The 133,402-nt window shown below is 36.2% G+C and overlaps 8 protein-coding genes across 23 annotated transcripts; 4 read left to right on the forward strand and 4 right to left on the reverse strand.

The window, feature by feature from the left end:
• The first annotated feature begins 12,632 nt into the window (after positions 1-12,632).
• Positions 12,633-24,476, forward strand: LOC120419764 (synaptic vesicle 2-related protein). Of its 4 annotated transcripts, none has more exons than XM_039582593.2 (7): positions 12,633-12,791; positions 18,999-19,566; positions 19,626-19,750; positions 23,114-23,303; positions 23,368-23,439; positions 23,495-23,898; positions 23,958-24,476. In XM_039582593.2, the coding sequence occupies exons 2-7, from the start codon at positions 19,099-19,101 to the stop codon at positions 24,250-24,252; spliced, it is 1,554 nt and encodes a 517-aa protein (XP_039438527.1). In that variant the 5' UTR covers positions 12,633-12,791; positions 18,999-19,098; the 3' UTR covers positions 24,253-24,476. The 4 variants fall into 4 exon arrangements, with proteins under 4 accessions (XP_039438527.1, XP_052566408.1, XP_039438526.1 ...); XM_052710448.1 differs by having other exon boundaries at positions 12,787-12,922; XM_039582592.2 differs by lacking the exon at positions 12,633-12,791 and adding an exon at positions 12,800-12,988.
• A 23-nt stretch (positions 24,477-24,499) lies between these two features.
• LOC120419741 (protein MTO1 homolog, mitochondrial) lies at positions 24,500-28,494 on the reverse strand. The gene is made up of 5 exons (XM_039582543.2): positions 28,475-28,494; positions 24,977-26,618; positions 24,820-24,923; positions 24,699-24,759; positions 24,500-24,636 (listed from the first exon to the last, which is right to left on the reverse strand). Exons 1-5 carry the CDS (start codon positions 28,492-28,494, stop codon positions 24,535-24,537), a joined length of 1,929 nt encoding a protein of 642 aa, XP_039438477.1. The 3' UTR covers positions 24,500-24,534.
• Positions 28,495-29,740: 1,246 nt separating this feature from the next.
• On the forward strand, positions 29,741-49,795 carry LOC120419777 (retinol dehydrogenase 12-like). 3 transcript variants are annotated; one of them, XM_052710680.1, is made up of 6 exons: positions 29,741-29,858; positions 39,191-39,457; positions 48,541-48,646; positions 48,709-48,869; positions 48,928-49,335; positions 49,397-49,795. In XM_052710680.1, exons 2-6 carry the CDS (start codon positions 39,369-39,371, stop codon positions 49,629-49,631), a joined length of 999 nt encoding a protein of 332 aa, XP_052566640.1. In that variant the 5' UTR covers positions 29,741-29,858; positions 39,191-39,368; the 3' UTR covers positions 49,632-49,795. The 3 variants fall into 3 exon arrangements, with proteins under 3 accessions (XP_052566640.1, XP_039438544.1, XP_052566641.1); XM_039582610.2 differs by having other exon boundaries at positions 29,754-29,858; positions 39,239-39,457; XM_052710681.1 differs by having other exon boundaries at positions 29,840-29,858; positions 39,227-39,457.
• Positions 49,796-51,643: 1,848 nt separating this feature from the next.
• Positions 51,644-58,546, forward strand: LOC120419755 (retinol dehydrogenase 12-like). The gene is made up of 5 exons (XM_039582579.2): positions 51,644-51,871; positions 51,939-52,551; positions 57,970-58,037; positions 58,104-58,220; positions 58,281-58,546. The coding sequence occupies exons 1-5, from the start codon at positions 51,807-51,809 to the stop codon at positions 58,387-58,389; spliced, it is 972 nt and encodes a 323-aa protein (XP_039438513.1). The 5' UTR covers positions 51,644-51,806; the 3' UTR covers positions 58,390-58,546.
• On the reverse strand, positions 58,477-64,487 carry LOC120419754 (zinc transporter ZIP11). Of its 3 annotated transcripts, none has more exons than XM_039582576.2 (4): positions 64,183-64,486; positions 62,941-63,011; positions 58,922-59,996; positions 58,477-58,866 (listed from the first exon to the last, which is right to left on the reverse strand). In XM_039582576.2, exons 3-4 carry the CDS (start codon positions 59,908-59,910, stop codon positions 58,788-58,790), a joined length of 1,068 nt encoding a protein of 355 aa, XP_039438510.1. In that variant the 5' UTR covers positions 59,911-59,996; positions 62,941-63,011; positions 64,183-64,486; the 3' UTR covers positions 58,477-58,787. The 3 variants fall into 3 exon arrangements, with proteins under 3 accessions (XP_039438510.1, XP_039438511.1, XP_039438512.1); XM_039582577.2 differs by lacking the exon at positions 64,183-64,486 and adding an exon at positions 63,092-63,423; XM_039582578.2 differs by lacking the exon at positions 62,941-63,011 and having other exon boundaries at positions 64,183-64,487.
• A 3,994-nt stretch (positions 64,488-68,481) lies between these two features.
• Positions 68,482-69,361, reverse strand: LOC120419778 (uncharacterized). Its single transcript, XM_039582611.2, has 3 exons — positions 69,055-69,361; positions 68,888-68,987; positions 68,482-68,829 (listed from the first exon to the last, which is right to left on the reverse strand). Exons 1-3 carry the CDS (start codon positions 69,118-69,120, stop codon positions 68,609-68,611), a joined length of 387 nt encoding a protein of 128 aa, XP_039438545.1. The 5' UTR covers positions 69,121-69,361; the 3' UTR covers positions 68,482-68,608.
• A 2,187-nt stretch (positions 69,362-71,548) lies between these two features.
• On the reverse strand, positions 71,549-109,335 carry LOC120419734 (rho guanine nucleotide exchange factor 18). 9 transcript variants are annotated; one of them, XM_039582530.2, is made up of 25 exons: positions 109,094-109,335; positions 107,440-107,665; positions 100,317-100,760; positions 100,141-100,247; positions 99,897-100,072; positions 99,710-99,839; positions 99,517-99,650; positions 92,385-92,456; positions 91,246-91,355; positions 91,120-91,190; positions 91,004-91,059; positions 89,947-90,033; positions 87,991-88,062; positions 87,126-87,291; positions 85,179-85,873; positions 84,985-85,117; positions 84,334-84,491; positions 84,164-84,276; positions 83,814-83,837; positions 80,640-81,592; positions 80,433-80,580; positions 80,255-80,366; positions 80,049-80,193; positions 79,892-79,986; positions 71,549-79,817 (listed from the first exon to the last, which is right to left on the reverse strand). In XM_039582530.2, the coding sequence occupies exons 2-25, from the start codon at positions 107,489-107,491 to the stop codon at positions 79,379-79,381; spliced, it is 4,692 nt and encodes a 1,563-aa protein (XP_039438464.1). In that variant the 5' UTR covers positions 107,492-107,665; positions 109,094-109,335; the 3' UTR covers positions 71,549-79,378. The 9 variants fall into 9 exon arrangements, with proteins under 9 accessions (XP_039438464.1, XP_039438463.1, XP_039438462.1 ...); XM_039582529.2 differs by having other exon boundaries at positions 107,440-107,670; XM_039582528.2 differs by having other exon boundaries at positions 107,440-107,670; positions 109,012-109,335.
• Positions 109,336-117,727: 8,392 nt separating this feature from the next.
• Positions 117,728-130,945, forward strand: LOC120419761 (uncharacterized). Its single transcript, XM_039582588.1, has 4 exons — positions 117,728-118,238; positions 122,485-122,720; positions 122,918-123,391; positions 130,329-130,945. Exons 1-4 carry the CDS (start codon positions 118,136-118,138, stop codon positions 130,665-130,667), a joined length of 1,152 nt encoding a protein of 383 aa, XP_039438522.1. The 5' UTR covers positions 117,728-118,135; the 3' UTR covers positions 130,668-130,945.
• Positions 130,946-133,402: the final 2,457 nt, after the last annotated feature.

Raw genomic sequence — 133,402 nt, forward strand, 5'->3', positions numbered from 1 at the left:
CGACGACGATGGTAGCTGACCGAATTTTAGCTCTTTTTCCAGCACTGAGAAAGACTTTGATCATGTTATAAAATATTCATAAATAAAAAAAAATATATCATTAGATATCGTTACCAAATAGAACTACCTACGAATATTTGAAATTTCCAATTTTTCTGAAATTTCGAGGGTAAGGAAGTTCCACTTGTCTATGATTAATTTTCGGAGGTGCCAACCATAAAAGTGGGGTCATTCGAGGGTGCCTTTTTACCCCCTCAACTTTTATGTACATTTTCTTGTCACGAGGACAGAACAACCACCATGTTCAGCAAACAAAGAGGCTTGCATGCATGCAACCTCACAATGAGTGGCAGATTTGGGCAAGGCAATTTTAGAACCCCTAAAAAACCAAAACTGGCTACCAGCAGTGCAACAGAGAGGACCTTTTGGGTGGGCTGGCTGGCGGCGAACTTTGGGAAGCAGGTCAGTTGCGTAATTTCGTTAAGTGCACACAAGTACTTGGGGTTGTGCGCGGTAGCTTGAGAGCATGAAGAGGGGTCATTATCGTTGGCGAGAAACCGCCAATCAGGGGTCTTTTTTTGGGGGGATCTATGATCTATGATGCAAAGGTCAGAGGTCTAATCTATAATTAGTTAAATAATAGAGTTCATGGGATGCAATTGAAGAACAAAGTTGAATTGTCGTTGATCTGAAAATTTTGCTTTTTTTAGCAATACATTTTTGTACTCAATTTCAATCAGATGTTTAAAAACAATTTATTAAACTGCACTAAATGTTGGACTTACTTGAGCTTTCAAATTTACATACAGAAGATCCCATTACCAGCTTACAAATTAATAAAAAAAAAACATTTCAACTTTCAAATGCACTGAGTCTAAAACCCAACTCTTGATCTTAATATTCACCAAAAATCCATTTTAATCAATTTTATATTTTTAAAACTATTTAGAGAGTAATTTTTTTAAATTTTTAGGGAATTTTGGGTTTTAAATGTTAATTTCATGTGTTGTGGTAATGATTAGATTTTTGGGTCAACTCTGGCTGTAGTAGCTGTAAAAATTCCTTTCAAACTGTTCGGTGAAAGCCAATTTTTTTTCTCAAGCTAAGCATGATATCTTGTCCTTTTGAGGCGCAGAACAACCCTACTCTGCGCAGAGTGATTGAACAGTGGGGTAACCCTATTTTTGTAATTATAAAATATCACGTTTCTTCAAGTTGTTAGCAAGTTTAATCTTTTTCCAGAAACAACGTGGCACCATACTTTCTTTGGCAATGTTTAAGATATATTCTTCTTTCAAGGGCTGTATTTACAATTTTTCATTTAATCATAAAATCAAGGGAAAAAAGTATTTAAAAAAATAATGTGATTATGTTTTGAAATTCTCAAAGATAGACGACCAAGAGTAAGGTGAACTTTTTTGCTTGTTTTTTTATATCTTAATATGATTTCAAATTTATAGAAAATGGTCGTCAAAAATTTGAAAAATAAAGATATACTCTCAACATGTACACTGCTTGAAACTGTTTTCAAACATAGCCAATAAAAATGTTATAAAATTTTAGGCCTTTTCACATTTTTTTTAATGTGAGCAGCAAAATGTGTCTGTTAATTTAGAGAAAAATATGTATAATGTAACATTTCGTATGTTGATTTTTCTACGTTTTATTTTGCCACTTTTAATAACTCAACGTTTTCTAGTGTCAAACCAGCATGATCCAAATCCCAAAATCTCTGATATGACTGAAATTTGACAACCATAGCCAAAAAAAAAAAATTAAACTCATTTTTTTTTTTGACGATTAGTGTGTTTTTATCCGAAATAAGGTGATCCAATAATGGACGTTTTTTGACGATTTTTGTAAAACTATATTTTTCAAAAAATCGTTGGAATGGATGAACCAATATTTTTCTTCGATTTTTTTTCAGAATTTTTCACGTTACTCAGCACTTGCTGGACCAATTTTGGCCAAACGGGTCGCTTTTCACTCGGATTAGGGTCATATAAATCGAGTTTGAATAAAGATTAAGTTTTCATAAATAGCACAAAAGTTATGTAAACACATGTTTTTCGTAAATATCCGGATTAGAGGGTGGCGATCCTCGAGCTTTTAAATTTCCATTTTCAAAAGTGCCAAAAATTAAAAAAGTTATAAGTTTGTTTCTTTTCAATTAATTCAGTTACAATTAATAAATAATTATTCAATGAAACGTTAGCTTAAGTAGCCTCATTAATTTGAGGAATTTTGTAAACCTTTTGATTTTTTTTTCCTGCGAAATTAACTTGCTTAGAATATTTATTTAAAAAAAACGGTTCTAAATCCACCATTAGGTGGGTGGTGCCTTCCTCACATTTACATAGTAATAATGAAAATAAGTTTATGAAAAAAAATATCTGGAGTTTTTTTGAAAAGGTCCAATAAACCAAATTTTGAGTTTTTGCTTTTTGGGTGTTTTTCAATACCCCTGACTCAAGGCGGTTTCAAAAACACCCAAAAAGCAAAAACTGGAAATTTGGTTTATTGGACCTTTTCAAAAAAAAACTCCAGATATATACCTGATACAGACTTTTCCAGAAAACATGCAGACTCTCATTTGAAGCAATGTGGCAACCGGGCGTTTCGCATTTGGCGCGACTCTCGCACGTAAACAAAAAGACCCGGCCTTTTGAGGTTATGCAAAAACTCACCCTTTTTTGTATCAACAAAAATCTTTTTCTTGGCATAACTTTTTAAATACTTTACTAAACAAAATAAAATTTAATAGGGTATTAGGAGACCCCAAAACGAACAGAATAAGGCGGATCCGGCCAAAATCGGTTCAGCCAGTTCTGAGATAATCGTGTGGAAAAAAATCGTGTCTACACATATCCCCACAGACATTTGTTCAGAATTTGATTCTGAGTCGATAGGTATACGTGAAGATATATCTAGGAGGTGTATTTAAGAAGTTCATTTTTCGAGTGATTTTATAGCCTTGCCTCAGTGAGGTGAGGAAGGCAAAAACAAAATTATGAAGATTGCAATGCTCGAGAGAGGGTTTTAAAATTGAACATACCTACCTTGAACAGGGTTTTCCTGTTAGAAATAATAAATAAAATAATATTTTAAAAAGCTTAAGTTTTTCATTTCTGGAGTGTAACTGATAAATATGATTTGAGGTTAATTTTGGGTTCACTTTTTTTATTCTCTCAATTATAGTTATTGGAATTTCAGACAAGTTAAAATTTACAATTTTTTAAAAAGGATATAAGAGAAGCATTGGCTTATATGAATTTGACCATCCAAAATTGAAAATCCAATGTACTAAACAATTTCGAATTTTTCAAATGTGTTTTGATTAGCTCATATAATTTTGCTTCGATATTTACTAGTAGAAAATCTCACGGGAGTCTCGACCAAATTTCCCGGGATTCGTGAAGTCCCGGGAATTCCCGCTCGTCACCCTTTAATCCGGATGTTAAATAAATGACCATAAATCGATCCAAATATCATCTCATTATATATTGTTGCATAAGTTATCAAAAACGATTCCAAAGATCAAAGATCTGGCAACCCTGTCTCAAGTTATGACCACTTAAGTGATATTAATGTACTTCTTGAAGCGATCCATCCATTATTCGACCTATTGTTGGATCAGTAATTGAAAGACCTTTCCAATGAGTCCAAACATTGATGATCTGGCAACCTTGTCTCGAGTTATAACCACTTAAGCGATATTTATGTAGTTGTTTGAAGCCGGGTCTCACTTTAATGTATATACACTATGTACGGATCCATTATTCAACCCAGAACAGAACTCTGATATTTTGTTTCTAAAAAAAATCATAACTCAGAATCTTTTGAATACATGATCTGCATTTTTGGATATTATGTGTAAATCATTCAATGAATTATATTTTCAGCTTGAAGCTTTTTGGTCCCAAAAATTTCAGTTTAGCAAATAAAATATTTATTTGATCTTTAAGTGTTACCAGCTATGTTTTTAAAATATCTTTATATTTTTCATAGGAAGGGAATTAATTGCCAACCACCCTTTGTTGCCAGTCGAAAAAATGGATCAAATTATTTTGGCCAATGCATTAAGAATAACATTTATTGAAAGTGATAGTATCTTGAAATTTGAAGAAATAATATTGATTAAAAGTTTAAATTATCCTACAAACTTTGGAGGAAAATTTTTCATGATTACATTTTTTACTTTCATCAGCTAATTTAAAACTGAGCAACAAAAAATAACTTTTACGCAAGACAAATTTAAACTCCAGTTGAAGTCACGTTTGATACGGTGCCTATTATTGCGCACCTCAGGGATAAGTGGCCCACTAGCCCACCAATTGCTCCGGTACACTACCAGCAGTTTAAGGTGCAATTGTGTCAGTAGTAGCTCGATGGCTGGTGCTTTCAAGACATCAACTGTGCCAGGCACCTTGTATCAACAAAGATGAGATAATAGGTTTAAGGTATAAATCCCGCCAAAATCAACAAACGCCTGATGTGTGTAAAGTAAACCGTTTTCTCTTATGTCACTTTCAAAGTGCAAAGTGCCAAGTGCGACGACTGGCGCTACTTTCGGAGGTCTTAACATGAACTGCAGTAGAAACAATTGAAGTTTTGTTCGTTGGGGTAATTTGTTTTTTAGTCAAATGTGAAAATATTTTCGCAAAATAAAAAAAAACTGAACATTCAGCTACTTAATAGTTTTAAAGAACATTTTATAAATTTATCTATATTTTTCAAAAATGCTTAAATTACCCCATCAAACCGATTGTTGACATTTTCTGTCAATTTTGATGGCCACTGTGAAAAGTACACATCAATTCAGTAAAAGTAAACATATCTGATTTGCATTTCGAGATTTAATTTTGGCGGACAGCCAAACCTAGACGAAAGAGCAATGAACGATCAAGTCAAGCCATTTTTTTGCATTTATTTTTCAAGTATAACCCGAAGCAAAAATTAACACTTTACAAGTTGACCAACACAGAAAGAGACCGTCAAAACTGCCCCGTCGACAGTCGTGTGATTTGTTGTTGCTGCAGATGTTGTTTGGACAATTGTGCAACAAACGAAACAACCGTGCGCGCGATGGCCACACGTGCGCGGTGTAGACTTTTTTCGCGTTTTTTTTTTGTCAATTTTTAATTTCTAGAGAGTTCTCCGGTGGAAGTTGAGTCAATTATAACGATGCAAAATTGATTGAAGTGAAGAGCAATAACTCATGGCAATCTATCTGAAACTAAAAACTAAAAACTAAAAACTAAAAACTAAAAACTAAAAACTAAAAACTAAAAACTAAAAACTAAAAACTAAAAACTAAAAACTAAAAACTAAAAACTAAAAACTAAAAACTAAAAACTAAAAACTAAAAACTAAAAACTAAAAACTAAAAACTAAAAACTAAAAACTAAAAACTAAAAACTAAAAACTAAAAACTAAAAACTAAAAACTAAAAACTAAAAACTAAAAACTAAAAACTAAAAACTAAAAACTAAAATCTAAAAACTAAAAACTAAAAACTAAAAACTAAAAACTAAAAACTAAAAACTAAAAACTAAAAACTAAAACTAAAAACTAAAAACTAAAAACTAAAAACTAAAAACTAAAAACTAAAAACTAAAAACTAAAAACTAAAAACTAAAAACTAAAAACTAAAAACTAAAAACTAAAAACTAAAAACTAAAAACTAAAAACTAAAAACTAAAAACTAAAAACTAAAAACTAAAAACTAAAAACTAAAAACTAAAAACTAAAAACTAAAAAACTAAAAACTAAAAACTAAAAACTAAAAACTAAAAACTAAAAACTAAAAACTAAAAACTAAAAACTAAAAACTAAAAACTAAAAACTAAAAACTAAAAACTAAAAACTAAAAACTAAAAACTAAAAACTAAAAACTAAAAACTAAAAACTAAAAACTAAAAAACTAAAAAACTAAAAACTAAAAACTAAAAACTAAAAACTAAAAACTAAAAACTAAAAACTAAAAACTAAAAACTAAAAACTAAAAACTAAAAACTAAAAACTAAAAACTAAAAACTAAAAACTAAAAACTAAAAACTAAAAACTAAAAACTAAAAACTAAAAACTAAAAACTAAAAACTAAAAAACTAAAAACTAAAAACTAAAACTAAAAACTAAAAACTAAAAACTAAAAACTAAAAACTAAAAACTAAAAAACTAAAAACTAAAAACTAAAAACTAAAAACTAAAAACTAAAAACTAAAAACTAAAATCAAAAAACTAAAAACTAAAAACTAAAAACTAAAAACTAAAAACTAAAAACTAAAAACTAAAAACTAAAAACTAAAAACTAAAAACTAAAAACTAAAAACTAAAAACTAAAAACTAAAAACTAAAAACTAAAAACTAAAAACTAAAAACTAAAAACTAAAAACTAAAAACTAAAAACTAAAAACTAAAAACTAAAAACTAAAAACAAAAAACTAAAAACTAAAAACTAAAAACTAAAAACTAAAAACTAAAAACTAAAAACTAAAAACTAAAAACTAAAAACTAAAAACTAAAAACTAAAAACTAAAAACTAAAAACTAAAAACTAAAAACTAAAAACTAAAAACTAAAAACTAAAAACTAAAAACTAAAAACTAAAAACTAAAAACTAAAAACTAAAAACTAAAAACTAAAAACTAAAAACTAAAAACTAAAATCATTTCCGCCTGAAAAAGTAACTTCAAACTTAGTGAAATGGATATTGCAGTTACTCTACCCACAAATTTGCATAAATGCAATATCGGACATCCATTAATGGCCCGCCACAAAAGCGGTAATGACGAAGCTTATATTGCACGGTGACCAGTAAAAATGGTATAATGCAGAGATTTAACCAAAAACCAAAAAAAAAAAAAACGAAGCAAAAAACAAACTCAATGCAAGAAAGACAACGCAAATGAATGATCTCTGCACGACCAGCAAAGAAAAACATGCGAAACGAGCTCAAGGTCATAAAGATATAACAATCATAAAAAAACGTGTACTACCTCAACATAATGGCCGGCGATACATCGCAAAGTACGACTACTCCCTTTTCCGCGAGAGCAATTCTTCTTCGATCGTAGCAACCTATGCGCGGACAAGCCGGCTGTCGTGACACAAAACCATTGACCTCCTTGGATGTGTTGCTCTTCCGTAGCAGGGCAAGCTATGATTACGCGACGATGTTGACTTCCGGCATGGGAAAAACCGCATGTTACGATAGGGCAGAACAGTCCTTGAAGCGAATAAGTTCATGGAACTGAACGAAGGTACTCCGCTTTTCAAGAAGTTCCACCATTAATCAAAGGAAGTTGTTGATCCCTAGAGATGGTCAAGCGAGGAGCCTTTTCGAGTTCAGAAGTGACAGATTGTCTCTATTAACACTAATCTGTACAGAAAAGCAATCCAACAACAATCTCTGTCCAACTGTTGGTGCTATCCTGTACTCACTTCAAGGGTAACAGCTGCAAAGTTGGACCAAACAGCAACAAAAAACATGCCCCGTCATCACGAGCTTTTGAGTAAGCCGTTTTTGAAGGTTCCGTTGCGCAGATTGTGACATTTTGCCGGTTTCGCTCCACCTAATGAAGAGTGGCAAACTCTTATGCTTTGTTTATGAGAAGGAGCAATTAGCAGCCACTGCTGCCTGGTCGTAGAAAAGTGTAAACCGGCAAGATCTAGATGGCCTTGGTACGGTAGTGGCTCGGACGGACGGACGAACGGACAGTGCCAGTTTACTTGCGGCAGATGACTACTAGATTGAAGTGCATTTTCGGGCATCAATTGGCAATTATCGCCATTATGACTAGGGGCATTTCGCAACACCGTAAACCTCCTTCAGCAAATAGTGCTGGGCAAAACGGTGGGCAGAGTACTTAAAAAATGGCGAACTTAGCTAAGTGCAAACGGCTGTTTGTTTATCAAATTTCAAACACGGTCTAGGTCGCGCTTGCGAAGCACTTCGTCGTGTGTTTTTTTGTTCTTTTGTCATTTTTGCGCAAATGTTTAAATTGCAATTTGTTTAAGATAATTGGGTGAATCGCAATTTGTTTTGAGGAATTTTGGCAGATTGTTTTCAAACGCTGTGAGTTTTATATCTTTTCATGGTACTTTGATTGATTGATGGACACACATTGTTGTGATGTTTAAGTTTATTGTTAATGAATCATTTATAACATTAGAAATAATGCATTCTCATTCTTGTTAACGGTTGGAATGGCAGCGTGTGAATTGAATCGATTTAATGCCTCGTTGATTTATGGACGCATTGTTGCGTGGAAATTTAGAACCGGCTCCGTGGCTTAATGGTTACGGCTTTTGCCTCACAAGCAGAAGGTTCAGGGATCAAACCCCGGTCGGTACCTTTGAAATTTGGAATCAGGAATTTGAACTTTGAATATGAACAAAAACGAAAATGAATCAGGTGGGATTCGAACTCACACCTCCGGATTGGTGGTTTGGGACGCTAAGCAGTCGGCCATCAGAAGGTTTACACTCTATCAGTGAATTGATCCGTAGTGTTGAAGCATGTTATTATCTCTTTCTCATATTAAATACGCGCTGATCCCTGATTTGCCTGAGGGGATTGGAAGTCTAAATATAGATCGAGTTTTCTTCGGATGCTTGCTTCTATGTTTCGGCGGGGCCGAACAATGCCCAGCGACCTCGGAATTGGACCGCAAGGAGCTCTGTCATTCTGAAATGGGTCGTTGGAAGCAGCGCGAGGGCTATCACCACCTAATACCCGGGACTGAGATAAGTTGTATCAGCATTCGGCATATACAAAGTCTGATACAAACTATACTTTCCCATAATTTCGCTACCGGTTAGCGGGTATTGGATTGGACCACACACACACACACACATTGTTGCGTGGAAATTTAGATATTATTTGTGCACAGTATATTTGTTTCATTTTCCGTCGATTTTTTTTCTGTTATAATTCCTGAAATTATTCCGGAAGTATAAGGCTTAAAGTTTTAGAATGCCTTCTCAACGACCAAAAAAGCCATTTGGTATCATTGGTTTACCCAATCAAGCCTCCTTACAATTTTGGCAGCTGTTCATACAAAAAAATACGTAAATATTTGAAATTTGAAACTTTTGAAACGGTCGATTTGGTGTCTTCTGCAAGTAGGTGTTGATGAGGGCTATTATTAAAAAAAATGTACTTGAAAAAAATCTTTACACTAACCTTTTTTTTACAGAAAATCAATTTTCCAAAAAAACTATGAAATTTTAATTTCGAGATTTTCTGTTACGTTTTAGGAGTCAAAACCTCGCAACTTTTAAGCCATAGAAGTGTGGACAAAAATTTTGCCGCTAAGTTATATATTTTTTTAAATTTGTAAGAATTGCAGTCAATTGAAATTTTAAAGTTTCTTATATGCTAAATTAAATTTGCAATCGCAAAAATTAAAATGTAAGTCTTAATTCATTAACTTTCACATATTTTTTTCGACATACATACAATTTTACAAATGTTTCATTCTCAACATAAAAAAATGGACAAATAATTGCTGAGATATTGGCATTAGAATATGTGTGAATGTTTGGATAAGACTTAATAAAAACTTAAATTTTCTTGTTTCTTTTTCTTTTATTCACTTTATCTCAGCAATCAGATGTCAATGTTTCTTTGAGGAATTTCAAAGAAATTTTCTGAAACTTTCGATAAAAATATTTTCAGAAATGTTCACTCATGGGCTTCTTAAAAAATAGAAAAAATGGAAATTTTTAATTGAAATGAAATTTACCCGGTTATTTGAAATGCATCGTAAATTATTCAGATTATGCCTCTGATTAATATTTTTCAACAACATTGTTCAGAATGGCAACTTTAATGCTTGTCTGATTGTATTTTTTATTCTTATCTTGTGTAAATGAATCCATGATCCACAACCAAAATTTGTCTTTAAGTACATGTAAACAGGGATGCCACATGATTTTTTAAAATGTCTGTAAAAAAGTCTGTGTATGTTTGTACATTTGTCTAAAATTCAAATATATCAATTATTAGTCATAGAAATCCATCAAAAATTGTGTTTTTAAGCATTGGAAGATTAACGAAATAAGTTTCGATTTATATTTTTACAAAATATCAATTAAATGAAGTTTTTAAAAAGTCTGTGCACCTCAAAAATTGTCTGACACAAGCTAAAAAAAATCACCTTAACAATCCAACTTCTCGCGCTTTTTTACTTGAAAAACTATTTCATGATATCTTGGATTCGGACCGGAATGACTCTTGAGTTAGGTGGTCCATAATCAAAAATAAAATAAAAAAATCATGAAAACTCCAAGTTTTCAAAAAAGGGAGTAATTTCTCGACAACTATGAAATATTTTTTTCTTGCACAACCCTCTTTGAAACATTAAATGATAACAATTCAATTTTCATCCAATTTGGTCGCGGTAAACAAAATCTTTGAAAAATCTCAATTGTGATTTTGGCCGATGATATCATTTGACAAAAAAATTCATTAAAAAGGTTACCAAAATTATTTTTTTCCATTCCATAATGAAGTAATTTTGTTGCCCAACAAATAAGCAAGATCTATTCCCAGTTGTGAATACATCACAAATTTAAATTCTCTTGAATAACGTGAAATTTTCAGATGGATTAAAATTTAAATAATAAAATAAATAAGTTCTCTCATTATTTTTTTTGTAAATTCAAAACATTGGTGCCAAAATGTAAAGAAAATGTATACCCCTTGAATTTCGGCAATTCCCAGGACACTCTTATTTGAAATCAACATTTTTTTTATTGAATTTTTGACCCTCAAATAAAAGAAACTGCAATTTTTAAGATAAATTCATATTCAAAAAAATAAACATTTTTATAAAGAACTTTTTGTTTGGGTAAGATTTCTATTATTCCATAAAACATTGTTGTCAATAAATCAAAACTTTGTAGCCTTCTTTTCTATGGCCCTAAAGTCGCGTATTTTTGTTTTTCAAAACAGATAAGGCAAATGTTTTTTGAAGTTTATTTCCCTCCACTCTGAGCAATGTCAGGGGGGGGGGTGCATGGTTTGAAAATTTTAATGAAAAAAGTGTTTTAAAATGCATTATATTATTATTGTGTTTTAAAATACATTATATTATTATGTTTTGCCATCATTAGTTTCCAAAATATCTGAGTATTGCCGAAAATTTTATTTTTAGCGAAAAATAAAATTTTTGCGGTGCTTTACATTGGAATTTCATAAAAATTCAAAACATTTTTAATCAATCCTAAACATGCTACATATGATTTTCAATGCAGATAAATGCATTTTAGATTATTTTCCAATGCAGAAATAGTAGTTCATGCAACAAGTTGCAAAAATAGGATTTTTTCAGCACGAGTCGTACATTTATCCAACGAGGTTCACCGAGTTCGATAAATACGAAGAGTGCTGAAAAAATCAAGTATTGCAACGAATTCCATACAACATTTTTTTGCAATTCCAAAAAACACACACTGAGTGAAGTTTTATGTCAAATTTTCATGTATTTTGTCAATAAATCGTTTAAATCAAAAAAATGTTTAAAAGTGTTACTTTTCGAAACAAGTGCTGAAAAGTTCAACTTTTCAGCACCCATTTGAGTGCTGAAAAGTATAACTTTTCAGCATTGATTTTAAAAAGTGTTGCTATTCGATTCTGTTATTTTTGGTACAGAAAAGTAGGCTATTTCGTCGTTCAAGAATGACAGGAAAAGTAAGTAGTTTCACGACGGAATTGCAAAAAAGTCATTTTAGAAATTTTGAAGTTTTTTGGAAAAATATTTTTTTTGCTCCCTGATTTTTCAGACCAATTTTTAAGGGGGGTGGGGCGACATAAACTTTGAAAAATATTTGCAACGGCCTAACAGAATTTTAATAAAATAAAAATATAAATTTAAATCTTATAGCTTTTTTTAACATTTCCAATGTATTTATTTATTTTCGAATATTCCTCTCTTTGCTGAAAAAAACCATATCAATCAGAAAATTTCATCAGAAGATAAATATTTTTGAATATTTAGGGGAAATTCTCGTATGTTTGGCACTCTCTCCTAATTCCATACCATTTTCTGATTTTCACTATTTAAACAACTTATTTTTGTGAAACTGTTGATAGAAACTGGCTTCCTAACCTCCCATTGAGCTAATTATCACTCGATTTTAGTTCAAAAAGCTTTTTATGACCAGTAATTGGAGGAAAAAATGGTTTTGGATCAAAAATAAATGAGAAAAAAGACTTTGAATTTTTCAAAAATATTTAGGCAAGGCCGAATGGTTGAGTCTGCGCAGAAATCTTCATTGATCAGTGTTATTAGAGGCGCAAATGAAAATTTTGTGTCGGAACGTGCAATTAAATTTGCATTTTCCTTATTGTAAAAAAAAATTAAACCATAAAGCATCATCTCCCATCCAACGAATCACCCTGTGCCACGACGATCACATCGCGATCTTACCTTCAACTTACCTGAGCCGAAGCGATGTTTTCGTGTCTTCCATTCCAGCTCGCTTCCACAAGACATTCATCGCCTTCCATTGACGTCTTCCACCGTGATTCGCGATTCCCGAGAGTTACCTCTCTGTCTCTCCCTCTGTTTCTCAATAAGACTGTCATGCTGGTTGTGGCCTTGCCTGTCTTGGCACAAACAGTCTTGTTTCAACATTTCGAGCGGGCGCAGCACATTCCAGTGAGCATTTATCACACCTGAGAGAGAGGGAGAGATCACGCGAGAGAGGGAACAAGGAGCGAGATGTGGATGTTTGCTTTCTCTTTTGCACCTTCACAGTATCGTCGTTTTCTCCGATCGTAAGGTATTGTTGGGGTGATCCTCGCGCGTGCTTGATCTCGATCGATCACCTTTTTTTTGGAGATCGAAGTTCTAATTGGTAAACAGAACAGGATGTCGTCGTGAGAATTTTGGCAGCGAGTGGAATGCTAACGAGTGAGAGATTATCGGCAAGTGATCGCGAGTGATCGTCGGGTTGTTGCGAGCGGTTCGTTAGAAATGGTAGACATCTTGGGCACTTTCTATAACTGTACTGTGATCGCGGGGTTTTTGCTTGTTTCGTTTGAAGAACTCTGTAAGAAGGCTTGAAGATGTTTTTGTTAATCGATGTTTAGATCCAGATCAAGCAAGATTAATAGCACGATCATCAGAAGAAAGATCGCTCTCATGAGGTGAAACGACCACCGAAAAAAAAGTAGTACCGTTTTCTCGTGAGAAAAAGTGCGGTGAAAACTGTGGTGTGCACTGTTTTGCCACCTCGCAAACAGGGGGTGGTGGATCGGATATCGGAAGCAGACAGAGTACGAAATTGCTCATCGAATTTCCAATTCGAAAACACGAATCGATATCACATTCATATCTTGCAAATATGCAGACACGCTCGAATGGTTCAAACACGGACGACAACAACGAAATTGCAGTGCACTGACTGGTCTTAATGGCTAATTGAGAGAGTTTGAAGACGACGACGACGCAGTGTCGGCTGGCGGTGTCTCATTTTCCTTACACAAAAACACAATGAAATACGGCTGAGGTTTGCCACAGTGAAGACATAAATTGCAGGGCACCGTGAATGGGCGCTTATTGTTCATTATTTTGAATCGAAGAATACGGAAAAGACATCAAAATATTCTTATATTTATGAAAAATAAAATTGTTTCTAATTGTATGACTGTTTTTAAGGAACATTTGTAAAATACTGTAAACCAGGTTTAAATTATAGGCAGAAATGTTCAGTTCAAAACTGAAAAAAAATAGATGAAATCACGAAATAAAAAAAGTCCAGAAATTTTTGTTGAACAAATTTAAAATAAGTGAGGGCAAAATGTTATTCATGCTTCAATGTTGGTAATGATGGTAATCAAAACTAGTATTTTTATTTAAAATCTTTCGAATTTCCAGCAAACTTGTATATTATTATTCACTTCAAATTAATTTATACTATCAAAATAAAATTAATAATCTAACAAGCATTTCAATTTATTTTTTAAAATACTAATGGTTCATTTACTGTAATCAATTCAATTTGCACTAATCAAAGTGGCAAAACTAAAAAAACATCATTTAAAAAACTTCTTTGGGTAATTCTCTACCAACTCACACGAAATCGGGAAAAGTTGCCCCGACCCCTCTTCGATTTGCGTGAAACTTTGTCCTAAGGGGTAACTTTTGTCCCTGATCACGAATCCGAGGTCCGTTTTTTGATATCTCGTGACGGAGGGGCGGTACGACCCCTTCCATTTTTGAACATGCGAAAAAAGAGGTGTTTTTCAATAATTTGCAGCCTGAAACGGTGATGAGATAGAAATTTGGCATCAAAGGGACTTTTATGTAAAATTAGACGCCCGATTTGATGGCGTACTCAGAATTCCGAAAAAACGTATTTTTCATCGAAAAAAACAATAAAAAAGTTTTAAAAATTCTCCCATTTTCCGTTACTCGACTGTACAAAATTTTGGAACATGTCATTTTATGGGAAATTTAATGTACTTTTCGAATCTACATTGACCCAGAAGGGTCATTTTTTCATTTAGAACAAAATTTTTCATTTTAAAATTTCGTGTTTTTTCTAACTTTGCACGGTCATTTTTTAAGAGTGTAACAATGTTCTACAAAGTTGTACAAAGTTGAGCAGACAATTACAAAAATGTTGATATATTTATATAAGGGGTTTGCTTATAAACATCACGAGTTATCGTGATTTTACGAAAAAAAGTTTTGAAAAAGTTACTTTTTGCGTTTCTCTTTGTTTCGTCGTCCGTGTCTGTCGCGGGTGACCATGAACGGCCATGATCGATGACGACCAACTTTTTTAAAACTTTTTTTCGTAAAATCGTGATAACTTGTGATGTTTATAAGCAAACCCCTTATGTATATATATCAAAATTTTTGTAATTGTCTGCTCTACAACTTTGTAGAACATTGTTACACTCTAAAAAATAACCCTGCATAGTTAGAAAAAACACGAAATTTTAAAATGAAAAATTTTGTTCTAAATGAAAAAATGACCCTTCTGGGACAATGTAGATTCGAAAAGTACATTAAATTTCCCATAAAATGACATGTTCCAAAATTTTTTACAGTCGAGTAACGGAAAATGGGAGAATTTTTAAAACTTTTTTAGTGTTTTTTTCGATGAAAAATACGTTTTTTCGGAATTCTGATTACGCCATCAAATCGGGCGTCTAATTTTACATAAAAGTCCCTTTGACACCAAATTTCTATCTCATCACCGTTTCAGGCTGCAAATTATTGAAAAACACCTCTTTTTTCGCATGTGCAAAAATGGAAGGGGTCGTACCGCCCCTCCGTCACGAGATATCAAAAAACGGACCTCGGATTCGTGATCAGGGACAAAAGTTACCCCTTAGGACAAAGTTTCACGCAAATCGAAGAGGGGTCGGGGCAACTGCTGTGTGAGTTGGCGGAGAATTACCCCTTTGAAAAAGTGTTCTTTGACTTTGTGTGGCCTATATCAGTACATTTTATAAAAATAAAATAAAAATTACTTGAGAGATTATTTAAAAATCCGTAAATGTCACCCCGGTTTGCGGTTATCCAATCCAGATCAGCCATAAAAGAAACAAATTCGAGGATATTTTCTGAATAGCTGAAATATTTACAGAAAGAAAAGAGAAGTAAATTAAATACTAACTTAACTAAATAACTAAATAAAAAAAAAGCCTGTAATTTATATTGCAATTATTTGTAGACCAAAAGTAAACTAACTTAAAGGCTACTTAACGGGCTACTTTAAATTGTATTTAAAGTTTTTGTACACAGAAAAAAAAATGATGGTAATATTCATCAGGAAATGGTGACAGATTTTGTGGCAAAATAAATGATAAATTTTACCCCAGAAAAAGATGAATTTTCATCAGTTTTTGATGAATATTCATCAGGTTCACATTTTTACACATTTTTTATGTAATATTACACAAATAAAGAGGTAATATTCAACCTACCAAATTTTCAACATTCCAAAATTCAACTTTTTTTTTCTGTGTAGTTTTTGTTTGAAAAAGTGTTCTTTGACTTTGTGTGGCCTATATCAGTACATTTTATAAAAATAAAAAAATACTTGAGAGATTATTTGAAATCCCGTAAATGTCACCCCGGTTTGCGGTTATCCAATCCAGATCAAGAAAAGAAACAAATTCGAGAATATTTTCTGAATAGCTGAAACACAGAGAAAAAAAAGGTTGAATATTACCTCTTTTTTGAGTAATATTACATAAAAAATGTGTAAAAATGTGAACCTGATGAATATTCATCATTTTCTGGGGTAAATTTAATATTTTTTTTGACACAAAATCTGTCACCATTTCCTGATGAATATTACCATTTTTTTCTGTGTATTTACAGAAAGAAAAGAGAACTAAATTAAATACTAAATTAACTAAATAACTAAATAAAAAATGAAGCCTATATGTTATATTACAATTATTTGTAGACCAAAAGTAAACTAACTTAAATGCTACTTAAAGGGCTACTTTAAATTGTATTTAAAGTTTTTGTACCTCAATTCCAGAAAAGGTCGATGGGAAGGGGGATAGTTCAAATAACTGTTAAATAAGCTGTCACAAATTATTGAATTTATTAGTAAGCTTTAATTTCTTTCTAAATATTACGTCTTTTTCAATTTTTGATCTCTAAATTTAAAATTTGTAAAAATGTTAAAACCACATAAATAAACGTTACGGATTTTTTCCCCTAACTGTTATCAATCAATTTTTCAAGTTTGCTCAATTTCAAAAAGTGCCTAGCGGATTTTTTTGAGGAGGGTGAGACAAAAACAAAATTTCTGTGACCAAACTAAAACAGAAAAAAATCAAATTATTCGATCTACAGCATTGCCTTGACGTTCTCGATTGCGAGATTCCTACTCGAAACTAGGTGTCCGAAGGCTTGATTGTTTAGGCAATTGCAAACCTCTTTTCACACCTTAGCTTCCATCCACCCCGGGATTCGAACTGACGACCTTTGGATTGTTAGTCCAACTGCCAATCAGCGACTCCACCGAGGCAGGACCCAGGAAGACGACACCTACACCTGGATTGAGCTAACGACCTAACCTTCTAGGTTAGACCGGGGCCAACATTTACTTCCCCATCCGACGGAAGGCGTGGTCAGACAAATCTCGTCTCGAAAAATGCCACCGGGACCGTCTGGGATCGAATCCAAGCCGACTGGGTGATAGGCAACCACGCTTACCCCTACACCACGGTTCCAAAACAGAAATCATGTCTTTTTAATCATTTTCAAAGTGTTGTGACTTTTTATTCATGATAAAGTCTTGATACAATATGAAGTGTTTTTTTAAGTCGACAAAACACTGATAAAGTACACAGTAAAAAATGGTGTAAATTTGGAAGGTTGAATATTACCTCTTTTATGATATAATTTTACTTCAATTTATACTGAAAAAATGACATTTCAACAGAAAAGTGGTTCCCAGATATAATATTACCATGATTTTTTTTACTGTGTATGCAAGAACACCTCGTTTCATTATTTACAGAATAAAATCAATTTCTAAATCTTTTTAAAAATGTTTCACATTTTTACGTATTTACTAGAAAATTAAAGGTATTGATCATAAAAGCAGCAATTGCATTTGAAAAGAGCATAAACCGAAAAAAAGATCTTCGATCGGTTTCAATATATTTCTGGAGGATCATTGCCCAAAATTATTAGACCTGAATTTTTTGCTTAGCCACTAGGGTCACCTATACCGTGCTTGGGTGATCCCAAAAATTGTCATTTTCGTCAATTTTTGCAAAATCCCTTTTTTCAAAAAATCATAACTCCACGTCGTTTTGACCAATTTTTGGACGCAAATAAAAGGTTATTGTTGGCCTTTTAAAAATAGTTTCGAGTCTCAAAAACCAAGCCTAACATTTGAAAAAGACGAATGAAAACATGAAATGGCGTTTTGACCGTTTCTTGACTGAAAAGCTTGTGTCTGAAAATGTTTTTATCGGATTCCTCGTGTGAAATTTTACATAACAAAACTAAAAATAGGAGTGTCGACCGTACGATTTTTTGATGAATTTATTATAATTGGTATGACATGTAAATCGGTCAAAATGGCACAGAGCCATGATTTTTTTTGAAAAAAGTGTTTTTTTTTTGTTTCGAAAATTGACGAAAATTACAATTTCTGAGACCACGTTAGCACGGCATAGGTTACTCTAATGGCTAAACAAAAACAAAATTTGGAACTAATCAATTTGGCCAAGGAACTCCCAGAAATATTTTGAGCATGATTGGAGAACATTTTTTCGGTTTATGCATGCTCATTGCAAACAGAATTGCTGAATGATTTAAAGTTAATAAAATGTTAAAACAGGTTTTGACCATTTTATTTACTGTAATATTTGTGTTATTACGTGGAGCATATTTGCAAATAGATTTGTAGAATATTAATGTTTTTCATTGAACAATATTGGGCTTAATTCCATTCAAAAACAAACAAAAATCTTTGTATTGTAATGGAAACGCCACAAAATATCCTTCTTGGTAAAATTGATCAAGTATTTTCAAAATAGTGATTTAAGTGGGTTTTATTTTGCAAATTCCAATTCATTCGATGTACAAATTTTCCAATTCGTGCTTAGAAATGTCACAAACGAAATTCTACATTTCTCCAAAGATGCACGATTACACCAATTTACGGTACTTCTTCAAACATTATTGCATCGATTGTTCCGCTCGCACGTTCCCTTTCGTTAACAGCGAAAAAATAAGTTCGCGTGCGTCTCAACTCGCCTTACCATCCTTAACTAATTAGTCCCCAAGTGTCGCGTGTGTAAAAAGTGTGGGTGTGTGGGTTGAGAAACTTGGCAAGCACACAACAGAAATGAAAAACACAAACCACTTTTCGTGACCCCGTCAAACGACGATTGCTCCAGAGAGTGGAGAGCTCAACGGTGGCACAAGACAGTAACCTCGATTTTCTTTTCTTCTTTCCTCATTGTGTGCATCTTTCTTCGTGAAATGGTCCGCGCAGTATTAGATGTTACCATAGAGCGACTTGAACACAACTTGACCGTCTAAATCAACCGGGGGCTAATTACGGGGGAAAAGTTGGACTAGCTAGGCGGGCAATAATGAAGCCACGTCGCGGGGGAGCCTCCCGGGGCTACGAGGAGATGGACGGTGCCAATGTTCCGACGTATGGGGGAACCCGAAACGGAACCAGTTCCGGCGGACCACCCAGCAACGATCCATCCAGCCCGATAAACAACAACAACAACAGCGTCGTTGGTGGCGGAGTTCCGCCGGAGTTTGAACTGGCCTCGGTGTCGGTGGTTCCGGACGATACCTTCACCGTAACGCAGGCCGTCAATGCCCTCGGCTTCGGGTGGTTCCAGGTGAAGCTGTCGCTGTGCGTTGGGCTCTGCTGGATGGCCGATTCGATGGAGATGACCATCCTGAGTGTGCTTGGGCCGGCGTTGCACTGTGATTGGGGCATTACGAGGTATCAACAGGCGCTCGTCACGACGGTGGTGTTCCTCGGGATGATGCTGAGTTCGACGTTTTGGGGGCATTTGAGCGATCGGTACGGGAGGAAGCCGGTTAGTTTGGTGATGATTTGTTGAGTTTTTGGGCTTTTATTATGAGAGTCTTGTTGTAGGCATTGACGTTATGTGGAGTTTTGCTGTTTTTGTACGGACTGTTGAGTTCGGTCGCACCCAGTTTTGGATGGCTGCTGCTGCTGAGAGGATTGGTTGGATTTGCAATCGGCTGTGTACCACAATCGTGAGTATCTTGAAGTTAATACTATTTGTGTATTTCTTTATTGATGTTTTTGGTAATCCAAAAACATTTTTTTCTGCACACAAAAAATCATAATTTCAAAGGCACTAATAGTAAAATATTTATTTTATTTATAAATTTTTAAGATCTTTTACCTTAAAACATATTATTAAGTAAAACATAAAATATCTCTAAAAATCATTTGAAGATAAATGAAAACTGATAGAAAATAAATGCCAGCTTGAAATGTGATCCCAACGCAGTAGGGCTGGCCATTTGTGCAATACTTTTTCGGGTGTTCTCGGATGTACTGCAATCAATAATAATGACAAGAATTGGGACGTAATCTAATCACACGACTTTCCAGCACTGGCACTGGACTGGCTGCGTTTGTGTTGGATTAAGTTAGATTAGATTTTCGAAACATATTTCAACCATAAACATTAACAAAAATATTGAAATTTACTAAGGCTGGTACAAATTTTATTTAAAGTTTTTGGCCCCCCTCCCCTTCAAAGAAGGCCTGAAAAATCAGGGGGCAAATAAATATTTTTTCAAAAAACTTCAATATTTTTATCAAAATTTAAATGCAATTAGTTAAAATCAATTTAAAATGAATTCCCCTGCGTTTAGAATCATTTTTAGCATGTTTGGGTTGATTTAAAAAAAAATTGAATTTTTGAAAATTTTCGATGTCTACTATCGCTAAATTTTTTTTTCGCTAAAATTTTTGTTTTCGTCAAATTTTTCATTTTTTGAAAACTTCTATTGCAAAACAACTGAACTAGTGTAAAATACATTTTAAAACACTTTTCCATGCAAATGTTGAAACTATGGCATGTTATTTAAAAAAAATTTTTTTTTATTTTTTTGCCCCCCGCCCCCCTCGACTCCGCCCAGAGCCGAGGGACAAAAACTTTTAAAAATATTTGCATCGGCCTAATTACAGTTTAAAAAAAAATCAAAGACAGAAATCAAATCAAGGGGCGAAAACATAATTGTCAGAACTTGATTACCTAATCATAAATCTATATCAGAAGTAAACAGTTTTTAACAAAAATTCTTAGGTCTATTCTTAACGGTGCTGATTAACCAGACATGGAATATTGTAGTTTCTCATAAAGTATGGACATTTATGTAACAATTTTTTAATTACTCCTGAAGCATTTTTTAAAATAGGATTCACATCAAAGTTAGACTAAGTTCCACTATTTAATTGTTTTAATATTGTGTCCAATGATTCAACAAATAGGAAGCAAAAATAATAGAAAAGATTTATATGTTGTATAATTTGCATTAAATTCATCACTTTAAATTTTATGGGAATTAAAATTTTGATTTATTTTAGTTTTTTTTAAATAAATTAAAGGTGTAAGTCATTTAATTCTTTGCTAAGAAGATGAAAATAAACATAAATTTAAAATAATAAAACAATATTTTTAACATTTCAAGCTAAAATTGATAAAAAAATGTCAATGTATCAATACTTGACCAAATGAAGGATAAAATATATAAACAGGAATTTATTTTTTTACAATCAATTGCACGTGTTTTTCACAAAATTAGTCAATTAATAATCATTATTTTGGTTACTTGACAGCTTAAAAAAATAAAATGGAATTAAAACTTGTTGATTTCTTTTTTTTTTCATAGAAAAAGCCAATTCTAAAAAGTGAAAGAGAAAAACATAGCATTAAGGAAAGGTTTTTTTTAAGGAAAATATTGTTGTGCTTAAAAAAATATGTTTTTTGCATTCTTCGATTATTACTTAGTGTCACAAAATTAATTGTGTAAATTTTCCTCATTATATATGCTTAGTAAAATTTAGAAAAGAAATTTTACATGAAATAACACAAAAAGAGTTAAATTAAATCTTTACCAATCTTACAGAAACTTACCGAAAAATCGTATATTTTCTGATTCTACAGGAAATTATCACTTAAAGCAGCTTAATTAAATTTATACTAGCAAAAAAGTTGGCTATTTCTGAAAATAATATTGCAAAAATGAGCAGAAACCATCTAGCAAAATGCCATGTGTTCACTTTTGGTACCGTGTAGTGAACTCCGAAATTTTTATCGCCATCATTCATATAAATTTTATAATCATCATCAATATTACGCGGTTTTCCTAATCAATAGATCAACAGAAGTTATATTACCTTGAATTTAAATAAGTTGAGTACAAAATATGAATCACTTTAACGAAAATATGAACAAAATGTTGCCGCAATTCATAACGTAATGTAATGTTTGAAGAAGATTATATTTCAAAAAATGTGTCAAATAATCTGCAAAAAAAATTAAACTGAATTACAGAAATCAATGTAAGAAACATTGACACAATCATGCAACTTGAAATTAATTCGGTGAATAAAATTAGATCCTTAAATCTGAAATAAAGATGGCATAAGTAGAAATTACTTTATACCATGAAAGGGTTCCAAATAGACTCATCTAATGATAAGCCTTGATTATAAAGAAATTTGCAAAAAAAATAGTTGTGGAAAATAATGTATGTAATAATTCATTAAATAAGATTCAAAAGAAATACTAAATATGTAGATCTATTCAATACATCATTTTGATATTTCATAATTTTATTATTTTAGAAGGTTCGACCTTTTATGGACATACCGTAAACCGGGGTATCATTGATAGCAGGGGTGACATTGTCAGGCGGAAGTTTTTTTTTTGACAATTATAATAAAATATTCGAATGAACAGGTATTGAATCATACTGTGCTTGGCAAGAAAGCGTTTAAAATTCCTCAAGAATCAGTTTTCAAATAAGTTTTAATAAAACTTTACGATAAAATTTATTAGCATGAGCATGACAAAATTTTACGAAAAAATTATGAATATCAATTTACACTTATAACGTTGATAGTTTTCAAGTTAGATTTGAAAAATATGTTTAACTTTGCAGACATTTTCAGTAGAACACGTTTCTTGGCAAATTTAAAAAAATGTGACTCATGTTACGAAATTGTCAAAGTGGCAATAATAATTGATTTTTTTATGATAAAAGTTATTCCTACTAAATTTTGATTGAGCTTATCAATTGATACAATTGAAGTAACCTTACTAATGGTCCATTTGACACAAAAAATATGTTTACACACTTTTAAGCTGAAATTTGTACGAAAGTAAATGTGAATGAATAAAATGTTCAACCCAACTATTGTTCACTATTAAAAAAAAAAACTTTGAAAACGCGCATGGATATTTTGTGTTTTGTTTTAAAACTGTAAATTTTGAAACAAGCCTTACCGGCTGAATAATATCTGAAAAAGTAATTGAACTCCTAGCAATGTCACCCCGGTTTACGGTGATTATCATTTTTTTTTGTTTTTTCTCCTTCCAGCGTAACACTGTACGCCGAATTCCTCCCAACCAAGCAGCGCGCCAAATGCGTTGTCCTGCTGGACTGTTTCTGGGCGCTCGGTGCCTGCTTCGAGGTTGCCCTAGCCCTAGCCGTCGGTCCCAATCTAGGGTGGCGTTGGCTTCTGGGCCTCTCAGCGGCACCGCTGTTCGCCTTTGCCGTCATTACTCCGGTAACTAGATTGAATTGATTGGCATGTTTTTCAGAGGTTTTTCAAATATTTCTGCTTTTTGCAGTGGTTACCAGAATCTGCACGCTACCACGTGACCAGCGGTCAAAGTGACAAGGCGTTGACCACCCTTGAGCAGGTTTGTGGCTCCTTTGATGATGTTGTAGAAATGGTAAAAAATGAGTCATTTTTAGATCGCTAAAGATAACAAGCGACCGATGCTTCTCGGTCGCCTGGTGGTGGAAGGTCCCAGCGGATCTCGCGGCAGTTTCAAAGCACTGCTGGGAAGTTCGCTACGCAGGACCACCCTGCTTTTATGGTTCATATGGATGTCGTGCGCCTTCTGCTACTACGGGTTGGTCCTGATGTCGACGGAGCTGTTTGGAGGCAAGAACAAAACCATAACGCCGGAAACGGAGAACGACTGCCACCCGTTGGCCACCACCGACTACATGGACCTGCTGTGGACGACGCTGGCGGAATTTCCGGGCATTTTCGCGACGATCTACGTGATTGAAAAGTTCGGGCGGAAAAAGACGATGGCGTTGCAGTTTTTGTTCTACGCTGGCTGCGTCCTGCTGATCACCGTTACCGAAGTGTAAGTTGGTTGGTGTCTTTGCTGTTTTGACGTTTCTCACGATTCTAACGTTATTTCAGACGCGTCTTCCTGACGATCATCCTGTTCATGGCACGTGGCGTCATCGCCGGCCTCTTCCAGGCCGCCTACGTTTACACGCCGGAAGTGTACCCAACGGCACTGCGTTCCGTTGGAGTGGGAGGATGTTCGGCGCTGGCACGGTTGGGCGCCATGGCGACGCCCTACATCGCGCAGGTTCTCTTTCAGACGTCGATCTGGAGTGCGGTGTCGGTGTACGGATTTTTTGCGGTTTGCGCCAGTGTGGCCTGCATGCTGCTGCCGTACGAGACACGGGGAACCGATATGGGGCAGTAGGAGAGGGGTGCGGACGCGATGCCCCAAAACACCAACACAAAGATACCTCTTCGATGGGATTCACTCACGCACACTTAGAAGATAATGCGATTGTTATTCTTTAATACAGATAAGATTTTTGTTTGCTTTTGTTGACCGAAGATTCAAGTTTTTTTTGTACGTTTTTAGTAGTGTGTACAGAATATATACAAGTATTTATTTATATTAAATATTGTCCTATTTAATTTTATTGTTTTTTTTTCGAGTAAAGTTTGACTTGTAGTGATTTTTGGAGTTTTCCTTTTAGTGAAGGGTTTGGGAAGCCATCTCGTACTGTTTCACGAATCTCACCAATCGGACAATGGTTGACGGAGTGATGCCTTGGATCCGGCTGGCTGCGGCGATCTGGAAGTGTCAAGATTTTTTTTGTTATTATTTGACTTAAGATTTTACAACTTACAACTCACCGTCTGAGGTTGTATGTGAACCAGTTTCTCCTGTTCTTCGAAAGACAAATTTAGAGATTTGCTAAAACAATAAACAAAGATTTCAAGTTGTGAATTTATAACAATAATTTGCTCAACTTACGAAAGATAGTCAATAGACTTTGGAATATGGAGTTGCTCGTGTTTTTGCACTTCCTCGACCTCCTTAATCTGGTCTTGAATGGACAAACTGTATAGGGCCTCAATCTGAAATTAGTAATTCTAAGATTCCAACAACTCTAAACTTCCTTCAAACCCACCTTCAACCGCTCGCACAACACCCGATCCTCCGCGATCCACCCCAGCACCGTCGGTTCCAGCTCGCACAGCTGTTCCGTCCTCACATCATCCACCGAAACCGCCAACATCTCGAACGCACTCTTGTAGATGCTGGACTTGCCCTGTGGCAACCGCAGCTGCTCCTTCCACGTGTTGCTCCCCCTCTTGATATCACTGAGAAGTTCAACCGCCCGCCGGATTTTGCTCCGGATTGTGACCATCTGCTGGTAGCGTTCCTCCGAAACGAGTCCAAGTTGATAACCCTTCTCCGTCAGCCGCAAGTCAGCGTTGTCCGGTCGCAGACTGAGTCGAAACTCCGCCCGACTCGTGAACATTCGGTAGGGTTCGTTCGTGCCGAGTGTGGTTAGATCATCTACTAGAACTCCCAGGTATCCCTCGGTTCGACTGATTAAAAGTTGATCTCGTTCGAGAACCTTTGCAGCGGCGTTAGCTCCAGCCAGAACACCCTGCGCTGCCGCCTCCTCATACCCGGTAGTTCCGTTGATCTGACCAGCGAAGAACAACCTGCCAACGCGCTTTGTCTCCAGCGTCGGGAAGAGTTCCCTCGGATCAACAAAGTCGTACTCAACGCCGTAACCAGGTCGAGCCACTTCGGCCTTCTCCAAACCGCGCAGGCATCGAACCAGTTTGACCTGTTCCTCCTCCGGCAAGGTGCAGGACAATCCATTCGGGTAGATCAGCTCACTGTCGAATCCCTCCGGCTCCAACCAGATCTGATGCGTTTTCCCACCGAATCGAAGCACCTTGGACTCGATCGAGGGACAATACCGTGGACCGGTCAACTCCTCGGTCACGTGCCGATTGCAGTGCAGATTCCGCTTGACGATCTCGTTCACCTCGGGGCTGGTATGCGTCAGGAAGCAGTCCAGCTGATCCTCGGCACGCAGCCATACGCGATCGTTCATGAACGAGAACGGCACCGGTGGGTTGTCCCCCGGGTGTCGTTCCAACGCGCTGAAATCGATGCTGGAAGTTTTTATTCGCGGAGGAGTTCCCGTCTTAAGCCGGGCTAGCTTGAACCCGAGCTGTTCTAAGCTGGCGGCTAGTCCGATCGCTGGTTCATCACCGATCCGACCAGCCGGACGCGTTTCCAACCCTATGTTGATCTGACCCCTCAGAAATGTCCCTGTAGTGATGACCAACGACTTTGTACGGATCACATCACCGTTCTTCAAGCTGATCCCCTCAATTCTCCCACCTTCCAACACAATATCCTCAACGGAAGCCTCCACAATATCCAATCCCTCCGTCCCACCAAGTTCCCTCTGAATCTCCGCCCTATACAACCCACGATCGATCTGCGCCCTCGGACCCCAAACGGCCGGCCCCCTCCTTTTATTCAAAACCTTGTACTGAACGCCACTGCGATCACAAGCCCTCCCACAAACCCCATCCAGCGCGTCAATCTCGCGAATCAGATGACCCTTCCCAATCCCCCCGAACGACGGATTGCAGGACATTTCACCGATTGTGACCCGCTTTTGCGTCACCAGCAGCGTCCGGGCGCCCATCCGGGCCGCAGCCGCGCACGCCTCTGTCCCGGCGTGGCCACCGCCGACCACCACAACATCGTAAGACGTGGAATCTCCTTGAGTTAGGTGGCTGTAAGCGAGGACACGTGTTATGCAATGGTTTGACGCTTGACTTGTAATGCTTACCGAATGCTATGAAGCTGATTTAGGACTAAAACACGCCTAGAAGCTAGCAGCTTCGAGTATTTCAGCATTATTTCGGACTTAGATAATGCTTTCAAGACTTATGGCCTATCTACAATCACTTAGCTTAGAACATCTAAGTAAAGTAGTTACTTAGAAAAGTCTGCAACTTACGTTCGTCATCCACAATCAACTTAGAAAACTTGCTGGGCTGATATACGTTGCTATGCAGTTGTTTGTTTACCTTTGATATGGAAACGTCAACTTACCGTAGATTTTGAAATTTTCCAAACCAAACGTCAGTTTCTAATTTGATTAAAGTAATTGTAGAAACTCAGATTCATTTCCATTGATTCAAATTCCTAAGCTAAGTGAAATTTTCTAAGCTAAGTGATTGTAGATAGGCCATTAGTGTGATACTGGTATGGTGTACCGGTCAATGTTACGAATCAGTGCAACGAAGAGAACGTCAAAATGAATGTTTTGGTCAATGTATCGAAGAATGCGCGATAAGGTACGTCAACAAATTATGTTTCATTGTGTGTTTTGGGAGTGACATCATTACGACTTTTTAGTTTAATCAAAATTTTATTTCTGATTAATAATTAACAATTTCAATAAAAAAAAGTGCAGGTGGTTATGTTCTAAATGACCAATAAGACAAAGAACTTTGTACAAAACTCTAAAAAATCATTAATTTATGTTTTTTAATTCTTTGCCAATCATTGAGAAAATAAATTGCCAGAAAACGTAACCAAAACAAGTATGGTTCGGAAAATGTCTATCTCCCCCCCCGCCCCCCCCCCAGAGAAAACGGCATCCAGAAATCATGGACCTACCAACCAACCACTATCGAAATGGCAAATTTCATGTCCAGTCTCAAAAACGACATTGCCCCAAGTCGCATGGTTCGATAAATGTCCCCCCGGTAGAACCTTCCCCAGAGCACTGGCCACTCCGGGTGTGGCCAATCCTGTCAAAATGGCCATTTTCATTACCAGTATCAAAAACCATGAATTTTGATACCCATATTGCCCCAAGTCGCATGGTTCGATAAAAGTCCCCGGTAGAACCTTCCCTCAGGGCAATGGCCACTCCGGGTGTGGCCATTATCCTACCAGAATGGTCCCAACCCCATTGCCCTAAATCATTCTGGTTTTCGTGTGACCTTCCAACAATCTTTATAAGAACAGAATTCCTCCCAAGTTGGTTTACAACCTGTGTCTATCAATGTGTGGATGTGTGTGCCTGAGTAATAAAATTACCACTTATTGATACCCATATTGCATCAAGTCGTATGGTTCGAATAATGCCTCTCCGGTAGAACCTTTCCCAGGGCACTGGCCACTACGGGTGTGGCCAATCCAGTCAAACTGGCCATGTTCATTACCAGTTTCAAAAACCTTGAATTTGGATACCCATATTAACCCAAGTCGTATGGTTCGATTAATGCCCCCCCGGTAGAACCTTCCCGAGGGCACTGGCAACTCCGAGTGTAAAAAATCCGGTCTAAATTGCCATTTTCATTACCGGTTTCAAAAACCATGAATTTTGATACCCATATTGCCCCAAGTCATATGGTTCGATTAATGTCCCCCCCCCCCCCCCCCCCGGTAAAACATTCCCTTTGGGCAATGGCCATTCCAGGTGTGGCCAATCCTGTCAAAATGGCCATTTTCATTACCAGTATCAAAAACCATGAATTTTGATACCTATATTGCCCCAAGTCGCATGGTTCGATAAAAGTCCCCGGTAGAACCTTCCCCAGAGCACTGGCCACTCCGGGTGTGGCCATTATCTTACCAGAATGGTCCCAACCCCATTGCCCTAAATCATTCTGGTTTTCGGGTGACCTTCCAACAATCTTTATAAGAACAGAATTCCTTCCAAGTTGGTTCACAACATGTGTCTATAAATGTGTGGATGTGTGTGTCTGAGTAATAAAATTACCACCGTGGATCCGTCTTTGACGAAACCTCGTAAGGTACTGAAATTTTCTGAGGCTATCTGTTAGCTTAAATAGTACGCATGAAATGTGGCAGTGGTGCAACATTCTCGCGTGACAGTTCTACGAAAGCAGAAGGCAAGGCAAAATTTGTAAAGTGCTCTCAGCCAATCAGCAGCCGGGATTTTTCCTGCATTCATTTTTTATTTTCATCTTAACTTTTGAATACTTTAACAAAGTTTTATCAACTTTGTGAGGTAGTCTAATTGCGATTTAAGACTTCCCCTTTCGTTTGGTAGATAAAGCATGCAGATTGCTTGAATTGGGTGGAAGATATTGTACGATCAGTTCCTAGCTGGACTCGGTCACTGGAAACGACCGGCGACTCAGTGACCGACGAAATAGGCGGCGGGCCAGATGCGGGCATAAAAATGTCAAAATCTCTTCCCCCCTCACTTCGTCTCACCATCCAGCTGCAGTTTTGTTGACAAACAAACGGAGCACGCGGTCGCATGATGGCGGCATCGAGCCAGAATTAGGGGTGATCATGTGATTAAAAATGAATGTTTTTTCAAGAAAAATAATATTTTTCCGACCGAATAAAAAAATTGCGAGCATGTTCAAACAATTATTCCTGATGTCGGAGAAGTGATAAAAAAGCAAAATTTTAATACATAATTTTTCTATAAATTGAATTTTTTCACTCCTACTGGGAACCCCTTGGTCTATCCACGACCGTTTCCAATGACCTTGAGAAGATGCCAGAAAATCCAGCTACGAGCTAAATCCACAATATAAGCGTTCAAACAATTACACAAATCGTTACACTTTCGCTTCGCGAAATTTTGGATTGACACCCGTAGACAGTGCCCTTAGGACAAAGTTCTTTGTCAAAAATCTGTTTAATTTTACACCAAAATGCGACAAAATTGATTATTTCTCAAAGAAATATTCAAAACAAACCAACTTCAATACAACATGCCCTTACCAACCAACGCAACAATCAACCGAGCTGCAACACGCGCCCGATCGATCGCAGCAAGCGTCGCGACGATGATCGCGCTGAACGAGCTGCGCGCAGCGCAGCGCAACGACGTCGGCGTCGACGCCGTCATTCGTTGGATCGCAGTCGGCGCGTAAAGATCGCAAATTCATCGCGCGCGCAATTTTTGTCTTTTTTCAAATCGGAAGCAAAAAAAAAACAATAACCACTGTTGGTGAGCAACGGATTACAAATTGAAGGTGACAGCGATTAGTTGTGGTCAATTTAACTTTCCGCGGATATTTGGACGGTGTTTATTGCTGGCTCGTTGCTGAATCGGTCCAGCGGCTAGTCATCAATTGTATGAGTGTGTGGTTGTTCCGGTGCGCAAACGGATATCCAGCAAAACGTGGATCAGTTTAGAATTGGAACAAAGTGTAATTATCCCACACTCAGATATGGGAGCTGCGAACGCATCGGGTCGACTGCAGTCGTGCGTGATTTGGATGTGATAGAAATTTGCAATGGAAAATCAAACGTGGCGAAAAAAGTGTTTTCCAAAGTGCATTCAACGATTTTCATGAGGAAAAAAAATCAATTGATCATTGTGATGAAAAGTGAAGTGATTTTATCACTTTTATTTTTATATTATGCAAACAAAAAAAAACTAAAGATATTCACTAGGGTGTTTCATCCGAACAAAAAAGTTCTCAGAATCAGGCAAACCGAGGTTCCCCTAGTAGAGGATACCCATAGGGACTCTCATGCCAAATATCAGTCCGTTTGGTTGAGAATTGGCCTGTCCCCAGCGGTTTAAAGTTTACATGGAAATTACTATGGGATTTTTGTGCTTTTCGTTCAATCGTTCCTACAGGTCTGGGGACAACATGGATTCACTCGGAATAAAGACAGGTGTGTAGGGGATGGTCCAAGGAACAAATTCCAGAAGGAATTAGGGTTGTCCATTCTGTCCCCAAGGTGCGCATTGGATCGACGTCCGGTGTCTCCAGAATCAACGATCCACCCTTCAAATGTACGCATTGTCCTTAGTATGCTATGACGGCTAGCTGAAAATTACGACGCCTCATGTCAGACGGTGAACACGTGGGGAAGCATCGATTGCATTATTATTACAAAATCATAATGTTACGTTATTTGGAATAGTTCAAATTGTTACAGGAACATCAAAAATTATAATTTTATTACTTTAAAGTATGTTTCTGAGCCAAAACTTGAGTGGATGCTCTGCCACGTGTTCACCGTCTGACATGGGGCGTCGTAATTTTCAGCTAGCCGTCATAGCATACTAAGGACAATGCGTACATTTGAAGGGTGGATCGTTGATTCTGGAGACACCGGACGTCGATCCAATGCGCACCTTGGGGACAGAATGGACAACCCTAATTCCTTCTGGAATTTGTTCCTTGGACCATCCCCTACACACCTGTCTTTATTCCGAGTGAATCCATGTTGTCCCCAGACCTGTAGGAACGATTGAACGAAAAGCACAAAAATCCCATAGTAATTTCCATGTAAACTTTAAACCGCTGGGGACAGGCCAATTCTCAACCAAATGGGCTGGTATTTGGCATGAGAGTCCCTATGGGTATCCTCTACTAGGGGAACCTCGGTTTGCCTGATTCTGAGAACTTTTTTGTTTAGATGAAACACCCTAATATTCACAGAAGCTCACGCTAGTGGAAAACTCATCACAAACAATTTGCATGAATAATGACGAATTAAAAGCATCCAACGAACTGATTGATCTCATTTGGCTGGTTCTAGGTTTCGTTTAATTAGCAATTAATGTTGAGTCTTGGGAACATATTATTACTGTTGTAGCCTGGGAGTAATGATTTTTGTGAAGTGATAGGCCATAATTTTGGTTGTCAGTCTGATCAATATGAATGTCAATCGATGCAATCGAAATAATGATTAACAGTAGACTTGAAAGTAATACAATGAAAAATTTGACAATAAAATATATCAATATTTGACCTATTGTATTGCAGATACTGTGCATTCCTTAAAATCTTTTGCATTTACAAAAATCTTCATTAAGTGAGTGTTCAATTTTCGATTGAATGATTTTGAATCCGTGAAATTTGGATCTTGGCCCTAATAACCTTTAGAATTACATAAAATTTTGTTAAAATCGTTGATTGACTAATGTCATGGATAGTTTAATGTGTAGTTTAAATTGATATTAGTTTTAGCTCGTGAATTTTTTTCTTAAACACAAAAGAATGTAAAATTATCTAATTCAAAGCCGTTGATGCTATCATATTTACAAATCTCTGTTTAAATGTGTTAAATGAGATTATTATTTGCATATAACGTAAGAAAAAGTAAAAATATATAATTAAAATATTTCAAAAACATAACGAATTAAAAGAAACAACTAGCCTCTTTGTATTCAAATGTTTAAAATATTTTCTGGAATTATCAAAACCAAAAGTTTCATAAACCTTTCTGAAACATAAAAGAAATACTTAAGAGCGAGTCCACGAGCAAAGCATACCCATCTCGCATCGACCTCACCAATCTGCCTGAAATTTTCAGGGGTTGTTTGTACATATAAAACTAGCATCTGGCCAAAATATGAGCTATCTAGGTCAACGGGAAGTGGGGCAAATCGGGACACAAAGTTTGAAGGTTCAAAAACGTAAAAAATCGTAAAAAGGCTGTAACTTGGGCAAAATTCAATTTAATTTAAAAATTCAAAATGCATCTGAAAGGACTTAAAACATGCAACAAAATGCAGGATAGAGCACCCCGATTGGTTAAATCTAAAGGGAGTTATTGACATTTTAGTGAAAAAATAGCACAATTTTCAAACTCAAATAAAAAAGTGTTCCATCCAGATATCAACTCGATTCGACCTGCAGCTTGTAGGAGACATCTGGGACTACCATCTGAGACTGAGAACGCTTTGGGTAAGGCAGTTTAACATATTAAATAGATACTTTTACTTTTAGTGAATTTTTTGGTTGTAAATTTTTGCTCGGGGGACCCCTTAGATCCCATTTTCTGATGATAATTTTATCATATTCGTGTTCCTGAGACAATTTCACAATAGAAACATGCATAAAAATGTTTGTTTTCATCCATTTTAACCCTTTAAAAAATGAAAGTTAAAAAAAATCTTCGATTCACATTTACTGAAATTCAAGTTCGTTTCCAAGGATACTAGATGACACCAGAAAAAAGCAGCATCTCAATTTTTTTTTAACTTTCATTTTTTAAAGGGTTAAAATGGATGAAAATAAACATTTTTATGCATGTTTCTATTGTGAAATTGTCTCAGGAACACGAATATGATAAAATTATCATCAGAAAATAGGATCTAAGGGGTACCCCGAGCAAAAATTTACATCCAAAAAATTCACTAAAAGTAAAAGTATCTATTTAATATGTTAAACTGCCTTACCCAAAGCGTTCTTAGTTTCAGATGGTAGTCCCAGATGTCCCCTACAAGCTGCAGGTCGAACCGAGTTGATATCTGGATGGAACACTTTTTTATTTGAGTTTGAAAATTGTGCTATTTTTTCACTAAAATGTCAATAACTCCCTTTAGATTTAACCAATCGGGGTGCTCTATCCTGCATTTTGTTGCATTTTTTAAGCCCTTTCAGATGCATTTTGAATTTTTAAATTAAATTGAATTTTGCCCAAGTTACAGCCTTTTTACGATTTTTTACGTTTTTGAACCTTCAAACTTTGTGTCCCGATTTACCCCACTTCCCGTTGACCTAGAGTGCTCATATTTTGGCCAGATGCTAGCTTTATATGTACAATTAACCCCTGAAAATTTCAGGCAGATTGGTGAGGTCCAAACGACGTCCCATACAAAGGGGTATGCCCTGTTCGTGGACTCGCTCTTAAAGATGCTAACTTTTGATGAATAGGCCGTTTGAGATTTGCTGCATTTTGCAGATATGTTTTGCATATTGTTCCGATTTTTGACTTTCTCAAATTTAATATAAATTAGATTAAAGCCGTTGAAAATATTTTTCAAAGTCTGTGTCCATGGCATGCCATGAAATTTCAATTTTTTGACCGCGAAAAATTATATAGTCTCTATACCCGAGCATGGGTAAATAACAAGGGAAATGCGTAATAATACCTTTCTCTGGTATCAATACCAAATTTTGGTATTCCTGGACCCTTTAAAATTTGTCTTAAGGATTATGCAAGAGCAAAATGTGCTATCATACCAATTAAAGGTATTGTTTTGATATTGCAAAATTGCAGAATTTGTCAATGGTCGAACACCACATATTGGTATTCTTTTGGTATTACAGTGTTTTATCAAATTCCCCTGAAACTATGGGAAAATTTTGACCAATTTTGACAAAATAATTAATTTTGCGCTAAAATGATGTCTCAAAGCGAATGCATTCATTGAAAACAGAAAATTTTAAACTTGATTTTAAACATTTTTGATATACCCCCTGAAGAAATGACTTGAAATTGTGGAAAATTTTCAAAGTCAGGATGGCACATTTTGGTATTATTTTGGTATTAAGTGTTTTATCAAATTCCTCTGAAACTATGGGAAAATTTTGACCAATTTTGACAAAATAATTAATTTTGCGCTAAAATGATGTCTCAAAGCGAATGCTTTCATTGAAAACCGGAAATTTCAAACTTGATTTCAAACATTTTTGATATACCCCCTAAAGAAATGACTTGACATTGTGGAAAAATTTCTAAGTCAGGATGGCACATTTTGGTATTATTTTGGTATTGAAAGGTTTCATCAAATTCCTCTGAAACTATGGGAATTTCTTTTATAAATTTTGATGAGATAATTAATTTTGCGCTAAAATGACTTGAAACCCAAGAGTGTTAAAGCTGATTTTAAATTTTTTTTATATACCCACTAAGATTTTTTTTTTAAACGTTGAAATTTCTCTAAGTTGGGATAACCAAATACTTTGAAAAACGAGTTAATCGACAGATTATAAAATTTTGGTGATTTCCAAGGACGCGGGAATACCTAAAAATTAAACCATGGCAATACCAAGTTTTGGTATTTAAGCAATGTTCAAAAATACAGAAGACCTCAACTTGGTATTGAAATAGTTTTATTTTGAGGTATTATTTTACCCTTGGAATAACATGGTTTGGTATTGTTGTGCCCTTCCACATACTAGACTTTGGTATGATTTCATGGTATTTTACCATCTATTACTGGGCAACCAAGGGCACATTTTGGTCGCTGTTATTTGCCCAAGTAATACCAAAATTTGGTATTCCCGTGTTATCTACCCCTGCTCGGGTATGGGTCATTCCACCCGAAGCGGAACAGCACTTGAAAATTACCATCTCCGATTCTGCTCAAATTTGGCAGAGCTGTTGAGACTATCAAAACATGCAAAAATCCCGAATTTCATCCAAATCGGACCACCCCCTCCATTTTTGTACCCTCCCAAAAAATCGACTTTTTGGCGATTTTTGAGCAAAACTCCTATCTTCAAACGACGATAACTCAGGAACCGCAAATCTTAGAGGGTCGGTCTTAGACTCAATTTTGAAGGAAATTAGACGTAGAATCCATTTCCGTGGTCAAAATTTAGATTAAAATATGTTTTCTACCTGTTTTGCGCAGTTGAAAACTTTAAATGGCCGTATCTCAAAACAGCCCTATTTATTTTTTAAATTTGACCTCACCATCGTATTCCCCAGCCAATTTTACATAAGAATCACTTATCGACAGAAAGGAATATGTTTCGTTCCAGAGATATCGAATTTTAAAGTTTTGAGTACCGTAAACTGGGGTCAATCGGGACACGTGGGGCGAATTGGGACAGCAGTTTTAACCATGTTGGAGCAAAATATTTTGACTTTTCTGGTTGGTTTCGGTTAGAACAGACTCAGACCAACAAAATGTGTACATCCATTTCCAAATTTAATAGCTTTAAGTGCTCTAAAAACTGCTGTCCCTATTCAGACTGTAGTCCCGATTCGCCCCAGATTACGGTATTTGAGATTACCTAAATTAGCTACACTCGCCGCATCTGCTAGAAGCACTTGGGCGCGTTGATCAATAATTACTACCTGGTATTCTGTATGATGAATTATTTTTATTTTTTTATACGATTTTGAGAAAATTAATCCCTTGAACAATCTTTTTTTTGTTTAAGAATTATTTATTGGGTAATTTTAAATGCATTGTTTTTGCTGATCTCAGTGTCTTTGAACCATATTAAGTAAATTTTGAACTTTTAATATTTATTTGCAAATGCTACAGCGTTTTTACAATATAATTTTATCATTTTCATCTCATTAGGAAAAATATGAAAATAATATAATTTCATATTTTTCCTAATTCCTAATTTCTTCTTTTATTTAAAGCAAGAATAAATGTAGAGCTGGCTGTAGTACATGAAATAATTCTCATGGGTTGCCATGTGCGGTAGCGAAATAGTGCCATTCAGCAAAAACTTCGAAATCTGCCATACGGTTTGAAAGATTGATCATATAAAACCGATTTTTTATATTTTGAGCCAGTTTCATCTGAATAATTGATATTTTTTTTTCAATTCTGATACATTTAATTTCAAAAACAAAAACATGTTTTTCTGATACATGTGGACACAGCTGCATCGTCTTCCAAGATTTCGAAATGATTGACAAACAAAAAAAATCAAAAACAAGAAACCAACACAACTGAATTTGATCTTAATCAGATCATAAATCAAATTAATCTTTGTGATTTTCTCACATTTTTCAGTTTTATACTTTGGCGTCATCCATAAAGTATGTCACGCTCTAGGGGGGGAGGGAGGGTCTGAGCAAGTGTGACATTGAGTGTTGTAAGTATAAAAAAAATGTGTCAAAGGGGGGGGGGGGGAGGGGGGTAAATTTTGGCTGATTTTAGCGTGACGTACTTTATGGATGAAGCCTTTCTTTTTTTTCAGAAATTCTCCTCCTTAATCATGCTTCACGAGAGTTTAATTCATGTTAATTCATTATTTTTAACACGATAATGTATCGTACACTTTTTCTTAAGAAGTGTTACTTACAAGATCAATTGCAATTTCCTGCTAGCTCTGTGTGAATTCCATTCTGCCCTGTATTGCGTGTCATTCTTGCTCTGTCCTGTGGGCTAGCACATAAATGCACCGTATACTTTTTTTTTAAATTTAAGATTATACAGCAGTTTCCTACTAATTAACTAATGATTATTTTGGATGAAATCTTATTTCAATAAATAAACAGGTAGCAGTTATTGATCAACGCGCCCGAGTGCTTCTAGCATATGCGGCGAGTGTAGCTAATTTAGGTAATCTCAAATACTCAAAACTTTAAAATTCGATATCTCTGGAACGAAACATATTCCTTTCTGTCGATAAGTGATTTTTATGTAAAATTGGCTGGGGAATACGATGGTGAGGTCAAATTTAAAAAATAAATAGGGCTGTTTTGAGATATGGCCATTTAAAGTTTTCAATTGCGCAATACAGGTAGAAAACATATTTTAATCTAAATTTTGACCACGGAAATGGATTCTACGTCCAATTTCCTTCAAAATTGAGTCTAAGACCGACCCTCTAAGATTTGCGGTTCCTGAGTTATCGTCGTTTGAAGATAGGGGTTTTGCTCAAAAATCGCCAAAAAGTCGATTTTTTGGGAGGGTACAAAAATGGAGGGGGTGGTCCGATTTGGATGAAATTCGGGATTTTTGCATGTTTTGATAGTCTCAACAGCTCTGCCAAATTTGAGCAGAATCGGAGATGGTAATTTTCAAATTTGCATTTTTTCTTGCACACTTCAGGTGGAATGACCCATATATTATTCATATCACAGCTTAATTTTCAGAACAATTGTCTATTTATTCCAGTTGTTTTGCAATATCACTGCCATTTTGTTTTTTGTTGTTTTGTACATCGAAGTTCATTCAAATTCAAAACATTTTTAACAAGCTCAAACATGCCAAAAAAGATATTCAATGCAGAAAATTGCATTTTAGATTGTTTTCGGTTTATCAGACGTCTAATTCCAATAAAATTTTTAAGCTTTCTGAAAAGAAACCATAGATTTTTCGGACCAATTTTAAAGAGGAGTAGGGGGAGAGACATTAACTTTATTTGCCACGGGCCAACTCCTAGAATAATGGCCTATCTACAATCACTTAGCTTAGAATAGTTAAGTAAAGTAAAACTTAGAAAATGTACACAACTTACGGCCGTCATCCACAATCAACTTAGAAAATTTGCTGGGCTGATATACGTTGCTATGCAGTTGTTTGTTTACCTTTGATATGGAAACGTCAACTTACCGTAGATTTTGAAATTTTCCAAATCATACGTCAAGTTTCTAATTTTATTCCTTTTCATTGTAGAAGATCAGATTCATTTCCATTGATTCAAACTCCTAAGCTATGTGAAATTTTCTAAGTTAAGTGATTGTAGATAGGCCATAAGTAATTTTCACTTCAACAGGCTACAAAATTGGAACTAGGAAGTTGTTCGTCAGCGTTTCGAAAATATTTTTGATGATTTTTGTTGCTTTTTTTCATGAATTATTTTAACATTGAAAAAAAAAACATTATTCGAAAATCAACATGTAAACGGTGCACTTTGTCAAACGAAATTGAAGCCATTTTCAATCGCAAATTCTATATAACAGTCCAGACTAGATTATCCAATGCTTTGATTATCAAAAGTTCGATATCCGATGGTTTCTCAGGAACTTCGGATATTGTGGATTCTCTTTTCAGTCACATTTTAATCAATTTTGAGTATTTGAATGTCTGTTACATTACTAAATGCATCATTTTAAAATTTTATCGCTGACATTTTGGCCGCCAACTTTGATTCAAATATATTATATTATTGATATTATATCAGCTTGAAGACACAAAACAATTCGCTATGTAGTCAAAATTTATTTTTTTCGAAGACTTTAGGATAATCGAGTTTGCAACGTACTCCCAAAAAATATCATAAGTCATATGAAGTCATATTTTGTCCATAGATGATTTTTTTCGTTCCTTACTAAATTTGAAAAAAAAATAGGATCAAAAATTATGTTGAGAACTTAACAAATATTTATTTATGTATATTTATTTTAAAAAGGGCATTATTCTCTGCAGGCTTTTTTTCAGAAAATCACTATAACCAACAACTTTGAAAAATCGATTAGAAAGTTCCTTTTCAAGATACAGATTTTCGATTATTCACATGACCTTTTTTATGAGCAGCCAACAAGTGTTTCAAAATTCTAGGAAAAGCAACAAAAAATTGCAAAAGCGGTTGAAATTTTTTTCTTCTGTGAAATTATGTCATCAATATTTAATCCGGATAACCCAATAAGCATAAGATTAAATAATCCCCCCAAAGATAGTAAAGTTCCACCTAATTAACTTTGCAACTACCACCTAGTAGTACCCGCTTTCGGCCAAAGTGATTGTGATTAGTTCTCCTTTTTCGCACATTTCGCACAAGCCTAAAAATAGCCCCCAGGGCTATATGCCGCAGAGTTCATAACCGATCAAAATCGTTGCGAAAAATTCGCCACCACCTGTGTGACCTGTGATTTTTGTTGTTTATGGTTCATTAGTCATTTTTGGGTTCTCCTACAGCCAATTGAAACGTTACCCAAAAATGAAGCAAATTAGCCTTTTTGGCAGGTGTGTGCAGTAAATCAACACTAATTGAGATGGTGTTAGATAAGTGGTTGAAGTAAAACTCTGGTGAACAAAAGTGAATAGAAAAATTTCGAATGAATATCGGAACCTGCCAGCAACAACCGGCAGCAAAATGGCGCAGAAAAACGACGACATGTTTATGATCACCAGCATTTGCCTAGCCGCAGCCATACTCATCTTTGCGTTCGTGTACTTTGTAAGGTAAGCAGCTCCGTAAAAAAATAAATCTGTAACGATCGCAGAGCGAGGAGATCAACTGGATTTAGCTTGGTTTAGATTTAGTTATATCTTAATTAGCGCTGAGGAAAATGCAATCAGCTTCGAATAAATGCAGTCCATTTGACCTTTTGCATATTTTGAGCTATGTTTGTCGAAACTGAACTAGTTTGGCGCCAATCACAGAAGGCGCTTTGATTGAGGCACGTGCGTCAAATCTCAGCCTACTAATCCTGTAGAATTGAACAGAGGCAAACGTTTCATTGAGTACTTGTACGTTATTCTATTTGTTCAGCTGAAAACGTTCTTCTATAAATATTCCTCCGACAATCCAGCGTTCTCCAAGGTCCAATTGCCGGCTTTTAAAGAGCGTGGAATATGTTGTGCAGCAGCAGCACAATCAATATCACCACGTAGAAACGGATAAGTTCAGTTGCCCCAAGTCCACGATCAAGTCAGAGTTGTGTTGTGGAGGCAGGTGGCACTTTAGAAGACAAACCGCGAAATCGGAAATACATCTTAGCTCTACTAGGGAAGGCAGACGACGACGACGACGTTGAGGTTTCAAGGCTGGTTTGCCATTTTTTGCCTGAACTTCAAACGGGGGCTGCCTTTACTAACCCAGTGACTGAGTGGATGGATGGGACCCCCTTAATGGAAGGGGGTGGTGCTGACTGGTTTTAATCGGCAAAAGTGATTGGATTTGTGGTTGGTAGGCTGCGTTATGGTTTTATATTATTATCGTATGTGGGGGTGACTATGGACCACAAAACGATACAGCCATACTTTTTTTTTCTTTTCAAATGAATGAAACTAAAAACCATTCAAAGTATATTAATTTGATGCACAATCCACTACGAAACTTACCGATTTTATGCTTTTTTATTATTGATTATTTTATATGGCTGATTAAAGCCATTTCGCGCCATACAATGTTGGCAGTTGTCCATACAAAAATGATACTGAAAATCTGTAGCTTTTAGGTGAAAATTTGTGATCGGCAAGGAACACGAGATTGATTTCCGATTTAAAAATAAAAACTTTTTTTTCATATTGAAATTTGCTTCCAATCATCCATATTTTCAATCATTTTTTTTGTTTTTTTTTTATATGTTCTAGGGGACAACACCCGCAACTTTTGAACAATAGAGAGGTTGTGACCAAGATTTAGAAAAACGTGACTCTAATAAATATTTGGAAAATTCAAATAGCCATGACTTTGAATGTTTGGACTTTTGGGTATGTAAGTCTTGACCAAAACCATAGGTCGTTCAATCGTCAGTATTTCTCAGACAAATTTTAAGGACATTTTCTGATCTTTTTGAAAAAAATAATGAACATTACTTCGAAACATGGGGAAAAAAATACAATTTTTCAGTTCAAATTATTTATTAAGCAACTGGGTCATTCCATCTCTACTGAGTACACTTTTGGACTCAATCTTCACCGATTTGAACCAAACTTGGAGGGAACGTTCATCTATCGATAGTTAACAGAAATTCCAAGTTTGGTGCTGATCTGACCATCCCTCTATTTTTGGCACCGCCCTCTTTTTTGGCGATTTTCTCAAAAGCCTTTTTTTTCTTTTAATCATAATTTTGCAAATACTTGAGCAAAAAATTTTCAACAGATTGCATGCCCACTAATATTATATTTCAACGTTTTAAGTATTAAAACTCAATTTTGGCCTGTTTCTTATATTTTTATTTGATTTATTTTATCACCATCGAGTTCCCCTGACAATTTTACATAATAATCAATGTAGACCTCAAACTAACATGAACTATTGGCGAGATACAGCGATTTTACTGAAAAAATATGATCAAAGATTAAATTGGACACTTTAATTTAAAAATTAAAAAAAAAACTAAGGAAAATAAAAGTTAGAAAAACAAAACTTCTGATACTTTAGAAAATCTTAAACTCTATCTTTCTAAAATTATGAAGTTTAAAATTCTGGAATTATTTTTTTGAAATAAACAAATCCATTGAATCTCAAATTTTTAATTCTTATTTCTGATTTTATCAAATTATTTAAGAATTCTTAAATTCTTTTGTTTTAAATTTAAATTTTCGAGCTTATTTTTTTTGATTTATTTAACATCTTATTTAAGCGCAGCGTTTTCGAAAAAAATGAACTTTAAAATTTGTGATTTATTTTTTCTTTCAATTTTTTTTAATGACAATTACAATATATGTCAATTCTATAATTTTAACTATCAAATTCTAGTTTTGTGAATATTTGAATTTTAAACTTGATTTTAAAGCCTTGAATTTGTTATTTTTTATTTTTGTTTTGCAAAAAAATTTCACATTACCATTTTTTTAATTTCTCAATTTAAAACGTTGTTTTGGTTCACCCATACAAGTCTCCCCACAATTTTGGCAGCTGTCCATACAAAAATGGTATGTAAATATTAAAAGAACAGAACTTTTGAGTGAATTTTTTGATCAATTTGGTGTCTTCGGCAAAGTTGTAGGTATTGTTGAGGACTGGTACACGGAAAAAATTTGCCAATTTTGTAATTAACATTTTTTCCACAAAAACTCAATTTCCCAAAATACGTATTTTTTTTTATTTTCGAGATATTGTGATAGGTTTTAGGGGACAAAAACCCGCAACTTTTGAGCTATAGAGAAATATGGCCAAAAAACCTGTCGCTGAGTTATAATTTTTTGAAAAAATTGGTATTTTTGAAAAAAATCTAAATTTTATACAAAAACAAAATTGACCTCAATATTTATGTAAAATTGAATTTGCAATCGAAAAGCACTCAACAGTATTTTTTATAGCCACCGAAAGTTTGATTTTAACGAAATATTTGCAGTTTTTTGATTTTTAAAAATAGTGACCACGAGTGACCATTTCTGAAAATATTTTTTTGAAAGGTTCAGATAAATTGCTATGAAATTGTTTAAGAGACATTGAGATTGGACCTCTGGTTGCTGAGATACAGCGGCACAAAGAAAAAAAAACCCGGAAAATTTAAGTTTGCTAAGTCTCACCCAAAAAACCCATCATTTTCTAATTTCGATATCTCAGTAACTAATGGTCCGATTTTCAATGTTAAAACATGAAACATTTGTGAAATTTTCCGATCTTTTCGAAAAAAATATTATTTTGAATCAAGACTTAAATTTTTAAATGGCGTAATTTTGAATGTTTGGCCCTTTTGATATGGTCCAAGTTTGAGCCAAATCAAAAAATAAAAAATTGAAAAATGGTTGAAATCGGCCGATTTTGTAGAGAAATTGCTCTCTAGCAAATGTATTTACAAAATATTGTCCTCAAAAGTTGGAAAAATTGCTCTCTAGCAAATGTATTTACAAAATATTGTCCTCAAAATGTTGGAAAAATTTCCTCATGAGGTTGAATATTAAACAGATATTTTTAGGGAAAGAAAAATAAATAAAAATTAATAAAAATAATTAAAAATTAATAAAAATTAATAAAAAAAATAAAAAAATAAAAATTAAAAATAAAATAATAAAAATAAATAAAAATTAATAAAATAGTTTTCTTTTACATGCAGATTATTATTTTTTTTTTGGTTATGTCTTAACATAAAGTTTTTTTTTAGTTTTTTTTTTCTTTTTGTGTAAAATTATTCAGTGTCAAAACCGTGGAGATTTTCCCCTGCCCTCTTAAAAAAGGGGAGCATCAACACTTCCCGTCTTCCGAATCCCTTTCCTTGTCCGTGGTGCGTCACAATCACTCTGTGGTGAAATCCAGTCTGCAATACGCTAAAATCACCGTCTCCTAGTGAAGCGAAAATTATTCAGTTTCAAAAAGTGAATTCATATGGCTGAATGCAGTCTATAAAATCGCAGTTCAAATTACAAAAAATCATTTTTTTTTTCAACTTTTGGAGTTTTTCAAAGATTCAATCTTTTGAGAACATTTGAACTGATTATTTTCAGTTCTATTTTTTAGAAATTAAATCTCAAATCTCTAATAAAACATTGAAGTTACAGTAAAGTTTGCGTAAAAATTTAAAAAAAAAACTTCTGATTGTGTATTTGAACGTTCCAAACTCATCCACTCATCCGCAAACATGAGCATTCCAAGCCGGAAGTTTAAAATTCACTTTGTTTTCTTTTTTTCAAGAACGTAAAAAATCGAAACCTGTTAATTAACCGAAAGTCATTACACCGTTACTAAGGTAGTTGTTTATGCATTTTTAAGGGATTCTGGGGCCGTATTAGCTACTAACCCACATGCATTTCCACATAATCACCTGTGCAAATTCCACACAACCCCCTACAAAATTCTCAGTATAGATTGAAAGCCTACTGTGACGAGACGAGCGGAGGGGAAAAAAGTGAGCTTAATCACGATTGACGATGGCTTTACGAGAGAGCGAACAAACAGTTGCAGATCAAGATGCGCTCCGATAAGCCAGACACGCGTCACGCAAGATTTGTGTTCAAACTGCCCACAGAACGATATGCCAAGGAAAACAATGGAACATCTGCCCCCCTGCCAGAGGGTGGATCAGCGGCCAATTAGTGTGTTGCAAACACATACTCCTAACGAGAGTCGTGCATAAATTACGAATGCTCCAATTAAAGTTTGTCGAACTCGATTGAAGCTGGAAGTTTCATATGCAAACTATTGATTTAGAAGTAATTTATGGTTGCCCCTCTTTCAAAAAGCCGCTCATAGCTGTTTATTCATGCACTCCAATACCAGCAAATCTGTGTGAATTGTTTTGATTATTTTATTGTTTGATGAAAGTGTGATGGAATCTCGTTATGAGCTCGTGTACATTCTTCTACAAAGATTGTTATTGTTATCGAGTGTATGTGAGTTTGCGATGCAATTCGAACACATCTTCACACAAACATTCGAACAGAGAAAAGCTGAAAACAGTAGCAAATAGCGCAATAACTTAATTTATGGGTGGGCTGAGCAAATTTGCGCCGGTTTTTATTTTTAATTTCTGCTGACAAATCGTGACACGGGGCCAGGGGCATCCGTTTTAGGAAGTGGAAGTGATTTGCTATCAAAAGTGTCCCCGAGAGCTGGTGATGAGCCGAGCTGATGTGCGGCCCGGGTAATTAAGTGCGGTGCTGTCACTTTGAATTGACCAGGGTGGATGACATTTGCTGCCGGGAGCACTGGCTTGGAATGCTAATGTAGTGCTGTATACTCCCTTGTGGGTTGTGTGCATTTTGAATACTCGACAGAACTTTAACGAAAGAATCGATTTTCATTTTCCAAAATACGGTTTTTGTAAAATATTTATTGATTTTATGTGGTTTTCAAACCATCTATTTTTATACTGTCTGTTTATACATAAATTGGTCAGCCATTGCAGCTTTCCACGCTTAAAAAATAAATTACTAGAAATTCTTTGCCAAAAGGAACTTTTCATCAATAAAAATATAATAAAAATGATCACCTTTTATTCTGCCCTAAAATATTGAGAAACACAGGGATGCCAGATACACAGATTTGTCTGTGCTTCACAGACATTTGAGCTCGTGTCAGACATTTTTTGAGGTACACAGACTTTTTAAAAACTTCATTAAATTGTTATTTTGTTAAAATATCAATCGAAACTTATTTCGTTAGTCTTCAAATGCTTAAACACAATTTTTGATAGATTTCTATGACTGTAAATTGATTTATTTGAATTTTAGACAAAGACACAGACATACACAGACTTTTTCACAGACATTTTAAAAAATCATGTGGCATCCCTGGAGAAACATGTCATTTTATGGATAATTCTATGTATTTTTCGAAACTGCAATAACTCAGAAAGGTCATTAGGCCGATGCAAATATTTTAAAAAGTTTTTGTCCCTCGGCCCTGGCCGAGGTCAAGGGGTGGGGCAAAAAAATAAAAAAAAATAAAAATTTAAATAACAAGCCATAGTCTTCACATTTAAATGAAAAAAGTGTTTTAAAATGCATTTTACACTAGTTCAGTTGTTTTGCAATCATTAGTTTTCAAAAAATCTAAGATCTGACAAAAACAAAAATTGTATCGAAAAAAAAGATTTTGCATCGAAATTTTTCAAAAAATCTTAAGATTTTTTAATAAACCCAAACATGTTAAAAATGATTTTAAAAACTTTTAACAATATTTGTACCAGCCTTAATCGATTAGAACAAAAAATGTATTTTAAAATAACTTTTTTTTCGAACTTTGCAGGGTTGTTTAAAAGTGTAACAATATTCTACAAGCGGTTGAGCAGCCAGATTCTTCAACAGCTTTAAGAATTTTACAAAAATTTTGTTGAAAAAGAAATGATTTTTATCACTTTTGACCAGTTTACCAGTTCAAAGTTTAAGCATATTAAATTAATCGTGTGCTTCCAAAAGTATTTTTTTTTTTCGAAATGTTTCGCTCATTTTGCATTTCGACATGACGTTTTTTGGGAACTTTGCAGGGTTACTTTTTAGAGTACCGTCATCAGAGGTGACATTGGGTCTGGGGAAGGTGAGATTGGGTCATACAATTATGCTGAAATTTGTATGACCCAATCTCACTCCCCAAACCCAATGTCACCCCTAATGATGGTGTTCTACAAAGTTTTATAACAGACAAAAACACATTTTAAGCTAATTTTGAATAAAAATTACCATTTGGATTTTTTACATATGTGGCTTATGTACCGCTAGAATAAAATAATTTTTTGTTAAAAAATATGTGTATGTTGAGCGGCAGTTTCTGGTTTGTTTCTTTATTTCATTTTATTTATTTCTGTTTATGACTCTAAACTAAGTATAACAATGATATATTTTAAAATTTCTTTTTAAAAAGTTGAACTTTGAATTTAATTTTTGAATTTCTTAAAAAAAACATTGAAAATCAAGATATGAATCGAAAATAAAAAAATATTTTTGTTCGAAGATTTAAATCGCGCTTGGTAAATTTTTTTACACAAATCATGTGAGTGTGAGTAAAAATTGCCACTAAATTTAAAAAAGAAGGAAAAATTTAAGAACTTCCCAAATTTAAACAAAAAAATGTTAACAAGCCATGGTTTAAACATTTAAATTTAAAGAAAAAAAGAATGTTTTAATGCATAATGCAGTTGTTTTGCAGTCTTTAGTTTTCTAAAAACTAGGATTGGAAAGTTTTTTTTACAGTACTTTAATACTTATTTTTTTCAAAATTTCTCATATTTCTCAACTGAATACCAACGAAGCACAATGTATTTTATATTGTTCACTTTATTGCAAGTCATATTGGAATTTTGAATACTTTTAAAATTGCCCGCCCAATTTTTCGAGTCAAATATAAAAAAAATGACAAATCTTCAAGAAAAAATATTAAAAATTGAATAAAAAATCTTATTTTTCCTTCTACCTTGCATAAAGAACGTTTGAACAAAATTTCATCTAAATAAAAGAAATCTTTAAAAAAAATAACCAGCAAAAAAATACGGAAAAATACGATTTTAACGTCGAATTAAATGTACGGTCTTAAACATTTCCTTGGAGTAAAAATAGGTTTTTCGTGAAAGTAGATGATTTGATTTTTTTCTAAACATTTTAACTGCGGACTTAAACTAAAAAAAGCATTTTAAAAATTTGAGGAATAATTATAAAAAATATGTTCGTAGATATTTTTTTTTAATTTGTTGTTTTATTGGTTACGATAGTCTGTTAGTAAAAACTGTTTGTTTTGAAAAAGTTACTTTTTGCGTTTCTCTTTGTTTCGTCGTCCGTGTCTGTCGCGGGTGACCATGAATGGCCATGATCGATGACGACCAACTTTTTCAAAACTTTTTTTCGTAAAATCGCGATGACTCGTGATGTTTATAAGCAAACCCCTTATGTCTATATATCAAAATTTTTGTAATTATCTGCTCTACAACTTTGTAGAACATTGTCACACTCTAAAAAATAACCCTGCAAAGTTAGAAAAAACACAAAATTTTAAAATGAAAAATTTTGTTCTAAATGAAAAAATGACCCTTCTGGGACAATATAGATTTGAAAAGTACATTAAATTTCCCATAAAATGACATGTTCCAAAATTTTTCACAGTCGAGTAACGGAAAATGGGAGAATTTTTAAAACTTTTTTAGTGTTTTTTCGATGAAAAATACGTTTATTCGGAATTCTGAGTACGCCATCAAATCGGGCGTCTAATTTTACACAAAAGTCCCTTTGACACCAAATTTCTATCTCATCACCGTTTCAGGCTGCAAATTATTGAAAAACACCTCTTTTTTCGCATGTTCAAAAATGGAAGGGGTCGTACTGCCCCTCCGTCACGAGATATCAAAAAACGGACCTCGGATTCGTGATCAGGGACAAAAGTTACCCCTTAGGACAAAGTTTCACGCAAATCGAAGAGGGGTCGGGGCAGCTGCTGTGTGAGTTGGCGGAGAATTACCCTTTTAGCTTATTAAACTTCTATAATTAGGAAATTCTGAAGCTTTCTAGTTTTTCCCACTTGTTATATATAACATATAACATTTTGTAGATTTTATCGATTGAACTTTTCTATTTAGCAGTGTATTAGATCATTAGATTAGAAGAAGATTTGTCCGAATAAATTAATAATAAGATAAGATTCGGTTAACAAGTACAATTTTCAAAATACAGTCCAGACTCGATTATCCGAAGGCCTCGGAAGAACTTCGGATTATCGAATCTTTGGATAACTTAATCAGGAGAAAAAACTCTTTGCTGTTTAGGGGTCACACTCTAACGTGATTAAGTATTTTCAAATCCAAGAAGGCGGCCAAAATAGCGGTGATGAAATATAAAAAATGCATTTTGTAATTTAATTGGCAATTAGATATATTAAGTTTGACAACACAGAACTCGAATATTTTGTTAAAAGTAAAACAATTAAATAATACGAAAAACATTTTTTTTTGTTCGTGATTCGATTATCCGAAGTCCCTTACAAACCTTCGGATAATCAAAACTTCGGATAATTGGGTCTGGACTATATTAAATCACTTTGATTACTTAATAATTACTTTTAATCACAATAATTATCATTAATTACTAACTGAAAAACTTACAGGAATTCTTGACTACAACAAAAATTCAAGTAAATCGTCTAATGATTCCATTTCTTCCTTCTATTCCAGAAAATTCTTCCAGGGAGGCCAGTTCAAGAACAAAGACATCCGGTTGGACGCAAAGGTGGTCATCATCACCGGTGCCAACTCGGGCATTGGCAAGGAAGCAGCAATAGTAACTTTTTCTCCTTATTGTAACTCCAATATCACTAAATAATAACGATTTCCTCTTTCTAGGAATGCGCGAAACGAGGTGCCCGCGTCTACATGGGCTGCCGAGATCCCAACCGGATGGAGAAGGCCCGCCAGGAGATCCTGGACAAGTCCGGTAGTCAAAATGTGTTCGGGTTGGACCTGGACTTAGCGTCGTTTGAGTCAATTAGGAAATTTGTTCAAACGTTGGTTGATGGTGATTCTATGAGATTCATTTGGTTAATTGAATTTTGCTTATTTTAGATTTTTAAGTATGGAGCGAAGATTGCACGTTCTAATCAACAATGCTGGTGTGATGGCCTGTCCTAAGGATTACACTCGGGAGGGTTTCGAACTGCACTTTGGCACAAATCATTTGGGGCACTTCCTGCTAACGAATCTACTGCTGGATGTGATGAAGAGGACTACCCCCTGTGGGAGGATCGTGACGGTGTCTAGTTTTGCGTACAAGTGGGGTAACATCAACAAGGACGACATCAACAGTGAGAAGGACTACCACGAGTGGGAAGCCTACACCCAGAGCAAGTTGTGCAACATCCTGTTTACGAGACATCTGGTCCGGAAGTTGCGGGGGACCAAGATCACCACCTACTGTTTGAATCCGGGGACGATCAACACCGAACTGACTCGGTATTTGAACCGATGCATGATGTAGGTTTGCGTCTTCGCTAACAGGTGTTCAAACTCATTCAAAAGCTGTTTTCATTTTTAGGATCGCAGCGAAACCGTTCCTGTGGGTGTTCTTCAAGTCGCCCAAATCCGGTGCCCAGACGACACTGTACTGCGCCATGGAGCCCACCCTGGCCGGGGAAACCGGCAAGTATTACAGTGACTGTAAGCTCAAGGAGCTGGAACCACACGCCAAGGATGATGCAATGGCCGAGTGGTTGTGGAACATCAGCGAAAAGCTGACGGGACTGAATCATCATCACCATCATCACCGGTGAACAACAACAGCCAATCGGCTGTCGGAAGGAAGTCAGCTTTTTGCATCAGACCTATAAATTGTGTGCTGGTGGAAGGCCTCCGCCGTGCTGAGGTTACTCCACGCGTTTATTTCGTTATCGTTAAGGAACTATTATAAAGTCAAAGTAAAGCAAAACTCAATAAATCGTGTGTAATTTGTCACCCGAAACCCTCCCGAAATGATCATAAATCCTTCCAGTTTGGATCGTCAGCAGCCCAACGAATTAGTAAATAAAGTCACGACGTGCTCAATCAAAGTGTGCCAGCAGTGCAGCCATCCCGTCATGTCACACGCCGACAGGGTGTCGCGTGGCACTACTCTAGCCGCTGATGTAGCAGCAGGCCATGATGACATGTGGGTTTTGCGCGTATCGGTGGCACGTGCGCCATGTTCGACCGCCTGTGCCGGCTTGTAATCAAATAAGCTGGAATTCTAGACGGTGGGAAACGTCGTGGAAGGCAAGAGCAGCGCCGGGAAGGAAAATGTGGAAATTATAACTGGGAAAAGCACGAGACGGAGGAGCTTAGGAGAAGGTGGAAAATGGAGAAAGAAATGGTTTTGGCAGGGAGCCCTGAAAGTGCTACATTTCGATTATTGAACAAACATTTTTAAATTGGTTGTTATAGTAATAATAATTTTTATTTTTGAATTTTGAATACAATATAAAATATATTTTCAACAAAATTAAAAAAATAAACATTGTAGCTTAAAGGGTGAAAAGGCAGGCACATGATTTGAGCCACAAGTGGGCACCTTAACAATATTAACTGGTCTGAACCGTTCAAGCATGCTACGGGCTTCTGTTTCTAATGGCTTGTGGTGGATACTTTTTAGGAAGAAATAGCGCCGAAAATATGCTTTATGGAATGGGCCACGTGACATTGACCTTGAGTGTTGCTTATGGATTCAATCATATGCTTGGTAAATTTTAGCAGGGTTAATTTTGAAAATTTCAGCGGAGACTCAACTCGAGGGGAAGTATGAAGTTTGAGGTCCCCAGAAACACGTGCACTCTTTTATGTCAGAAAAAAATTGTAATTTTACCGTTAAAATGTTGAAATTTACCTTCTTTTTGATGTAATGCCACTTTTCATTCGAAATTGATGTAATTTTATAGCTTCCAATTTTACACTTTCACAATTTACTTTTTTTTTACTGTGATGTACTGTATTTTTTAGTCAAAAATTTTGGAAATGTGGAAAGTGTGATAATGATCGTGTGAAAATGATTTTTTGCTTCCTCATTTTTTGGAGCATTTTTAAAGCGAGGAAGCCTAATATCTTTGCAATGGTCTCATTAAAAAACAAAATCTTGGTTGAAAATATGAGACTTCTCAATTTGAAATGACGAAAAACTTTTTCTCGATATTTTAAATATATTTCTAAATTTTATTACAATAACTACCATGCGATGTTCTGTATAAATAATATAACATCGTGTCAACTCATCATCTTTTCATTACAAGATGCTAATTCGCATCGCAGCCGCCTGAACCTGCCTCTGAATGAATCACAACACTTTTGTTCATTCATGAGGCTCCAATTTCAAAAGCCGAATGAAACGCGATCTGTTGAGAGGGGTCGCTCACAAATTCCATTTTTTTTCTTTTCCTAGATGTTGTTTCAAGCAGGTTTTGGCGTAGAATTCGCTGTAGCTACGATGAACTCAAGCGCCAATCTTATCTCGACTTGTGCGATAAGGTCCGATTAATATGTGCAAAAATCATTTCGCGCTGAATGAAAATAACGCTTCTCACTATAGTATTTTTGTTGACCGTCGTCGTATGAACGTTGGTAGTGGAAATCTGCTTTGGCTTCCCATTTAGCAGCAGCTTTTTCTTCTGCTTTAGTATTCTATTTGCGTTCACGCGTTCGTGGCGTTCGTATAAGGTGGGTTTCGTTAGGGTGATGTAATAATTTGTGATAGATTTAATCATATTGGATGTGAGTGATACTTCAAAAATTGGACAGAAATATATTTTTTTACTTCTCAACAAACTTTTTGAAAATTGATCACCCTATTGAAACCTTCGTGTAATCGCTACGACTAAATAAAACCATTTACTTAGCGCGCCCGCCTCGCTAGTAGTGAACCGGACCTCGTCCAAGTCACCTCGTGCGAAGAAGTTCCCCTCCGAAAAGTGAAAAATTGAGTCATGATTTCCCTTCCTTACCTCGCGTTGTACTCATTTCTCGGGCTGGTGGGCTTCAGACTGTTGAGGTAAGTCGTGTAGAATTTGTGTAAGTCAAGGACGCAGCCTTGTAATCTCTCTTGTCTCGATTCTCAGGTTATTCATTGAGGGTGGCCAATATCGCAAGCGAACCCGTTGCGATGGCAAGGTGGTCCTGATCACCGGGGCCAACACCGGAATCGGAAAGGAAACGGCCCGTGATCTGCTGAAACGGGGAGCTAAGGTCTACATTGCATGTCGATCGCTGGAGAAGGCCAACCAGGCCAAGCAGGAGCTGGTGGCCGAAACGGGTTATCCCGATGTCCACGTGCGCCAGCTGGATCTGTCCTCGCTGAAGTCAGTCCGGGAATTCGCCGCCAAGTTTCTCGCCGAAGAACCCCGTCTGAACATTCTAATCAACAACGCCGGAGTGATGGCCTGTCCGAAGGCCCTCACCGAGGACGGGTTCGAGCAGCAGCTTGGGGTGAACCACCTGGGACACTTCCTCCTCACAAACCTGCTCCTGGATCGGCTCAAATCGTGTGCCCCAAGTCGGATCGTGAATCTGTCCAGTATGGCACACCGATACGGTACCATAAACCGGCAGGACCTGAACAGCGAGCGGTCCTACAACCAGGTGACGGCCTACTGCCAGAGCAAGCTGGCCAACGTGCTGTTTACGGGGGAACTGGCCAGGCGACTTGAGGGCACCGGCGTGACGGCGTACGCGGTAAGTGTTGAAGGAAAAGGGTGTTTTATGCTATCGTGATTGCGGTTGAGCACTGAGGGTGAGGGTAGTTTGCGAGGATCGTAAAATCAAGAAATAATTCCACGGAAAAACGAGTGAATGAATGAATGATGCAGTGACTGAAACCATCAAAGTGTAAATTTCTTAATAACAGTCTGGAGTTGTTTTTCTTCGGAACTCGTCAGATTTGAGATTATAAGCTCATTAGGCTAATTTAAATGCGAGCTGTCTGTGAAGAAGCCCGTGAACAATTTCAACTAATCAAAAAAGGTAGCATTGTATCATTATCTAATTTTGGAGCTACAACAAATGACAATTTTTTAATCTTAACGTTAACATTTTTCAAGTTTTATCGAAGAAATATCAAGCAAAAATCAACTTTTCAATCCAATCAGTCAAACGTGTGACGAAACAATTTTAATTATCCACACCATTCATGCTTTGGACTGATTTACCCTGCCTCTGTCTGTTACACGTTTCTTTTTTGATCAACCTCGAAGCCTGCCCACCGGCAAGGGTTGAAACTAATTGAAACTGTTTTGATTGGAAAAGCAGCCTTGTTCATTGGATTTGAAGGTGTACGATTTGTATATTGAAAGCTTTCTGTTCGTGCCAGCGTTCAAGTCTCTCCATTTTGCGTTGGTTATTTTTGTATCCAAGTATGCTTTTGTTCTTCTCGGTGTTTCTTTTGATTGATTTAACACTTGTTTACCTACCTGACTTTTGGATGTTTTGATTTTTGAGTAATATCTATCCAATTAGAACAATCGAATATTTTTTTTTAAATTGACAATTTTTAAATAAAAAAAAAATAGTTAGAAATTCTTTCCTTTAACCCATGAAGAGTATCGGGGCCGCATATACAAAGGGGATTCAGTGGCTATTTCTTAACTTAATGTTAACAATGTTTGGGTTGATGGAAACATTTCATATGTCGCCTCCCTAAGGTGTCATGATAATGTCCAGATAAGGTCACCAGTTGTGTTGGTCCGAGCCGGGATTTTAACCCCGATCTACCGCTTACGAGGCGGAAGCGTTAACACTATGCTACAAGGCGCGGCTAAAAAATGTTAGTTGTCAATATATTTAAAAAATATATTTCAAGCATATTCGGAGAAATATGATGGATGGAAACTTTTTCAGAACGATGTATTGTTATTCTATCTTAGGAACGAAAAGATCAATCTTCAATGATTCTATAGAAAATTTATAGAACATTTTCAAAGCTTTTAAAATTTAAGTCAGAATTAAATTGAACAAAAAAAAAAACATCCGATATTTATAAGGCCAATGGAATTTTTGTGGCAGTGCGTTGCCGAATGGTTACGCTGTTCGCTTTGTAAGCGGATGATTCTGGGTTCGATTTTCATCTGCTGCAACCTTCCATCGGATGAGGAAGTAAAATGTCGGTTCCGGCCTTGGTTGTTAGGCCGTTAAGTCATTCTAGGTGTAGGAGTCGTCTCCATGCCATAAGTACAAACAACACACCAAACCAAACCTACTCCGGTGGAATCGCTGGCGGCGGTTGGACTCACAATCCAAAGGTCGTCAGTTCAAACACTGGGGTGGAAGATTCCTTGGAGTAAAAGAGGTTTGGGTGCTCTCCCCATTCAAGCCTTCGGACTCGAGCAGAAACTTGCAATAGAGACCACAAAAGAAGTTGTTGTGTCCATCCCCTTCGAAATCTTCCTAAAAAATCAAAATATTTCTTCCCATGTTTTTTTTTGCTGTTTTTGCCTTCCTCACTGAGGTAAGGCTATAATCCTGCTCTAAAATTGAACTTTTTATTTAAAGCTCGAAAAACCACCTTGATGTATACATATCGACTCAGAATCGAAAACTGAACAAATGTCTGTGTGTATGTGTGTGTGTATGAGTGTGTGTATGTGTGTGTGTATGTGTGTGTGTATGTGACCAATAATGTCACGCAGTTTTCTCAGCACTGGCTGAACCGATTTTGACCAAACCAGTCGCATTCGACTTGGTTTAGGGTCCCATACGGTGCTATTGAATTGTTTGAAGTTTCGATAAGTAGTTCAGAAGTTATGTATAAAAATGTGTTTTCGCATATTTTCGGAAATTGAATAAATGGCAGTAAACTGAACCAAACATCATCATGTTATACATCGTTAGTTAGGTAATTGAAAGACCTTTCCAACGAGTCCAAAACATTGATAATCTGGCAACCCTGTCTCGAGTTATACCCACTTAAGTGATATTAATGTACTTTTTTGTAGCCGGATCTCACTTAAATGCATGTAAACAATGTCCGGATCCATCATCCGACCCATCGTTAGTTAGGTAATCAAAAGACCTTTCCAACGAGTCTAAAACATTGAAGATCTGGCAACTCTGTCTCGAGTTATACCCACTTAAGTGATATTAATGTACTTTTTTGTAGCCGGATCTCACTTAAATGCATGTAAACAATGTCCGGATCCATCATCCGACCCATCGTTAGTTAGGTAATCAAAAGACCTTTCCAACGAGTCTAAAACATTGAAGATCTGGCAACCCTGTCTCGAGTTATAACCACTTAAGTGATATTTATGTACTTTTTTGTAGCCGGAACTCACTTAAATACATATAAACAATGTCCGGATCCATCATTCGACCCATCGTTGGTTAGGTAATCGAAAGACCCTTCCAACGAGTCTAAAACATTGCAGATCTGGCAACCCTGTCTCGAGTTCTGACCACTTAAGTGATATTTATGTACTTTTTTTGTAGCCGGATCTCACTTAAATGTATGTAAACAATGTCCGGATCCATCATCCGACCCATCGTTGGTAAGGTTATCGAAAGACCTTTCCAACGAATCTAAAACTTTGACGATCTGGCTACCCTGTCTTGAGCTATGACCACTTAAGTGACATTTATTTACTTTTTTGTAGCCGGATCTCACTTAAATGTATGTAAACAATGTCCGGATCCACCATCCAACCCATCGTTGGTTAAGTAATCGAAAGACCCTTCCAACGAGTCTAAAACATTGAAGATCTGGCAACCCTGTCTCATGCTATGACCACTTAAGATGCGACTTATGAGCCCTTGAGTGACATGTGTGTTATTTGTATTCCGGAACTTAACGAAATCAGACGAAAATTGTGTCCAAACCCATCATATCACATATCACCCATTGTTGGAAAAGGGTGAGGAAGGCACCAACCACATAGGTGGATTAAGTTAGTTTTTTTTTGTATTTTAACACATCGTACAAATAAAAACTATGTAGTGTCAAAAGTTTGAGTGCCTTTTGAGGGACTTAAACTTGTTTAATTTTTTTTTCTTTTTATGTTTTGAAGATTGGAGTGGTTCAAAATGTTTTGTAAAATGAATATTTTATCTTAGAATCTTAATAAAACTTATTGCTTCTCGAAAGACTATCATAGATAGATTTTCGAGAAAAATCAATGAAATCAACTTTTCTTGAATATATTTCTTCTTTTCAACACTTATTTTATGTTTAAGAAAAAATATCTTAACGCTGCTCGAAAAATACAAAAAAAAATCAGTGATTTCAATGAAAATTTAGATTCACTCAACAATAGTTCCATTTCAAAATTGCACTGGCAGATGAATAGTTTAGATATTTTTTTTTTATTAAGGCATCGTTTAGGCCTTCTAAATCAGCCAAATTCAATAAATGTCAATATGTAGTTGGTGAATTTAAGTATTTAGAACAAATAAAAAATATTAAACTTTATTTGGTTAAAAAATAGTTCTTTTGCTAATTCATCATAATTATTTCTGAAATCTATGTTTCCTGTATATTTAAAACCTTTTATGTTTGATTTGAAGTTTGTTCTGCAATTATCAAGGTTGGTGAACAAATTTTTTTTTTGTTATTTTTGAAATATGTCACTTATTGAGCATTCTGCTGAATTGATGTAAAATCCCAAAATTTTCAAAGAAAACGTAAACAATGTTTATTATTGCAAACAACCCTTTTTTTCATCGCTGTAAATTTTAGAAATTTTAGCTTACTGAAAGTAGTTATTATAGTAGTTAACAAAATGTAAATAAGTCAAATTTTAATTATTCCAAGGCGATATTTTTTGCGTAATTTAAAACGAAATCTGATGATTGTTCTATTTTTAAACATTTACGGAAAATTCGTTACACATTTTTTTCCTGAATTCAAAACATTCAAAATGGACTTGAGAAATGAAAACAAGCAATATTAAGAAAGTAATGCATCAAGTTTCCAAATATTTTCGTATTTTCAACATTCTTGTTTCCACACTTTTTTTTTCGATTGCTTGATTGTTCATGTCAAAAACAAAAAAAAACTCTGAAAATAATCCGTTTTGGTGGATGTTTCGAAGCCTGCAGTTCAACAAAAGGGAGGAATGTTAGTCCGATAGTTGAAGTTGCAGACTCATCAAGCACATAGTTTTTCGCTATATACTTGTTGATACCGTTGAGACCGTTGAATCCACAGCATCTCCTTCAAGCATCACGTGATTTTTTTTTTTTGGGATAGTAGGATAAGGTATTGGCTTTTCGATGCCTCCCGAGCTACGATGCTATGGGGAGGACTTTCATAACAAACCCGTCGGCGAGCCTTCCGAGCAACGATGCTATGGGAAGGTCTTTCTAACTAGCACACCAAAACACTCGCGCATAGGTATTTAAATACTGAATAAATGTAATTTTTCATCACGATTACCCAGACGACATTGATGATATAGGAAGGACTTTTTTACAGTCATTTACAGTAATAATTAAACTTATTTTAATGCAACAATTCACATGACGTCGTGCCTCCCGATCAACGATGATGTAGGAAGGACTTGAGCAAGCCAATCAGGATGAAACACGAAATAAAATTCTCTTCTTTTCACACACAATGCCACATAATTGACCGCGCGTCACCACCCAACTAATTGAACTGATTTTTTTCTGCTTGTGGGCAAGCCAACCAGCATGAAACACGAAATAAAAAAAAAATTTTTTTTCACACACAATGCCACATAATTGACCGCGCGTCACCACCCAACAAATTGAACTCTCCACTTTTCAACACCGAAATGGATGCTGAAAAGTTGGACTTTTAGCACTTGTTTCGAAAAGTAATACTTTTCAACACTTGTTTGATTTAAATGGTAACGCATGGACTTTTGACTAACGTTTTTTTTTAACATTTTGAAAAGTTAAATTTTTCAAAACTGAATTTTCAGCACTTACATTTTGGGAAATCAAAAGCAAGCCATTTTGGTATGTTTAATTGATTAAGGTGGATTGAAAGTTATATTTTAACTGACATTAAAAGATTCGTAAAGAATTTAAATTTCGTTTACATGATGTTGTAAGCATTTCAGGTGCGGAAGTTGAGCCTGGAAAAATATTTGTAACGTCCTTTTTCACAATCGATTAAACTTTAATTTCTTTCCAAAGGTCCATCCCGGCACGGTGAACACCGAGCTTCCACGACACATGGGATCTTTGTTCTTCTTATTTGAACAGTAAGTAAAACATAAAGGTTGATAGTAAAAAAGTAATGAAATGACTTTTTTGTTGCACATTTTCAGCAAATTTATCAAGCCAATTCTAAGCTTGGCGTTCAAAACTCCCCGCTCTGGAGCCCAAACTAGCCTGTACACAGCCTTGGACCCCAGCCTGCTTCGTGAAAGTGGAAAATACTACGCGTAAGTATTTGCCTTTCCAATAAACCGATTAAAGGATTTTAAAATTGTTATTTTTTTCAGTGATTGTGGACCCCGAACACCGAGCAAGGAAGCTCTGGACAAAGATACGGCCAAGTGGCTGTGGGATATGAGCGAAAAGATGACCGGACTTTCGAGCAAGTCTTCCTAATTTTGTTTTGTTATTTTTTTTTTGTTTTTGTTGTTGATGGTCAGGGACATGTGATATCGCGCGGACAAGGAAAAAAACGAAACGATCTACACTTGTCAATAAAATTTATTTGTACAATAAACTACATATAATAACCACAAGAGATGGAAAGAAATAGCTTCACTGCGTTTGTTTTTTGATTAATTGTACCTTCCTGTCTCTCTCTCGATCTCTCAGTGTGTTTGTGTAGGTTTCTAACCGCTAAGTCGAATACAGATAATACTTACTCAATTAAAGTACAGTTTCATCACGGTGCGCTCTGCCCTTCTTTTTTTTGCTTGCATGCTTGTAGAAAGTGGTAGGTGTGATGAAGGAATTAAACTGCAGGGGAACTTGAACTATGTCCGCTTGGTCCGGATTTACCCGAGTCCAACGTCGAGACACATCATTACCACGAAGCCGGCCACGGTTCCCCAGGTCGCCAGGAGACCGTTTCCACTGGAAATTTTAATAAATTTAATAAAGGAAATTAAAGCATTTCGGTTTGACTTACCTCGCATGCGCCTCCGGCAAGATATCATCCGCCACGATGTAGATCATAGCTCCGGCCGCAAACGACAGCGCGTACGGCAGGATGATGCTGGCCAAGCTCACGGCCACGGCACCAAGAACGCCGAAGATCGGTTCTACCATGCCGGACAGCTGTCCGTACCAGAAGCTCTTGAACAGCGAGAATCCGGCCGCGTGCAACGGCAGACTTACGGCGAGTCCCTCGGGGAAGTTCTGAATGCCGATTCCGATGGCCAAATTACGAGCAGCCTCGAACGTAGCCGAATCCGTCGTTCCAATCGCTCCAAAGCTAACTCCCACGGCCAGACCCTCGGGAATGTTGTGCACCGTGATGGCCACCACCAGCAGGATGATCCGCTTCCACTGGGACAACTGGGCATCGATCTGGCTCTGGGTGGCGTTCGTATAAAGCGATTGTTCCTTCTGCGATTCGCTGCCCTTCCTGCGCTTCCTCGACACATTTCCGTGCTGGGCGTTCAAACAATCCGCAAAGCTCTCCATCCCAATCGCCAACGAATTGTCCGCCGGATTCGGAGCAACTCCCGCATACGAACTCCGGCCATGCTCCAACGTAGAAACCTGATCATCAATCGCAATATCCGCCTTGTCCTTGTTTGTGTGCGTCAACGCGATCATCATCGTCGGACTGTTAATCCCCAAAAACGAAATGACCCGATCCGTCCCGTAAACAAAAACAGCCCCAAGCAAAAACCCAATCGCCACCGGAATGAACGAAAACTCGCCCTTACTCCCGTACATATTGGAACTCTCCGCCAGCTCAATGGCCGGTGCCAACAGCGACCAGAAACTGGCCGCGATCATCACACCGGCGGCGAACCCCAGCGAAATGTCCAGCGATTTGCGTTGATTGCCGCGCAGGAAGATCACCATGCCGGAACCGGCCGCCGTGAGGCCCCACGTAAGCAGGGTGCCGAGCAGGGCCTGCGTCACCGGACCGTAGCCTTGGATCATGGTGGCGGGTTGCTTGCAGGGCGATCAGCTGTTGTGCAGTCTAGTTGAGAAGGTTCGCGGTGAGGTGGGTGGTGGGTGAAGCAAATCTGTGATGAGAATTAATTATTATTAAAAAATGTGAAACTAAATGTTTTGCAATAACATTATGATCAGAAAGAGTATTATTATCATTGGAATTCTTTAAGAAAATTTGCATCGAAGTTTTCAGAGAAAATTGATTTTAAAAATAAATACTGAAGGCTGGACAACATCTCAATTTTTTTTTTAAAAGAAAAAAAATAGGGCACACCATACATGGTTTATGCACACTCTATAAGGCCATTACAAACTTTTTTTCTCCCTTCTTCACTATTTTCACAAAAACAGGGCAAGTTAAAAAAAGTTATTGGAGATTCATGATTCATTTGAAAAACTAAAACAAAGGATATAGAACCGATTTATTTTGTGACATTTGTAAGTTTGAAAAAAAAAATTGGTAAAGCAGAACTGCCATGATTCCTTAAACATTTTGTAATATTTTAAAAATTGGGATTGTAATTTCAATTATGAATCGAAATCGATAAACACCTCAATTTATAGTTTTCGAGTTCTTTCACTTTTAATTCAATATTTAGTGGAAAACTAGTGCTACAATAGCCGTAGATAGTAAAACACACGAACTGAAAAAACAGGAGGATAAACTTGATCATATGTTTTTAATAACAACATCATTGGATTAATCAACAAATGTATGATTTAACCAAAAATAATATTTGAGAGAAAAAAAACCATAAGCAGTACTGCCCAAAATTCCAATAATAATTAAAATATTTCAAAAAACTTAAAAATACACGGATAGAAATTGATTAAGCAAATCCGGTAACTCTGTGTGGTTGAATTTGACAACATCGAAATGTTTCAAAAACCGTCAACATTTGTTTCGATTTTGAGAAAAATGTTGTCGGTTTTGAAAACATTACCAGCAAAATCAAGAAAAATGTTTCCAATTTTGGAAACATTTCATTTGCTTACCGGATTTCTTTCCGTGTAGTTAAGTATTTTGTTGATTTTACTAGATTGCAAATAAAAAAGTAACCATTAGTTAATTAATTTAAAAGGAAATGGGATGACATTGAAAAAACACTTTGTAACTATTTGCTTTTTAAAAAAAAGTTACGATATATTTGCAACTTTATCAAATAGACTTCTATGATTTTGTTAAAAATTCAAAAACTAAACTAGGGACCTCAAGCCTTATTTATTTTTTTCAGTTAACGATGGAACAACTATGGTACCCTTAGAACGAGCTGCCAAGTCGGATGCTTACTGTCAAAAAGACTGCAAAGTCCTTTGCGGTCGTACTAAAGATCATTGTGCTGATAAAAATAAGCATTATCGTTGTGAACAATATATCACAATTTTTAGCTTATTTTAGGACCCAATTGATGCATTATGCAGAAGGCAATTTCATCAGTTTAAGCAGTTTTGGTTTTCTTTTTCAACATGAAAAGTTTCGTAATTCTTCTAATTCCCATACCTCATCTTGTTTTATCAATTATTAGGACCTAAATTCGCATCAAAATTGTCAAGACCGTGTCATTTAATAAATTTTCGCACTAACTTAAATTTCAAAGTAATTTGGAGGCTGTAGTAAATGCCACAACGATAGAATGATAAAATAAGTGCCTGAAATGAGAAAAATTTCTTTGAATTTTCGACAGCGTAACGGGGAAAGTTGAGAAGAAATTTATGGTTCTTATAAAAATTTAATAAAAGCTTGACATTTTGTTTTATTTATTACACTTGTGTATTGAATCTATGAACCCTTTGGTCAATTCGGTTTGTTTTGGTTTTTTGACGTTTGTCTGCTTTTTAACTGGGCTACGGCCCAGTTATCGAGAGCCCAGTTAAAAAGCAGCCCATTTACAAAACAAGCAAGCTTCACCAAATTTGAGAATTTAAGTTCCAAAATCCACGTGAGTCATGGATGGCCCCATTGACACCAAGTTTTTATCTCTAGACGAACTTGGGCTAACGTCATGATTCGAAATCCGGACACTTAGTAGTACATCATTTTTGTTATAGCTGGCAAAACATCATATAATAAGTTGGAAATGTAGAAATATCATCAGGATGTAGTATGAAAAGTCAGTTTCAAGAAAATGCATGCAAAATATGTCTTTTCTAACAATTTTTCATCAGAATTTTAAAATTAAAATGACTTGTTGTGCTTCGAATCCCGGACACTGATAAAAGCTGATTCGAAATCCGGACACTTTTGCTTCGAATTCCGGACACTCGATTTTACTTATGAATCGCACAAATTTGGACTGAAATGTTAGTGAATAGCATTTTTTAGGTCTCAAATAAGCTGTTAACATCAAAACAATCGATAGTTTATATAAAAATTTGCTAGAATTTAAGGAAATCGAAACCATAAATTTCTGCTTTGCCTTCCCGGTGCTTCGAACGCCTGTGAAATATTTCAAGTGAAATGTTTCGCATGTTTGGTAAACCTATAATTTTATTGTATTTAATTGTTTTGGCATTAACTACAGCGTTCAAACAAACTTGAAATGAAAGTTGATGTTGGAATTCATCAAATAATACAGTTTTGACATTCATAATGCGAACTTATATCCAAATAATTGATAAAACAAGATGAAGTGTCCGGGTTTCGAAGCGTCCGGGAATTCGAATCATGACGTTACAAATGATTGAAAAACTTGTCTTTAGAAGAAATCAACAACATGGGATGGGATCGTGACGATGAGATATCAAATTCGTAATCAAGGACCGACATTACTCTTTAGAGCAAAGTTTCACGGAAACTTTTCAGAGTTCGTGTGAATTTGTAGAGAATCACCCCCCTATATATTATCAGCACTTGTTTTGTTTCTTATCAGTATCAACCAAAATTTGTCAACTTTTTTCATATTAAATGGGCAAGAAAGTAACGCGGCGACATGTTTGTTGAAATGTTTATGAATTGTTTCTGGGATTTTTCTTATTTGCTACACAAATCATTGTAAATTTTTCAGTTGTACTCACGTCATATAATCGGTCTCAGATAGCTGAAGCTGGAGCTTTTGCGAATGATAGCCAATCGTTTCGTAGTGGTCCTAAAATATAACAATATTAGTTATTATTTGATATATGCAACAAATTAACATCAATCGTTGTTCAGATATAAACTCCGTACCCCAATGACGCGTAGTTACTCATCAGGTGAACGACGTGACACTGTCCGACTAGCCAAAGAAACGGGACGGGTTTCCGGAACCAAAAGACACCGCTAAACTGATCTCTCAAACACGTCCAAAGTGAGAAATGCACACATTTGATGTAATCCGGCTGTGGGCAAACGTTACAGCTTTTATAGTGTTGGCTGCTCCAGATTCCAGCCCGGGCATCAGTACGGTAAACTTAGATGTGTTTAGTACGGGAGGTAGTCCTTAAGAGCAAACATCGTAAAGCGACTCCCTAGTGTAGTAAAGCCGAGATTTGTTTGTCCTAATCAACCGCGCGACGAGGGGTTGTCCGATGAACAAAGTAGACTGGTTTTGAAATTCTCCTTACACGGCATGCAAATCATGTGCTACGTGCTCACGGTCATAGCCTGCTGCTGAGCGGGCTCGATTGGGGAAGGTCATGTCATGCGGAGCAGACAACAAGATCAGCGTGATGTTGCAACCTGAAATTGCTGACCCAGCATTACCTGTTCGAATCTTTGAGCAACCCCTCGTCAGACACGGGAGCAATTCCCCGTGTCTTTGCCGAGGAAGTACGTGACCAGCGAGCAGGGCGCGATATCATGGTAGGCCATGTCTTCAGCAGTCGACGCGCGGTGTCTTATCAACTCAAATTACGACCAACGCAGAACGCTACGAACACGAATATATCATAAAGTAATAATCGAGCACTTGCTGCTTAGAGTAGGCGACGATGAAGACGACGACGCAGCGGATACCATAGCTTGCTACGATGTCGAGTACAGAGAGGAACTGATCGCCGCTGGAACGGCAGCTGCCGAGAGGACATTCACTTGTGGGAAGTTTATTTTGATTCAGTGATATTTTTGAGCAGATTCAACAATTTCTTCTGAACTCTCTCTCTCTCCTTTTGCACTATCAGCCGTCAAGAATCGTCGTGGCAGCTCGGCAAAGATTGAAGCGATAATTGTTGGTATTACGTGGTCAATCGACGACTCACTATCCCACACTTGCGTGTTCACCGTAAGTATCCAGTCTACCGACTAATTACCATAAAATAAAACTAGACTAGCCGTCTTACCTTCACGACGATAGTTCCCGGGTTCGGGCCTTTGTCCAAACCACTCAATGGAGCAGTTTTTTCGGTACAATTTTTCAAGGCCTCCTTGCCACAAACATTCTCGACCGCCGTTCACCACCCTTTTTTATTTTCCTCGCTGGAGGAACTCTTCCACTAAACCGACTAACTGACTGAACTGAAAGTGATGGATCTAAGTTCGCCAGTCAATGAAGATGTGCAGTCCAGCCACACACACAGCTCGATTCTCTTTCTCTTCTGCCTTCGTCTGGTATAGTACCGATGGTTGTTACTTGCGCTTGTCAGCCGATACGCCAACATCAAAACCGTGAACGTGTGAAGGCGAAGCAGGCGGTGTGTGGTGGCTTGTTGGGAATAAAGGGGAAAAACAGATTGTGGGATGTGAGTTGGTGGCAAGAGGGTCCTATAACGGGGTGGTGCGTTGTTCGGACTTTTTTCTGAGCATTCCCAACATGAATCACTATTTTCTTTGTTCTTTTGAAAGAAAAAATCGAAACCTGAAGATTTCAGTTGCAATTTGAAGACAAGACTAATCTTTCACAATAGGTTTATAAAGAATTTCAAAATTGAACTTGAGATAAACACTTTCTTGACAGCTCATTCCTATCGAAAAATTAAAAATGGGTTTAGAACTGTTTCTTGGCATACATTTTAACATTTAAAAAAGGCTTTTGAAACCTATTCGAAAACAATCAAAAAGCAATAAATAGAAATTTTATCTATTGGACCTTTCAAAAACAACAGTCGAATTAACGACTGCGAAATTTTCCAACTTCATAACAGATTTTAAATGTGTGGCCAATAAGACAGTTATGCAATTCTTGAACAACATACCGTGTTTACAATACTGGTGGAAACGTCAATGAAGCAAAAGTATAGTTTGTTTGTCGTTGCGAGGTCGACTTTGGTTGTAGACCGTGGGCTAAAAATTCCAATTGGAATCAATAAAATTAAGTTGGGATGTGCTACATATGCAAAACACAAATGTCAAGAAAGCCGTTTAACTTAACTTAAAATCGTTTAATTCGATGATTGTGTGCTATTTTTGTGTTGCCTAGAAAACAATACCAGCTTAGTAATAGAATGCACTGAATTAAACTGGAGTGACATGGATAAGTAGAAGATTTTTTCTTAGATTCGAAAAACGTACGGAATTGTATGAAATTATACTAACCGTGGTAGATAGTAATAACTTCAGGAAGTAGATTTCATAAAATTTTGAAACTTTTAATAAGTCAGTAAGCTATAATACCGAAAATTCTTATTAAAAAAACTACTATAATTTTCTCGAAGTGTCATGATTTTCTCTATGAAAATGAGATTGAATCAGAAAGCGCAATGCATTTTCGAATTCTTTGGGCAATTCTCCACAAAGGAGAAGATAAAAGTTGTTTTTAACTATTGAATTTTATGTGTATAAATAACAGAAGAGTGCTATCGACTGGTGGATCAATTCTCAAATTTAGTTTTAAATTCTAAAATTTAGTTCTCGGCTTATCATAAAAAAAAACAAAAATTCGATTTACTTGCTACTGGGACTGATAAGCTGAAAACTAAATTTGAGTATGTGTATAAATTTAAAGGCAATTTATGGGCATAGTTAAGGCTACCAACTGTAGGGTAGGGTAGTCATCAATGAGACACTTTTGGTTTTCAACTTTCAACGATTTTGCTAATTTTTCCATTAGCATGTTTTAATGAGCTTTTAGTTGCATTATCTTTCTTTTAATGTTTTCTAACATTGACCAAAATATGAGATCGATCCGACATCTACAGCCAGAGTTATTCAACTGTCTCATTGTAGACGCACTTGGCAGGAACAATGAGACAGCTGGGGAACAATGAGACACTTTACGAAAATCAAATGTTTTCTAGCAAAACATCATGTTTTTGTATTGTTTCATTGCAAGTGACTTGCCTTGAACATTTTAGAGCAATTTTGCCAACATGAAACTTTTAATAACAAAAGGTACACTAAAAAGTATTGAAATTTTGTAAAATCCATAAATTAATACCAAATAACTTAGTATTTTTGGTTAAATCAAGTTTAAACTCTATAAATATGCCAAAAATCACTTTCAATTCATGTTTTGAAAGATTTCCATCGATTTTGAAAAGTTTATTGAAGAAAAATCAAAGTGTCTCATTGTTACTCATGGGCTAAAATGAGTGGGGAACAATGAGACAGCCCTGGATTCTGGGTATATTCTAAATTTTGGCCAAATCTAATGAAAGGACATTATAGCCCAACTTAATCCCTATGGAACGTCGAAAGAAATTTGAAGAAATATTAGTTTTGGTGTAAATGGCAACCTACGAGCGAAAAAGTATTTGTTGTCCATAATTTACTTTTACACGCATAATCAAACATTTATGAATTACTTTTCAAGGGAGCGCCCATAACTAAAGCCACTAATATGGCAGACGTGTATCCAGTAGACACACCTTTCCCCCAAATATGAGCCTGATTGGTTGAAACTACGACTTGTGAGAGCCATTTTATCATTGTTCCCCGTGTCTCATTGATGACTACTCTACCCTACGATTTTTTTCCTTACAAAACATATTTATTAAATAAAAGATCAAAAGGCTTTCTAAAGCTTGTGAAAACATTGTGTTGTGCTTGTATTTATAGGACCTTTCCTCTAGAAATGTTTTCGTGAAAACACTGACAACGATATTATTCGTAAAAGCAAACTTGATATTTCGTTAACTTTTAAACGTTTAACAAACATATTTCTAATTCTCAAAGGGACCATCCATAAACCACGTGGACACTTTTTTGTAAATCTCGACCCCCCCCCCCCTCCCCCCTCGTGGACAATTGTCCATACAAAAAAAAAACTTATTTGTATGGTGCGTGGACAATCGCCATATCAATCGCCATATCCTAAAGTGTCCAAGTAGTTTATGGATGGTCCCAAATTTATTCCTTGACATTTTTTGTTATACCATGGTGTCATGTCGGTAAAGTATACGGATTTTTGCTCAACAAGAGTTGGTAGCCTTAGGCATAGTCAGTAAAGTAAATTTCATACAAAAAAATAAAAAAAAAGATTTCAAATTTAGCGTAAATGCTAAACAAAAAGGAAAATTTTAGAATCATTTTTTTTTGTATGAAACTTACTCTACTGGAAATGCTTATGAGCTTGAAGATTTTTTTTAATTTTGTTTGAAAAAAATCCATATTTTGACAAACAATTAAAAATTAAAAATTATTAAGCAAAAATCAATTCAGCAATTTTGACAGTTCTACCTGAATTTTAAATACATTTTATTTATTGAAAACTAAACCGGTACATTTAGGCCGCAGTTTTTGTCAAAATCGGTCAGTTTTTTTCAAAATACTTCCAAATTTCGAAGGATATAAATGTTTAACTTCAGTTATTACAATTTTAAATGCATTTTCCTGCGTTTAAAATCATATTAAGCATGTCTTGGATCAATCAAAATTGCTGTATGTTTTTTTTTTGAATTTTTTTTTGGCGAAAAAATTTTTCTTTGGTTTTTGGAAATTTTGAAAACTAATAATTGCAAAACAACTGGGCAGGTGTAAAATGCATTTTAAACACTTTTTTCTTTCAAATTTTTTTTTGTCAAAAGGACTTTTATGTAAAATTGGACGCCCGATTTGATGGCGGATTTCGAAAAAAATGATTAACCATCGAAAAAATAAACAAAAATGGTTTAGAAAAGGTTTACATTTTTGTTACTAACTGTTAAACATTTTGATACATGTTATTTTATGGGAAATTTAATGTACTTTTCAAATCAACAATACACCAGAAGGGTAATTTTTCATTTAGAACATTTTTTATTCAAACATTTCGTGTATTTTCTTATGTTATGTTTTAGGGTATATTTATGTTCAATAAATGTTGTTGAGCAGACAATTTAAAAAAAATGATGCATAAAAAATGAACCATCAAGAGTTACCTTGAACAGCCTTGATAACAACTTTTTCAAAACTTTTTTTTTCGAAAAATCGTGATAACAATGGAAAATTGCAAAATGTTACGTCTCTCACTTTTGCCCCTATTCACTTTGTTTCTTCGATGTCAGACAGGAATCGCAGCAACCGATGGTCGACACTCGACTGACATCTGGATCAACATGATGATTGTTTTCGCAAGAGTTTGCGTAAGTTTGATTGAGTATTTTGCATATTTTTATTTTCATTCATTCTTATCATGTTGTTGGATTCTTGCAGGTTTTTTTTGCCGGTGATTTTTTGAAATTTCGTTTAAAAAAAAAGTCAGATGTTTTTGTTACAACCTGCACTCAATCACCGTATGGCTGTGATAACGGGTTTAAACCAAATAACAAAAAAAAACCATTTGTTCATTCATATTTATTCTAGAACCAGTCTTATCATCAGGAAACAACAATTAAAAAAAGAACACCTTGACTAAAACCTTAACGAATCCGATTTTTCGTCACACAGAAGCAAATTTGTCAAACTGTCCGACTGAGCCAACTCACTGGAAGCACTGTCAAATGGTTTCACCTTCTGCGATTTGAGTATCGCTTCCATGTTGAGCGTTGCAGGACTGCCCTGGAGCACGTGGTCCTGCCCCATTTTGGCCGCTTCAACGTCTATCACAAAAATGGTAACTGCCGAATTGCGCACTGCGGGAGGATTATCTTGTATTTGTTTGTGCTTTCAAAGTTTTATTCTGGGTCTTACCTTTTGTTGAGGTGATATTTGAGAGTTGCATGCTTGAGGCAAGCTGTGAGATCGGTCCTTTGACTCCTTTGAGATACGATCGAAAGGTGCAGAGGTACATCTTGAAGGTGAAAATTGTTTTTTAAAAACACTGAACTTCTATTTAAGGTTAAGCCACTCAATCTCACCGTTACACAAAGACAGCAGAACGCGATAGCCCATATCAGGGTGGGATGCAAATTGAACGGTAGCATCTTGGACTTCCTCTGCTCGATGATCCACTTTCGGCCGGCACTCGATCGCGACTAAAACGCAAGAGTCAAGAGATTGAGGAAGCTGCGTGTTGGTCGCCGTCAAGCCGGCTTAGATTAGGGCAGTCCCAATTGTGGCGCGCGGCAGCATCGACGGTTTGGAACGAAAATTGACATCCGAACAAGTCGCAGATAAGGATTATCACCACACAAGTCTGGGGCACTTGGTTTTGGGTTCTGACACATGCGGCTTCTTAGAACAAATTTGTTGTCAATGAAGTTTTCGCGAATGAAATGGTAGCGACACACGCTGTAAACACACTAATTTGCCGAATCATGAGGTAGGTGATAGCGGTCCAAGCGGAAACGCAAAAAAGATTAGTTTTTTTTTCAATACAAAAAAACAAAACACACAGTTAATTGAATTGTACATAAAAAAACAATTATTTGATTGTATTTGAAAATAAATGCTAATTTAAATTAACTATAAATATAAAAAAATCAATCAAAATTAACAAAATTGACAAAATTGACAAAATTGACAAAATTGACAAAATTGACAAAATTGACAAAATTGACAAAATTGACAAAATTGACAAAATTGACAAAATTGACAAAATTGACAAAATTGACAAAATTGACAAAATTGACAAAATTGACAAAATTGACAAAATTGACAAAATTGACAAAATTGACAAAATTGGCAAAATTGACAAAATTGACAAAATTGACAAAATTGACAAAATTGACAAAATTGACAAAATTGACAAAATTGACAAAATTGACAAAATTGACAAAATTGACAAAATTGACAAAATTGACAAAATTGACAAAATTGACAAAATTGACAAAATTGACAAAATTGACAAAATTGACAAAATTGACAAAATTGACAAAATTGACAAAATTGACAAAATTGACAAAATTGACAAAATTTACAAAATTTACAAAATTGACAAAATTGACAAAATTGACAAAATTGACAAAATTGACAAAATTGACAAAATTGACAAAATTGACAAAATTGACAAAATTGACAAAATTGACAAAATTGACAAAATTGACAAAATTGACAAAATTGACAAAATTGACAAAATTGACAAAATTGACAAAATTGACAAAATTGACAAAATTGACAAAATTGACAAAATTGACAAAATTGACAAAATTGACAAAATTGACAAAATTGACAAAATTGACAAAATTGACAAAATTGACAAAATTGACAAAATTGACAAAATTGACAAAATTGACAAAATTGACAAAATTGACAAAATTGACAAAATTGACAAAATTGACAAAATTGACAAAATTGACAAAATTGACAAAATTGACAAAATTGACAAAATTGACAAAATTGACAAAATTGACAAAATTGACAAAATTGACAAAATTGACAAAATTGACAAAATTGACAAAATTGACAAAATTGACAAAATTGACAAAATTGACAAAATTGACAAAATTGACAAAATTGACAAAATTGACAAAATTGACAAAATTGACAAAATTGACAAAATTGACAAAATTGACAAAATTGACAAAATTGACAAAATTGACAAAATTGACAAAATTGACAAAATTGACAAAATTGACAAAATTGACAAAATTGACAAAATTGACAAAATTGACAAAATTGACAAAATTGACAAAATTGACAAAATTGACAAAATTGACAAAATTGACAAAATTGACAAAATTGACAAAATTGACAAAATTGACAAAATTGACAAAATTGACAAAATTGACAAAATTGACAAAATTGACAAAATTGACAAAATTGACAAAATTGACAAAATTGACAAAATTGACAAAATTGACAAAATTGACAAAATTGACAAAATTTGCAAAATTGACAAAATTGACAAAATTGACAAAATTGACAAAATTGACAAAATTGCCAAAATTGACAAAATTGACAAAATTGACAAAATGGAAAAAACAGCACAAAATTGACAAAATTGACAAAATTGACAAAATGGAAAAAAACAGCACAAAATATGATTTTATTATTAAATATTTTTGATGAAAGCATTTTTTCAGAACGGAATTGCAAATATGCATCATTTTATATCTTAAGAAAATGTGACTCGCCTTGAATATATAAAAAAGATTTTTAAAAAGAAGCTTGTGATATTTTCTACGCATACAACCAAACACGCCCAACTTGTTTTCTTTAAATTTATTCTAACATTTCAACAGTGATTGAAATAACATTTGAATAACATTATATTTTCATGTTTCAGTTTTTTTGCTGAGTGTGATTTTTTTTGCTAGATTTTTCTTCTCTTTTCTCTCCATCGTTTCACTTCACACATGTTTTGTTGTTTGCTCTCTATTTTTTTAAGTTGCGAATTGGTTTCGGTTGCTTTTCCTTTTTTTCGGATTTTACGATTTGCTCGAGACAAATTAATTAGTTTGCTTGTCTTTCTTATGTTTTTTCTTCATCTTTGCTTGCTTTAAGTACAATACCTCTAATAGTACAAAAGTAGAGCGGGGGGAAGGAGTATTTCGTGAGACCAAAGGTTAATCCACTTTGCGATTCGCGTAAAACAACTGGAATGGATTTATTTCTTTTTCTTTTTGTTGGTTTGTCTTTGTTAAAAAATAGTTCGATTTTGTTTAAAACTGATTTGCTTGCACGTGTATATAAGATTTCCTTTCTTTAAATTTTAAATACTGGCACCCCTCTCGACAGAAACGAGGGGTGAACCGATAATGATGATAATACGATCAAGGTAAAAAATATACGTTATGATAATAAAGAACTAGCTTACGAACAGTCTATATTCTTGATTGTTTCTCTCACGATTTGTGGTTTTTTCATGTTTTGTTGTCAATCGGTGGCGATTTCTGCCGGCAGAACTTTCTTCATTTGCTTTTTTCGATATCTGATTAGGTGGTTGTAATAGTTTAACTTTGTTTCTTTTTTTTCTAAAATAACCCAAACTATTGGGAAAATTTGTAGTTGTTCAAGATTGTAAACGAGAAACCGGGATTAACTTGCACGTCGCTGCTGCGACTAACTCGAAAGAGAGGTTATGTTTCATTTCTTTTTAATGAGTGCGCGAGTGTGTTTAAATAATTTAGTGTGTATGTGTTTTTGTATGTGTGGGATTAAATAAATAATAATTTAAGATGCACTTAAGGGGTAGTCACATACCAAACTAAAATGTGTCTTTAAAACAAAAATACTGCTTTGAACTCTTTTTTTGTGTCAACAAACGAACCAAAACGGAATCAGGAACAGAGCATGAAACGTTACACTTTCGGGCGGACGATTTCTTTCAGTGCACTGCGTCGCCTACTAGATCAGCGAGCTGTCACTGGAAAAAATCCTCCGAGGGGGGAAAAATGGCTACTACCAAATGCTATGACGAACAACAATAATAACATCGTTTTTTGTTTGTTTTGCTTATTTTTTTTGTTTGCCCCTCACCACGAGGAATGCTCTACATCCAGCGATTACAACTTTCTGCGTTCTTTAAATGTATTTTGCTTGACTACTACTCGAAATGTTTATACGTATTCTCTGATGCCTTCTTGAGGAGAGGAAAAATGCGCGGCGGATGTCTCGTTCTCTGTGGAAGCAACATCGAAACACGGGGAAATACATTTTGCGGAAAAAGTTGTCGGTTTTTGCCTCAATCTCCAATTTACGAAGAATAAACGGTTTGAAAAGTTTACAAAAATACATCGCGAATGAAGAAAAGTTAAGTATTTTGTAGTAGCACATCGGTTTTGAAAGTTCCATGTTTGTGTGTGTTTTTGAATCATAGTGTGTGTGTGTGTTGTGTTTGTTTTTCGCCTACTAAGTCTCACTTGCACGTGCGTGCTCTCCAATGTGTGTGTGTGTTTTGTAACATCGTGTTGTTTTGTCGATTAAATATAGAAGAGTTGAGCAGATTAAGTCTTGTTTGTTTTGTTTTTATTTTGTTGAGTTGCCTTCAATGTTTCACTTTTTACTTGTAATTTACGGTTGAATGTAGTTGTTTTGTATATATAATCTGGGTTTCATCTTTAAGTATCCGTTTTTTTGCTTTGTTTCCTACCCAAGTTCATTAAAAATACTTGTTCTCTGAAACGTTAAATAGTCTCTGTTCACTACTATTTACAAGTTTTGGGAGGGGAGTTTGTTTTGCTGCAGTTTTTAAGTATCTTTATTTTTTGCATTCCTTAGATTGATAGTACTTTATAGTGGTTCACCTATACATACATACACATTGTTTTGTTTTTGTTTATTCGGTTTTCGCCTGTGAGTTTCATCCATTTCTCTGATAGTTGTCTAAAGCTATGTATTCTTTCAGTTTGTGTATGATCTGAAGCATTAGTTTGTTATACTCTTTTTTTCCAATTTTCATCAGCTTTTTACAATCTCTCTGCGTGTAGCGTGTTGTTTCTCTTTTCTCTATCGTGTTTTGCTTTTATGTTGTATATATAGAACATTTTGTATTGTCAAGAAGTTGTATTTTTATCTCTCTTTGTTTTTCCTTTACTCTTTGTTTTGCAAATAATGGTATCTATCTGTTGTGTTATCATCTGCTTAAAAATTAATAATACTTTTTCATTTGCTCGGTGCTGCAACACGGTCGAGCCACGTTCAGTACAGTTGGGTAAAACAATCCAGAAAGATTGCATGTTTATTTCAGTGTGTGTGTTTTTGTTTACATTGGGAAGGAAGGAAATGACGGTTAATGCCCATGTATTTTTTTCAGTTGATTGTATTGAGCGATTTTTTTTGTTAGCTAACTGATTTGGCAAACGTAAAAGCTGCTCTAATCCTGTGTGATTCGATATTGTCGAGATATTTGTATCTTTTTTTCAAGTTGTCAAGTTAACAAGCAAGTTTTTTGTGTGAGTGTGGTTCTAGTGTAACAAACCTAAAAGCGACTTTAAATTCATTAATTCCAGTCTCGTTAAAAGTGTAGCAATAGTTCAAGCATTTTTTTTTTTTTTTGTTATGTCTTTTGGTGGTAATCTTGTCTGGTTAAAACGCTCTGCTACAGCTTGATATAAATGCAACATTCGACGTAACAGTTTTGAGTGTAGAAAACTAACAGCTGTTTTTTTTTTTTTATATCACACGCATTCCCGGATTTTTTCTTTTCCGGGTGGAACTTCTACTGAGGAATATGACGCAAAATGTGGAACGCTTGAACGGAACTACGTTAGGTTTCTGTGTTGGAATGTGTGTTTGTGTTGTGTTTTGTGGTATCTTCTCTTACACAAGTTTGTCTATTTTTTAATGATTTTTATGTATAACTAGAGATAACATTGTTTGCTATGTACATTTACACACTATAATGTGTTCAAGTCTTTAATAGTTTTTTTTTGTGTGTGTGTCCTTCATCATTTTTGGATCGCAGAAAAGCTTGGAGTGAAAATTGGGTCCAGTCTACATTTAAGAGCCAGATTTTCGCTAGGGGGCACGCTGCTCGCATCGATGAGCTCCGATTTTGATGAAACTTTCAGCGTTTGTTGGTCTACAAAAAATATGAACTCATGCCAAATATGAGCCCTCTACGATACGAGGAAGTGAGGTAAAAAATCAATTCAAAATTTTGCAAAAATGTTCAAAAATAATAGGCCAAATTTTTAAAACACTCATAACTCAAGTTTGGCAATACGTAAACCTGCTCGCTTGGTTTCATTTGAAAGGTCTTTACATGCACTACAACTTCGACTTTGAATAACATCTGTCGGATACTTACCTCCAGAGATATTTACCAATTACTGAAAAGTCATGATTTTTTAAAAAATTGTCGTATCTTTCTTTAAAACGGAGATACCACCATACCCTATGTGGCAAAATTGAGGCATGGCTAGTACTCTAAGTCTACAATAATAACTTTTTGGTACCTACGATTGTGGTAAAAAAATCAATAATTGTTTGAAAGTCCTTTTTTTTAATTAAATTTTACAATTACATCAAACTCAAAACAATGTTTCGATATGAAATCGTTCTTGTTGAGGCTCAATTTTATCACCTATTTTAAAAACTATTATCTTTATTGCTGTTGTAACAAGCAATGCGTTCGAAAAGAGATGCTGTAACTGGAGAAAAAGAGTTTTCCACACAAAAATATATTACTACAGAGCAAATTAAATCACTATTTGCTAGATTTGCAATGCTCTACAAACAAAACAAACTAAAATTGTCTGATGTACGTGATGAACACATCCAAATGATTGAAAAATCTGATGATTTCTACACGGCGAATAACAAATAACATGTATAGAAATCAATTGCATTTTACTTATTTTTTTTATTATTTTTTTCAGGAAGCTTCTGAAAAAACAAAGCAGGACTTTGTTACTACACTATTAGAAACTGTTGAGAACTAAATTTATCACATGAAATTTCTTTTGAAATATTTCTTTATATGGTGATATCAACAACATCTATTCAAGTCTATTGAATTTTTTATATATCGAGCCAAACATTTCATTAGGGCACAAAACCAAAAAGTAAACATTTGGGATTATTCCACTATTCCATTCATTAGTACACTCCCTACATGCCCTCCAAGAATCATATTGATAACAAACAATTTCCTATTGAAAAAAATCAAAAACACAAAAGGGCACATAACCATGTTCACTGCAAACCAAAAAAAAAGTTCAAATGTGCCCTTTTATTTTCCGTTAGGTTCTCGTACTTGAGGAACTTTTTGTGTTATAAAGTGAACTTTTCATACATTCTTAACACTAATTCACTTCAAAAAAAAGTTTGGTTTACTTTTCCCCAAGGATTTCTGCAGAGAAAAACGCCAAAAACAATATTTAAAACGGTCCCGCGGCTGCTGTTCAGTACACTTTTGAAGAATTTTTATGTTTCACATACCTTATCTACACTATTCAATCACAAAACTTCACCAATAATCAAAATTTCTACTGAATTCCTCATTATTTCTAACTAAACAAAAGGGCCCGTAAACATCATTCATAGCAACAATCCGGTGATAGCGCTTTAGTGCCCTTTCAGCTCTCTTCGAAATTGCATTTAGAAAGTACCAATGAACAACAGTTGGAAAGTTAAAAGGGCACAATAACGATTTTTTTTAAATTATGAGTTTAATTGCGAAAATCAACATAAATTATGAAGCATTTAAGCAGAGTTGAGGATAATGATGTGTTTTATCGTATCATCAGTAAAAATACCATCAGTCAAGCTTCTTTTTTAAATAGGAATTGAAACAAGTTGTCCACTTTTTGCAAGCGATTTTCTCGAATCGCGGTTTTTGGTTTTGTGCCCTAATGAAATGTTTGGCTCGATATATCATTTTTTTTTTCAGGAAACGGCAGAAAAACAAAGTGGGCTCTGGAATTACACTTTATCTTATTATATAATGGAACAATATTGAATTTATCATACACTTATATCATACAAACTTTATTTATAAATTAAACTGTCACTAACGAAAAATAAAAAGAAATGATATGCACTTTACCTTAGTAATGTTTATATTAATGCCCAATCTGATGACATCAAACCAAGTTCATATAATTAAAGACAGACGTATATACTTTCTTCCTAAAATAATAGTTTTTTTGAATGAAAACTGATGTAAAAAGTCTTGTATCAAAATAAGCCATATTTAATCTCTCCAGCGTATAAACATATTCGGTGATAAAATTGAGCCTCAACAAGAACGATTTCATATCGAAACATTGTTTTGAGTTTGATGTAATTGTAAAATTTAATTAAAAAAAAGGACTTTCAAACAATTATTGATTTTTTTACCACAATCGTAGGTACCAAAAAGTTATTATTGTAGACTTAGAGTACTAGCCATGCCTCAATTTTGCCACATAGGGTATGGTGGTATCTCCGTTTTAAAGAAAGATACGACAATTTTTTAAAAAATCATGACTTTTCAGTAATTAGTAAATATCTCTGGAGGTAAGTATCCGACAGATGTTATTCAAAGTCGAAGTTGTAGTGCATGTAAAGACCTTTCAAATGAAACCAAGCGAGCAGGTTTACGTATTGCCAAACTTGAGTTATGAGAGTTTTAAAAATTTGGCCTATTATTTTTGAACATTTTTGCAAAATTTTGAATTGATTTTTTGCCTCACTTCCTCGTATCGTAGAGGGCTCATATTTGGCATGAGTACATATTTTTTGTAGACCAACAAACGCTGAAAGTTTCATCAAAATCGGAGCTCATCGATACGACCTCTAGAACAAAGCCGTGCCCCCTAGCGAAAATATGGCTCAAATGTCTCAAAATAACGCTGCCAAAATGGGAATCTGACTATGGGTTCTCAAAGTTTGATGATGAAATATTTCGTAAACAATCCATCAATGGTTGAAGATTTCACATCGCAAAATAATTAAACAAAGCTTCTGTCCAAAATCACTTCTTTTGAGTTATTCTCTCCGTGTACACTCTAGAGCAAGCAGCTGTCAAGTGTTCAGTGCTCTTCGGTTTTTCGAGATTTTTCGCCGTAATTGACCGTAATTATCCGTGGGGGTTTGCTCCTCCAGCATGCCAAAGGCCGACCGTGGCCATGGAAGTTCAAGTGCGGCCTCGAAATACCCGCGAAGTTCGTCTACCGGCCGAGTGCAAAAAGGTAAACAAACCAACGCCGCATCGAAAGTCATCGCGCGAAGGAGGCTGTGCGGTGAAATATTTCATTCAAGTTTATTACAATACCGCCAATTGTCGTGTTCAGGAGAGCAGCCCCAAAAGGACAAGGCAACGCACAGGTTCTTCCGGCCAAAATCCGGCGACTAGCACATCAACTTCAGCCAATATTCTCAATAGAAGCTGGATGATGGGGAAAACAATAACAATATAATAGCCAGCACTGGATGCATGAGGTGAGCATTTTCAGTGACGGGTATCTATTTTTGACAGTTTGGCTTTTGTTTACGTCGCGGCATCTGATGTTTCTGTTCGATGCTTGTTTACGCTTCAATCACTCAGATTGTGACAAGCTACTGGAAGGCCTCAGATACTGTCTCAAATTCGGTAAATCGTTAGTGCAAGTGACTTCATTCGACAAAACAAAACTACGACCTGGTTGTGGAAGAATTGAAGCGTACCAACTTCAAGTTCTACACATTCGACCCCGTTTTGAAGACAGCTATTAAGGTTGTATTACCGAGTTGCCAAGACCGTCCACTTTCTGACCTGAAGGGGTACCTCTCAAGTGCCGAATTAACGCCACGAAAGTATTTTGTTGTTGGGTATACTGGCGGTTCTACTCCAAGAGCCCGATGGAAGTAGCGAATGCTACCGTTTCCGGACTTGGGGGACAACGCAGAGCAAACCAAGTCAATCCCAAGTGCGCAAACTGTGGAGGTAACCACACCAGCAACTACCGTGGATGCAGCGCACGAAATATCTACCTCGAGAAGCAGAAGAAGTATGTTTTTTTTAAGTTTTTTTTCTGTAGTCAAACACATTTTTGCCATTTTCAACATGAATTAGACGTCAAATCGAAAAAAAAGAAAAAATATCATTTTTGAGTTGGATTTCCTCAATTCTGGTTGCAATTCCAACTCCAATCTCCTACAAGATCTCAAAATGATGAAGAATGCATCGCTTTAGATATCTCACACACCTTCACGCCACCGTGGAATGTCTTTGTCAGGGGGAGGGGGAGATTGTACTGTACTGTATTTTAAGAATAAGATTTATTCTCACTTTCGGGTTACGTGGAAATGAATTCGACAAAACGGAGACAGATTAATGGGGGGGATATTGCATTGTGCGCATTTTGTGGAATCGAAAGGACAGTTTGCTAACCATCAACAGATATGTTTTGTATGTGTGTTTTTCACATTGAATTATATCCTGTAACGTTGTTAATTGTTTGTTTTCTGGAACAAATAGAAACAATCCACTACTAACTCTGGTTTTGCTACACCATTTTTTGATAATGTAATCTTTCTCGACGATCCTCGCCTACTTGACGATGCGCGCGCAGCGTTCTAAATTATAGGCCGCACAAAAAAGCATAAAAGTTTTCTGTTTCAGTAGAAAAGTAAGCTTAAACTGTACAAAAATTTGCATCAATTTTATTGATTTTTCGTTCAATAGTTCGTTCGTCTTAAAAGAAAGGTAGGAAGTAAACTTGGTTTACCCGTGATTTGCACAATAGGTGGCGAATGCAACGCAGGTTGCATTCCTAGGAGAGCAAGTAGAACACAGGATAGAGGAGCAGTCGGAGAAGCTGCAGCAACAGGGTGACGACCAGCGCGCACAGAAGCATCCAGTCCAGCTTAGATCTCGACTTCAACAGGCATGTATCAAAAATAAATCACCTCTTCCTCTTTGTTGCTCTTGGCGGAGTCCTTTTTGTTGCTCTGCTGGCCGCCGCCGCCAGGGCTGCCTCCGTTGTTGTTGTCCGCGGACATTCCGGGACCACCTGCTACCGGATGTTGCGGCGGCGGTGACTGCAGACTTGAGTGTCGCGACGACAGGGGTGTCGTGTGGATCGAGTGATGCTGCGGGTGGAATTGCTGCTGTTGATGGTGTTGGTACTGCTGCTGGAGATGAAGCTGGTGCTGGTGCTGCTCGTGGAGTGACGCCGAACGGTGCGAGTGCGAGGGCGACGGGGACGAAGGCGAGTGCGGATGGGACTGGGACGCGGCGGGGTTGCCCGAACTGGTGTAGTGCTGCGGGGACTGGTACTGGTCCGAGCTGCGCAACCGGTAACGTTCGGGGATCTTGGGGTAGGTGTTGGTTCTGAGGGGAAGAGAAATTAACGTTGAGCTGGGTGACCTACATTTTTGTCTTTCGACCAGTTGTTATCTACTTACCTCGTCGCCGGGTTACCCGTCTGAACCTGCACCTGCTGCTGAATCACCGCCGGACTACTTCCGGTTCTCGAGTGGTTCGGTAAGCTCGCGTTAATCTACAAGAAACAACATTTGGACTCACTCCTAATCAACAAAAATAAACACCTCAATCTTTTACCTTCTTATCCGCCAACTTCAGCGGAAACATCTGCATAACTCCGGCTCCGCCCGCGTTCCCAGCGCCACTGGCCCCGGAACCGGCCATCAAGCTGGGACTGCTTCCACCGCCCGGTGACGTCACCGAGTTGTTGTTTGACTTTGAGCTGTACCGGGAGAAGCGGGCGTTAATCGTTTTGATGATCTTGGAGAAAGGTAGGAACTTACCTGGACGACAGCGAGGACAGCTTGAGCGGCAGCTGCTGCTTGATGGTCGAAGCGTTCATCTTTGGGGCGTTTGTCGCGCTGACCAGATTCACCGGTGGCGTCTTGGAGGTTACTGTAAGGGGAGAAAGACCATCATTAGAATCGCCTAGGCGAAGTGGGTAGAAGGGAGTTGACTTACTGCTAGCGGTTCTCCACTTGTCCTTTCTCCGGTCGATGGTGGTGATCGGCGTTCCGCCGAGACCGCTGTCCACGTGGTACTCCTCGCTGTTGCTCGACAGGTCGTCGTGCTGCGAGGTCATCGCACCGGTTGGTACCGGTAGAGCAACCTGAAAAACATAAGATCGAATTAAATCCGGAACGCGTATGATTCAATCAATAAACCTACACTCGGTGACAGCAGCAGCCCCTGGCTGGACAGGATCTCCATCTTCCGGTACAGCTGTTCCCGCTGCTGCTTGATGTCCTCCTGCTCGGCCCGGATCTGCTCCTGCAGCGTCTTCTGCGAGAGCCGCTGCTCGTCCAGTTCGCGCTCCTCCGTTTCCTTCTGCTTCTGCCAGGCCGTCTTCTCCTCCTGGAGTTTGTCCTGCAGGTTGCGCAGCTCCTCCAGCTGGTCATTATGGCGGTACATGTTCTTGGGGTTCTCCCGGAACGAGTTCAGCTGGTGCTGCAGACTTTGGATGGTGGTCATCTGCTGCGAGATGATGCAGAGCAGCGTGTGCAGATGGTGGGACACGTGCAACGCCGCGAAGCTGTTGTCTTTGGCCTGCTCCGTGGTCAGTATGTCCGGCGTCATCAGCTTCATGGGAGCGTGACTAAGCGGACCGGGCGAAAACGGCGGTCCACCCTCCATCTCAGAAGCGTTCGACTCGCGCTTCTCGTAGCTCTCTCGGTTCGTAAAGTACCCGGCGGACAGCGTCGACAGGACGGCGTCCCGGGACGAGTTGGTGATGCACTGTTGCTGCTTGGACCGGCGCTCGTCGAATCCGCCGAACGTTTCGGCCCGCTTTGGTAGCGTTGGCGAGATGTACACTTCGCTCTGGCGTTCGCCAACCGAGCTGCAGGACCGCGACAGGGGCAGTCCGGTGGCCGCCGTGTACAGCGACGCGGCCAACGTGCTGATCTCCTGGATCGTGTTCAGCACGCGCTTCCAAATCTCGATCGTATCACAGTCGTCCGAGACCAGATCCCGGTAGGAGCCGTACTGCGAGATGAACGCCTCGACCGTCGGACCGAGCTGGTCGCTGTTGTGGTGCTCGTTGTCCAGCAGCAGGCTCAGCTGGAGGGCGATCTTCTCCTCCAGCAGGATCGCCTGCTCAAAGTCTTTTTGCCTCATTTTGCCTGAAAGACGGAATTCCAGGTTATGATCAAGTCCCAAAAATGATTATATCGAAAACTGTCTGGATAACTGAATAGTCACTCGATCGTTCAATACAAATTATAGTCTAATAAAATTTATTAAAAAAATCCAATAAGAAATAAAAATTCGTTAGAAATCTTTCTTGACTCTTGATTTTCTATTCAATTAGCATCAAAATTTTCAAGTTTTTCAAGTTTTTGAAGTATTTTAAGTATTTTAAGTATTTTAAGTATTCTATGTATTTTAAGAATTTTAAATATTTTAAGTATTTTAAGTATTTTAAGTATGTTTAGTATTTTTAGTATTTTTAGTATTTTTAGTATTTTTAGTATTTTAAGTATTTTAAGTATTTTAAGTATTTTATGTATTTTAAGTATTTTAAGTATTTTAAGTATTTTAAGTATTTTAAGTATTTTAAGTATTTTAAGTATTTTAAGTATTTTAAGTATTTTAAGTATTTTAAGTATTTTAAGTATTTTAAGTATTTTAAGTATTTTAAGTATTTTAAGTATTTTAAGTATTTTAAGTATTTTTAGTATTTTAAGTATTTTAAGTATTTTAAGTATTTTAAGTATTTTTAGTATTTTAAGTATTTTAAGTATTTTAAGTATTTTAAGTATTTTAAGTATTTTAAGTATTTTTAGTATTTTTAGTATTTTAAGTATTTTAAGTATTTTAAGTATTTTAAGTATTTTAAGTATTTTAAGTATTTTAAGTATTTTAAGTATTTTAAGTATTTTAAGTATTTTTGTTTTCTAAGTATTTGAAGTCTTTAAATATGTTAAGTATTTTAAGTAATTTAACTATTGTTGTCTTTAGTATTTTTTTTAATTTTTAAGCATTTGAGTATTTTTTGTATGTTTATTTTTTAAAGTATTTTTATTTTTTCAAAGTTTTTTTATTATTTTTACTATTTTTAGTTTTTTTTAGGTATTTTCATAATTTTTAGTATTTTTAATATTTTTATAGTTGTAGTGGTAAAGTTTCTAGTATTTTTAAAATTTTCTAAATTTTTTTGAAATTATTCAAGTTTTTATAATTAGTAAAAATAAGTTCTTCAAGTTTTTAAAGTTATTAAATTTTTAAAATTATCCAAGGTAATCAAGTTATTCAAGTTGTTCAAGTTGTTCAAGTTGTTCAAGTTGTTCAAGTTGTTCAAGTTGTTCAAGTTGTTCAAGTTGTTCAAGTTGTTCAAGTTGTTCAAGTTGTTCAAGTTGTTCAAGTTGTTCAAGTTGTTCAAGTTGTTCAAGTTGTTCAAGTTGTTCAAGTTGTTCAAGTTGTTCAAGTTGTTCAAGTTGTTCAAGTTGTTCAAGTTGTTCAAGTTGTTCAAGTTGTTCAAGTTGTTCAAGTTGTTCAAGTTGTTCAAGTTGTTCAAGTTGTTCAAGTTGTTCAAGTTGTTCAAGTTGTTCAAGTTGTTCAAGTTGTTCAAGTTGTTCAAGTTGTTCAAGTTGTTCAAGTTGTTCAAGTTGTTCAAGTTGTTCAAGTTGTTCAAGTTGTTCAAGTTGTTCTAGTTGTTCAAGTTGTTCTAGTTGTTCAAGTTGTTCAAGTTGTTCAAGTTGTTCAAGTTGTTCAAGTTGTTCTAGTTGTTCAAGTTGTTCAAGTTGTTCAAGTTGTTCAAGTTGTTCAAGTTGTTCAAGTTGTTCAAGTTGTTCAAGTTGTTCAAGTTGTTCAAGTTGTTCAAGTTGTTCAAGTTGTTCAAGTTGTTCAAGTTGTTCAAGTTGTTCAAGTTGTTCAAGTTGTTCAAGTTGTTCAAGTTGTTCAAGTTGTTCAAGTTGTTCAAGTTGTTCAAGTTATTCAAGTTATTCAAGTTATTCAAGTTATTCAAGTTATTCAAGTTATTCAAGTTATTCAAGTTATTCAAGTTATTCAAGTTATTCAAGTTATTCAAGTTATTCAAATTATTCAAGTCTTTCAAGTTTATAAAATTTAAATTTAAATTTATTCTTATTTTTTAGTTTTTTTAATTTATTTGTTAGTACTTATTATATTTAAAGTTTTATTCTTTCAAAGACGGATATTTATGCTCAAGAAAAACTAGTAGATTATAAAAATAAAATATCATATTCATTGATTTTGTGTTTGAACTAGCGAGCAAACTATTCAGAAATCCAGAACACCACCTTTAAAAAAACATCTTGTCACATCTAAACTACAAAACAAATGGCTAAACCAACGATCTACGATAGTCCACGGACAGTTTACCTTCCAGTTCGGTCGTTCCCATCGCTTTTGCAATGTGAAAGTTTGTGAGTAGAGAAAAACAGAACAAGCAATATCTAGTTAAGTATACAGCGAGCTTACTAGCGATATGTTTGTTTTTTTTCTTCTGAAGAGTCGATATGTGTTAGTTACATCAAACACGTGAACGATCAACGTTTAAATTTCAGTGTTGACACACACCACATCGATGATCAGTGCTTAGTGGGTTATAGTCGAGCAAAATATTCACGAGAAAGTTATTTTCCCAATGTAACACTCAAATTCAACACTCGTTGATCAGTTTTGCTACACCAAACTACTGTTTCATAAATCATCTAAAACGAAATACTCACAGATAATCTCACGAATGTTAGCTTGCTTAGCGTCTATCAATTTTTGGCGTTGTTCAGCAGTCATGTAGTCCTCCACCTCGGACTCGTCCGACGGGCAGTCCAAAACAGCCGCTCTGCGAAAATAATAATTTTAAATTAAATCACCAAGACCACATAAAGTCAAACGTTACCTTATCGACTGAATCCACACGTTCTTGTCCTTTGGGTTCTGCACCTTCAGCTCGAACATCTCCGGGTAGGCCGGATTCGACGAGATGATGTAGATCCCGCGCGACTCGGTGCCGGCCTTCTCGCGGATCAGCAGCTTCTGCAGCGATACCACGCCGGCCTGTAGAGGGGAAGGATGGGGTGGGGTTTAGTTACAGCGGTACAGTGGTTGAAATGTTTCAAACACCTAACATTTTACCGACATGGCATGGAAAAGGTGAAACATTTCAAGTGGCCATAGCCGTACTTTTTAACTGAAATTGTTGGCGGTTCGGATGATTAAAGAAATATTTCATCAGCAAACATTGACAAACCATGTCGATCAAAGTACTATTGTTAATTTGATTTGGTTAACCGCGGTGGATTTTCTTGAAATAATTCGATCTGTCAAAAATCCACCAAAGTATCTACCACATTGATCACACAAAAAACTGTGGTAGAAAAGTATCTAAAAGTATTCGAATTATTTCAAAAAAAAAATCCACCGCGGTTAACCAAATCAAATTAACAATAGTACTCAAATGTTTGATTCAAATCGACTTTGTAATGACATTTGGTTTGAAAGATTTCAACAAAATGAGAAATATCAAAGTGAATCTACAAACGGTACCCACCTTATTCTCCGGCGTGAAAAACGAGTACTTGTGGGAGTTCTCCAGCAGGAAAAACAGGCAATCGGACAGTACGACCACCAGTACGGTTTGCATCTTGGACCTGCCCTGCATCAGCGTGGCGACGCCTTCAAATCTGTAAAATATTGAAACATTTCAGTTAAAGATCCTAGCACGCTCTCTTCCATTCTACTCACTTCAGCTTCCGATTGCTCGAAATGATGTCCGACTTTTTAAACTTGTCCTTCTTGAAGATCGCGTACGACTTGGCGTCGATCCGCTTGAAGATCTCTAATTGACGGTCCTCCTTCTCCTTGTCCGCAACCCGCGCGTCCACGTCCACCAAAATCTCCTTCACCAGCTGCATCGCCTTCTGCAGCTTCTCCTGCTCGATCTTGTCCTCCCGCGAGCTCTTCAGCAGCGGATCGATCAACAGCGGGTACTTGGTCAACCGCTGCGTCACGAACAGAATACACTCCGGAATGCCCTTCTTCTTCAGCAGCGGGTTCTGCTGACAGTGCTTGTACCACTCGGCGAACGTGTTGTCCCCGGTCATGTAGCACTTGAACGTGCTCAGCGCGGACCGGTGGTTCGAGCAGAACTCCCCGTACGCCGACTTGAGCTTCTGGGCCGACATGGCCGAGAAGAAGTCCAGCAGGATGTCGGCGATGCTGTCGACGACGGCCGCCTCGCGCTGCTTCTGGCGCAGCTTCTTCAGGAAGCTCGTGTGCAGCTCGGTCAGGTCGAGCAACCGCGGGAACATCCGCTCCAGGTTCAGGTGGCTAAAGTGCTTCTGCAGGCTCTCGACGAACACTTTCTGCATGACTAGTAGGGTTTGGCAGTGATGCTTCTCCGTCATTATGAACTCGTAGATGTGCTCCTGGCGCTTAACCTGTGGAAGAAATTGAGTCGGATTAGATTAAATAAACAATATTTCTTTAAAAAAATCACCGTCACAATAAAAATACTTTCTGATAGAATTCGTTTATTTCCTTTAGACATTTAATAACAATAAATATACGATGTTCTATGGTCTTTAAGCGGTAGACTGTTTAAATTCTTTAAATTTGACAATTTTTCGGGATTTGCATGAAATATTTCATCAGTCGAGTCATAAACATAAGTCCGATATTTTCTGTTATTAAATCGATTTCATAAAATATTTAATCCATATCGCGAAGCAAATTCTCATAGCAAAACCATTCAGTAAATCCTCCAAAATTATCACCTCTTTGTCAAATGCAAATGGCAAATCTTTTTTAAATGTCCTTTAAAAATTTCTAGAGACAATTATTTATAGAACCTTAAAAAAACTCTGGAACTGAGTTGTATTATTAATTTGATAGATTTTCTTTGAATAATTTAAACTGTCAAAAATCTACCAAAGCATCTACCTTTTTGGTCACACAAAAAACTGTGGTAGAAAAGTATCCACTGCGATCCAATGTAATCTATCTGTAATAAATCTGTAATCTGTAATCTATAATAAATATACCGACATTGACTGCGATCTACCACGAATAATTTTTGACAGTTCGACGTCAACGAATTATTTCAAGAAAATCCACTGCGGTTAACCAAAATCAAACTTACAATGCAACTGATAATATTGATGGATTTATTATGAAAAGTTTCATAGGTATATTTTCTGAGCCGTATTGTTGAATAGATTTTGGTAAATCCATGGTAGAATTTCTTGAAATATTTCGTTCACAAAAAAGCTGTGGTAGAAAAGTGTCCACTGCGATCTACCGCGGCCATTTTTTTACAGTTCGAAAAAAACGAAATATTTCATGAAAATGTACCACGATCTACAAAAATCTGAGCCGTATTCTTAAGCCCACAGTAATTTGGAACCCCGCTTTGATCTTGAAGTCCTGTACGATCGGGGTTCCAAATGAATGTGGTCTTAAACCTCCAATTTTGGTGGATTTTTCTGAAATATTTCATCAGTAAGTTTTCTCATGTCATGTCGGTAAAAAGTTTGGCGAAAATTGACACATTTTCGCCAAACGTCAGGCTGACAAGTGCCATAAATTAGGTGCGATGATTTTTTTTCCAAAAAATCCACCGAAATAGTTAGCTTAACAATACCATGCCATCAAACTAACGAAATATTTCGAAAATTCAATAACCCAACAAACCTGCTTATCCTTGAGCGACTTGACGATCTCCTTCGGCACGCTGGGACTCCACGAGTCGTGCTCGTCGATGGCCACGCCCAGTATCGGTTCCGCGCCGAGGTCGTGCGGCCCGATCGGCGCCTCGTGCAGAAACTCGTCCCGAATGAGCGGCGTGTCGTCCGAGTAGCTGCGGAGCAAACGGGTTAAGCACGGGTGTGTCCACAAGTGCGCCACAATTTTTGTTTGGGTTGGTTTGTGAACACACACACGCGCACACAGTCACACAGTCACACACACTTGCAATAAGGAGCATTCTGGTACTAGTTTGGATCACGCTCTGATCTGATTGGACATTGGTTAGGTTTGCTTGGTTCGTTTAGACAAAACGGTTTAGTTTAGTATTTCGAAAGAAAAAAATATATATTTCAACATTGAAAAACAATACTCAAGAGGAGAAAATGTCACATGCGTTCGTACAACTGGACCAAAATACGATATTTTGTTTTGAAATTGTAGCGAAACCAAAAGCGAAAACTGCAACTGATGAAACAGAATAACGAAAGATACACAGTATTGTTTGTAGAAATGAAAAGTATGCAAAATGGGCTGCAGCGCTCTGACATCGTGAATAGTAGAACTTAAAAATAATACTAAGAAATTAAGCCCACGAAAAGCTGTTGAATTACAGAGACGCGCGTATTTCTAGGTGATTTAAGAAAGTAAAACAAAACTGATAAGTTTTTTTTCCAAACAAAAACAAACTTTCAAACGTGATTAAATCTTCCGTTGAGTTTTCTTCCTTATTTTTTCCGACTGTGAAGGGGGAGGAGGGTGATTTGTGTGTTCTGTTTTCTGAGAGTTTAAAAGCAAACAAAAAAATACTCACTTTGAGTTGTCATTTTGCATGTTGCCATCGTAATAGTCTCTGGCTTGATCATCGTGGTGCGAGGAACTGTGGCTATAGCAAGCAAATATGTAAACGAAAGAAAGAAAGAAAAAACACAATATGAAAACGTATAAATAAAACTGACAAAAAATAAAACCGAGAGAAAGAAACGGTTCTGCCGAGAGTCGAATACTTGAGTAGTAACGAGGTGGTGGTGGTGGTGGTTGTGGTAGTAGTAGTAGTAGTTGGGACATAACTCAGAAACTAGAAACTCAAGAACGAGAAACAATCGCAAGATAAAACTCATCAACGAGATAGCATGTTCTTTTTGTGTTTATGTGGAGTTTTCACTGATAAGATGTATGTTTTTTGTTTGAGAGTTCTGAGAGAGACCTGTTTGCTTGATATTAAAAATATTTTTAGCTCTTTAATCATTCAAATGAGATTGAATTTACAAAAACATGAAAATTGTATTTAAAAATGTCAACAGTTTTTTTTTCTAATTCCAACAAATTAATCGACTTTTCCTGTTAAACTAATGAGTGATGAATGAAATATTTCTTTAGTCAAATTTGACGAACCCTATCAGATCGACATTTTTCTTATGACCGACATCTTAAAGATTTGAGCCAACAACAATTTTGGTGGATTTTTTGGAAACATTTCATCGCATAATTTTAAAGACACATGTCTGTTTGACATTTGGCGAAAAAGTGTCTATCCCAGCCAAATATTTCACCGACATTGCTTGAAAAAACTTACCGATGAAATGTTTCAACAAAATCCACCAAAACTGTAAATTTAGCAACATGGCTGATGAAATATTTCATATATCACACAAAAAAGACTGAGCATACAAAAACAATTTTGATTAAACAAGATGTTTAATATTTAAAGAGTGTTATTTCTCATAATTTATCAAAAGCAGTTCTTTTCCATAAAGATTTGGTTAGTGTTTATTGGCGCTATGAGCAAAATTTGATGTTTTTGAAATATTTCACCCTAGTATTCTAGGTAAGCTTCGAGTAGTTTTTGTTTTGCGTTGCAAAACCTTGTAGAATCTGACCGCAAAATTTACTCCGGTTTTTGTTGTGTCTAGTGTGAAAAAATATTCTGTGTCAACACAAAACAATACGAAAAAGTTCGATTAAAACACATGATCTGCACAAACAAACGAGTAAACGTTGAAAGTAGTGATATGGTAGTGAAGGAGTTACGTAAGTCAACAATCGGTGTTGTAGTAGAGAGAGTAGTAGTAGTAGTAGTGGTGCACTTCTGATGACGAACGTAGATAAATGTGGGTGTTAGTGTGATGATGCCAGTAGACAAAAACAGAGCGGAAAAATGAGAGCAGTTAGCCAAACCTCTACTTTAAACTTTGAAGTTGTTTTTTTTTTATTCGCAGAGCAACTTTTCAAAACGAACTTTACTTCGAAAACGAAAGTGACCCGCGAGAGTGGGAGAGAGGGGGGGAGGTGAAATGTTTCACGCAAATCTGAAACACGCGACCAACGCGGAATGCACTGAGAAAATTTACACCGTTGATTGGATGGGTTTGACGACGTGAGTCACTTGGATTTGGAAACTAAACTACTCGTTAGCTATCTACTCGAAGAAGTACTATGTGACAGAAAGCGAAGAGGCAGAGAACAGTTTTGAGTACGTACAGAACTGGCAACGAGGATGGATATAAATATGTTTTTGCTCAAAAGTTATACTGAGTAGATGGAAATCTTAATGTTGAGTATAGTGGTGAATAATTGCACTTGTTTTTGCAAGAAGGGATTGTTATATAAGTCAAAAACCGGGCGGGAAGGGAAAACTTTCAAGAAATTCGAGAAACTTTTTGTTGATTTCAACGTGGTGATTATATAGATTTGTATAGAAAGACAGAGACAGAGAGAATATATATATGTGAGTAGAAGTAGAGTGAGAGAGAATTTTGGCTAGCGTTACCTGGCGTGAGTTGAAACCACGCCTAACTTGTTTGCGACCAATCTCCACGGAGAGTAGCATCCAGTCATTTTCTTGCCGCTTTTTTCACTGATTGGTTTGGAATTTGTTTTTTTTTTTGTGGTGGTCAATGATTGGTATTGATTTTTTTTGTTAATTTTTTTGTTGGTCAAAGTTCACGCGATCAATATTTGTCGATTTGCGGATTGGGGTTAGCATTAATAATAACAAGAATAGAGACATGGTGGCTTATTATTACCGTGATTTTGGTTAATGATTGTCTCACACAACGGAAGAGTGTTTGAATAAAATGAAACAAATGAGAAGTTGTATTGTTTGTAAACAAAATAAAACCGAAAAAAAATATATGTAGCTCTTATGTCAACTGACTAATATTAGTGAAAACTGTATACAAGTACGATAAAACGCTGAATGAACGAAATAATTACTGTTTCTTTTCAAATAATTCATTCATCGAAACGAAAAAACACATGTCATGATTTAGAACGAAACCCGATAAGAAGCAAATCAAAACGACTGAAGCTGAAAGCAAAGTTTTGTTCAACTCATGGAAGCCGTAACACAAACTGAAGGTCAGTCAAAAAACGCAAACACAACACTTGGCGCTTCACAAAAGTTAGTATCGAGTAGTTTGAAAGAAAAGTAAAAATAAATATAAACTGTTTCCATTTAACACATTCATATCATGGCAGATCATTCGCTAGTTATGTCAAACAAATGCAAGCGTTCGAGTAAATTATCATCGCCAGTAATATCTGGATGCAGTTTAGGGTCCTTTCTAGTTAGAACAGATTCTGTTTAATTGCTTCAGCGCGCTCGTTCGACACTGTTGACACAAATCGCCCCTTTCGGACGCGATTTCGCAACACCGTTTGCTGGTTTATCATGATAAATATGTTTAAAAAAATACTATCTAAGTTTCGATGCAAGTACAAAAAATGTCAATCTCAAAAAACGAAAATATCATTATTTAATGCAAAAAGTTAAACGACAGCTAACAAATCTTCAGTAAACGGAAAAAATTAAATCGTTTATTTACCTGTTGGTGGAGTTCTTTTTGCTGGAGCTCGATTTGGGCTGCACTTGGAAATATTTCTGAAACATTTCAAACGTCAGTCAGTGTTGTTGAGCGAAACCCTCCCCCCATCTAGTTACCTTTGCAATTTTAGCCTTACACTCCACGGCATGCTCCTTGTACGTGGCCAGATTTATAACCGCGCCACAAGCTGTCAAAAAAAAAACAGTTAGTTTATTGTGACCAAACTCCAACCGAAAACCTACCGTCGCATGTCGAGTTTTGGCCCTTGGTTTTGTTTTTGTCCTTTTTCTTGCGGAAAAACAGTGAGCCTCGTTTTCTGCGCTTTTCCGGGTGGTCGGTGTAGCCTTCGCTGCTGGAAAATTGAATCAACATTAAGGTTAACAAAAACTGCATTTGATGTATTTGAAATATTTCAGCACCAAACAAATTTTGTTTCTCTTCTAAGAAGATGCCGTTTTCCTATGCGATTGACATGTGAGCGACGTGGTTGAGATCTCGTGAATAAACACAATCGCAGTTCATGAACAATTTTAGCAGAGTTAGAATACGGTTGTAGCTTTGAACAAGATAGAGATAGTTTAGTCACAGCAGTAACTAGATGATACAATAACAAAATAAAAATTAAGGCAGTTTGTTCCATTTAATTTTAGTTTTGTACAAAATTTTCATTTTATTTGAAAATTCCCACCAAACAAAATGACAAACAACATTCTGTAAAAATAAGAGTCTTGTTGACAATAGCAGCTTTCCCGTATTCAACGTTTGGCGGATGTATAATGAAATATTTCCCCCGTCAATTTTGACAGCACATATCGGTTCGACCGCTGTCACAACAAGGTCGAATCGTGTTAAACATTTGATCGACATGGTTTGTCAAATTTGGCTGGTGAAATATTTCATCAATCTTCAACCAAACCGTTGACGATGGGATAGCGACTTGGGCGATAATCGTCCGGCAAAATTTCCCACACAAAAGGTTAGCAAAACACACAAAAAACACAAACACAGAGATGATGAATCGATGAAGTTGGTTAGTCGAACCCCACACTAATACAGACAGACAAACACTCCCGGAACGAGTAAACTCTCAATGAAAGAAAGAAAGAAACACATGACAGAAGATGATGTTTTTTGTTTTGATCAAACTATCGAATAAACATTAAAGGGTAAAGGAACTTCTGGAGGCGTTATTAGTTGTAGATCTACACGTTAGACAGTGGGGAAAAGGGATAGAATTGACAGGAAAGGATGATTCCAATGTTTCGACAGTTTCAAGAAGTGATGAGATACTCAGGAAGAGGGGGAACCATGAGAGTATGAGAGCAGCTAACAGGTTAGCGGAGAGAGAGTGAGAGTGAGAGTACAAGCAACACGGACTTACTTTTTGTCTCTCACACAAAGTAGTGACCGATCGTCGTGGGTTTCATCTTCACTGTCGGAAAGATGCCTTGAACTAGCGGTAATGGAGTGGGTATTGGTTTGGTTTGTTTTGTTTTTTTTTTTTGTTTTGGCGCGTGTGGTTGTGTATGTGTGATCAACAGGAGAAAAAGAAAAACGGATAAAAAACGGAAACACATAAAATTTAAGCACTAAGCTAGTTGGTTCAACTCTGGTTGGATGTAATTTTTAGGTTATATTTTTGACGATTTCTGTGCCAATTGGGGACGATTCGGTGAAAACGCAGTCGTTGAAACAAAATAATAAATTTTGGGAACTCAAAATACTCAAACCACTTTTACTTGGACATTGACAAAGTTCAATCAAAGCACTCGAATACAAAAAAGTTCATGCGGTTTCATCCTCTTCTTGGCGCGCAAAAATCGATAGCAATCAAAAATATAATTCGTAAAACGACGTGCACAAGCTGAAGGACATCAAAAATGTTGGTTCTTGTTATATGTACAAAAATCAGATTCATCATTTTTAAGCAATTATTTTTATTAGAAAATTAAATATTCGATACATAAAAAATAAACAAATAAAAAGGAAGTTTCCGATCTTCAACTAAGCCATGAAATGTTTCACAAATAATTTGATTTTATTGATTTGAGCATTCTAATCATTCTAAAGAGTTGCATTGATAGTTAAATTTTCTTGAAATATTTCGAACTGTCAAAAATTCACCAAAGCATTTGCCACATTTATCACACAAAATACTGTGGTAGCAAAGTATCCACCGCGATCCACCGCGATCATTTTTTGACAGTTCGACGCCAACGAAATATTTCAAGAAAATTTACCGCGGTTAACCAGAATCAAATTAACAATGCAACTGAAATCTTTCTACCCAATTTGACATTCTGGTGAATTTTTTAAACGTTTCTTTTGTCAAATTCACAAATGACACAAGCCTTAAAATAATGATCGATGAAATGTTTATTTTATGAATGATTGAAATGGCCAGATTAATTATTATTAAGTATTTTTTTGTGTTTTTTTTAAACGTTATACCGAATGATTTAATACTTTAAAAAACACCGAAGTTGTATTGCATTGTAAAACTGCCAAAAATACCAGTAAATACTTTTTTACCACAAGTTTTATTGTGCTCAATGCGGTAGATAATATGGTAGATTTTACTAACGAAATATGTAGGGGAAATTCTCGTATCTTTGGCAGGTTAAGCTCTCGCTCCTAACTCCATCCAATTTGCTGATTTTCACTATTTAAACATTTAAACAACTAATTTTGCAAAACTTTTGGTAGAAACTTGCTTGCTCACTTCTTATTGAGCTATTTATCACTCGATTTCAGTTGAAAACGCTTTTAATTAGCTTTAATTGCATGTCAAAGTTCTGACCTGCCAACATTAGAGGCACGCTGGAATTAGATGCTGTTCCCCTAAGTAAATCAAAAACAGAGGGCTTTTGTTAATTTGATTTGGTCAACCGCGGTGGATTTTCTTGAAATAATTCGAATTGTCAAAAATCCACCAAAGCATCTACCGGTGGATACTTTTCTACCACAGATTTTTGTGCGATCAATGTGGTAGATGCTTTGGTAGATATTTGACAGTTCGAATTATTTCAAGAAAATCCACCGCGGTTAACCAAATCAAATTAACAAAAGCCCTCAGATTTACCGAAATTTGTTATACAATGCGGCTCAATATTATCAAAGCTTACTCTTGAAATATTTTAGTCATCATGTGTTGTTTAACTGACATTTTATAGGGATTGTTTGAAACATTTCATGACACAAATTTAGGGACATTAGTCAGGCTGACATTTTACATAGAAGTGACGAACTCCGCCAAACTTTTTACCGGCATTATTACATTTAAAAAAAAAGTTTCAGAAAATTTCACAATTTTTTATGTTTTACAACACAGCTGTAATGAAGGAAAGTGCCGTATTGTTAAACTGAATCGTTTATTCTTTGCTAAATGTCGCCCTAGTCGTATTGTTAAACATACAATTTTGGTGGATTTGGAACATTTCATCACACAAATTTAATGGAACATGTCAGGCTGACGCTTGACGAATAAGTGTCAAACCCCGCCAAACTTTTCACTGACTTGACATGAGAAAACTCACCGATGAAACGTTTCCATAAAATCTACCACAATTATCAGTTTAACAATATACCTCCTAGTTGCATTGTTCAGTAGTGCGGTGCCTGTGTGGACGCTCAGTCCTGTTTTTTCGTGTTATTTTTCGTCTCTTTTGTGTCGCTGTTTGAGTGCATGGGGTGATTGGCCATTATAATTAAATAATGGCATCAGTAGTGCGGTGCCTGTGTGGACGCTCAGTCCTGTTTTTTCGTGTTATTTTCCGTCTCTTTTGTGTCGCTGTTCGAGTGCATGGGGTGTTTGGTCATTATAAATAAATAATGGCATCAGTAGTGCGGTGCCTGTGTGGACGCTCAGTCCTGTTTTTTCGTGCTATTTTCCGTCTCTTTTGTGTCGCTGTTCGAGTGCATGGGGTGATTGGTCATTATAATTAAATAATGGCATCAGTAGTGCGGTGCCTGTGTGGACGCTCAGTCCTGTTTTTTCGTGCTATTTTCCGTCTCTTTTGTGTCGCTGTTCGAGTGCATGGGGTGATTGGCCATTATAATTAAATAATGGCATCAGTAGTGCGGTGCCTGTGTGGACGCTCAGTCCTGTTTTTTCGTGTTATTTTCCGTCTCTTTTGTGTCGCTGTTCGAGTGCATGGGGTGATTGGTCATTATAAATAAATAATGGCATCAGTAGTGCGGTGCCTGTGTGGACGCTCAGTCCTGTTTTTTCGTGCTATTTTCCGTCTCTTTTGTGTCGCTGTTCGAGTGCATGGGGTGATTGGCCATTATAATTAAATAATGGCATCAGTAGTGCGGTGCCTGTGTGGACGCTCAGTCCTGTTTTTTCGTGTTATTTTCCGTCTCTTTTGTGTCGCTGTTCGAGTGCATGGGGTGTTTGGTCATTATAATTAAATAATGGCATCAGTAGTGCGGTGCCTGTGTGGACGCTCAGTCCTGTTTTTTCGTGTTATTTTCCGTCTCTTTTGTGTCGCTGTTTGAGTGCATGGGGTGATTGGTCATTATAATTAAATAATGGCATCAGTAGTGCGGTGCCTGTGTGGACGCTCAGTCCTGTTTTTTCGTGTTATTTTCCGTCTCTTTTGTGTCGCTGTTCGAGTGCATGGGGTGATTGGTCATTATAAATAAATAATGGCATCAGTAGTGCGGTGCCTGTGTGGACGCTCAGTCCTGTTTTTTCGTGTTATTTTCCGTCTCTTTTGTGTCGCTGTTCGAGTGCATGGGGTGATTGGTCATTATAAATAAATAATGGCATCAGTAGTGCGGTGCCTGTGTGGACGCTCAGTCCTGTTTTTTCGTGTTATTTTTCGTCTCTTTTGTGTCGCTGTTCGAGTGCATGGGGTGATTGGCCATTATAATTAAATAATGGCATCAGTAGTGCGGTGCCTGTGTGGACGCTCAGTCCTGTTTTTTCGTGTTATTTTCCGTCTCTTTTGTGTCGCTGTTCGAGTGCATGGGGTGATTGGTCATTATAAATAAATAATGGCATCAGTAGTGCGGTGCCTGTGTGGACGCTCAGTCCTGTTTTTTCGTGTTATTTTCCGTCTCTTTTGTGTCGCTGTTCGAGTGCATGGGGTGATTGGTCATTATAAATAAATAATGGCATCAGTAGTGCGGTGCCTGTGTGGACGCTCAGTCCTGTTTTTTCGTGTTATTTTTCGTCTCTTTTGTGTCGCTGTTCGAGTGCATGGGGTGATTGGCCATTATAATTAAATAATGGCATCAGTAGTGCGGTGCCTGTGTGGACGCTCAGTCCTGTTTTTTCGTGCTATTTTCCGTCTCTTTTGTGTCGCTGTTCGAGTGCATGGGGTGATTGGCCATTATAATTAAATAATGGCATCAGTAGTGCGGTGCCTGTGTGGACGCTCAGTCCTGTTTTTTCGTGTTATTTTCCGTCTCTTTTGTGTCGCTGTTCGAGTGCATGGGGTGATTGGTCATTATAAATAAATAATGGCATCAGTAGTGCGGTGCCTGTGTGGACGCTCAGTCCTGTTTTTTCGTGCTATTTTCCGTCTCTTTTGTGTCGCTGTTCGAGTGCATGGGGTGATTGGCCATTATAATTAAATAATGGCATCAGTAGTGCGGTGCCTGTGTGGACGCTCAGTCCTGTTTTTTCGTGTTATTTTCCGTCTCTTTTGTGTCGCTGTTCGAGTGCATGGGGTGTTTGGTCATTATAAATAAATAATGGCATCAGTAGTGCGGTGCCTGTGTGGACGCTCAGTCCTGTTTTTTCGTGCTATTTTCCGTCTCTTTTGTGTCGCTGTTTGAGTGCATGGGGTGATTGGTCATTATAAATAAATAATGGCATCAGTAGTGCGGTGCCTGTGTGGACGCTCAGTCCTGTTTTTTCGTGTTATTTTCCGTCTCTTTTGTGTCGCTGTTCGAGTGCATGGGGTGATTGGTCATTATAAATAAATAATGGCATCAGTAGTGCGGTGCCTGTGTGGACGCTCAGTCCTGTTTTTTCGTGTTATTTTCCGTCTCTTTTGTGTCGCTGTTCGAGTGCATGGGGTGATTGGTCATTATAAATAAATAATGGCATCAGTAGTGCGGTGCCTGTGTGGACGCTCAGTCCTGTTTTTTCGTGTTATTTTTCGTCTCTTTTGTGTCGCTGTTCGAGTGCATGGGGTGATTGGCCATTATAATTAAATAATGGCATCAGTAGTGCGGTGCCTGTGTGGACGCTCAGTCCTGTTTTTTCGTGTTATTTTCCGTCTCTTTTGTGTCGCTGTTCGAGTGCATGGGGTGATTGGTCATTATAAATAAATAATGGCATCAGTAGTGCGGTGCCTGTGTGGACGCTCAGTCCTGTTTTTTCGTGTTATTTTCCGTCTCTTTTGTGTCGCTGTTCGAGTGCATGGGGTGATTGGTCATTATAAATAAATAATGGCATCAGTAGTGCGGTGCCTGTGTGGACGCTCAGTCCTGTTTTTTCGTGTTATTTTCCGTCTCTTTTGTGTCGCTGTTCGAGTGCATGGGGTGATTGGTCTTCTTCTTCTTCTTTTTTTCTTTATTTTTAGTTCGCGCGTTCGTTGGCCAATGAGTTTATTTTTGTTCTCTTTACATAGTTTTCGATAGAAACGATCCGAATTCTTTTTTTTTCGAGACAAGCAAGTCGTATTGCTGGAATAAGTCCTTTCTATTTCATCGATGATCGGAAGGCACGCCGACGAATATGTTTTAAGGCTTATGGTATAAAATCATTTTAATGAATAAAGCCCTTCTTACATCACCGTTGATCGGAAGGCACGCCGACGAAGAATTTCTGGAGGATCGCGGTCGAATTAATACTATATTTAAAATTCTAGATTGCTATCTTTCGGATTCGATTGTGAGTAGTGGGACTTCGCGGTTACTATGCAACGTATTTTTTGGAGTCTTTTTATATTTTAAATTTATAAGTCCTTCTTTTATCATCGTTGATAGGAAGGCACGTCGCCGGTTAAGTTCGTTTAAGTTATTGTTTTAATTTCATTACAATCGGTTACGTGGTGTCCTGTTTTCTTTTCGTTTATATTCGTTGATCGTAATAATTTATTCCAACTGGCAGCTTTAGTATTAACTCATCTACTATTTTTGACATTTGCTCGCGTTATCTTAATTGTACCAACAGTAAAAATATACTGATAAGTCCAGCCCATAGCACTACCGCTCGGTTGGCACGCGTTCGATTAAAACAAACTTTTTAAATAATCAATTATTTATCTTTCCGCAGCCGGCTGCCTAAGATTTAAAATTTCAACCGATAAACTAAATGCTCATGGTCACATCACTGCCACTCGTGAATCCTGACCTCATACCCATCTACTAACCCCCTCAAAACTCATGTGATACTTTGTCGGAGAAGCAGTCGATTGGGCGGTCTCTATCACTCAAGTATCGGACTAACATTCCCATCCAATTCCCCGTGACCCTACCACTGGTCGTGGCCGGCGCCGGTATTGATCAGCATGATAGGGGCCTTTGAGAAGTTGCGAAGCGAGGAAAGATAGCACCCACTTATCTTCCACGGCTCGTGGATGTAACTTCTGGAGGTCCTGGTCAATAACGGAGTAGCAACTGCGGGTGGGCACCTATGCTTATGCTTATGCTTATGCTTATGCTTATACCTCCTAGTTGCATTGTTCAACTTAAAATTTTGGTGGATTTTCTGGAAATATTTCATCGCACAAATTTATGTCAGACTGATGTTTGGCGATGAAATGTCAATCCTCGCTAAACTTTTTACCGACTTTGCACCAGAAACCTTACCGATGAAACGTTTAAAAGAAAAAATCCACCAACATTGTAGGTTTAACAACACGGCTCCTGACTTGGGCCACTAATGTTGTGCGATGAAATGTTTCCAAAAAAAAAATCCATCAAAATGATTAGTTTAACAATGCGGCTTCTAGAGTCGAAAAAAAATAGAATGAAATAGTTCAGAGCTGACTTGTCAAAATCATCACTTTGTCAGTCTTATAACACGCAGAAAAAAGTTTTGTAGAATCAGCCTGTACGAGGTTTGAATCAACAAAATTTTTGTTGCACATAATCAACGCCGATTTTGCGTTGAAACAAACCTTGATTTTCTCAATTCCACAAAAGTCTTTTGTTGTTTCGAAAAAGCTGCTTTGACGTTTAGCGTTGATTCAACAAAAATAATGATTTTCATATCAACAAAACGTTTTGTTGATTCAAATATGCGTTATTTTTCTGCGTGAATGAATCATAGATGGAGAAAAACTGTTCACCATGAAATTTAAAATTGACTTAGGTTGTTTAAAATTACGAGATTTTTAAAACATTCATTAATTTAAATAATTTTTGTAATTTTAGAAAAATTATTGCAAAACTAAAAGAAACAAAAAAATACCAAAATAAACAGTATTTTCAGCTTCAATGAATACAAAGCCTGCTTTGTTTGCAAAACAACTTCAAATGACTCAAATTTGAAAGAGATTTGCGAAAAGATTTGGTTCTAGTTTTCTACCGTAAAAATCTGGGACACTTACGGAGTGGCATTGTCCTCCTTGGCACCTTGATTGCGAACCGGCGCAATCGACGGCGTCGAGATGCTTTTCTGCAGCGGGATCCGACAGACCGTAGGGGCCAGGTTTCGCTTGGCGACGATCTTCTCAAAATCGCGCTGAAATTGAATCGGGAAAATGTTACGTTTGATCCGCCAAAGATTTGCGTGGCTCTTACCGCCAGCTCCGCCTCGTTCAGCGAGTGCGTCGATATCCCTCCGGTACTGTTCCGGCTGGTTCGGTTGTGCAACCTCTCGGCGGCCCGCAGCGATTCCTGCTCCTCGCTGTCCAGGCTCGACAGGCTGACACTGAAACAAAAACACAGTTTGAATTCAGTAGAACTTGCGTTGAAACGCTGATCCTACCTCTTGTGCGACGACTTGGCACACTCGGTCAGGTCCTCGATCGCCGTCCACGACTTCCGCCGGTCGGTGTTGAGCCCGTACATGGTCTGCTGGTGGGGCCAGATGCCGCCCGGGTTCGAGATGGTCAGATCCGGCAGCGACGGGCACGACGAGAACAGCTTGTTCGAGGACAGCGTCTGTCGAGAAGAAGTTATACCGTGTTAGTGTCGTATTTCTTAGGAGGGTAAGAAGCGACGGAACTTACCGAAGCTCCGATCAGTCCAGCGCCACCAAAGTTGGTGTTCTGGATGGTGGAGTTCTTCATCTGAACCACACTTTCTCGGATGCATTGCAGGTGGTTCAGCGTGTCCTCTGAAAGAAAAAAAAAACTATCGGTTTAGTTCAAGATCTAACCCAAGTCAACTCCGCCGCGCAGCTCACCCAAAAAGTTATACTTGGCCCCCGGGCTGTGCGGGGTCACGCTGATGATTGGCACCATGTTGGCGTGGGGGTGGCCGTGCTGGCCGTGGCTATTGTTGCTGTTGTTGATGGCAACACTAGTGCCACTGTTGCCGACACCTCCGCTGTTGCCGAGGATGTTGTTGCTGGTGGCCGACTGCGGGTCGCAGTCACTCAAGCCGGTATCGATGACGATGTCGCTCAGTTTGCTCTTGTTGTTGCACTTTTCCACGATGCTGCTGCTGTAGTTGTGCACGTTGTTGTTGTTCGGTGTCGGCGCTGACTGAAGCTGGTGTAAGAGAAGGTCCTTCGGAGTTACGGCGGAGTTCTCATTGCATTTGAGCAGGCCGCCTCCGCCACCGGTCACCAGCGGTGGATTGCTGGAGCTTAGGTAGTCTATCACCACGTCGCCATCGTTTTCGTCATCTGTTCGGGAAGGGAGGGAATGTTAGTGATTCTGCCAAGTAATGAACGGTGCCGTATCCATGATGTCCCTGAAGCTCGAATGATTCAGATAAACCATGAAATACTGATTTGTGATTTATTTTTGACCTTTTGTAGAATAAATCAAACACCACAAATTACTAAACTTAAACTAAAACATCACATACAATATAAACGTAAAAAGATCCAAAAATAGTATACTTTTAGACAACAGTTAAAAGAAAGGTTGTTAGTAGAAAATAGATTTTGTTTTACTATAAACTAGATCGTATTAGTTAACCGAAAAACCAACCCTCACAATATAATATCAAACATAATATAGATATTTATTTGAGATATGTACCATTCGAATTAATAACCACAGGTCTTAGCGGTCCCTATTCCCACTCGGCCCGAGGCATCCGAATCCTTTAATGGAAAGATCATACAAACCTTGATTCAAACTATTTTTTTTATACCAAGCACCCTTACTACCCCTTGATTCATACTTATGGACAAGGGTCCTGATTTTCGGTTCAATGAGCAGAAACCACTCACTCATCGCCTATCCATTCGGCACCTATTCCAACCCGCTAGCATTCATGAGCGAATGAGACTCGCAACCATCCAGCGAGTGGCCCGAACTGTTCACTCAGCGAACAAATACATCGTGAAAATATTTGCCTACTCCGCCGCTCGACGACACTCACACACTAACATGCTCAGCGAAGAGCCATTCTCACAAAATGCCAGCGAGGCAGTCTTTTTGTCTTCACGCCCTCAGTTTGCCATCAATTTGATTTTTTTTTGGTAGATGTTTCTTTGAATGGTGTCGATAATGTTATGAAATCAAAAGAAATGCACAATTTAATTGATAACATTGATTTTAGGCAACCCAAATCAATGAGTATAACGCAGCGCATCAGAGAAAAAATGTGTTCAGTTCAGAGTGATCGGAGACGATCGGCCTGTCTGAACCGTTCGGAGACTGAGCCGATCAGAGAGAGAGAAGATTAGAAAAGAGAGTGTTCGGGAGCGAATGGTGATAGAGTGACAAACGGTAGGAATTCATCAGGGCAGTATCGCGTCGCCTGCTATTTGTGCTCGCGAATGGAGTGGTTGATTTTGAGCAATCAGGACCCTTGCTTATGGATTTCGAGTCCAACTGCCGACCAGCAACTCAATCGACTCCTTCACCTGGAATGACTTCCTACACTTGGAATGACCTCACAACCTTACATGGTAGTACCAAGTATTTGCTCTGCGGTTCCAATTAAATATAACTTTTTGAATGCTGAATAAAAACAGTTAACATTGGCGGACGGCTTACACATTTTGTTCAGCATTTGAAAAAAAAGGAAAATTTAACAGAGATCAGGCAAACTGTTTAAGTGAATCAAAAAAGTGAATTTGTAAAAAATGTTCGAGTTTTCCGAAAGTTCTAGTAATATCAAAAAATTATAACATATTTTGTTGTGGACACTTGATAATTTTTTAAGCAGATTAATGATTTCCTGGGGGGTCCCTATTTTGGACCTACTACGGACCAACTCATGTGGCAATTTCTCAAGAACATTTCTCGATTTTTTTTATAGGACTATAAACAAATGTAAACATTAAGGTATCCCTTTCCCACCTTATGTCAATGTCCATCGGAGTAGGCGGGATACACTCAATGTTTACATTTGTTTATAGGACTTAATCAAAAATAAAGTCTAGAGTTAAACCATAATACAGTCGACTCTCTGGTTGTCAATATCCAAAGGACCATCGAGGAAGAGAAGCATAAGAATTTGTTCTCTTGTTGATAACCAGCTATGGAAGAGAATCATGGCGACGTCCAGCAAACAAAAACAAACAAATGTCAAACATTGAATGGTTCGTTTCTCAAAGAAAAATTCACCTAGAATGACAAGCCATGGGAAAGTGAAATTATTGACAAACGGAAGAGATTTTTAAAAGCAAAAAAAGGTTTAAGAGGCCGAAGAGCAAGAGAAAATTTCGAGGAATGAAGAGAATCGAAGCACAGACAAACAGACGTAAATCTCTTTTTATGTTCATCAATCAGGAATATAACGGCTGATTTGAATTTAAATGAAGTTTTCGGAACGTCCACCAGCAAGGGATGGCGCTACAGTCAGAGCGCATATCACACTGACGTTTCAGCTAGCGCGCCAAAATATTTCTGCCTTTGTTTGTCGACAGTGAAAGATGAGAAACGACATGCAGAGAAAAATTGTTCAACGATTTTTTGCATCTTGATCCAAACTTCGTGTTAGAATTTGGAAAAATCGGGTATACATTACAATCAAGGCTAATGCTAAACGAAAACGAAATAATGCTAACGATAGTGCATTGAGTAAGATCGGGAACGGAACGCGACGGGTGGTTTTCTGCACGCGGATAATGATTTCAGGGCTAAGTTATCGGACTTCTATCGGGAATCTTCGCCAGACATGTTATTGATAACGGCTTAACCATTTTCCTGCCACCCAAAAATTTCTTCACCTCGTAAAAAAAAACATTTTCTTACATGTCGGTAGAGTCTTATCCAGTGGACACTTTGTTGGCAGAGGAAAATTAAAACACTTGCTGTTCGTTTCTGCCTCTCGGAGAAGACTGGTCCTGATCATGCGAGGAACCGATCGCACTCACCGGGCTTCCGAAGCCAATCAACCGGTCACGCCGGTCACTAGCAGCAATAGTGCTGACCTCGGTGCTGACTGTTATATTTTGAATTCTCGATTTGTCCTGAAAAAAAAATAGCTCGGCTGTCCTTGCTCCTTGTCCTTGCACCCACATGTTGGTTTTAGTAAACAAAATTCCCTACCCTCACTACCACATGAAAGATTGCGTGTACTAACACTTTCACTTTCTCTTTTGTATAGCAACACTCAATTTTAGAATTGGCCACCAGATTGAGCTAGTTACTATTGAATTTTTGTTGCATTTAGTGATTGATGGATTTTAGCGAAATTAGTTCAATGATTTACGTCTGTTTGTCTGTGATCGAAGTATGCAGTTTGAAGAGACTGCAATATTCATCGGTACATGGAGCAATATTGATATCGACAAGATCGACAGCCAGAGAGTCGACTGCATGCCATTTGCGACTGATTATCTCATGTGAAAAATGTTAAAAAGTATTTTGATGAATTTTGGTCGTAAAAACCATTTTCCCATCATTGACTAAATTGGTTATTTCAGACCTGAAGGGGTTAACGTAGTTTTCTTAAAATTTCAATAGTTTAGTGAATAGTTCAAAGTATATCGTTAAGTTTTATTATGTGGATCGCAACATTTGAAGGCAACGACACTGTTGTTTATGAAAGGTTATTAATAGGCATTTCAAAACACCAAATTTCACGCAAATTTCACGAAACGATAAAAATGTTAAAATAACTTTGAAATTTTTATGTTTAAATCACAGAAACTACTTTTTATGCTTCATTATATATTATTCTTCAATAAACTATTAAAATTTTAAATACATTTGAACGAGACACAAAAAATATCTCCTTATTTTCAAAAAAGGTCCACCTAGTTTATGGATGGGCTCTATATATATTTCGAAATAAAATTTAGGGCATGCGTATTCCCATTTATTGAACTGCATTCTTAAACATGCGACTAACAAAATCAATAAGCTTTTGCTGATTTGCTTTATTTTATTGAATTTCATATCAAAGCAAGATTTAGAAATCTCGTCCAGCAAAAAAATGAGTGCAATAATTTTATTTTTTGCGACATTTGGCACATTAACATTTTTTAAAGGTTTTTATCTCTTTTACAAAATGTAAATTTTAAATCAAAAGGCAGAAATAATATAACTTGTAACGAAATCGACTTTTAATTAAAAAATAAAAACAAAACAAAAAGTTCTATTTTATCTTTCACGAAAATCGTCCACCCAAATATTCCAATGTAGTTGAAATTTAACAGAACTCAGAAAAAATCTGTAATGTTTTTTTTTAAGTTGATTTCAAAGCATTCATTTTATTTTGAATTAAACAAAGCTTGATTCTTTTGATTGCTTTTAAAACTATACCTTCCAAATAAAATAGCAGTAAAATTTGCAAAACAGCGAATGAAAATATTACTAAACTTAGTTTATTTAAAAACTGAAAAATCTGAATAATTCTCCAAATAGTTCATATCAAGCTTTTCAATTAAAAACTAATAAAAATTACTTGAATAGTCTACACTGAAATAAAAAAAAGTACCAAATTCATTTATTCTAGGAATTTTGCCACTTTTAATTATTTAGTTATCGGGTTTTTTGGATTACTTAATAAGGAAAGGAACCAAAATTCCTAGAATTTAGGAATTTAGTACTTTTATTTTTTTTTCAGTGTATGGATAAAATATTTAATATGTAATAATTTTGAAAAAAAAATGATTTGAGAAAATTGATTAATATTACGAGTTTCACGCCGTCTACGAAATCGTCAGAAATCACTAAAACTTCACGAAAAAAATCAATTCTCGAAATCTCATGAATGCGAGAACCATGAAGGAATTTTTTCACGTTTATAGTAGATGAACAATCTCGAGCATTTTTGATTTTGGTTTTTCGTAATTGGTCGAGTACCGATGCAAAAAGGACTTTGTTTACCAATGACTCTTACGGCTTTTTGAAAAATAATCCGAGAAATGCACCATTTTTTCTGTGTATGTTAGTAATTAAAAAAGGGCATTCATTCGCTTAATTCTACAGTTGTTCATAAGAAAATGCTTATACCTATTTGAGCTTGATAAATCATTTTGAGAAAAATCGTTACAGTTTCACATACCGTCAGTGGGGGTGACATTGGGTCTGGGGGGTGAGATTGGGTCAAAGTGATTTTTGACGGATTTTACCATTTCTCAGGTTCTTCTCAATGAAAATGAATACTGTTGAAAGGGTTGTGTAGGGGACATCTTAAGATGACTTCGCTGAAAAAAATCTCGCTCCTAGAACAAATCCTGTTATTTTGGCAGCTGTCTAAAGTTGGGGTACGTTTTTGGCCAAAAATGACCTCTCGAAAAATCATTTTTCTAATATTTTTGTTAGAATTGCTCGAAAACTACCTAAATGTTTGAAAATCTCCACTTCAAACATTGTAGCGTGTCAATACGATTCCCTCGAACAAGAAACACTGTTGGATGACTTGTTTTTACCATATCGTTGTATTTGAGCATCATTTTAGTTTCATTTAACCCAATGTCACCCCATCTAAGGGGTGAGAGTGGGTCAATTTTCAAACAATTGGCATTCAAGGTAGTGTTCATCAAAATCCACCATATTTTGGGAAAATGTTAGTAAACAATCTAAGAACAAATCTACGTTGAAAGATTTTCGATGTTATTTAAATTGTTTTTGTTATTAAGAAAATACGACAGGTGTATCGTTTTTTGACCCATAGTCACCCCCACTGACGGTAATAAAATTTCACGGGATTTCGCGGAAAAAGCCAAATTTCACGGATTTCACGCTGTCCGCGAAATCGTGAAATTTCACTAACCCTAGTTATTAAGGAAAACGTTCTGAGCTGTCGTGCAAGTGAAAGAAATGGTGGCCCAGTTGGGTTACTTATGCCCCTTATTTGTATCCAATTTCGAAAAAAAAACTTTTAAAATTTTCTCAAAAAACTAGTCAAATGACATTGTTTATGATTAAATCAAATGTCATTGTTTTAATTTGACTGGTGTGCTAAAATTTTTAAAGTGGTTCTTATAATGTTCTTAAAGCGGTCGATCACAAGAGATAAACAGTTCAGAAGTCGCGATAAAAATGGTTTGGTATGAACACATTTAATGGCAAAAAAAAATTCTTGGAGTCGGAGTTATCTATTTTACAGATCAATTGATTTTATTTACCGAAATAACAATTTTACATCTTGTCTGATTGGTTGGTTCATAGAGATTTGGTGTTCCTTGCAACTATGTCTTTTTCATTCGCCACTAGGTACCAGGAGGTTTTTTAAATGCAATTAAACAAAAACTAAGAAAAATTTGCCCAAAAAACCTAGTGAACCGGAGTTTTCTAAAATTCAACACAATTTATAAACTTTGTATTATTCAATTCAAAATTATTTTTTTTTTTCAAACTAAAATTTTTCCTAATACTTAGATAATAGGAATCAAATGATTTCCTGAGCGTTTGAGTGTTAATCCCACCTTCCCGAGACCGTTCCAAAACAAAATGTTTGAAGAAGTTGGGGCAATCGAGACAGGAAAATTTGAAAAATAGGTGCAACGGCCAAAATTGGTAAATGGTCCAATATTTGTAGAACAGCTTTGGCCTACTGATTATCAAGTCTTCGTAAAATTTTGTTAGTTTTGTTTTTAACAGATTCAACCAAGGTTCAACAATCTATTAACTACTTGTTCTAGTATTACCTGTGGATATGTTAGGCCGGAGAGGAATGTTAGTAATCTACTAAATATGGTACAGTGAAAGTGGTGTAAGTGTAGTGCCTATGATCAGGATAGCATTTCACTCCTAGTTTCAACTCGCTAAACAGACCAATAAATACAAGGGTGTAGGACAGCGGAGAGAGTTAGGGTAGGGTGCCTCAGAGGGAGAGCGAGAGTGGAGGTGGTCTAATGAATATTCGCCAATAAAAGAAATTTGGCCTCTACAGCCAACGAGAGAAGGAGCGAAGTGTGCAAAGAAGCAAACAAATAAGGAACGCTTTACCTGATGACAACAGTATCAACTGTTCCGAAGCGAGCTGATCTTTACTATCCATTTTATAAGCAAAATTAACTGTTTTTTTTCTTCTTCTTCCTCTTTTACTGCTCTCGATTGTTGTCTGTCTCTGAGTATGTTGTTGTTGTTGTGGTGGGGGGTATGTGGGTTCTTTCTATTTTTTCTTTACTTTTGCTGATGTTGTTGTTGTTGTTGCGTTTCTCGGGTGATGCGTCTGTACTGTGGGGGGCAGGAGGTGGTGTTGGAAAAGAAGGGGGAGAGGTGCAAAACAAGCGCTGCATTAAGTATACTTAAGTTTGCGGTGAGGAATTTGCGGGCTCGAGTTGAGTTTGGTGTTTGAATCGGGCAAGAAGCACCTCACACACACTTTGGGTTGTGTTGTCTCACTCTAGTTTGCCTCTTTTTTTTATTATTTGTTGTTTCTGTTTCGTTTGCAACTACACTTTCTGTGTTTTCCTTATTTAATGTTATTATACTGATGGTAATGGTGGTGTGATGTCGGTGCGATGGCTATTTAAAATGGCCAGCAAAATTAATTCATTTTTTGTTGTTGTTCTGGGCTTGACTTTACTTGACGTGTATGAAATGAAAAAAAAAAAACCGAAGGTAAAGAGAGCAAAAAACTCACACAGAAATGCGAGAGAAAGAACGGTTCAAGTACAGGAAGAAAAGGGTTTCCACACACATAGAGAGTGAGATAGAGTAGGCCAGGAAGGAAGTAAGGAAGAGCGGAAGGACGGAAGGTAAAAATCGGAGAGCTCATCGAGCATGAAGAAGCAGAGTAGTAGGCGATTCACACTTGCACACGATTTATCCTTGATGATGATGACAAAAGTCCATGCTTGCTGCGTTTGCAAGGGACCAATCGGGTTCTGATCCGCTTTTTGTTCTCTCTTTTTTTCCAATCCAGGAAGGTTGAATATTAATAGAACACTAACTGGGATGGAAGGATTAATCGATGGTGTTTACACACAAGTATACATTACACACTCAGGGGCACACACTAGAAACAAACTGTTTTTTTTTCTTCCGGATAATTAATTTTCATACTAATCATAATTTAGCTATTCACAACACTAATTGAACAATTCACACTTGTGCCAAAATGTGCAATTTTCCACTGCCAAGCCTACTACAATGAACACACACGCACACATTCCGTTGCACAAAAGAGCCCACTTCGGCACACTAGATCTGCTCCAGTTTCCGTTGCATGTTAATGAGACACACACACCGCGGGCGCAGCAATTTCTGCATAATTTGAGGTGCACAAATGTTGAAAAATACACACAACAGGTACTTTCTTCAATTTTTGGGGCCTCCCAAAGGCCCAAAGAGACACTTGTAATACCTTCAGCTGCGTATGTATACGTACGTATACGTCTACGAGGTGAGGTGAGCTCTCGAGCAGCGAGAGAGAGAGCGCAAGAAAGAGCTGCGACGGCGAGCAACAAGAGCAAGAGAACGAGAGCTCACGGTGGAACAACAGAGAGAGCAACAGTGTGTTGGAAAGAGAGAAACAAAAACGAAAAAAAAGTTGAAGAAAAAAAAACTTTGAACCTGTAGAGCTCTTTTCTACATCGACATTTTGGGCAAAGTGCACCCAGAGCTGACCGAAAAAAAATCCCAAAAACGCTCGTACCGAACTTTACGCGTCGCACACCGGGCACTGGACACGTCCCGCGCGTTACATGATCACCCGCGCACCTTTCGAACCGTTTTTCAACACTTTACGGGCACTGCGACGGGGTGAAAAATTCCGAAATAAAATCCGTTCCGTCCGAGGAGGGTCCGTCTCCGTCGATCCGCACTCAAAACTTCTTCTGGCTCTCTGTGTCTAGTGTCTAATTGACTACGACGACGGCGGGCCAAGATGGCATCGGGTAACACCCTGGAGAGAGTGAGCGAGAAGTGTCCATGCGCCGAAGTAGTGGTGATTCCAGGTAGGCTTGCTCCAGCTGTCTGTCTGTGGCCGAAAAGGGGCAACGAAATGGGGTGGAAAAGGTAACGTGCGTTGGTCCGTTTGTCTGTGTCGGTGAGAGCGCAGTGGTAGCCATGACAACGAGTTAGTTGCGTTTTTTAGCAGTTGGAGGCGCCACAGCAGGCTGTCAAGTGGAAAATTATTAGTCTCAATGACATAAAGCAGATGGCATTGATTTGATGAGCATATTCTAATGACTTCACAACTCTCAGCTGCTTATTCAGTGAGGAGAATATGTCAACATTGACTCTAATCTATACCCACATCAGACGGACGAGCGAATACAGGAACCAAATTGAAATGAGATTATATTGGGGTAATTCTCTACCAACTCACACGAAATTGGGAAAAGTTGCCCCGACCCCTCTTGGATTTGCGTGAAACTTTGTCCTAAGGGGTAACTTTTGTCCCTGATCACGAATCCGAGGTCCGTTTTTTGATATCTCGTGACGGAGGGGCGGTACGACCCCTTCCATTTTTGTACATGCGAAAAAAGAGGTGTTTTTCAATAATTTGCAGCCTGAAACGGTGATGAGATAGAAATTTGGTGTCAATGGGACTTTTATGTAAAATTAGACGCCCGATTTGATGGCGTACTCAGAATTCCGAAAAAAACGTATTTTTCATCGAAAAAACACTTAAAAAGTTAAAAAAAAATGCTCCCATTTTCCGTTATTGACTTTAAAAAATTTTGGAACATGTCATTTTATGGGAAATTTAATGTTATTTTCGAATCTACATTGACCCAGAATTGGGTCCTAAAATGAAGCTTAGATTGCTGATATTATTGTTTACAGCGATAAAGCTTATTTTTCTGAGTACAATGACCCTTTGTACGACCACAAAGAGTTTAACATGGATTTTTAAATCAATTTTGAAAAATTAACCTCGCGGTCCTTCTTGACAGAAAAGCTCCTACTTGACAGCTCGTTCCAAGGGGACCATAGTTGATCCATAGAAAAAATGTTGTCCTGTCAAACAAATTTTTTGCATTAAAATGAAAAAAAGTGATCAGAAATGGTTTTTAATCGTGTTTTTCATCGTTGTACATAAAAATTTACATAGGGCTTTAATACCCAATTGTCAGTTTTTCATTTAGAACAAAATTTTTCATTTCAAAATTTCGTGTTTTCTTCTAACTTTGCAGGGTAATTTTTTAGAGAGTAACAATGTTGTAGAGCAGACGATTACACAAATTTTGATATATAGACATAAGGTGTTTGCTTATAAACATCACGAGTTATCGCGATTTTACGAAAAAAAGTTTTGAAAAAGTTACTTTTTGCGTTTCTCTTAGTTTCGTCGTCCGTGTCTGTCGCGGGTGACCATGAACGGCCATGATCGATGACGACCAACTTTTTCAAAACTTTTTTCCGTAAAATTGCGATAACTCGTGATGTTTATTAGCAAACCTCTTATGTCTATATACCAAATTTTTTGTAATTGTCTGCTCTACAACTTTGTAGAACATTGTTACACCTGCAAAGTTAGAAAAAACACGAAATTTTAAAATGAAAATTTTGTTCTAAATGAAAAAATGACCCTTCTGGGTCAATGTAGATTCGAAAAGTACATTAAATTTACCATAAAATGATTTGTTCCAAAATTTTTTACAGTCGAGTAACGGAAAATGGGAGAATTTTTAAAACTTTTTTAGTGTTTTTTTCGATGAAAAATACGTTTTTTCGGAATTCTGTTTACGCCATCAAATCGGGCGTCTAATTTTACATAAAAGTCTCATTGACACCAAATTTCTATCTCATCACCGATTCAGGCTGCAAATTATTGAAAAACACCTCTTTTTTCGCATGTTCAAAAATGGAAGGGGTCGTACCGCCCCTCCGTCACGAGATATCAAAAAACAGACCTCGGATTCGTGATCAGGGACAAAAGTTACCCCTTAGGACAAAGTTTCACGCAAATTGAAGAGGGTTCGGGGCAACTTTTCCCGATTTCGTGTGAGTTGGTAGAGAATTACCCAAAAATGTAAAATGATACGAAATAAATAAAAATTACGTAAACAGTGAATAAGAAACGCAAACAAACAACAAAGATGAAGAGCATGTAGAGCCAACCACTTGCAATGGAAAAGAAGGCAAATTTATTTTAAAAAATCAACAAAATTTATCTAATTAAAAAAACATAATGGTAGAAGTTGATTCAAAGTTTGGTGAAAAAAAGATACCACAAAAAGAAAATATGTTCAAAAACAAAAACATATAAAAAAGAGAGAAATTCTCCACCAACTCACACAGCAGTTACCCCGACCACTCTTCGATTTGCATGAAACTTTGTCCTGAAAAGTAACTTTAGTCTCTGATGACGATTCGAGCACCCATTTACATTGAAAAAAAAAAAAAAAACAATACCAAAGTACCCAATAAATTAAATTGGAATTTTGAAACAGAATTCAATTCGAATCGTTTACGTATTCCTTTTCAAACGCAACAACCGATTACGTGTACGTACCGGAATACGTTAACGATTCGAATTGAATTCCGTTTCAGAATTCCGCCTGGGTATTACAGAATTCCATTTGACTGGGTAGTTTCAAAAACTCTGCCATTTTTTGTGACATGTCATTTTATAGGAAATTTAATGTACGTTTCGAATCTGAAATAACCCATTAGGTTATTTTTTTCATTATGGACATTTTTTTTCATTTAATAATTTTGTTCTAACATTTCAGGGTAATATCCGAGTGTAACAATGTTCTACAAAGTTGTAGGGCAGAAAATTTAAAATTTTGGATGTATAACTAAAAAAGTGTCGAGCACGTTTGCTTAGACAATAAATCGTTGGGAGTCATCATGCTAAGAAGTTTTGGTACTCGGGGACCCTCAAGGATGGGACATCGTATTTCCACACTGTTTGCCGTGGCTACAGTGCCACAACTCGCTCAAATAATTTGGCAGCATTTTTTTTAAACAATCAAAAGCCAATGAAAACACATTAAAAGTTATGTATAACCTTCACTCTAATCTCAAAACCGTTCTGCTTAGTCTACACACCGTACCTGTACAGGCAAATCTTATCGACACATTTCTGCTGTAAACATCGTTTCGCATGAAAGTGAATCCGTTAGAACTGCTCCATCCTCCGTCCACATGGATTTAAGCTGCTACTTTCCGTACATTATTAATTTGCTACTTTGCAATGAACTTCCCCCGCCGCCAGCACGATGCGCGAGTGATAGCCTCCTGAACCGGCTGGGAGCAGCAGCTTCTGTTCCAGCTGCACGCCGGGTGATTACGAAAAGGGCTGCGTTTAAGCAGGGTACTCGGGTGAACTGTTGTCTGTTAATCTTCAATTTTTCCCCTGTCCACCGTTGGGACACCAACCGTAGAGGGTGCACACCAAAAGTAGAATCTTTCTCGCCGAAGCGTAATCTAATCACGTTTTCCCGGCTTTTTTTTTTGGCTTGAAGCGGAACGGTCAGCGCCGGCAGAGGGCACACGGCCACGCTGCCATCATTTCATGGCCAGGTGATTCATCTCGGCGCGGACCTTGGAACTGCGGATCATCCTTTTTGGGGGCGCGTGGCTAGTGTTGACTTTCGAAATGTTTATAATAATTTTTTTTTTTGCGGTTTGTTGGCAAGTGAAGTAAACTCGGTGTCGACTTGCATCAGGGAAATATGAAACGGATTGTTTTCTTTTGGTTGGGATTATCAAGCAATTTTTAAACTTCTTTTAAAGAAGTTGTTTTGTGATAAGATTCCCGAAATTAAAATCAAAGGTTAACTCATGTAATTCAAATTGAAGTTTATTTGTTTTGTTAATGTTGCATGGTAATCAAATGCATAAAAATAATTGAGTAAAACAAACATAGAAATCTGGCTCAATTTTTGAGATGTTTTGTGGCTTCTTTAATTTGTTGAAAATAAATTTGCGGTTTGTTGATAAAAACAAACCAAATTTGTTCAATAAAAAAAAAATCAAAAAATTGGGTATTTTAACCATTTGCGAACGAACAACTTAGTAGAAACCAAAATAAAAAATAATAATACATCAATTCTGAACCTATGATAAAGAACTTTGAAATGTGACTGTTTTAAATCTTGACTTTATTATATTCATTTTTAAACATAAGTGCAGAACATAAAAAAAGCAATTTGATGTTAAATTAATTTCAAATTTCAATTAATTTTGTTTCTATTTTTTTTATTTTTGTCTAGTTTAGGAAACATTTTGAGCAACTTTTTTTTAACATAAAAAAAATAACTGAATTAATGTTAAAAATGTAAATACAGAAAAAAACAGTAATATTACTCATTTTCTGAAATGGGATTCTTTTGTATGTAAAATTTAACATTTATATTTTTTGCATCTAAATATCGAAAATATTAAATCATTAATCCTCTACAACCAAACCCCGCCTTTAGATGGGCTTCGATTTAAAAAATCGCCAAAAACAAATTTTCAAAAAAAATGTTGATCTTTAAAAAGCATTGAAAAGAAGTACTCTTAAAATTTTAGAATATGTATGGGTTGGAAGTTTTACTTGTTTTATGTAATTTTGCTAATGTTTTTATAAATTTCATTTTTTAAGGGGTCAACTTCGCTGTGTTTTTTGCTAACATTTCCTATATGTTAAGTAAAAAGAAGTATGCAGTAATTTTTCTAGTGTCCCAGACTATGCTGCCCACCATTGAAAAAACGGCTAATATCCTCTTTTGGCAAAAACGAGATATTAGCACCAGGTGGTAGAGGATGTTCCAACGCATCTTCTGGAACTTGAATTTCACTGAAATAGTGTTTAGACTTGGCTGCCAAAGCGAAAAACTAAACGGCTAATATGCCACTCTTATGGAAAATTGCCTTGACGGAGATTTTGTGACAAACACTAAAACGCGTTTTTCTCGGAATACTTGATTTGGCATAATAGCCGAATTTTCAATTATGGGCAGTATGCCTCTACGCATTTTGTTACAATTTAAATGATAATAGTGCGATTTTATAGCAGAAAATGTGAAAAACAAGCAAACAATATTAAACATAAACTAAACAAGATAATTGCAAATTAAAATACTAAAAATAAAACGTAAAACAAGAGACGTAAAGTTTTTCGCAGAACAAAAGTTGCTCAAAATGACCTCCTAAACACGGGAAAAATAAAAATTTTCGAAGAAAAATTGGGCAGAAAATGTGCAGTTTTTTATATGTGTAGTTGTAGGCATAGGCTTAGGCTTATGCTACATCCTCCAATCTTTATCTTTTACCAATTTGCTATTTTTCATAATTTTTCAGTCACTTTTTCGTTGAGGTCTAGTTTAAGTGTGTGTTAACTCATAAACTGGAAGGTAATAATAACTACTTTTGTAAATTTTGAAAAATAGTTGCCTATTGCCTGGGAAATTTGAAAATAGTTGCAGCTGTTAAAATGCTTATGCGCTCTTTTCAAATGTTGCTCCAGAAAAGTTTTTGCAATTCCGTTTAGAAAACACTTTCTTTTCCTTTCATTTCATAGTGACGAAATGGCCTACTTTACATCAAAAGAAAAAAAAAACATTTCCACTGAAATATAATTATTTACACAAAAAAAAACATTTATGTTGACATCCAAATTATATAGACCAAAGGATGCTTTAAATATTAATATTTTTATGAAAATTTTTCTAACCACCAAAAAGAAAAAGCTTCGAAAATTTGTGATTCAACAGTTCAATGGGCAGCAATTCTACAAATTCGCTTTTCTGGTAACGAGCAATTCTCTGAGATTTCGGTCATTCGATTTTTTTTGCATTTTTTAATCCGGCTGAAACTTTTTTGGTGCCTTCGATATGCCCAAAGAAGCCATTTTGCATCATCAGTTCGTTCATATAATTTTCCATGCAAATTTGGCAGCTGTCCATACAAAAATGATATGTGAAAATTCAAAAATCTGTATCTTTTGAAGGAATTTTTTGATCGCTTTGATGTCTTTGGTAAAGTAGTAGGTATGGATATGGACTACACTGAAAAAAAAATGTTACACTGTTAATTTTTTTTTGGTGATTTTTAATTAATTTTTTTTGTCACTAAAACTTGATTTGCAAAAATACACTATTTTTAATTTTTTTTATATGTTTCAGAGGACATCAAATGCCATCTTTTAAGAAATTTCCAGAATGGGCAAAAAAACTTTGACCGATTTATGATTTTTGGAATTTTTTCAACTTAATTTTCGATGTAAAATCAAATTTGCAATCAAAAAGTACTTTAGTGAATTTTTGATAAAGTGCACCGTTTTCAAGTTATAGCCATTTTAGGTAACTTTTTTGAAAATAGTTGCAGTTTTTCATTTATTTAAATTAGTGCCCATTTAGTGCATATTTTTTAAAAGCTGAGAAAATTCACTATATTTTGCTTTATTGAACTTTGTTGATACGAACTTTGCTGATGAAACATTCGTGAAATTCCGATCTTTACGAAAACATTATTTTCAAAAAAAATAATTAAGACTAAAATTTCAAAAAGGCGTATTATTGAAAACGGTGCTTTTTATCAAAAATTCACTAAAGTACTTTTTGATTGCAAATTCGATTTTACATCGCAAACTGAAGTTGAAAAATTTTTGCGACCAATATTTCGATTTTTTGATAAAATATGTATTGATTTAACAAATCATGACTCGGTCAAAGATTTTTTGCCCATTCTAGAAATTTCTGAAAAGTTGGTAATTAATATCCTCTAAAACATATCAAAAAATAAAAAAAGTGTTTTTTTTGCATATCAAGTTTTAGTGACAAAAATGACCATTTTTTACCGTGTATCATTTTTTTCAGTGTAATCCATATCCATACCTACAACTTTGCGGAAGACACCAAATCGATCAAAAAATTCCTTCAATAGATACAGATTTTTGAATTATCACATATCATTTTTGTATGGACAGCTGCCAAATTTGTATGGAAAATAATTTGAACGAACTAATGATGCAAAATGACTTCTTTGGGCATACCGAAGGCACCAAAAAAGTTTCAGCTTGATTAAAATACAAAAATTAAAAATTTAAGAAAATAGACCGATTCCGTAGAGAACTGCTCTAATTGAAGTTAATAAAGCTGTTATATTTGAATTAATAGAATTTTTTAACTTATTAGAGTGTTATTTTTTAGATAATTGAAAATTAAACATTTTTTTATTTATTTGTACATTTTAGTCTCGATTATCCGAAGGCCTCGGAAAACTTTCACTTCGGACAATCGAATTTTTGTTCACTTGTTTTTTTTTTTCGCTGTTTAACTTTTGCTTGCCGAGTCACGTAGCCCAGTGGTAACGCTTCCGCCTCGTAAGCGGTAGATCGGGGTTCAAATCCCGGCTCGGACCAACACAACTGGTGATCTTTTCCCTACTGGATTCGATTGCTTAGTAAAGGGAAGGTAGTGTATCGTCACAAACTGGACCTTATCAAGACACCTTAGGAAGACAACCTATGGAATGTTAACATTAATAAACTGTCACTGAATCCGCTTTGTGAATGCCGACCTCGATACTCTTCACGGGTTTTCCCCTCAGGAACAGGGAAAGATTTACTTTAATTTTTAATTGTCGATCTTAATTATGACCCCTAAACTACGCTAAATTCATTTAAAAATTATAAACTCAAGATGGCGACCAATATGGCAGTGAAGAAAAATTTATTATTTAATAGGCAAACATTCATTCATATTTGAAATGGGGTCACACAACTCGAATTGGGTATTTAAAACAACAAAAGGACAAAAAAAAACGAAAAATTATAATCTTTGGATAATCGAGTCTAGACTGTAGTTTAAAACTAAAACAATGTTTTTTTTTATTTTGAAATAAAATATAGAAACATTATAAGAATTTCTAATTAACAATCATTCGCCTACCAACATGGAAGCACGTTCGTCGCCTATCCCGCCATAGCCTCCCATTGAAGTCTCTCCACCAAAATAGGTCTACGCCAAGCCCACCCTCCACGTGATTCCATCGCTACCTACGTCAAAATTTACCCATCAAGCGCTGACTTTCACTCTGCACGGTGTCACCGCCAAAGTTCTCACCGTATCAACCTTCGATGCTTTCTAGTCTAAACTAATGATTCCATTCCGCGTGCATCATCCACCCCAGAATCCGTTGACGGCAGCAGCTTTGCAAAATTCTGTTTCGTAATTCACCTTCTTAAATATAAATCGACAAAAAAGCTTCAAATTAAATAAATCCACCGCCGATTCTCCCTTATCAGCAGAGGCACACTTGTTCCAAAACAAACCGACGAGCACTCCCTGAACATCCAACGCGATCGTGGCCCATCTTCCCCGGGACTTGAAGAGCCGAGATTCTCCTCGGCCCGTCAGTTGTACCGCGGCCGTTCAGCAAGAAGCAAGTCCAAGTGCAGGCACTTGAGGCGCATCAAATCATCAAACCGTACCCACCCTCCCATTATCATCATAAAAACACCATGAAAGTCAGTGGCGCTGGCTGCCAACGGCGTTGCATTTCGATAAACGGCCAAATTAGTGCTTGCTAGCCGGTCAGTTCAGTAGTGTTAAGGGGGGAGAGAATCGCGAAAGTTCCAGTTGGTTGAACGAGCTCGAGCCGGCATGTTCTGGCAGCGGTGAAATTGCGTTCTACGAAGAGTCTGATTTTTGTTTTTTTTTTTCGGGGGAGAAAGTGTGATCTTAAGATCAAGCGGCGCAAATCCTTGCTGAAAGCAGTGCATAGAAGAACTTGGCTGATTAAAAGCTAAAACATGTCATCGATCATGGATAAGGGTAAACTGCCCACGAAAATGTTCCTGCGGAGTAATTCGTTCCAGAAGTTGTGTTCGTTGGCGCATCCGATGCGGCTCAGAGGTATGTTTGATGGGGATGTGATCATGGAGGGTGCAGCTACAGCAGCAATTGCATTGATTAGGGAGCAACAGTTATATAAATGTGGATATCAAGCACGCATATCGAAGGCACGTTCTGGAAGAAACGTAATAATGCATGACGTACTGGGAAGGATGCCGTGAAAGGGAGTGAATTTGTGTCATTTGCTCGGTGGAAATTTTTATTTCCTTTGTTTTTTTTTTTTATTTTTCTTTATTACTCAGCAACTTTTTTTCTTATTTGATACCTTTTTAAAAATATCATTTACAGAGTTTTTATTAAACGTCTCATAAACATATGAAATATAATTGCTTGCCTTTTCAAAAAAAGAAACCTCTTGATTTTTTTAATCCTTTTTTATTATGAATGAGAAAATGGTTTCGGAAAATCAGTGCTTTCCAAAAGATTTTTTTTTTTCAATTTAATCTAATTTTTGATAAGGTTCACAAGGCAAGGCCGTCCATCCTACGGTGACTTGGGAACATTATTAGAGTATGTAGTTACCTAAAACTACACAAAACGACTCAAAGTAATTTCATTTATTCTTACAAAAAACTGAATAATTAATTGTTAAATTCAGTTTTTTTTCTATAAATCAACCAAAACCATTTAAATTAGCCCTTATGGCCTGGTGAACAAGCAGTCTATACTGCTCAATCTTAAAGTAACAATTACTGACGCGAGCAAAATAGACTGTTGCAAACCCACATCTGTATTCAAAACTTGCTGAGTAATAAAGAAACAACTTTTCTATAAGTTAAAAAAAGAAAAAAAAAAGAATTTTCTTCAAAAAACTAATGATTGGAAAAAACTGGACTGATGTAAAATGCTGCGCAATGCATGTTATAAAACAAATTTTTAAATTTTTATATTTCTTCTATTTTTTCTCGGCTTTAGTCATAGTCGAGAAACATAAACGTCAAAAAATATTTGCAACGTCCCAAATGAAATATAATTTGATTTGGTCCTGATCCTTTATTTATAATTAGTTTTGGATTTAGAAAGCGTATAAAGTTTAGAAGTTATTAAACTGTTATGATTGAAATTTAGATAAATAAATAAAATAACAGAAGAAAATAAAAACTACTATGATAATTGTCCTACGATTTGAATTGAAAAATGGACGGCATTATCAGATTTTTTTTGACAATTTTATACATGAAACTATTGGCACTACGCCCCCCGGGGCATGGCCTTCCTCTAACGTGGGATTTCTGCTCCAGCGCCTCTGACGAGACAGGAGAAACCCGCACCGACGTTTTACTTCACCATCCGATAGAAGCTCAGTGGATAAGGCGGGAATCGAACCCGCGTCTCATAGCATCATCGGGATCGGCAGCCGAAGCCGCTACCCCTGCACCACGAGACCCATACATAGAAAATGATAAAAATGGTTTCTAAGAATTAAGTATGAAGTATTATTGCAACAGAATTCATGATTATTTTAATATTTATAGACATTTTGAATAAGATTTCTGTTTGATTAATACTACAAAATTGGTTACGGTAGCAACAAAAAATTTAAATGTATGCCATTTACGAACTTTCAATAACTTTCCTCCTCCTGTCAAAACATTTGTTTGCGATTGTTTTTTTGTCGTAGTCTAATACATCCTTCAGTTTAACAAAAATTAAATTATGACTAGTCTTATCGTTTCTATAATATTTGTTTGAAGTTATGACAACTAGTTCAAAAGTTATGTATAAAAATGTTTTCACATATATCCGGATCTTATTTATAATCCGGATCCATCATCGTTGGTTAGGAAATCGAGAGACCTTTCCAACGAGTCCACAACATTGAAGATCTGGCAACCCTGTCTCGAGTTATGACCACTTAAGTGATATTTATGTACTTATTTTTTTTGATCTAAAAAAATAGCTGAAATATGTGTCCAAACCACTCATATTACCCATTATTGGTAAAAAGAGAGGAAGGCATCAACCACATAGGTGGATTAAGTTAGTTTTTTGAATAGGGATGGTACAAATTTTAATTTCAAGTTTTTGTCATTTGGAGAAAAAATCAATTTCAAAATTCAAGCCTGATTTTTTTTTTAATTTTGATTCAAATCGTATCACAAAACTCAGTATCCAGTCATGGAATGATAATATTATTTTCCCTGAACTGCGTGCTCTCAAAAATAAAAAAAAAAATGCGTGAAATTTAAAATTGCATAAATAAGCGTATTCTGAATAATTTGCAACCGATATATATTTTTTTTCATTGCATATGTAGATTATTTAGTTGTAGAACTTTGAAAACTTTAACTGGAAATTTGTTTAATTAGCTGTAAACAAAATAATATTTAAGGTTTTTTTAAGATATTCAACGAAATAGTTAAAATACGGTTGTATTTTCTTTTTTTAACTTGAAAACATTTGTTTGCATGATTTATTTAATCTTCCTTTGAACAACTTTAAACGAATAGCACATGTTTAGCCGAAAGCCTCAGTCAGTTTGAAAATGCTTATCAGCCAGTCACTGATTACTAGCACATGGTGTTATTTAACTTGCACGTGATTCTCATCATCTATTAAGCGCGTATGACTAAATATTTTAGAAACTGAAATAATGTTTCGTTTCTAAGGTGCCAATTTAATTTTTGATTACGAATTGATTGTTTTATTTTAATATGCTTTAACGTGAAGACTTCTCTATTGCCTTGATTTTTCGTTCAAAAATATAAATTTGGCGCCCCTATCAATATTTTGACAAAATTCCTTCCACAAGTTGTTTAGAATAGTGCCCTACACATGCTGATTCCTTTTGGTAACGATTATCCCATTCTTTCAAAGTTATGGAAATCTTCATGAATCAATGAATGTCAACAAGGATGTCAATGATTGCTTCACAAAATTATATAAATTTTGAAACACAATTGCTTTAGATCAAAAATTCAATTCAATTCAATTCACTCCACTCAACGGTACCCACCGCAAAACCGGCAAAAATAGCCCTCCTGAAGTTGAAGGGTTTCTCCGGGATAGGGCATCGATTTTCCTTTTTCACCTACTTGTTGCACAATACTTGGAAGAATCGGTCATGTAATATCCACCCACCCCTCTTATTTCCCTCCCACCAAGAACCTCAAGAAAAGGGCGATTATGTTCGCGACGCGTCTTATGTGCAACAAAACCACCCACCCACTTTTTCCTACCTTCCCCCTCCTGTGTAAAGGAATGCGGCTCGAATCAGTGAATGGAAATTGCTGGAAGAGAGAGAAAAAAAAATAGGGAATGCACTTTTGAGCCGCAGGGAAAATATTTAAGCGTTTTACCCGAGTGCAAATACTTGAGGTGAACGCAAACGACCGGTAAACTTGGCGAGACGTTATCATTGATGTTTCCTGACACAGGTGCACTTATTACACGACACGGAGAGAAAAAAAAAGTTTCGAAAATTGGGAACAAGCGTTTATGGAATTGGTACTTGGTTAGGTTTTTTAAACACGTGGTTTCCATTTTCATGAACGTTTGTTCACGATTTCGGAAAATCATTTTTCTCCGTGTAGGGGGGAGAAGTTGTTCACTAGGTTCACAGAGAGTTATCTTGGCAGATCAGTGACTTGGATGTGGGTCAGACAAAGATAGCTCTATTGACCAAGAACTTGTGTAAATAAATTTTGTTCTTGTTTTGAGGCAGAACGTTAGTATTACATTAATACTCAATCAAGTTATCAACTTCTGTTGGAATCTTTTATCATTTTGTTATTGTTAAACATATTTTTTATGCAAGAAATTTGGTATAATGACCACATTTACGGATAATTTGGTACTTTAGATAATTATAACTCATCTGCGTTTTAAATCAAGAAAATATGCCTCGAATACGATAACGGAAATTAAATTTATTAAAATTTGCTAGTCATCGTTTTCTGCTTTAAAACGGAATGGTCTTTGTTCGCCAGCTTAACTACGTCATAAATCATTGTAAATATATAAATTCAAAAGTAGCGATAACGATTCTGCCCAGCTGAAAATACATTGCATCTCTCGTAATTCCCACCACGTCCTACCATGTGCCAGAGTCACGTCTTCAAACACGCGCCTCGTCCAGTGTGGAAAATTTGCAAACTTGGCAACCTTTAAAATCAATGATCCCCGAGCCGGGATGGATTACAACCGTGTCTCCGTCCATCAACTCAAAACCAAACAAATAATTTGCACGATGTTATACTTTATAATAGTTTGTTTACACCACTATTTCCCCCTCTCACCTCACCAGGATTCAAATCGAACCGGGAAGCCCTGAAGTCGGTGTTTGAATCGCTCATCGTCACGACACGTGGCGTCATCCAGTCGGTCACGTACAGAATCCTGTGCTTTCTGTTTCTGACGCCGTTCACCAAGCTGCTGCTGAGCCGGCCACTGCAGGGCCTCGTCGACGCCGTCGTCTCCTCCAGCTACAAGGATGGCAAGGACGGCCAAGACGGTTCCACCAACAGACTCAACACTGTCAGGGTATGTGCTCCTCGCTGTGTAGTCGACACTGGGTCTGCCGGTTAAGAACTTGAGAGAGGGTTGTTGACCTACTGTGGATTGACTCAAACACTTTCGCTCCGCATGGTTGCCCACTGTCGGGCACGCAACCCTTCCCCCGTCAACCAATAAACCCTTCCAGCAATAATAACCGGCATTACGTTTGTTTTCTATTGCAGTTAATCCTTAAGCTGACACTGTCTATGATTGTCTCGACCGATAAGAGCCCCGATGTGCGTTGCGATAACGAGCTCAAGCTGTCTGAAGATGTCAACGACGACGAAGTCACCCCCAATCAGGACGCAACCCTCCAACCAGAATGCCCCCGGACAACAACCCACTCAGTCACGGCCGTCCAAACCGAGCCCGAGCCCGATCCAGAGTTCTTCGACTGCCGAGAACCCACCGAGTCCACCGAGCCTACTCAGACCAAAACCTGCCGATTCCTCGAAAGCTCCAGCATCCAGCAAATTCCTCAGCGGCGGCCACCGCCCTCCCGCCTGGTTGCGGCCACCTTCTATGGCTGCGTCCTGTGCTGCGTCGCGCAGCTATCAGCGCTGGTCTACATGCTGAGTGGCGACGCCGTGCGGTTTCCTCCCGGGCTGATATTTCTTATTTTGGCGCTCGCCTATATCGGATTCGTTATGACGAGGGTAAGTCAAAACATTGGCCTCTTTTCAAGTTTTGCTGGCGCTGATAGCAGGAGGAGGGATGATGCTGCTGCCATTTGTTTTTCACTGCCATGTGGGTATTTTTTTTTGTTTCGTTCCTCTTGGAAACAGTATTTATTTGCAGACGTGGGTCCAATGTGCAAACTGTGAAGGGGAATGTTAAAAATAAACCTTGAAAATATTTGCAGCTGCTAAAACTAAATTGAAATGCTTTAAAAAGGCTGGCTTACTTTTTACGGAACCCGTCATAAGCCAACAAAGCTTACTAAACAAAGTCAATCACCTTTGCACTTTTTTTTACAACATATTACATAACATATCATTAAAGCACTTCTTTTTGTAATTGCCAGCGATTTTCAAAAGTTATGAAGAAATGAAAATATTATTTAAACTGTAAATAGTAAAATGGGCAAAGCTCTTCAAAATAAATCACTTTTTAATTATATTAGGCAGATTGTTTAATATTATTTTAATACAATAGAATTTAATAAATTGAATAATAGTAGTTTATGCAACAAGTTGCAAAAAGAGGATTTTTTCAGGATGAGTTGTACATTTATCCAACGAGGTTCACCGAGTTGGATAAATACGAAGAGTGCTGAAAAAATCAAGTTATGAAACGAGTTCCATACAACATTTTTTGCAATTCCAAAAAACACACACTGAGTGAAATTTTATGTCAAATTTTCATGTATTTTGTCAATAAATCGTTTAAATAAAAAAAATGTTGAAAAGTGTTACTTTTCGAAACAAGTGCTGAAAAGTTCAACTTTTCAGCACCCATTTGAATGCTGAAAAGTAGAACTTTTCAGCATTTATTTCGAAAAGTGTTGCTATTCGATTCTGTTATTTTTGGTACAGAAAAGTAGGCTATTTCGTCGTTCAAGAATGAAAAGAAAAGTAAATAGTTTCAAGACGGAATTGCAAAAATACATATTTTTAAAACAAATCAAATGTAAAATTGTTCAAAAAACCAGTTTGTTACAACCATTTTTGATCGTTTGTTTATAAAATCAAAATGTTGTTATAAAACTGATTATTCTATTGAAAAGTTGAATTAAATAGAATCAAATTAAACCATTGAATGAGTTTCAATGTGATCATTTTGCAAATAATATCAAACCTTTTACATGAAAAATTCTTGTCTAAAAACGCTTTTAAGTTATGTCGTAAGTGAAAAAAAATTGCTTTATGTTTTTGTCTAAATTTCTCATTCAGTTTTTTTTCATTCAAATGAAAAAATACTATTAAGGTAAGAACAAGATTGTCCGTCAAGCCTGAACGCAAACGCAAAATTTTGCGCCTGTCATCATAGCCTGCCAGTCATCGAACATTGAACAAAGCAACCCCTGCTGATTGTTCGACTGACAGTTGATGAAAAAATCGAACTGGCACGACGTTCTGCGTTCACCACTGCGTCGAACGGACAATCTTGGTCTTAGCTTTACTGAGCATTTTTTGGTACATTTTTTTATTTTATTTTTTTTATTTTGCTTGACATTTGGATTTCAATTTGGTGACTTCGCCAAAGTTATAGGACTGCAAATGTGCAATCATGCCTTTTTTTCAAATGTTTGCCTCGATTTTTATTGTTGATATATCGTTTCCGAAAGATTATAAAAATTCATTTATGTTTTCATTTTTTGACACTGAAAATCGGATCTTTTATTGCTGTGATATTGGCATTTCAAACCAGAGTGCCAAACACGACGATTTTAAAAAAAAGTGTAAAATAAATTTTGGCCGTGCTCAAAATTTGTTTTTTTTTAATCCTGTACTAATATATCAAAAACTAGATTTTTGCGCAAATTGATTTTTTTGTTCAAAGGTAAACAAAATAACTTTAATTATACCGTTACCATTGCCGAAATCATCAAGTTAAGACCAAATTTGAAGTTTAGTTGTGGGAGAGATTCTATCTTGGCACTCTATTGTTCATAGTGCGTCCATCTCGGGAATTCCCGGGACAAAAATCCCGGGATTTTTCCACATCCCGGGAATTTTCATAATTTGACTCGGGAATTTCCGAAATTGAAAAAAATCAAATTTTGGTCTGGAAATTCAGATTTGGTTGTAGAAATAGATAAACAGTTGATTACATAGTAATCAATCCGAATTTTAAAGCATTTAAATTTGTATTCGGCATATTTCAGCATTAATTTGGCTTATCAGGGAAAATGGTTTAAATTTTAGTTCACAGATCCACAAATTGCCTGGTGCTTTGAATATTTTCTATTTAATTATATGTTTTTTAAAAAACTGGGTATCATATTTATATTTAGGATTTTAAATTTAAAAAAAATAATTGTAATTGTTTTTCATCAAACACTGCAATCAAAACAGTTAGTACAACGATTTCCAAATTTATTGCTCTGAAATCTCCTGTACCTTTTCAGCCTGTAGTCCTGATTTTCCTCAGTTGGCGCAAGTAACTTAATGATAATTAGTAAAATATGTTTTATATAAAATAAGATATTCAAAACTTATCTGGTATCATTTTATTTCAAGAGATTTTTTTTAAACATGAAAGAAAATAGCTTATATGACCTTAACCTTATAAAAGTCTGGTTTTGTTGTCACTTCTCGCTTTTTTAGACATTTTTGATGAATTTTTTCAAGCTTTTCAAGTTATGGCATTAAAAAAAATATATAAAAGAAATATATTTATAACATACTTCATTAATTTGAATCAAATTGAAAATAAAATTTGAAGTTTTTCTCAAATCCTGAAAAAATAATTTTTAATTAAGTTATTTAAAAACTATAATTTAAGGCTTGAAAAAAATATAAAATACTGTTAAAAATAGATTTTTAGACTGCTTCAAAAACTTCTCGGGATCCCGGGAATTCCCGGGATTTCAAAAATATTTTTCAAACCCGGGACAACTGGACGCCCTAATTGTTCATACAGAGATGTATTTTTTTTCTATAGAGCGTAGACAATTATCAACTGGCCACGTTGTCTACGTATCAACCGTTTGTAACATGTTTTAAAAAGGAAAAATATATCAATACGAGTTGTATTGAACGATAAATACAACGATTGCCGAAAAAGTCCAGTTTGCATCGTAAAATGTCAATTCAATTAAATTCGGTTTGATTAGTTAATAATCATGTTACTATTAGTTCATTTGCTGTACATAACTGAGTTTTGGAGTTCCTTTCAGCTGTGTGTTAAATCTCAACGTAAAATGTCTTAAAGTCAAAACAAACAATTTTGATTTAAAACAAAACATTCGAAAGTGCATTGGAGAGTTTTTTTATATTAAAATTAAATTTTTCATGAAAACCATAAAAATGACGTGAACTTGACGAATGAAGGGAACTGTTGATTGGCTCCCACTAATCATTTTTTGATTTATTGTTCAATTTCAGTTGAACTGACAAAAACCTTTAATAAAATTTGTAGCAGCCTAAAACAAACATGAGCACACTAAAAAACATACAAAAGCTAATATTTTGCAGAAAAAACTAGTACCTCCATTCCTAGATCTACCATTGATTACTTACACAAAAATAATGTATGATTCTACACATTCTAGTTTTTGTTTTAATTAAGTTTAAAAACTAAAACTTTCACCTCATATTTGAATAATAAGTGTTTTGCATTTTGTACGGATCATCATGCATACTATTTGCGTAAAATACAAACAGCGTCACATTATTCATCACCAGCAATGACCTTTTTCCGCCAGATCGGACTCCTCTGCTGTGACTCTACATTTACGCAAAACCGACTGCAATCGAAACCATATCGCGTTCCTTCAATACGTTGTAACGAGCAACGCTGCACTTTTCCGCCACGCCACGTAATTAATTTTATTAACAAAGAACCATTTAAAGGCGCATAAATCGCTCGCAAAACGGGACATTTCGCAAAAGTTTTACAATTCACCTGGCAAGAGCTTCTCTTTCCCGCTGGCACGTGGTTGCCTCCCCGACACGTGCAAAACGGGACCCGACCCGACCGGCAAATAGAAAAGTTTTCCGCCTGCTTGAAGAGGTGAATTAATGTCCTTCCGTTGGTTTGTTTGCTGCTGCAAAACTGGAAATAGTATCAGTCGTTTTGCAAATTGGAGTTCGCACGTGGGGCTTGCTTTGAGTTTGATTCTTCTTATTTTTGTTTTTTTTTTTCAATATGTTTTTCTATGTTTAGTTAAACATTTCTGGTGTGTTTTTTAAAGGGCAAATAAACAAAATGCTTTTTTTTTCTTTTTTAAGGAACTGCCTTGAATCAGGGGTATTCATAATCACTCAAAATCACTTACTAGATCTGCTGTTTCTACAAAAATAAATCTTTTTTTTGCCCTGACTATCCCTATTTCTGAATATTTGTTTTTTGTTTCATAAAACAATTACTAGCCTTAGTTCAGTAGTGCACTGTTCCGTAGTCTATAGCAAGTCATATAAAACAGAGATCCTTTTATTTAAAAAAAATCTACTATCATGCTCAATAAGCTACTTGAAATAAAAATTGCTAATCAAATAAAAAATATTACAATATTCTACACTATACACGATCAATCCATTAGCGATTGTTTTTTTTTTAATTTTTGGTATTTATATTCTACACTATACAATAAATTTTCTACAAGATCAGCCGATATCATTTTGGGACCTTCCCTATGGCCAAAGATTTTTGTTTTCTATCTGGAATTTATCCTCAAATGGCTCTTAAGTATTTTCCTTTTGCTTACATAATTTTGCACTTTAAAATATTTTATGAAAACGTTCTAGAAACTTTTTAAACATTAACAAATACATATTTTTTTAAATTGTCCCTTCTTTTTGAGGCTCAAAAGTTGCAGTTTTTGATCCACTTAAACAAAAAAAATATGGTCTTTAGCAATTTAACCATCCAAGAAAAATATTTTTTTAAAGCAGTTTTTTTTAAATAGTTCTGCTATTTTTTCGAATCGCCCTACTCATAATAAAATGTTATAGCATTCTTTCAAACATTAAGAACTATTAAGAATATTGGTATTGTACGATCAGTTCCTAGCTGGACTCGGTCGTTGGAAACGACCGTCGGCTCAACGACCGACGAAATAGGCGGCGGGCCAGATGCGGGCATAAAAATGTCAAAATCTCTCCCCCCTCACTTCGTCTCACCATCAAGCTGGCGGCATGATGGCGGCATCGAGCCAGAATTAGGGGTGATCATGTGATTAAAAATGAAAGTTTTTTCAACAAAAATAATATTTTTCCTACTGAATGAAAAAATTGCGAGCATGTTCAAACAATTATTCCTGTGGTCTGGAAGTGATAAAAACCCAAAATTTTAATCCATAATTTGTCTATAAATTGAACTTTTTCACTCGAGTTGGGAACCCCTAGGTCTATCCACGACCGTTTCCAATGACCGTGAGAAGATGCCAGAAAATCCAGCTACCAGCTAAATCCTCAATAATACAAAAAAAAATCAGCTTTTTGAAAATTAATTTTGGCCGTTGCAAATAAATCAGTGGGCAAAACATATATTTTCAAAAAACTTCAAAATTTTAAGGGAAATAGAAGTCTAACCAACTGAAAACAATTAGAAATGCATTTTCATTCGTTTAAAATCATATTTCATATATTATGTCTGGGATCGATCAAAATTATTTTCAAATAGTTATTTCGGCGAAAAAAAAATCTCTTCAAAAAAGATAAAAAATGATAAAAAAGATTTTAAATTTAATTCTTCAGACAATTTTGTGAATTTTTTTAAATTTTTATTTATTTTTTATATTAAAAACATTTTCTATAAAAATGAAATTGATGATTCAAACAAAATGTTTGAGTTTTATAGTTTTTTTTAACAAAACAAGGTTATTAAAAAATATCTTACTTTTTTGCAATTTTTTTTGTTTTTGTGGGTTTCAAAGCATTATGCAAAAATGTGTAGTTCATGTGAATGTTTGAATCCATTCTATAACTAAGAGATGTTTGAAAATATTGATAGCGATTTATTTATCATTTCTGTTTTATCAGTTCTTGCAAAACCTTTACTATTAAATTTTAGTGTGATTTATTGATTAAATTGAATGATTTTAAATTATGATTAATTTATGAAGGATTTTTAAAAAAACTTTAAAAAATCAAATTAAGGTAACTTTTTTAATTTTTTTATTATGTTTAAACTTTGAAATCATCTAATAAGTAAAATTTTAGTGGTTGCTGTCTGCTGAAATAAATTATTAATACCGCCATACTGGAAAACATCTTGGATTTCTTATTTCCGGATCACTTTATAACATTTGGATTACTCAAAATAAGATATAAATTGATATTTTACAGGAATTCAATAATCGGAAGTGAATTTTTTTTTTGCGTACTTCGTATATTCGAGTCTGGGTCGACTGAGAGTATTTTTAAAAGACTTTTTGATCATGATGATTTCTTTGGATTTAACATTCTTCAATTCTAATGCTGGATTAAAATTTATTACTATATTTCATTATTTTAATAATACAAGTCTTCGCCCCTAACCCCATATAAACATTTTCCAAAAAACAATATTTCTGAAAATTAAGACTTTCAATGAAAAAAAAAATAAATAAAATAAATAAATAAAAACCATGAAATCTTGAACCACAGTTTCTAAAAAGACACAGAACTTTCTCTGACATCCAATAACTGTAATCATTCATTTAAAATGATGCGAATCCTTATGTTTGAAATTTAAAATTTAGGTATTTTAGTTTTTTTGATTTCTTCAACTTTTCAACCCCACCGTCCACACCTCAACTCACATGTGTTTTCCCAAGTCGCGCCGCCGCGGAAAATAGTGCCACTGCAAAGGAACAACGCCACCGTTTCGTCGTCGTCGTCCTAATTAATAGCCCTTTGACATGCATATTCGGACTTTAATTAAGCATGACACATATTTGTTCGATTCTAATTTTTGCCTTTTTCCACCTTTTTTCCATTTCCGCAGATATTTACCAGCTCCCAAAGCGGTGGTGCCGACCGTAGAAAAATGGCCGCCGCGAAGAAAAAGGCCGAAGCCGGGGGCACGTCCAAGGCCCTGGTGCCGGTTCCCGAGGGGGCCATTAGAAAGCAGCAACAGCAGCACCACCCGAAAGGACTGCATCCAATTCTGGCCGCCGTTAGCAAGCGGATTGTGGCCACTTTACTGCAATATCAGCAGCCCCAGAAGGGTAGCATTCTGCAAGTGTCGCCAGCACCGACTCCGAGGATGAGCCGATCCGCGACCAGGACGAGGATGTTACTCTGCGCCGACGATAGAACCATCAGCAAAGTGAAAATACTCTAGAAATAACTTTCAATAACGGTGGATGTCCTGTTTCAACCCCTTCTCCCTCCTCAAACCCCTTTTTTGGAAGGACAAGTGAACAAGACGAGGTTATTTTCTTTTTTTTGTGGTGCAATTTATGGAAGGACTGCGGGACGTGTCTAATGACCAAGTAGAATTGTACCTTTGCTATTAACCTTATCTTTATATGTACGAACTGGTGTTTAACTTAAGAATATCTTTGAGTGATAAAACAAATGATACATTCTCCATGCATGATATTAAACGATTCAACAAAATTTTGAACTTGTTTCATTTCTACCCATTTTTTCCCATAAACTTTTGACAAACATGACAAACATTACATTGGCAATCTAGCACGAAACCGAAATGCAATGTCGAGCGCTCGAAAACGGACGACACTTTTTAAATCGCGCCGTCAAAACACGTCGACATGAACAAACAACCAACAACCACGGGAGAACAAAAAGTGTCACATTGAAAATGGAGCATCATAAATCGATTCACCACGCTCTCGCGGAGGAGGGTGGGGGAGTGCAATAAAACAATATTAAAACTACAAAATCTCGCCTCCCTCCCCCCATCGCCACAGGAAACATGTGAACGGCGGCGTGTTGCATACCTTGCAGGCGTAGCGTGTAAATCGATTGGAATGGCATCTTTTTTTTCTATTATTTACATTTCACAGCTGTTTGCCCCCCGTGCACAACCGCGCTTGGTCATGAAATATTATGATGTTAAAAGTGTCTCTCGCACAACTTGCATTGGTTGATGTTGGTAAACAGACAAATGGAAGAGTAACAAAATGTAGATTCCACTTTTTTGGGGTGAGGTGCATTGCTGGGTAGAGGAAAGAGTTGGGAGTGCAGCAAAAACGGTGAGCACATAACTATGGGGGAGATTAATGTTGTTTATGATGCAGTTTATGTGATTTACCATCATCAGTCAACCGGAACGAGTGGGGTTGTACGTTGCATAATTTGTTCGTATCCACATATTATCGGTAAGTTTAATATGTTTTGTAATTATCGATTAATTTGAACCAATAAATTGTGTCATGTTGAATTTAATCTTATTTTAATTTTTATTTATCAAGATTTCGCATTTTTGATTAGTTTTTATGATAGTTGATTATGATATTATTTGGGTATTATAGTAATATTTAACTTAAATAAAACCAATACATAATTGTATAATAGATTGGAATATGGGACGGACAATGTCCGTTAAGTTATTCTAATCCCTCTATGATTTTCTTAAAACTTCGACTTAAGAGATAATTTTAGTCTCTAATCACAATTTGAGATTGTTATGAAAATTTGTCTATATAGAGAATTGGATATTAGGACACCCTTGAAAAAATGTATTTGTCATAAAATCTGAATTAAAATAGTAGTTTTTGCAATTCCGTCTTGAAACTTCCTACTTTTCCTGTTATTCTCGCGTGACGAAACAGCCTAGTTTAATCTACTAAAAATAACAGAATCGAATAGAAACACATTTCAAAACAAATGCTGAAAAGTTCTACTATCAAAATTTTACTACAGTACTTTTTAATTGTAAATTCAATTTTACATCGAAAAACTAACATAATCCACCTATGTGGTTGGTGCCTTCCTCACTCTTTTCCAACAATGGGTGATATGTGATTAACGAAATTAGACAAAATTTGTGTCCAAACCCATCATAGGGTTTGGACACAAATTTCGTCTGATTTTGTTAAGTTCCAGAATACAAAAAACACACATATCACTCAAGGGCTCATAAGTGGCACCACTTATCATAGCTCGAGACAGGGTTGCCCGATCTTCGATGTTTTAGACTCGTTGGAAAGGTCTTTCGATTACCTAACTAACGATGTAAAACATGATGATGTTTGGTTTAGTTTACTGCCATTTATTAAACTTCCGAAAATATACGAAAACACATTTTTATACATAACTTTTGAACTACTTATCCCTAAACCAAGTTGAATGCGACTGGTTTGGTCAAAATCGGTGCTGAGAAAACTGAGTGACATTATTGGTCACATACAAACACACTCATACACACAGACATTTGTTCAGTTTTCGATTCTGAGTCAATATGTATATATCAAGGTGGGTTTTCGAGCTTTAAATAAAAAGTTCAATGTTAGAGCAGGATTATAGCTTTACCCCAGTGAGGAAGGCAAAACGAAGTTGATAATTTTTTGCGACCAGCATTTCATTTTTTTTTAAATCAGTCTTGATTCAAAAATTCATAACTCGGTCAAATTCTTTTTTGTCCATTCTAGAAATTTCTGAAAAGTTGGCCTTTGATGTCCCCTAAAACATATCAGAAAATAAAAAAATAGTGTTTTTTTTGCAAATCAAGTTTAAGTGACAAAAATTTAAAATTTAAAATCACCAAAAAAATACCGTGTATCATTTTTTTCAGTGTAGTCCATATCCATACCTACAACTTTGCCGAAGACACCAAATCGATCAAAGAATTCCATCAAATGATACAGATTTTTGAATTTCCATAAAAATACAAAAGTTAAAATTAAGGAAAAAGACCGATTTCGTAGAGAATTGCTCTCATATAAAAAACGTTGATGATCGGTTATTATTCACAAAACGTTTCTATTAAATATCTCACATCTGCATTAAACATAATTCACAGTTTATAAAATAAAGATTAACATTCTGTAGACAAAATAATAATCCAGATTTTTGATGGCAGTCTCCAGTCCAGGAGCACTAGAAGTAAAA

The sequence above is a fragment of the Culex pipiens genome, chromosome 3 (genome assembly GCF_016801865.2).
Source record: "Culex pipiens pallens isolate TS chromosome 3, TS_CPP_V2, whole genome shotgun sequence".
In the NCBI taxonomy this organism is placed as follows: domain Eukaryota; kingdom Metazoa; phylum Arthropoda; class Insecta; order Diptera; family Culicidae; genus Culex; species Culex pipiens.

What these genes read in the sequence shown, in the direction of transcription:
- LOC120419754 (XM_039582578.2), bottom strand. Translation starts at nt 59,910, where the DNA reads ATGATCCAAGGCTACGGTCCGGTGACGCAGGCCCTGCTCGGCACCCTG. An exon ending in TTGCCGGAGGCGCATGCGAG is followed by an intron (nt 58,867 to 58,921) that starts GTAAGTCAAACC and finishes TAAAATTTCCAG; the next exon opens with TGGAAACGGTCTCCTGGCGA.
- LOC120419761 (XM_039582588.1), top strand. Translation starts at nt 118,136, where the DNA reads ATGTCATCGATCATGGATAAGGGTAAACTGCCCACGAAAATGTTCCTG. An exon ending in GCATCCGATGCGGCTCAGAG is followed by an intron (nt 118,239 to 122,484) that starts GTATGTTTGATG and finishes TCACCTCACCAG; the next exon opens with GATTCAAATCGAACCGGGAA. An exon ending in TCGGATTCGTTATGACGAGG is followed by an intron (nt 123,392 to 130,328) that starts GTAAGTCAAAAC and finishes CCATTTCCGCAG; the next exon opens with ATATTTACCAGCTCCCAAAG.
- LOC120419764 (XM_039582593.2), top strand. Translation starts at nt 19,099, where the DNA reads ATGAAGCCACGTCGCGGGGGAGCCTCCCGGGGCTACGAGGAGATGGAC. An exon ending in CCTTTGCCGTCATTACTCCG is followed by an intron (nt 23,304 to 23,367) that starts GTAACTAGATTG and finishes TGCTTTTTGCAG; the next exon opens with TGGTTACCAGAATCTGCACG. An exon ending in CTGATCACCGTTACCGAAGT is followed by an intron (nt 23,899 to 23,957) that starts GTAAGTTGGTTG and finishes ACGTTATTTCAG; the next exon opens with ACGCGTCTTCCTGACGATCA.
- LOC120419755 (XM_039582579.2), top strand. Translation starts at nt 51,807, where the DNA reads ATGATTTCCCTTCCTTACCTCGCGTTGTACTCATTTCTCGGGCTGGTG. An exon ending in CCGGCGTGACGGCGTACGCG is followed by an intron (nt 52,552 to 57,969) that starts GTAAGTGTTGAA and finishes TTCTTTCCAAAG; the next exon opens with GTCCATCCCGGCACGGTGAA. An exon ending in TTGTTCTTCTTATTTGAACA is followed by an intron (nt 58,038 to 58,103) that starts GTAAGTAAAACA and finishes GCACATTTTCAG; the next exon opens with CAAATTTATCAAGCCAATTC.
- LOC120419734 (XM_039582530.2), bottom strand. Translation starts at nt 107,491, where the DNA reads ATGGATAGTAAAGATCAGCTCGCTTCGGAACAGTTGATACTGTTGTCA. An exon ending in AGTCGCTCAAGGATAAGCAG is followed by an intron (nt 85,874 to 87,125) that starts GTTTGTTGGGTT and finishes TTTCTTCCACAG; the next exon opens with GTTAAGCGCCAGGAGCACAT. An exon ending in CTGTCCTCGCTGTCGTCCAG is followed by an intron (nt 80,194 to 80,254) that starts GTAAGTTCCTAC and finishes CTCCCGGTACAG; the next exon opens with CTCAAAGTCAAACAACAACT.
- LOC120419741 (XM_039582543.2), bottom strand. Translation starts at nt 28,494, where the DNA reads ATGGGGTTGGGACCATTCTG. An exon ending in TGTTGTGCGAGCGGTTGAAG is followed by an intron (nt 24,924 to 24,976) that starts GTGGGTTTGAAG and finishes TACTAATTTCAG; the next exon opens with ATTGAGGCCCTATACAGTTT. An exon ending in AAGTCTATTGACTATCTTTC is followed by an intron (nt 24,760 to 24,819) that starts GTAAGTTGAGCA and finishes TTATTGTTTTAG; the next exon opens with CAAATCTCTAAATTTGTCTT.
- LOC120419778 (XM_039582611.2), bottom strand. Translation starts at nt 69,120, where the DNA reads ATGCTACCGTTCAATTTGCATCCCACCCTGATATGGGCTATCGCGTTC. An exon ending in TCTGCTGTCTTTGTGTAACG is followed by an intron (nt 68,988 to 69,054) that starts GTGAGATTGAGT and finishes TTCACCTTCAAG; the next exon opens with ATGTACCTCTGCACCTTTCG. An exon ending in AAATATCACCTCAACAAAAG is followed by an intron (nt 68,830 to 68,887) that starts GTAAGACCCAGA and finishes ATCCTCCCGCAG; the next exon opens with TGCGCAATTCGGCAGTTACC.
- LOC120419777 (XM_052710680.1), top strand. Translation starts at nt 39,369, where the DNA reads ATGGCGCAGAAAAACGACGACATGTTTATGATCACCAGCATTTGCCTA. An exon ending in ATTAGGAAATTTGTTCAAAC is followed by an intron (nt 48,870 to 48,927) that starts GTTGGTTGATGG and finishes TGCTTATTTTAG; the next exon opens with ATTTTTAAGTATGGAGCGAA. An exon ending in TATTTGAACCGATGCATGAT is followed by an intron (nt 49,336 to 49,396) that starts GTAGGTTTGCGT and finishes TTTCATTTTTAG; the next exon opens with GATCGCAGCGAAACCGTTCC.